A 144,179-nucleotide genomic window follows, 5' to 3' on the forward strand; every position below is an offset into this window, starting at 1 on the left:
GAAGACACAGAAAATTGGAAAAATCTTCTGTGTTCAAGGATTGGAAGAATTATTATCATAAAAATGTCTGTACTACTGAAAGCAATTTACAGATTCACTGCAATCCCTATGAAAACACCAGTGGCAGTCTTCTCAGATTTAGAAAAGAACTATGCTAAAATTCATATTGAAAGTCAAGAGACCCTAAGAACGAAACCAATTGAACAACAATAGCAACAAAACAAAGCTGGTGGCATCACAATACCAAATCTCAAGACATACTACAGGGCAATTACAATCAGAAAAGCCTATTATTGGCACAAAAATAGACATTAGATCAATGGAACAGAATAGAAACTCCAGAAATCAATCCACACATATACAATCAACTTATCTTTGGCAAAGAGCTAAAACAGTACCTGGAGAAAGTATTTATTTTATCTTATTTAACAAATGGTCCTGGGAAAATCAGATCTCCACATGCAGAAGGATTAAATAAGACCTCTACCTTACACCTTATACAAAATCAACTCAAAATGGAACAACAATTTAAATCTATATCCTAACACCATCAAATTAATAAAGGAAAACAGTGGGGAATCTCTAAAAGACAGAAGACTTCAAATAAGCAAAGACTCCTTGGAAAAGACTCCAGAGGAACAGGCAATCAAAGCAAATATCTACAAATGGAATTGCATCAAACTGAGAATTTTTTTGCACTGCAAAGGAAAAATTCAGCAAAGTGAAGAGGCCACCAACAAAATGGGAAAAGTATTTGCCAACTATGCAACTGGTAGAGGATTGATATCCAGAATCTATAAAGATCACAAGCCATTCAACAACAACAAAACAAACAATCCAGTTAAGAAATGGGCAAAGGACTTGAACAGGCATTTTTCAAGAGGAAATTTAAATAGCCAACAGACACATGAAAAAATGCACAGTGTCACTAGCCATCATGGAAATGCAAATGAAAATCACTTAACCCTAGTTAGAATGGCTATCATACTGAAATCAACAAAAAATAAATGATGGTGAGGATGTGAAGGAAAGGGTAAATTAATCCAATGGTAGTAGGAATGTAAACTAGTACAACCTTTGTGGAAGACTGTATGAAGCTACCTCTGAAATCTGAAAATAGATCTATTGTATGACTCAGCCATCCCACTCCTTTGAATTTACCCAAAGAAAATGAAATCAACATATAAAAGAATTATCTGTACCCCCATGTCTACTGTAGCTCAATTCACAATAGCTAAGATATGTAATCAATCCAGATATCCAACAACTGATGACTGGATAAATAAATTTTGTTAAGTATTTATGCAGATATATATAGAATGCTACTCATCCATAAAAAGAATGAAATCCTATCTTCTGTAACAAAATGAATGCAACTGGAAATCATTATACTTAGTGAAATAAGCCAGTCCCAAAAAGACAAATACCCCACATTTTCTCCATCTGTGGCAACTAATAGAGAATGAAAAAGTGTAATATATAAGTGTGAAATTGACTTTTTGAGATTCAATAATTGTTTACAGCCCTTGTCTCTACAGTTGAGGAACAGTGTTTTTCTTCTTGCTATTTGTTGAACTCTTTAATTACTTTAGGGTTAATCTTATGACTATAAAGTAAACTGAAAGTAGATGATTGTAAAGAGAAGTAATGGGAGAGGAAGGAAGAGGAAGGGTAAGAGCTTTGGCAGAAGGAGAATGATAGGGTAGGAAATAGCACCATGTTTCTAAATCTGTATATATGAAATATATGAAACTTGTTCACCTTAAAATTTAAACAAAATCAATAAATGATCAAAAGAGCATCGTTTGGTTTTGTTCACCATTTAGTATGCTAAATAGGAAGTTTCCATTGATGTACCAAAATACCATGATTTTAACATTCCAAAGTGAACTTGGGAACTAAGATGCAAAATTTCAAAAGCATAGTTTTACAATTTTTAACCCCCTCTCCCATATGGATTGTGTAAAATGTCAGCTTGTTGAAGAGCTGTAGATAAGACTTTGGGAGATTTTTGAAAAGTAAAGTAATACTGGTGGCCCTTGTCCTGTCAAGGAGGAAAGCAGGGAAAGATGCTTCTCTTTCTTCTCTAGCCAATGGAAAGAGGTTTCAAGGGGGATGACCAGAAGGATTAACTAAATCTCCTGTGGTTGGCTGATGTATGAGCTCATGAGACTACCTTCCACCTGAGAAATTGAACACAAGAAAAATGAACAATCCAGACCTGCGCAGACAAGCTAAAGTGCAGGTGGCTGCTTCAGGAACAATCCAGCCCACACTCCCAGAACTTGTGAGGACAAAAAGCAGTTCATTATTTCCTGTGGTCCACAGTGTGCCACATCAAAAGAGAGGCTTCTGTGAGAGCCTGTTCAGGGGAGAGCTGAAGGAAAAACTTCAAGAGAAGTAACGTGATCAGGAATAATGAACCTACTTTATAGGAGCTACAGTGAGAGATCCCCAGAAGAGATGACACAGCGACCTGGAGAACGCACGACATCCTCATTGGACAATGTACCCTCTGTCAGACTCAGAAATCAGGAAGGCATCTTTTTCTACTACCAATCAGCCAGCATGTTCTTTTTTCTGTCTTTTCTCCCCTAGATGCACCTTGGGAGGAATGAAAGCCAGTTAGTAGAGGAGAGATAAAGGCACAAGACAAAAAAGTGAAAAGAAACAACAGACTTCTTCTCCTTCCTCCAGCTCCTGTTTACAGCAGGGGAGAAAACAACTTGAAGTCACTTCTGCAATTTTGATAATGTGGAATTAGATATTTTTATACAGACTATGTTTGGAGATTGAGAGTAGACATAAGATTATTATGTAAGAGTGACCAAAAATAATGCAACTATTACATTTCTTCATAGGCATGAAAGAAAGCATTCTCACACTTCATATATGAAAATATTTTAAGCAGATAGTAGGAGAAAAAGCTGCTATGTAATTTTATCAAGTTCTTCATATTTACTGTCTGTTCTCAAATACATATTATTTTACTGACTTTTAAGTCAGGGGTTTCCTTTCAAAGATTGCCCCATGGGTTACAACTTTAAACCATATTGTCATCTCAACAAGGGCAAAAATCACCATAGGTGAAATTTTGAGTAACTTTCCCCAAAGCAACACAGTATTTACAAAGTAGCTTTTTGTGCTAACAGTGCTAAGGGGTGGTTGATGCTGATTTCTTATAGAAATGGGCTGATCTTTCCTCCGTCCAGTTAGTTTTTTTTTTCTCCAATCTTACTTTGAAAACCATGAGACAGAGATAGGTGTTTGACTTGCTAAACCACTAGTTGGGATGCTTGCATCCCATACCGCAGTACTTGGGTTCAAGTTCTGGCTCCGCTTCCAATTCCAGCTTCCTTCTAATGCGCACCCTGGGAGGCAGCAGGTGATGCTTCAAATACTTGAGTCCCTGCCACCACTCAGGAGACCTGGGTTGATTCCTAAACTCCTGGCTTTAGTCAGGCCCAGCCCTGGCTGCTATAGGTATAGGTATTTGAGGAGACAACCTGTTGAAAGCAGAGTGGTCTCTCTCTCTCTCTCTCTCTCTCTCTCAATAAATTTAAAAAACTAAACAAGCAACAACAGAAAAAAAATGGGACAAATTTCTTCAAGGTTTGGCAAGACATACTAGCTATTCTTCGATTGACGTTTGACACACTGGTGAACAATGCAAATTGAGCACTGATCTACGAAATGCAGAAATCCTTGGTTACCATGTGTACTTACCTCTGAGACACTTAAATAAGAACTTTCTTAAGGCAAAGACATAGGTATACATTAAATCAATGGAGGATTCTAACTGAATTACTTAATAAAGTGAAAATCAGCCCATGGGACCAGCATTTTGGCATGGTGTGTTAAGCTGCGATGCCAGCATCCCATAAAGGCTTCAGTTCATGTCCCACCAGCTCCACTTCCCATCCAGCTCCCTGCTGATGCACATAGGAAAGCAGCAGAAGATGGCCCAAATGCTTGAACCCCTGCCACACACATGGAAAACCTGAATGTAGCTCCTGACTCCTGGCTTCAGCCTGGCCTAGCCCCAGACATTACAGCAATTTGGGAAGTGAACCAGTGGAAGGAAAGCTCTCTCTTTCTCTGCCTCTCTGTAATTCTGCCTTTTAAATAAATAAATAGCTTTTAAAAATGAAAACACCTGCAGGGATAATTTTAATAGGAAACATAAGGAGTGTGTGTGTGTGTGTGTAGGGGAGTGTTCCAAAATCTGTCCAGAAGCCTGAACTATCAGTTTAATTGGATCTACACATTCACCTAAGTAGTGCTTCTGCTGCTACTGACTTTTATTCTAAAAAGAACATTTAGCTGAAAGATGATTTTGGAATAAGAAAGGATAAGAAAACCCAAATAGAAAGTAAAATATCAAAGAGTCAAAACACAATAAGCCTTTTCTTGATGTTGACAATGGTACTATAGCGAGGTTGTCACTACTGATGGAATAAAAGCAGAGAGGAGGGTATAAGGTTCTCCTATTCTCCTAAAGAGATTGACATATGTAAACCTATGGATTAGACACACAGGTGGTATGCCTTTGACCAGGTAGAGGCAGGGGCTCTGAAAGCTCTGGGAAGATTTTCAGCTCATGGATGACTCTCTCCTGCTTGGGAGTACCCACACTCTAGGGGTGTCCTCCAATTCAAGATTTTAGAGAAGAGTGACCAATGATGAAAACTTTCAAGTTTCAAAACTCAATGTTGAGTAAATGGTTTACACTTGAATTCCTGAGACACTGTTCCCAGGACACTCAAAAGCAGGCATGGAAACCATCGCTCACCCCCTTAAGTCTATACCTGTTGTGTGGGGTGGGGAGGCCGTTCCAGCAAACGTCACAGAAGAGAAAACAGAGACCTCAGCAACCTGCTTCTGCTTGTCTTCCCCTTTAATCCACATCAGGCACGATTAGACAGCTACACTTGCTTTTCCTAGATAGTTCCAGCAATGACGAGCTGTGTACATCATGTGTTAAGGGAAGAAAATCGAAGAAAAATAAGGCAAAATCCAAGCAGCTCAGAAGACATCATGTAAAAGACACATTACTAGACTCCTTAATGTGAGGCCTTTGTGCAATTGCAGAACCTGTCAAGATTGCTCTTGTCTTCCTAGGCCATATGGCTGTAAGAAGGAAGGCTCTGGCATCAGACCCTTGCGTTTCAGTCTGTTTACTGATGCTGTGCCTTTGGACAACTTTTAAGTTCCCTGTGTCTTACATCTACCATGAGTAAAATGCGGATAATAGCAGTGCCAACATCATGAGGTGGCTGTGAGATTAAATGAGATAAAACATAACCAGAGCACTGAGGGAACCTTGCACAAAGTAAGAACTCAATAATCAGTACTTCTTATTTCAGAAAGCAGAAGAGAAACCAGTGCTTGTTAAGCACACGCCGTGTGCCAGGAATTGTGCTAAGCACTCTCGCATTTCCTCATTTCCTCCTCGCAGCAACTCTATAAGGTAACTAATTAGAGTAATTACGGCCTTATCCGAGAAGAGCAGCTAGTCTGTGGCAGATTCTGTATTTAAAAGCAGGCCTTCTTTGTTTCATGATGGGATACTTCCTCCTCTATGATTTTAGTGATTGATATACAAAAAGAAAAGAAAAGATGGATGTTTATTCCAGAAGCCCATGTCTTTGAAAGCTAATGAACTGTCAGGGTGATCCTTCAATTACAGAAGCTCTAAGCATGAGTGGTTGGCACTCTGCCACCTGTTGTAGTAAAGAAGGGCTTGTTGCTGGGATAAACAGCCACCAGGGTTCAGGGCTTCACACAATACTGTATTGTGCGCACATCAAGTCCAATCAATGTTGGTGGATGGGGTAGGGGTGGCGCCTCCACATTTAGGGACCTTGTCTCTTCCTCTTTACGTTCTGAAGCCTCTACTGAATCCTCAGCCTGTAGTAGGAAAATGACAAGCTGGGCACATTTGGACTCTTCATGGGCAAAAGCTGGAGTAGACACATGAGTTCTGCCCATCTTCCTAATCACCAGAACTTGGCCAGTTGCAAAAGAGGCTGGAAAAGTAGTTCAGTTGTATGCACAAGAGGAAACTGGCCTTTGTTACTACATTGTAGTACACCACAATTTATCAATTCTGTGTCCCTGAACATTTATTTCAAAGTCCAGGTTCTATGGACCATGGGGAGTCCTCACCAGGTTTGGATACACCAAACAGACACACCTTCCATCGTACTTCAGAAATCCTCCTGATAAAGTATTTGAAGGGCCCTACCCTGGCGATGAGTGTACCTGGCAAGTCCCAGAGTCGAACTCTGGCAGAACTCCCTGCCCTTCACTCTTTGTGACCCTTGCTCCGTCCACTGGCAGTTTCTTCCTTTTCTGTTTTTCTCAATGGCTACGTCTGAAGTGGACACAGGGAATACATTCTGTTTGTGGGCTTTACAGTTTCACAGGCTGCTTCTTGCTCTTGAAAATTTTGGAGCTCATGAATTGTTTCAAAAGTTAAACAAACAGAACGCTTGTTAGAGCAAACTTGTGATTAGTTCAGCAATGCAGTTTTTAAAAATGATTCAATAGACTTCTGAGTATTCGCTTCCAATCAGTACCATGCACTGGAACTCACACTCAAGTTTTTTCCTAGACATCACTCTCAAACCTAATTTCTGCATACTTTTTCATCTCCTTGAAAACCTCTCTCAGCTTGCTGGCAGCTGTCTGAGTCTCAGAAATAGGAGGCTCACATGCTAAGGTAGCCCTTTATTCTGCTCCTTGATGCAAAAGCCAAGCCACTGTGTTTAAGCAAGAAGTCTTTGTAGCTGAAGCTCTGTTCCAGTCTTGTCTCTTAATGTTTAGAAGCCAGAAGAGGTTGGATCTTCTGACCTGGTAGGTAAGACTTGATTTCCAGAGTTTCCCCCTTCTCTTCAATATGCATGAAAAAGTTTTCCTTTCTTGTCTGATCTCTTGGACTAAAGGCTTTTGAGATTAACCAACACACTTCCACTCTACCGCTTTCTTACCAGTTGCTTTACAGCTCCACTCTCACAGGCATGCAGCCATTTTCTTTTAATTCCAGGTGACACACATAGAACTTGTTTGTCCAGAGTATAATAAGGCTCCCTAACTCTCTAGCTTGCTGTGTTTATTTCCTAATTGTCTTCTGACTACTAAAACTATAGCACACATCCTGGGCTTTCACTAAGTCATAATTCCTCATTCTGCCCTGATTTCTATATTAGACAGAAAAGATTAACTTCTGGAAACAACAACATCAACAGATCAGTTGCTAACACTTTGGGAGTTTGTTTCTTTTTCAGGTGAAATAAAATTGGTGGCAGAGGTAGGGCAGGGCTCCTGTTCACACAGTCACTCAAGAACCGAGTTTCCTTCCTTTTTGCGAAGACACCTCCTGGGCATCAAGTTCACTGATGGGCTTTCTGTGTCAAAGACTCCGATTTCCTGGGAGTGAATCATCCTTTCTATTGGCCAGAGTTCATCAATGGCCATATCTAATTTTAAGGCAATGTGGGAGGTGTAGTCCACCTAGGGGCCAGGAGCATGAGGAGCTGAGTTCAGTGGTGAGCTGGGCCATTTTCATCTCAGAATCCCTGCCCTGCAACAGTGTTCAAGAGCGCATGAGATGTAGTGAGCATGGTGCAAAGAGTGTCCCTCTGGATGGACACACATCAGTGCCCCAGAGAGACCAGATCAATGATTTTCCCGATTTTACAATGAGTAGCATTCATGAATTTGGGGAGGTCACCAAATGCATGATACACTGTCACATTTTCAGTGTTCAACAACAGTTCGTCTTCTTTTTGCATAAATACACACACACACACACACACACACACACACACTGGCTCTTTGTAGTTCCTGTTAACATTCCTTTTAGAAAACAGCCTCCAGGGACTGGCACTGTGGTTCAGCAGGTTAAAGCCACAGGCTGCAATGCCAGCATCCCCTGTGGGAGCCAGTTTGAGTGCTGGCTGCTCTACTTCTGACCCAGCTCCCTGCTAATGGGCCTGGAGAAGCAGTGGAGTATGGCCCATGTGCTTGGGCCCCTGCACCCATGTGGGAGGCCCAGTTCTTGGCTCCTGGCTTCAGCCTGTCCCAGCCTTGGCTGTTGTGGCCATTTGGGGAGTGTACCAATAGATGGAAGATCTCTCCCTGTCTCTCCTTCTCTCTCTAAATTTGCCTTTCAAATAAATAAATAAATCTTAAAAAAGAAAACAACCTCCAAACATACAAATCCATCCCAGTTTTCTTGATGCTGGAATGTTTTACATTGAAGTCATTATCATCTCCTTGTTTTTATAGATATTTTTATAGCAAGAGACATCACATTCTAAATAAAACAAAACCAGAAAAACCTATAGCCCATTATATCTAGAAGATTACTTCAAGCTAACTACATAAAAATAAAGTTATGTGCTTTGTGAAAATATACATACTGGGATTCAATAATAGTTGATTAAAAAAAAACAAAGGTACTGTGGGCATTTAGCCAAGGGTTAAGACACCAACATTTCACATTGGTGAATCTCACTTCAGTTTCCAACTTCTGACTCCAGTTTCCTGCTAATGCCAACCTGGGAGGCAGTGGTAAAGGCTCATGAAACTGGGTTGCTGCCATTCACAAAGGATATCTGCAGTTTATCTATGATCCTGGGCTTCAACCTTACCCTAGCCCAAACCACTGCAGGCATCTGGGGAATGAACCAGCAGATGGGAGCACCCTATCTCTGTCTATATGTCCCTCTCAAATAAATAAATAATAAAAATGTATAATTTTACAAAAATATATAAATATAAATATAAATTATATACTAAATATATAAATAAATAATATATAAATAAATAAAAATAACCAGGGACTGGCACCGTAGCAAAACAAATGAAGTCTTAGCCTGCAATGCTGGCATCACATATGAAAACTAGTTGGTTTTCTGGCTGCTCACTTCTGACCCAGCTCCCTGCTAATGACCTGGGAAAGCAATAGATGATGGGCCAAGTGGTTGGGCTCCTGCCACCCACGTGAGAGACTCAGATGAAGCTCCTGGTTCCTGGGCTTTATCTTGGCTCTGCCTTGGCTGTTGTGGCCACTTGGGGAGTGAAGCAGCAGATGGAAGACTCTCTCTCTCTCTCTCTCATGCTGACTTTAAAATAAACAAATAAATCTTAAAAATAAAAATAACCAATGTATTCTTGACAATTGGTCTGTTTAGGGATCACTTTGAAGGGGTTGTGCTGTACAAATTTTAAAGTCATTCCTTCTGATGAATTATATAATATGGGACTTGAGGGTACTCATGCCAGGGAGGCTGAGAGACATCATGATTTATTTTGTGTTTTTGTTGTTGTTGTTTTGTTTGTTTGACCAGGTGTTTCTTCTTGGAGTCAGGCAGGAGAACCCATTCCTTATTTTTATCTGGTTGAATTACTGAAGAGTTCCTGTTCTACTCTTATCTGTTACCTATGCCTGTGAGTTCTCTGAGAGCTAAGTAATTAAAGCTAACTCTGCTGTTTCCTAAAAAAGAATAAAAGGCTCTTTGTGGTGCTGGCCTGCTTTCAAAAATAAAACAGAGTTCTGAGGCTTGGAGTTCTCTTTATGTGAAAGTACAAAGTAAAGGGGTGAGAGCAGCTCCTAACACACAGGAGCCAAGCTACAGCTCTGGGCATTGTGCTGGTGGCCCCCACGGAGACAGAAAGAGGGAAATTATCTGCCACTGTAAGAAACCTGTTCCTTTCTCCTCCAGTGCTCCACAACTTTGAGTCCAGGGGACCTTGATATTTGGTCACCAGGGGTCCAGGGAAGGTAGGGTGGGGATGCACATGGCCACCCCCAGAGACAGGTCCAGGAGAGGAAGTGGCTGGTCTGTGGCCCTGCAGAGTGACAGTCTCAGAGCTGGCCTCTCATCCTTTGCTTCTCAGGCATGGAAATTATGGGAAAGCATCCGTGTCTGCACGTTTCTTACATGGTCAGAGAGTGCCCTTCCTCTTCCCTTCTCTTGCCTCACTTCTCCGCTTTATAACAATATGGGGGACGCTAGATGTTGGAACAAAGGACCCACATTCTTATTTATCCATGTTTGGCTCACTTCGTTGCCTTAGGCAGTTCACTCAGTGTCTCTGGGAATTTTCTCATCTACAGAAAGACAAAGGGGAAGCAGAAATTTCTGGGGTCCCTTGCAACTCAAATACTGTTGAGATGGCTGCTGGTGACTTCCCCTTCATTTAGAAAGTCCTGATCGAATCTGGAACAGTGGATTATCCTGTGCAGGACCACTACTTGGGTGAAAACATTTTAGTCCATGTTTAAAGATGGTGATTTGGAGGTAAAAGCCCTGGACCTGTCTGTGTAGTCATTTTGTGGAGGCAAAAGAGTGAATGTCCTGACTTAGTTCACCAAGAAGTGAAAGAATTATGTGAATCACTGAGCCACTTCTGAGAGGAATTGTGAATTGTGTTGATGACCTACAGAACAATGCACCTGTTCACTAGTGTTCCAGGGGAGGTGGGAAAGGCAGCCTGCAGCCAATTCCTGTGATGTGCTGTTGCAAAATTGCTTTCTGAGCAGAAGTTACCACCACTGGATCATTCGTCACCACCACCCCCACCTCAGGAAAGTGTTAAAACTCCAGGCTACTTTTCTCCCACTAAGCAAGTAATGCTTCCATGAGAACTGAGGAATGACTATTTGCCCTTACGTGTCTGAGGCAGACTTCATGGTGAAATCCCTCCAGAGCCCGGGGCAGAACTGAGAGTGGTAGAGGATGCATTCTGTAAACTCTTGAAATGGATCCCACTTGTGTGTTTGCTCACATGGAGCACAGGCAAAGCTGCCCAAATCTGTTCCAAAAGTCCAAGCTATTGTGGATCATTTTGATACAGAAAAATGATATATTTAATGTAGTTTTAAGCTGTTAAATAGCGATTAAGTTGATAAAATTATTCAACGACTCTTTGTGGATGGTTATGAAGGGTTTTGGCCTGATGTTTGGCCAAGTCTTTTTGTGAGGCAAGCAAGGGTACAGGGAGGTGATTTCATAACTGAATGAGACCAAAATGATTAATTAATGGATCAGTGTTAATCTAGTCTCCTTGCCACAGGGTTTTATCTTTGACCCTGTCCTGTTATAATTTTTATTAATGATTTGGGTGAGAATAGCAAATGTCAAATAGAAAATATGTGTCAAATTCAGTGAGATGAAATTTTACAGAGGTATATGCAATCCCTACACTTGTAATCAGGGTATTACCTGCCTAAGATCAGTGTGAAGGAGACATCATTTAACAGCAAGGTGTTAAACACTTTAATGTCTTGTTACAGTGAGTGTTAAGCTCTGTTTGAATCAATCGTGAGATCTAATTGCTAAACTAGCTCAGGAGGTTCAGGACAGCACTAACAGAACCTGTGCCCTGTGCCGCACAGAACACACTTGATCAAGAGAGGGCTGCTTAGGGCTCTAGATCGTTCAGAAGAGAGGTTGACAAGTGGGGAGTGCATGCTACAAGAATCAGGAGAATTCCTGTAATATTGGGAGATGATTCCAGGGTGAATAATCCTCTCATCAAATCTGCAGCATTACTGTGACACAGCATTTTCCATCTTATTTTGGGTGATTGCAGAGTGAAGGACTAAATCTAACAAGGAAAGTATACTGTATGGCAGTTTGTTGTCTAGCACAGGGGAGAACTGACCGAAAATCTACCTAAAAAATTCATTGTACTATCCTAGGAGGTAGTGAATTTGCCATCTCTTGATAGCAAACAGAAACAGATGGATGCTCCAAGACCAAATTATAGGAAGGAACTTAAACTTAGTATAGATGGATGACGCCTATCGTCTAAGCTTTCCATTCAGTGATCCACAGATAAGATGTAAGAGTTGCATAGGAGCTTATAGATAGGATAGTCTGAGAGTAGTTTCGGATGAAATCAGCCTTGACTTGGTTTCAGCCTGTTGGATAATCTTTGAATGCTATTTTGCTGGTTCATAAGCTAAAAATAATAAGCCTTTTAGAAGATAGATTAAGTATTTTAGGAAATTATTGCTGGGACATGAGAAAACTTCTGGACTGTGAAGCAGAATTGTGATTGCTGGTGTCAGAATACATTCCGGGAGTCATCAGGCAGGTCACTAGGACTCAGTGTCCTCAGCTATAGAACGGGGTTCAACTTTCATTTATTCTTTGAGTTGCGTGTTGTGCTTCGAACAGCCCCAGGGCTGCTACCGTAAATTATGAAAACACTTCGCGGGGATGTGGTGTGTATTACTGAGGAGGAGTTCCTTCTGAGTTTGAATCCCTTTGTTGAACACATCTCTGTGTGAATACAAATAATCATTAGGGAGACAGCTGGCTGCTGCTGCGCATCACTGATAAAACACTCTTTGCACATCCCTGTCTTTTTCTTCCTGGGAATCTTGCCAGAAGGGCTGAGAGCAAGCGTTTGAGTAAGCAGGTGGGGTCTGCTCTCTGCTTCCCTAAGGCCCCCCGGGGATGTATCGATTCCCCTACATCTGTAGCATCAGGGATGAACATGAGTCTAACAGACTGGGATAAATAGTCTTTTCAGGGCCAGCTCTCCAGAGCTGTCTTTGTTGATAGAGAGGACAATGAGATTAAAGAAGCAAGGCCATTTGACCTGTCACCAGTGGAAGTTTTTTGTGACTCGTGCCTATTGAGGCTTTTGGGAGGAGCAGGTATCACAGAAGGAAGGGCCTGGGAGGCTGCAGTCTTTGCTTTCCTGTTTGAAGGCTGTATCTAGCCAGGAATCTTAGCCACTCCCATGATTTCAGCTATCACCTCTAAGCGAATGACCTCCAATTCTGTGTCCCTTGACCTACATTTCAGACCTATGTGACCTAATTCTACTTGACATTTTCATCTGCATATCATATCACACAGGAACTTCAAACTCAAACTGTTCAAAGATGAACTTGTCACTCCTCCGAAATTGCTACAGCCTTTCATCTTCCTCACAAGTGAGTGGCAGCACAATTCATCGGGGCCTTTCAGAAAGAATATTTCCTTCCTTTTCTCAATGATCTGGAAAATATTTACTTTACTGCGTATCTCTACCAAGAGACATTTTGCTCATTGTCAATGTAGTAGTTAAAAAGCAAAATCCCTGTACTTAATAAAGTGCATTTTAGTGGGGAGAAGTTGACTGTAAACATAGTAATAATAGCAATAAAAATCAAACTAAGTAGGCCCATAAATAAGACAACTTCAAGTAATAGTAGAATATAAGTAGAACAATGAGTAAAATAGACAATAGGGTGTGCAAGGCTAGTCAGAAGCTATTCATTTTTTTTCTTTTCAAAAGCTATTTTAACCAGAAAAGACAAGGCAGGAAGTTGAGACTCTGACAACTGATTAAATGATGGAAATCGGCTGACTGGAAAGATCTGTAGGAACATTAAATGCAAAGAGTCCCCCTGTACATGTGTGAGTGTATGTAGACATACACATCACACCACACACACATATACATACACATACACATTACATATACATATGCCATGTGTGCTCACATACATATATGAATCTAGGTGTGAATATTCATATGTTCATAATTAAATATATACATCATATATAATCAATACATACATGCATGTGTATACATTTATGTATATGAATATCTTATAAACATGCATATATGAACATCTTATAAACATTATGCGTATATGTTATAGATTACATGCATAAAGTAATAAATGCATATATAGGAGCTTTAGGAAATAGAAGAGAAAATAACCCTCCAACTTTTCATACAAGGAGTGCTTCAGTTTTTCACATAATTTTACATTCTACCTCATTTACTTTTTTTTTTTAGGGTGAATTTTTTTTTTAACTTTTATTTAATGAATATAAATTTCCAAAGTACAGCTTATGGATTACAATGGCTTCCCCCCCATAACGTCCCTCCCACCCACAACCCTCCCCTTTCCCACTCCCTCTCCCCATCCATTCACATCAAGATTCATTTTCGATTCTCTTTATATACAGAAGATCAGTTTAGCATACATTAAGTAAAGATTTCAACAGTTTGCTCCCACACAGAAACATAAAGTGAAAAATACTGTTTGAGTACTAGTTATAGCATTAAATCTCAATGTACAGCACACTAAGGACAAAGATCCTACATGAGGAGTAAGTGCACAGTGACTCCTGTTGTTGACTTAACAAATTGACATTCTTGTTTATGGCCTCAGTAATCACCCTAGGCTCTTGTCATGAGCTGCCAAGGCTATGGAAGCCCCCTGAGTTCACCGACTCTGATCATATTTAGACAAGGCCATGGTAAAAGTGGAAGTTCTATCCTCCCTTCAGAAAAAGGTACCTCCTTCTTTGATGACCTGTTCTTTCCACTGGGATCTCACCCGCGGAGATCTTTCATTTAGTTTTTTTTTTTTTTTTTTTTTTGGCCAGAGTGTCTTGGCTTTCCATGCCTGAAATACTCTCATGTGCTTTTCAGCCAGATGCATATGCCTTAAGGGCTGATTATGAGGCCAGAGTGATGTTCAGGACATCTGCCATTCTATGGGTCTGCTGTGTATCTCACTTCCCATGTTGGATCGTTCTCTCCCTTATTTATTCTATCAGACACTAGCCTTGTTTGTGTGATCCCTTTGGTTCTTAGTCCTATCATTATGATCAATTGTGAACAGAAATTGATCACTGGGACTAGTGAGATGGCATTGGTACATGCCACCTCGATGGGGTTGAATTCGAATCCCCTGGTGTGTTTCTAACTCTACTGTGTGAGGTAAGTCAGCTTGAGCATGTCCCGAATTGCACATCTCTTCCCTCTCTTATTCCCACTCTTATATTTAACAGCGATCACTTTTCAGTTAAGTTTCAGCACTTAAGAAGAATCGTGTATTGATTACAGTATTCAACCAAAAGTATTAAGTAGAACAAACAAAAAAAATACTAAGAGGGATAACATATTAAGCTGCTCATCAACAGTCAGGGTGAGGGCTGATCAAGTCACCTTTTCTCATAATATTCATTTCACTTTAACAGGTTTCCTTTTTGGTGTTCAGTTAGTTGTCACCAATCAGGGAGAACAAGTGGAATTTGTCCCTTTGGTATTAGCTTATTTCACTCAGCATAATGTTTTCCAAATTCCTAACAGGGATCACTTTTCAGTTAAAATTTAAACACCTAAGAATAATTGTGTGTTAATTACAGAGCTCAACCAATGGTACTAAAACAAAAAAAATACTAAAATGGATAAAGTATTACATTGTACATCAACCATCAGGACAAGAGCTGATCAAGTCACTGTTTCTCATAGTGTCCATTTCACTTCAACAAGTTTCCCCTTTGGTGCTCAGTTAGTTGTCACTGATCAGGGAGAACATGTGATATTTGTCCCTTTGGGACTAGCTTAATTCACTCAGCATGATGTTTTCCAAATTACTCCATCTTGTTGCAAATGACTGGGTTTCGTTGTTTTTGACTGCTGTATAGTATTCTATAGAGTACATGTCCCATAATTTCTTTATCCAGTCTACTGTTGATGGGCATTTGGGTTGATTCCAGGTCTTAGCTATTGTGAATTGAGCTGCAATAAACATTAATGTGCAGACAGCTTGTTTGTTTGCCAATTTCATTTCCTTTGAGTAAATTCCAAGGAGTGGGATGGCTGGGTTGAATGGTAGGCTTATATCAGGTTTCTGAGGAATCTCCAGACTGACTTCCATAGTGGCTTAACCAGTTTGCATTCCCACCAACAGTGGGTTAGTGTCCCTTTTTCCCCACATCCTCTCCAGCATCTGTTGTTGGTAGATTTCTAAATGTGAGCCATTCTAACCGGGGTGAGGTGAAACCTCATTGTGGTTTTGATTTGCATTTCCCTGATGGCTAGTCATTGTGAACATTTTTTCATGTGTCTGTTGGCCATTTGGATTTCCTCTTTTGAAAAATGTCTATTGAGGCCCTTGGCCCATCTCTTAAGTGGGTTGTTTGTTTTGATGTTGTGAAGTTTCTTGATTTCTTTGTAGATTCTGTTTATCAACCCTTTATCAGTTGCATAGTTTGCAAATATATTTTCCCATTCTGTTGGGTGCCTCTTCACTTTCCTGAGTGTTTCTTTTGCAGTACAGAAACTTCTCAATTTGATGCAATCCCAAATGTTAATTTTGGCTTTGACTGCCTGTACTTCTGGGGTGTTTTCCAAGAAGTCATTGCCGGTACCTATATCTTGCAGGGTTTCTCCAATGCTCTCTAATAATTTGATGGTGTCAGGTCGTAGATTTAAGTCTTTAATCAATGTTGAGTGAATTTTTGTGTAAGGTGAAAGGTAGGGGTCTTGCTTCATAATTCTGCATGTGGAAATCCAATTTTCTCAGCACCATTTATTGAATAGACTGTCCTCACTCCAGGGATTGGTTTTGGATCCTTGATCAAATATGAGTTTGCTATAGATGTTTGGATTGATTTCTGGTGTTTCAATTCTGTTCCATTGGTCTATCCATCTGTTTCTGTACCAGTACCATCCTGTTTTGATTACAACTGCCCTGTGTATGTCCTGAAATCTGGTATTGTGATGCCTCCGGCTTTGTTTTTGTTGTACAAGATTGCTTTAGCTATTTGAGGTCTCCTGTGTCTCCATATGAATTTCAGCATCATTTTTTCCAGATCTGAGAAGAAGGTCTTCGGTATCTTGATTGGTATTGCATTGAATGTATAAATTGCTTTTGGGAGACTGGACATTTTGATGATATTGATTCTTCCAATCCATGAGCATGGAAGATTTTTCCATTTCTTGGTATCCTCTTCTATTTCTTTCTTTTTTTTTATTTTATTTTTTTTTTATTTTTTTTTGACAGGCAGAGTGGACAGTGAGAGAGAGAGACAGAGAGAAAGTCTTCCTTTTGCCGTTGGTTCACCCTCCAATGGCCACCGCGGCCGGCGCGCTGCGGCCGGCGCACCGCGCTGATCCGATGGCAGGAGCCAGGAGCCAGGTGCTTTTCCTGGTCTCCCATGGGGTGCAGGGCCCAAGCACCTGGGCCATCCTCCACTGCACTCCCTGGCCACAGCAGAGGGCTGGCCTGGAAGAGGGGCAACCGGGACAGAATCCGGCGCCCCGACCGGGACTAGAACCCGGTGTGCCGGCGCCGCTAGGCGGAGGATTAGCCTAGTGAGCCGCGGCGCCGGCCTATTTCTTTCTTTAAGGTTTTGTAATTTTCATTGTAGAGATCCTTAACATCCTTGGTTAAGTTTATTCCAAGGAATTTGATTGTTTTTGTAGCTATTGTGAATGGGATTGATCTTAGAAGTTCTTCCTCAGCCATGGCATTGCCTGTGTATACAAAGGCTGTTGATTTTTGTGCATTGATTTTATACCCTGCTACTCTGCCAAAATCTTCTATGAGTTCCAATAATCTCTTAGTAGAGTTTTTTGGGTCCCCTAGATAAAGAATCCTATCATCTGCAAAGAGGGATAGTTTGAGTTCTTCCTTCCCAATTTGTATCCCTTTAATTTCTTTTTCTTGCCTAATAGCTCTGGCTAGAACTTCCAGAACTATATTGAATAGCAGTGGTGAGAGTGGGCATCCCTGTCAGGTATCAGATCTCAGTGGAAATGCTTCCAACTTTTCCCCATTCAATAGGATGTTGGCTGTGGGTTTTTCATAGATTGCTTTGATTGTATTGAGGAATGATCCTTCCAAACTCAGTTTGCTTAGAGTTTTCATCATGAAATGGTATTGTATTTTATCAAATGCTTTCTCTGCATCTATTGAGATAATCATATGGTTTTTCTTCTGCAGTCTGTTAATGTGGGGTATCACATTGATTGTTTTGCGCACATTGAACCATCCCTGCATGCCACGGATAAATCCTACTTGGTCTGGGTGGCTGATCTTTCTGATGTGTTGTTGCATTCTATTGGCGAGAATTTTATTGAGGATTTTTGCATCTATGTTCATCAGGGATATTGGTCTGTAATTCTCTTTCAGTGCTGCATCTTTTTCCGGCTTAGGAATTAAGGTGATGCTGGCTTCATAGAAAGAATTTGGGAGGATACCCTCTTTTTCGTTTGCTCTGAATAGTTTAAGAAGAATTGGAGATACCTCTTCTTTAAATGTCTGGTAGAATTCAGCAGTGAATCCATCTGGTCCTGGGCTTTTCTTTGTTGGGTGGGCCTTTATTACTGTTTCAATTTCTGTCTCAGTTATGGGTCTGTTTAGGTTTTCGATGTCTTCCTGGTTCAATTTAGGTAGGTTGCATGTGTCCAGGAATCTATCCATTTCTGATAGGTGTCCCTGTTTGCTGGAATACAGGTCCTTGTAGTAATTTCTGATGATTCTTTTTATTTCTGTGGTGTCTATTGTTATGTTTCCTTTTTCATCTCTGATTTTATTGATTTGGGTCTTTTCTTTTTTTAGTTAGTTGGGCCAATGGGGTGTCAATTTTGTTTATTTTTTCAAAACACCAGCTCCTCATTTGGCTGATTTTTTGTAATGTATTTTGGATTCAATCCTGTTGATTTCTTCTCTGATTTTAATTATTTCTCTTCTCCAACTAGATTTGGGTCTGGTTTGCTGTAGATTTTCTAGATCCTTGAGATGAATTGAAAGCTCATCTATTTGGTGCCTTTCCAATTTCTTGATGTAGGCACCTATTGATATAAACTTTCCTCTTAACACTGCTTTTGCTGTATTACATAAGTTTTGGTATGTTGTGCTGTTATTCTCATTTACTTCCAGACAATTTTTGATTTCTCTTTTAATTTCTTCTATGACCCAGGGTTCATTCAGGAGCATGTTGTTCAATCTCCATGTGTTTGTGTATGCTCTAGGGATTCCTGAGTTGCTAATTTCCAACCTCATTCCTTTATGGTCTGAGAAGCTGCATGGTATGATTCTAATTCTTTTGAATTTGCTGAGACTTGCTTTATGGCCTAGTATGTGGTCAATCCTAGAGAAGGTTCCATGTACTGCTGAGATGAATGGAAAATCTTTAGCTGTAGGATTGAGAGTTCTGTAGATATCTGTTAGATCCATTAGGGCTATAGTGTCATTTAAATCTACTGTCTCCTTGTTGAGCTTCTGTCCTGTTGATCTGTCTATTTCTGAGAGTGGGGTATTGAAGTCCCCCAGTACTATTGTATTGGGGTCTAAGTCTCCCTTTAAGTCCGTTAACAAATCTTTTAAATAAACCCGTGCCCTGTAATTAGGTGCATATACATTGATAATTGTTATATCTTCCTGTCGAATTGATCCCTTAATCATTATATAGTGCCCCTCTTTGTCTCTCTTAACAGTTTTTGTGGTAAAGTTTATGTTGTCTGATATTAAGATGCCTACACCCGCTCTTTTTTCATTTCTGTTGGCATGGTATATCTTTTTCCAGCCTTTCACTTTCAGTCTGTATGGATCTTTGTTGGAAAGATGTGTTTCTTTTAAGCAGCAAATAGATTGGTTTGTTCCTTAAGCCATTCAGCAAATCCGTGTCTTTTAACTGGACAGTTCAGACCATTAATGTTCAATGTGACTAATGATAAGTAGTAACTTTGCCCTGCCATTTGCCGAAGATAAGTTCTAATATATGCTTTGAATTCCCTGTGATCTTTTGCTGTGAGGTTTCTTTCCTTTGCCTTATTTCATATTGATGACCGTGTTTCTGTGTTTCTGTGTGCAACACATCTTTAAGCATCTTTTGCAGGGCTGGTCGAGTGGCGACAAATTCTTTCAATTTCTGTTTGCTATGAAAACTCTTTATTTCACCTTCATTCATAAATGGGAGCTTAGCAGGATATAATATTCTGGGCTGGCAGTTTTTCTCTCTCAGTACCTGGGCTATATCTTGCCATTCCCTCCTAGCTTGTAGGGTTTCTGATGAGAAGTCAGCTGTGAGTCCTCTGAGAGTAATCTGACGTTTCTCTCTTGCACACTTTTGGATCTTTTCTTTATGGTTAACTGTGGAGAGTTTAATTACCATGTGTCGTGGTGAGGATCTCTTTTGGTCGTGTTTATTAGGGGTTCTATGAGCTTTCTGTACTAGGATTTCTCTGTCCTTCTCCAAACCTGGGAAATTTTCTGCTAGTATCTCACTAAAAAGGCCTTCTAATCCTTTCTCCCTCTCCATGCCTTTAGGAACTCCTAGAACCCGAATGTTGGTTTTTTTAATAGTATCCTGAAGATTCCCGACAATATGTTTTAGATTTCTAATTTCCTCTTCTTTTCTTTGGTCTGACTGTATCCTTTCCTGTTCTCTGTCTTCTAAATCCAATATTCTCTCTTCTGTTTCACCCATTCTGTTTTTAAGGCTCTCTAATGTGTTTGTCATTTGATCTATTGAATTCTTCACTTCATTATGATTTCTCGTCACTATCACAGTTTCCTGTTCTACTAGTTTTTCATTTCATTTTGATTCCTCCTTAATATTTCATTTTCGTGAGAGAGATTTTCTATCTTGTCCATTAATGATTTCTGTAGCTCAAGAATTTGTTTTTCAGAACTTCTTAATGTTCTTATCAATTTTTTGAGATCTGCTTCTTGCATTTCTTCTATCTCATCATCTTCATAATCTAGAATTGGGGTGTCTAGTTCATTTCGGGGCATCGTAGTGTCTTCCTTGTTTTTATTACCTCGGTTTTTGCGTTTGTTATTTGGCATATTGGAGATATTTGGTTTCTTCACTGTGGTGCTTTTTCTTGTTATACTATGACTCCAGATTAAGTGGACTGTTTTTGATGGAGCCTTAGAGGCTTGAGATGGGTGTGGCCTGAGATCTCTGTTTGGTGTGCCAAAGGTGACACTGCCAGGTTAGGCGTGGTAGATCTCTCTTTCTTTCTTTCTTTTTTTGATTCAAAAGGGAAGTAATTCCACACAGCTGAACGAAGTTGGAGGTAGTTAGCAGGCAAATGATATACCCACAGGAGCTAGAGATCATAAGCTCTTTCCCAAGGACCCCACAGGGAATCTGTTCTGCCCTCAGAGTGGGCTCAAATTGTCCTTCAGTCTCCTACTGGGTTGCCAAAGTTACGGAATTGTAGCGTCTCTGGAGAGTACTCATGTGAATTCCGTGAGTTCTCTCCCCCACCGTGTCTTTTTTCACAGTCTCAATTCAGTAGCACCACAAATTTACTAGGTCCTAATCTCCTGTTAATTCACCCCACCCAGAGTCAGGTTTTTCTGCTAGGCTCAGGGCCGGTGCAGACCTGAGGTCACTCTGCTTATGACGTATGTCGAAGATGGCGCCTGCTCTTTGTCTTGCTCACCTTTGAGAGGTGAGCGGAGAGAGAGAGAAACCCGTGTCCGTATTGGTCACTTTTTTTTTTCCTCTCTCTCTCTTCTAGTTAGCCTGGTGAACTTTCCCCCCGCCCCCGGGGGTCGTTCCCTCTAGTCTCCTCTTTCCACTTGCCTGCCGGTGTCTCGGGCTATTGAGGTTCGGCTCACCTCCCGTTCCAGTGCTGGTGTGTTGAGTCTGCTGCTGGTGTCCCGAACTGTGGGCTCCCACGCAATCCACGCAGGTCCACTGTGAATCACTAGTTCCGGAAGAGTTTCTTCTGCTGTTTCTTCCTCTACTCTTCCTTGAACCTGCAGTATCTCCACTTGTATTAAACTGTCTCTCCCCGGACTATCAGTGTGCTCCCTTCCTATTCCGCCATCTTGCCGCTTCCTCATTTACTTTTTAAAAATGTTTTTATTTCTTTTTGTTTTACAATTTTTAAATTTATATATAATGAACAAATTTTATAAATATATAGGCTTAGGATCATAGTGATAGTTCCCACCCTACCCTCTGTCCAACCCATGCTCCCACCCTCCATTCTCCTTTTTTATTCTTTCTTTCTTTCAATTTTCACAATGACATACCTTCTTTATTTTATAATCACAGTAAGTAAAGAGTTCAAAAAATAAGAAGAAAAAAATACTCTTCCTCAACAGTAGAGACAAGGGCTATAAACAATAATCGGTTCTAAAAATGTCAATTTTGCATATATACATTACATTTTTTGTACTCTATTTGTTAACACAAACCAGGGAAAACATGGTATTTGTCTTTTTGGGACTGGTTTATTTCACTGAGTATAATGGTTTCCAGTTGCGTTCATTTGATTGAAAATGGCAAGATTTCACTTTATGTGTGTGTGTGTGTGTGTGTGTGTGACTTAATAGCATTCCATAGTGCATATCTACATTTTCTTTATCCAGTCATTGGTTGATAGGCATCTGGGTTGATTCCATGTCTTAGCTATTGTGAAATGAGCTCAACGAACATGGAGGTACAGATGATTCTTTCATGTGTTGATTTCATTATTTTTGGGTAAATTCCCAGGACTGAGATTGCTGGGTCACAGAATATATCTATTTGCAGATTTCTGAGGAACTTCCATACTGTCTTCCACAATGGTAGTACTAGATTGCACTCCCATTTACAGTGGATTCAGGTACCTTTTTCCCCATAACCTAGCCAGAATTTATTGTTTTTTTTTTTTTTTTAATTTCTATATGATAACCATTCTAATGGAGGTGAGGTAAAACCTCGTAGTTTTGATTTTCATTTCCCTAATGGCTAGTGATCCTGAGCATTTTTTTTTTTCATGTGTGTTGGCCATTTGAATTTCCTCTTTTGGAAAATGCCAATTCAAATCCTTTGCCCATTTCTCAATTGGATGGTTTGTTTTGTTGTTATTGAGTTGCTTGAGCTCCTTATAGATTCTGGATATTAATCCTTTATCAGTTGCATATTTGGCAAAAATTTTCACACATTCTGTCAGTTGCCTCCTCACCTTGTTGAATGTTTCCTTTGCAGTGCAAAAGCTTCTGTTTGGTGTAATCTCATTTGTAGATTTTTGCTTGATTTCTTGTGCTTCTGTGGTCTTTTCCAAGACATCTTTACTTATGCCAATATCTTGCAGAGTTTCCTGATGTTTTCCTCTATTAATTTGATGGTATCATGTTGTAGATTCAGATCCCTGATCCATTTTGGTTGATTTTTGTGTAAGATGTAAGGTAGGCATCTTATTTCATCCTTCTGCTTATGGAGATCCAATTTTCCTAGAATCATTTGTTGAAGAGATTGTCCTTTCTTCAAAGATTGATTTTTTTAAACTTTGCTTTAGTAAATATAAATTTCCAAAGTACAGTTTGTGCATTACAATGGCTTCCCCCCCATAACTTCCCTCCCACTCGCACCCCTCCCATCTCCTGCTCCCTCTCCCATTCCATTTACATCAAGATTCATTTTCAATTATCTTTATATACAGAAGATCAATTTAGTATATATTAAGTAAAGAATTCATCAGTTTGCACCCACACAGAACATAAAGTGTAAAATACTGTTTCAGTACCAGTTATAGCGTTACTTCACATTGGACAACACATTAAGGACAGAGATCCCACATGAGGAGTAAGTACACAGTGACTCCTGTTGTTGACTTAACAATTTGACACTCTTGTCTATGGCGTCAGTAATCTCCCTAGGCTCTAGTCATGAGTTGCCAAGGCATGGATCCTTTTGAGTTCGTTGATTTTGATCTTATTCAGACAGGGTCATAGTCAAAGTGGAAGTTCTCTCCTCCCTTCAGAGAAAGGTGCCTCCTTCTTTGATGGTCCGTTCTTTCTACTGGAATCTCACTTGCAGAGATCTTTCATTTAGTTTTTTGTTTTGTTTTGTTTTGTTTTTGTTTGTTTGTTTTGTTTGTTTGCCAGGGTGTCTTGGCTTTCCATGCCTAAAATACTCTCATGGGCTCTTTAGATTCAAATGCCTTAAAGGTTGATTCTGAGGCCAGAGTGCTGTTTAGGACATCTGCCATTCTATGAGTTTGCTGTGTATCCTGCTTCCCATGTTGGATCGTTCTCTCCCTTTTTGATTCTATCAGTTAGTATTAGCAGACACTAGTCTTATTTATGTGATCCCTTTGACTCTTAGACCTATCAGTATGATCAATTGTGGACTGAAATTGATCACTTGGACTAGTGAGATGGCATTGGTACATGCCACCTTGATGGGGTTGTATTGGAATTCCCTGGCACATTTCTAACTCCACCATTTGGGGCAAGTCCAACTGAACATGTCCCAAATTGTACATCTCTTCCCTCTTATTCCCACTCTTATATTTAATAGAAATCACTTTCAAGTTAAATTTAAACACCTAAGAATAATTGTGTGTTAATTACAGAGTTCAACCAATAGTATTAAGTAGAACAAAAAAAAATACTAAAAAGGATAAAGTATTAAAAAAAACCCTGGAATCACCCAATTAATTAGCCTTAATTATAAGGCTAAACCATATCTGCTTCTCTTTCCTCCTTCTATCTTCCTTATTCTCATCCCCTTTTTGACTTCCCCTTAGTTGGCTATAACATGAGACTGAAGTTTATTTTTAAATGTTTGCTCCATTTATGTTATACGTATGAACTTTTGTTTGCTCTTTTATTTTAATTTTTAAATTTTAATCTTTTTTCCTCTCCTTTAAACTGTGTCTTCCTCACCCTCCACTAAACTTAATTAGATTGCTATTACCCATAAACTTCAATTAAGTTATTTTCCTGTGTGACATAGATCTCTGTAGAAAAATAGCTGACATACTTCTAAATGGAGTTTTGGAAGAGGCATTATTAAATGAATACAAAAATGTCTTTGATACCATTGGCCACCTTTTCTTTTCAAAACACTTGACATTGCATTGTTCTGGTCTCTGGTCACATCCTGACTTATCTTCCTTTTCTGTTAAATCTTCTCCAGCTCTAATAGCCCATTTCTATGTTCACTACACCCTGTTCCTGGGTGAGTTCACCTGCATCTCAGCTTAATTCTCATGTCTCTTTTTCACTTATGCTTTCATTCTTACTCTACCTCCAACTTTACAACTCTTAGTTAGATGATCTCCATTCTTACCTCCCTTAGTTTTTCTACAATAGGCATAGTGATAGGCCTGAGAAAGCAATTGTGGGAGGTTGTATTATTATAATTAACAATTATTCTCTCCTTCTTTCTATATCCTTACTCTTTGCTATATGAGTTGTAGCACCTTCTGTTAGAGAATAATACTGCCTTGCTTCATTGAATTTGGTTTTGTTTGGCCATGTGATATATTTTGACCAAAGGCATGTGAGATATGAAATAAATCCTAAGTGAGCAAAAGCTTTAGGAAGCATTGCAAGTTTGGCCAGTGCTCCACCCTCTTCCTTTTTTCCTAAGAATAATATGCCCAGAGAGGTCATGTCCTTCAAGCTGGGTTGTGAAATGAGAAGAATTAGGCAGCAGAGCTGCAGCTGATCACAGTAAGTGCATTACATGAGCAAAATAAGTGCTGAAAGCAATAGTGGTTTGTAGCTATTATAGCAACTATGCTGACTAATGCACAATGATGAATGAAATCCTGTACAGGGCTCAGAGTTCGGTAGAAGACCAAATTCAGTAAGATTTTTTTCCTCCAGAAATGTTCAGTTTTGCCTTTTCTACTGAATACCATATTCTATCAGATTTTAATTTATCTTCAAGTTCTATCATCTGCAATATCAACTTTTTTCTAACTACTTGTCATTATCCCAACTACAGTAGGTGCTATTTGCTTTTCTTCATTCAATTTTTCTTGATGAGGCATCACTACATTATGTAATGGTTGTGAATCCATATTATAAGTGATCCAGATTTCTATTCAAACTGATTCAAACAATGGAGAGATTCATCCAGCTCGTGTTACTGAATGTGTTGAAGTGTGAATATCTTCAGGCAAAGCAGTGGGTTTAAGCACTGCCAAGAACTTGGGTTTTCTCTTTCTTTTACCTTTTTTTTTAAATAAACAGCTTTATTGAGATATATATCATATATAGGAAAATTTACCTGTTTAAAGGATAAAATTCAATGATTTTTAGTGAAATTACAGAGTTAGACAACCATCACAGTGATGAATTTTAGAATACCGTCATCACTTCAGAAACTGTATACCTATTATCCCATAGTGTCTCCACACCAACCCTTCACAGCCCTAAGTAAACACTAACCTACTTCTTATATCTCTAACTTTGCTTATTCTGGACAACTAATGCAAATAGAACAATATAATAGGTAGTTTTCTGTGGCTGGCTTATTTCCCTTCATAAAGTATTTCTAAGGTTCATCCATGATATAGTATGTGTGAATACTTCATTGTTGTTTTGGCTGAATAATACTCTATTCTCTATTGTGTGAATATATATATTTTGTTTATCCACGTATTAGTTGATGGACATGTGGGTTGTTACATTTTTGGCTATTATGAATAATGCTGCTATGAACATTTGTGTAAAAGTTTTTGTGTGAACATATGGATCCAATTGTCTTGAAATGGAATTGCTCAGCCATATGGTTAAACTTTTTAAAGGAATGTCAGGTTGTTTTCCAAAGTGGCTGCTACATTTTATATTCCCACCAGCAGGGCATGAAGATTTCAATTTTCCCCCATCCTCACCAATAATTGCTATTATCTGTTGTTTTGATTATGGCCACCCTAGTAGTAGTGAAATGGAATGTCATTGTGGTCTTGATTTGCATTCGTCTAATGACTAATGGTGGAAACATTTTGTTTTCATGTGATTGTTTTCCACTTGTGTCTCTTCTTTGTAGCTATGTCTATTCAGACCATTTGCACGTTTCCAAATTGACTTGTCATTCTATTATTGAGCTATAAGAGTCCTTTGTGTATACTAAATATAAGTTCCTTATTAGATTTACAGTTTCTAAATACTTTTTTCAATTCTATTAGTTGTCTTTATTTTTATGATAGGGTCTCATGAAGCATAAATATTTTTTAAAATGTTTGAAAAAGTACAACTTAATTATTTTTTCCTTTGTCATTTGTAAATTTGGTGTAATATCTAAGAATCTGTTGCCAATTCTAAGATCATAAATATTCATCCCAATTTATCCATGTGTTTTCTTCTCAAAGTTTATGGTTTCAATCTTGCATTAAAGTCTTTAATCCATTTGTGTTGATTTTTGAGTATTGTATGTGCTAGGAGTCTAACTTCATTCTTTTGCATATGGCTATCCAATTGTTCTAACATCATTTGCTACATAGATTGTTCTTTACTGACTGGATAGTCTTGACATTGCATTGAAACAATCAATCAATCTGGGAGTCTAAATGTCTGGAATTTGATAGTGAAAATGATTGCAAAACTTTGTGAATGTACACCACTGAGTGGCACACTTAAAAAAGTGGATCTTATGACGTGAATGAAATCTGAATTCAAAACTCTATTCATTTTTTAGGACTTATTGGTCTTCATATCTATCCCAATATGATATATCAAGTTATCTTTTCAAATAATTATATTTTAGATAGATCTCTGTTAAAAGCAATTCTCATGGCCTTGTCTTGTTTATTTGTATGCCTCTCAAAGGTCCAAGGAGATATAAGTCAGAATGGCTATTACCTGTAAAAACTGGTTAGTTACCACAAATAGCTTGTAGAGGTATCATCATGGTAGTGAATTTTCTGTGGTCTGATCTTTGATTCGAGCTCTTAATCCCAAAATCCTATCTTAGTGTTTCAGTCAATCAAACCTAGATCATGACTGCTAAGCTCATGAAAGTTGAACATGAGTCAAGAATGCCAATATGTAATTTATAAAGAAAGCAACTTTCTAGTGGACTAGGTATATTAATGCATGGTACGTCTCTGGATATATTCCAAGTTTTAAAGCAAAAAGCCAGGAATTTGCTTGGTGAACATGAAATCAAAGCAATGATGTGATTCAAAAGCTTGGTACCAAAGTCACTCTGGTCTAAAGTGGCTTCAGGGCAGTATTACACCAGACAACAGAGCTCAGCAGTGTTCATTTGTGTGGCTCCCCTTTACCCAAGAGTCACTTGGTTATTGTTCCTCTTGCTTCCAATCCAGGAACTATCCTCTCTCCCAGATGATTTTTTCAAACTTATCTGACTTCTGGTTATTCCATATATACTGATTTTATAGTTTAGAGAGAGCAGCCTTGAAGTAGACCCAGTCAATGTGTAATTTTTCCATTCATAGACTCTACGTTGGTTAATACATTGATTGACTAATTGATTCTTGTATCTCTCATAGCAGCTAGCATAGACTTGCACAGTATAAATGTGATCAAAATAAACTGTATCTTGAGTTAATTTATTATCTTCAAAACCACATTCGTTCATACTGCTCTTTCATGGTGTTGTATATGAAAATGGCAGAAGTTTAAAAGCCTATCCAGGTGACTGCTATCAATTTCCTAAATTATGTAGATATCTATTTTCATATCGAGTAGATTATTATGGGGAATGTAAGAATTGTTGTATGTAAAGTCATTCAAATAATAACTCAAATATAGTTTATTGTAAGTGTGCTATTTTGTGCTTCCAGGGTTCACAAACTTAGAGGTGGATCAGAATCATTGCGAGGGCTTCTAAAACTGATTGCTAGGCCATAGCTCAGAACTTCTGATTCAGTAGCCCCAGGATGAGGATCCAGAACTTGCATTTCTAACAAGCTTGTGTCCTCATGTATGTTCCACTGGGTGAACTCACATAGAAAGCCAAAGGCTGAAAGCTTCGTTTGCTAGAGTCTTTAGAAGTCAGCTATAGGGGGCACAGATGAGTGTGCAGAGAAGGGTAGAGCGCACTCCCCTCAAAGAGTCACCCACTGTCAATGTAGTGGCCATGGATAGATAAGGGTGAAACTTATGTCTTCACACTTCTTTCCAAAATGAAAGTATATGGGAACAATGTCAAAGACAGTGACAATTTCAAAATGTCAAATTCACTCACATTGACATTTTGAGATTTGATTATTGTTTATAGTTCTTGTCTATACTCTTGAAAAACAGTGGTTCTTCTACCTATTATTTTTTAAATTCTTTATTTAGTGGAGGTTAAGCTTCTAATTATAAAATAAACTGAAAATATGTCATTGTAAGAATTAAAAGAAAAATAGGAAAAGAAGGAAGACAGGATGAGAATGAGGGTGGGAGTGAGGGTATGGTGGGAAGTATCACTGTATTCTTAAAACTGTATATATAAAATACATGAAATTTGTTTCCTTTATATAAATCAAAAAGTTTTAAAAAACTGACAAAGAATATCCAAATATTCCACTTCTGCCTGCAACCTGAGAACACTTTAATGGATGCCACCAAAGGAGAGTATAATGATAAACTAGATCGTGGGTGGTGGCTCAATTGGCCATTCTTGCTGAAAAGATTGTTTACAGAACTTCTATGGTAATGAGGAATAGCAAAGTAAATAGGTAGCCGACCATTCAGTGACTACAGGAATGGTGGGGCTGGGTGGAAGCTTCGTTGGGAGGAGCGTAATGATTGAGGGTTCAAGTCAGAATTCTTATGGGCACAAGAATGATTGGGACGATTTTTCTCTAGTAATTTAATATTCCTTCGTGCGGTTTCTCTTGAAGGTTGATGTTCCATGTGTTCCTCAGCCTAGATCAGAGCCTGTCAAATTTTAATGAGTGCATATGAATTGTCTGGGGATCTTGTTATAATAGAAATTTTCACTCAGTAGGTCTGGGGTGGGGCCCAAGATTTTGCATCTTTAACAAACTCCTGGGTGATGCTGATGCCGCCAGCTTTGGGAACAACTTTGAATAGCAAGGTCCCAAGGTAGAGAAAATCAAGAGCATTCCTGATCCTGCTGAAATTGGAATTTTTCTATTTTTGGTCTGTGGAAAATGGTAAATTAGGAAAGATCCATGAGAGGAGGGGAGGAAAATTCATAGAGGCAACAAACCACCTTAACTTTCTCATAGTCATAACCCATTCTGTTCTTTCCCTCCACCATGCCAAAGTTATAGAATTTGTTCTTTTAATTTTCAAAGTCCCTGCTGTACTCCTTTGACACATTTATCCTATCAGGAAACTTTCAGTCTTCACATGAGCTTGTTTCATCTTATTACAGATGCCAGGAATACAATTCAATTTGTTTTGTGCTCTATACTTCCTTGAAATTGGCTTTTTACATATATAGATCTAATAGGAGGTAAATAAACATATAAGATTTATTCTACTGCCTTTGATGATGAAGCATATTTGAGCAAAGGGCATAACAATCTATAAAATGCCATTGTCCAACATTCTCAAGGACATGGTATCTTTAGAAGTAACAAGTAAAAATTAGAGGCTGGTATTTGGCACAGTGGCTAAGTAACTGCTTGAGATGTCCCTACTCTGTATCAGGGGGCCTGGATTCTAGTCCCAGCTGCACTCCTGATTCCAGTTTCCTGCTCCTGATTCCAGCTTCCTGCTAATGCACACCCTTGGAGGCAGCAGGCAATGGTTCAAGTACTTGGGTCCCTGCCATCCTTGTGGAAGACCTGGATTGAGTTGTTGGATCCTGGTTTCAACCTGTCCCAGCCCTGACTGTTGCAGGCATTTATCAAGTGAACCATGAGATGGAAGATCTTTCTCTGTCTGTCTCTCTCCCTCTCTATCTCTGTCTCTCTACTTTCCAAATAAAATGAAATTTTAATTTTTTAAAAATTCATTTTAAAAAAGTGAAAACTGTGCATAAAAGGCAAGTTAGAAGCCTATACTGCCTTCTTGGAGAAGTTGCAAGTCCATTGTCAGTGAATTAATTAACAAACACTCACTGAACACTAAAAGCTTTACATTATAGTAGATATTGTGAGACTATGGAAAGACAAGGACCCCAGATGTATTTAGACCCTGAAAGGATCTAGAGGGTAATAAGAGGGAAGACAAAATCAACATGTGAGACAATAACAAACTGTAATAAATTAGGGTGGATTTAACCATTCCACCAAACACATAATACAAAAAGGATATCCCAACAATGATTTGTAATTTAAGATATAAAACATTCACCATTTAAATCTCATCCCAAGTACTCTTAGTTAATGATCTTAAAACTTGTTCTGTTCTCCTTTCACTATTTGAACTGACTGTGAATTATCTTACCAATCCCAGTGTTAGTCTTCAAAAAATATCTTTTGCATAAAATTTTTGGAAAACGTAAAATACTTATACACTTTTGTGGGATACAGTGCAAGATTTCAATACATGTATCACTGTAAATGGACCAAATCAGACAGTTGGCATGTCCATCTGTATCTTTTCTTTATGTTTGGAGCTTACCAGCTCCTCTTCCAGTTATGAATATGATATAGAATACACCGTTGTGAACTATAGCTGCCCCACTGTGCTGTGAAACACTAGAACTCTTTACTTCTATCTAACTGTGTTTTGGCACTGTTTATCCTTCCTCACCCAACCTTTCTCACTCTCTATTAATCACTGTTCTAAGTACAGGTTGACTTTTCAAAGCTTTCACCTGTGAGAGAGAGAGCATGCAGTATTTGTCTTTGTGTTTCTGGATTATTTCACTTAACATAATGGCCTCCACTTCCATCCATTTTGCTGAAAATAGAAGGATTTCATTCTGTTTATGACTGAATAATATTCCATTGTGTAAATATAGCACATTTTCTTTATCCATTCATTCATCAATGGACAGCTATGTTGATTCTTTTATTTATTTATTTAGTTATCGACAGGCAGAGTGGAGAGTGGCGGGGGGAGCGAGAGAGAGAGAGAGAGAGAGAAAGAGAGAGAGAAAGGTCTTCCTTTACTGTTGGTTCACCCCCGAAATGGCCGCTACGGCTGGCATACCGCGCTGATCCAAAGCCAGGAGCCAGGTGCTTCTACCTGGTCTCCCATGTGGGTGCAGGGCCCAAGCACTTGGGCTATCCTCCACTGCACTCCCGGGCCAGAGCAGAGAGCTGGATTGGAAGAGGGGCAACCGGGACAGAATCCAGTGCCCCTACCAGCACTAGAACCTGGTGTGCTGGGGCCGAAGGTGGAGGATTAGCCTAGTGAGCCGCAGCGGCCGCCTGTTGATTCCACATCTTGGCTATTGTAAATAGTTCTGTAAAGAATATGGGAGTGGGAGTATCTCTTTCATATGCTGATTTTATTTCCCTGACATATACCTAGAAGTGGATAGATGAATTATAAGGAAACTTTTTAGTTTTTTGAGAAACCTCCATAGTTTTTTTCCAGCATGGCTATAGTTTTTAAAGGGATTCCTTCACAGCACAGCATTTGTTAATTTTTTTTGTCTTTTTGATAATAGCTATTCTAACCGCAGTGAGATGATAGCTCATTTTAGTTTTGATTTTCATTTCCCTGATGGCATTGATACTGAGCCTTTTTTTCATATACTTGCTGGCTCTTTGTATTTCTCTTTTTTTGAGAAATGTTTGTTTAGATTCTTTTTACATTTCTTAGCTGGATTTTTTTGTTGTTGAGTGTTTTGAGTTTTTTATATATTCTGAATATTGATCCTTGGTCAGATGCATATTTTTCAAACATGTTTTAGCATTATGTCAATTGTCTCTTTACTCTGTTGATTATTTTTCTTGCTGTACATAATAGATTAGTTTTTCAGCATTTTTGATTCTCTACCCACTTATAGTGTCTCAAGCTACTTTGAATAATGCCTATCCCTGAAGACCAGCCCCTCGCAGGGTCAGGGTTTCTAGAGGGTAGGACCAAGAGTCACTGGTACATTAGATGGAAGTGATCATTGAATTGTGCCTTAGGAAAAGTTTAGAGTTTGTCATGTTGGAGAAAATGCTTTTGCTAGTGTGAGTGTAGTTTCCAAGCTGTGGGAAAAGTAAGCATGTATCAATATCAAGTATATGCTAAGGGACAGTTAGGAATAAGGCTGAAGAGCCACGTAAAAAGGGCTTTGATATACATCCTCCTTCAGTGGAATGACATCAATTGTTCTTCCATCTGTTTTAAGGCCTTGTGTACAGATGAGTTTGCAGGAAAACCCTGTGCAGGATGAGCCTTTGATCTTGCTGGCTCTAGATTGTACTTTGAGGCAGATGTGACCCTCACTTTATGTCCTGAGACTACTCAAGAATGAGAAACTTTGAGTAATTGCTAAGCCTAACACTTCCCCCCAGGAATTCTGCCAGACACACTGGTTTTAAGATGTTATTTATCATATTTGGAATGAAAAGACATCAAAAATTAGTTTAAATACAATTTGATAAAAATTTTACTAAAATGTTAGTTTTGGTCACAGAACCTCATGTTCTTTTTTGACCTGTGTTTGTTTTCTTAAATAAAACTAAGATCACCACCACTGTCAGGAAAAGTGATCCAGCAAGATTCAAACTTAGAAAGACATACCACCAAAATGTCATGTCATTAAATACACCAGAGCACAATAAACTAGAATATTTGGTTCATATGGAAACCCCCAAAACAAGAGAGAAATCCTTGCATTGACCCGTGGACAGTTGACTTATGTGCTGATGCTGTGTCCATCAAAATGATTGAGGAGAACTCCCAGGTTGATCCTATACATAGCTCTTCAGAAGTCACATCTGTTCTTTTTCACCAAGATGTAACAGCTTTGGCTTGATCAGCTGTCTCCAGATTTTAAGGCCCTTTTGTGGCTTCCCAATATAAATAGCAAAAATAGCAACCCAAGGCCTTTTGATTTCACTTTGGAACAGTATCAAAATCCAACAGGTGTCATCCTTTGCTGACCTCTGGAGGTCTTTCCCCTCTAAGGGAGAAGACTGTCTGCTCTTCCCCAAAGGAACAGACCCACAACCTGACACCACAGAATGACAGCTGGCCTCCTCTTACAACACATGCCAGCAAGGAGGAAAGCTCAGAAGTGACAGCCAAGAATGCATGGCACCAGGAGCTCCTTCTTGTAAATCACACATTAGGGGGGAAAAAGGAGAAGCAGAAGAAAGAAAGAAAAAAAACCAGAAACTCCAAGAATCCTATGTTTCTTATATTGTAATTACCACAATGTAAAAGATTCGGTAAATTACAGCTGCCATCAGGGAAACCCAAGTATTTAGATGTAATGGCAACATCCTGAACTTGGTAAATAAAAATACAAATCAAAGTTGTTCAGAAATAGTTTCCTTAGGGAAGGTTGAAAATGATATTATATGCCTGTCTTTTTTTGATTTTTGATTGTGAAGTATTGGTCCCAAATTCACAATGCCAGATCCAACAAATAAAAATGTAGGGGGTAGGCATTTGGCCTAGCAGTTGTGAGACCCACATCCCACATCAGACTACCTGGGTTTGATATCCAGCTCCAGATCCTGACACCAGCTCACTGCTAGTGCTGAACTGGAAAGGCAGCAGTCATAGCTCAACTTGGGTTCTTACCACCTGAGTGGGAGAACTGGAGTGAATTCCCATCCCCTGGCTTTTGCCCAGCCTTGTCCCGACCTTTGCAGGAATTTGGAGAATGAATTTACAGATGGGAATTCTCTTGCTCATGTTCTTATCTCTCTTTTTGTTTCTCAAGTAAATAGGTAGAAGTGGAAAAAACTTACTTTGAAGTGCATTTTAATTGAAGTGGAACAATAAATTATGTTTTGTATGCCGCATCCAATATTTGGAATGTACTTACACTAAAAAGCTATTTGTTATATGTGAAATGCAAATTCGACTGGATGCTTTTGTATTTTTCTTGACATGTACTTCCAAATTCAAAACCTCTTTCCCTTTTTGATCCCTGATTATTCTCCTCCTGAGACCAATAGTGGTACTTCCATGCCCAATGAAATTTTATTCCAAGTTTTTGAGATACATAGGGAATCTTGATCATAGAATCTCAGTGTTTCACTCTATAAAATGCTGCTCATTTCTTCCTGCCCACTCCAATTTAAATAAAAATTCAAAGAACTTGATTTATTTATTTTTTAAAAGATTTATTTATTTATTTGAAAGGCAGAGTGACAGAGAGAAAGAGAGAGACAAAGAGGGATCTTTCATGCACTGACTCATTTCCAAAACGGCCATAACAGCCAGGCCTGGATGAGGCCAATACAAAGAGTCAAGAACTCCCTTCTGGTCTGCTATCTGTATGTGTGTCAGGGACCCAAATACTGAGCCACCGTCTGTTGCCTTCAAAGACACAATAGCAGGAAGTTCAATGTGAAGCAGAGCAGCCAGAACTCAAACTGGGACTCTGATACAGGATGCAGGAATACAGGTGTTGGTTTAACTTGCTGTACCACAATGCCAGCTCCTAAGCATCTTGTTTCATACTATCTTATAATAAACTATTTTGTCAGAGGACTGTGGCAAGTATATTTAATGATATTTATAATAATTGACTAACAGCTGGTTCATGTTAAGCCAGGCATGAACTTGAACAAGAAGTACTGATGAGGTAGTTTGCCAGGAATGTTCTTATTCTGCTTCTGATAGATGATCATTACACAGAAAAGTACAACAAAGATCAGTGTAGCTTACCATTAGCACAGTTAAATACTTCCTTAACACGTATCACGTACTACTTGGACATGACATGCTGAAGTCATTGACCCCACATGCTGACTCTCTGATAAGAGTTGAATAATAGAGGAAAACAGTAGCTTGATTTGATAGCATAAAGGAAGGTTTCACAGAATAGGTAATAGAAACAGAAAATCTCCCTTTTAGAGAAAGCTATCCAGAACCAGAAGTTTGGGGAAAGTGTAAGAAGTTGCATCCTGGGGCCGGTGCTGTGGCGCAGCTGGTTAAAGTCCTGGCCTGAAGCTCTGGCATCCTATATGGGCGCTGGTTCTAGTCTTGACTGCTCCTCTTCTGATCTAGCTCTCTGCTATGGCCTGGGAAAGCAGTAGAAGATGGCTCAAGTCCTTGGGCCCCTTTACCCACATGGGAGAACCGAAAGAAGCTCCTGGCTCCTGGCTTCATATTGGTACATTTCCAGCCATTGCAGCCACCTGGGGAGTGAAGCAGCTGATGGAAGACCTCTCTCTCTATCTCCACTTCTCTCTGTAACTCTGTTTTTCAAATAAATAAAATCAATCTTTTAAAAAGTAAAAGAAGTTCCCTCCTATCATAGGATTCTCCCAGACTTTCTGGGCAACCCATGTGAATTTACTGAACTAATTGCTCATTCTGAAGGAAATACTGTTGTATTTTCTGTATGTTAGTAGTATTTACTGGTAAGCTCTAGAAAGATAACACAAAGTTGGTCACTATGGGAATTCATACATAATACTGGGAGTCTATGAAGATTTTGAAATTATATGTAAAAATATATGTGTATAGACAATGTGGGTGTTTCCAAAGGAGAAGTATTTATATTCTTTAAGTTTCATTTTTTTATTCATTTAAAAGGCAGTATGACAGATAGAAAGAGAGACAGAGAGAAGGACCTTCCATCTGGTTGTTCACTCCTCAAATGCCTGCAACAGTAAGAGCTGGGCCAGGCCGAAGCCAGGAGTCCAGAAACCAGTGCAGGTTTCTCATGTGGATGGCAGGGACCCAACTATTGAGGCACCAGAGGCTGCTACCCAGTGTGTACTCTTAGCTGGAACTAGATCAGAAGTGGAGCAGACACTCAAACCCAGGCAGTCTGATATGGAATGTGTGTGTTCCAAGTGGTGTCTTAACAGCTGTGTCACAGCGCATACTCACAGAATTTTTTTCTTTTAATTCTCAATTTTCTTCAATTTAAAAGAAACTAGAAGGTTAATGTGAACTAACATATCTCATCATAATCAATAAATATGCAGTCAGATCAACTTCCTGCAGAGCTGTTACTACAGGCTTTAGAAAACAAAACAAGGAGAGGTATGAGACTTGTGTAAAAAGAATCGCAGATTTTGGAAGAAAAAAGTGAGAAGATGTGTGATCAAAGCAATGCATTTATTGTAGACCCGTTTCACTGAAAGGACACTCAGATATTCTCTATTCCATTAAAACTAATCTTTCACTCACCAATAAGGATCTCCATGGCTTCCTAGATCTCCAGTTAGCAGATTTCATAACTATCTCAGTATTTTCTACGTTTTTATGATTTGTGCTTATAAACATTGACCATAAACAAAGGCTTAATAAAATTCAGAACTCCAGATATACTCAAATGAATCCTTTCCCTATTTTAAATTTTATTTATTTTTATTTTGAATGGCATATACAGATGTATCAGACTGTGCACCCATCCAGGGTTCACTCCCCAAACTCCCACAATGACTGAGTTGGGGCAGGCTGAAGCTGGAGCCAGGAAGTCAGTCTGACTCTCCCAAGTGATGGCAGGGTCTCCACTACTTGAGCTATCCCCTGCTGTCTCACAGAGTTTGCACTAGAAGAAAGTGGAATTGGAGCACAGTTGGAACTTGAACCCTTACACTCTGATATGAGATAGGGCAGCTCAACCAGCATGTTGACTGATAGGACAAATGCCTGCTCCACCTTACTTTTAATTCTGTTTATTTTCTTTGTAATTTGTATCCAAGAGGATATTTATTGACTGACCATTTTATCATTACAAAGACCCTGTGAAGCACACGGTTTTTTTTTTTTTTTTTAAAGATTTATTTATTTATTTGGAACAGTGTTACAAAGAGAGAGGGAGACACACACACACACACACACATACACACACAGAGTAGGAGGGGAGAGAGAGAGAGAGAGAGAGAGAGAGAGATGTTCCTTCAATTGCTGGTTCACTCGCCAGATGGTCACAATACCTAGGGAACCAGCAGTTTCTTCCAGGTCTCCCATGTGGGTAGCAGGGGCTCACCTTACACTACTTTTCCTACACTATTAGCAGGGAGCTGTACTGGAAGTGGAGCAGCCAGAACATGAACCAGCTCCCATATGGGATGCCAGCATCACGGGCAGCAGCTTTACCTGCTATGCCACAACACCCAACTCCAGAGGCAAAATATTTTAAATTCCCAGTTTATGAACCAATATAGTGAGACTGAGCAGAGTTTCTTAACTAAGACAGGAAATCTGGAAAATATTCAGAATGTTGGTTGTCTAGAAAGAAGAAAGAAGCAGCTGAGTATGCAACGAGGTGGAGGGGCCTAGGCTGAAGGGAAGACTTGGAGGGAACTGTGCTACTTTTCATGATTCCACTCAGCTGCCCTCTGGATTTGTAGGTCTTCTAACAAGGCTTCTGTGATAAATTAGGAATTTGCAGGATTTTCAGTATTACCTAATTTTATATATGTTACTGAATGTAGATGTTATAATTCAACAGCATATAATTTTATATACAAGGCAACAATGGGACATATTATTATGGTGTTTTCTACACTTCAGACATTTGACAAGATAATCACTTTGTGGAGACAAGTGAATTAAAGAGAGAATTGTTTTACTCTGATGGAATAATGTGGTTTACATTAGAACAAAATTAGCAAACAAAAATAAAGCAAAGCATTTGTGCAGCTGATACTTGCACTTGAGTTTGTTGGTGGTTCAAATCCAACAGTAGATCTCATGTGAGTCTCTACAGTTCCCAGCTTCCCTTGCAGTTAAATTGTATGCTATGCCTAGAGCTGGCAAATGCTGAGTACTGCAGCAAAATGGACACATTTAGGAGCCATGGTGCTACCTCTATCCTTTGCATTTCCTACTCTAATAACATTGGAGGCCAAAAATACCAAATGACATAGCTATGGGATGCAGAAGGAGCCTTGAATCCACATTGAGCTTTCCTTGAGTGTGAAGCAAATAACGTGTTTAATTATAGGGATTTGAAGGGATAGTCTTTTGCAGCTACCCCCAAAGTATAGTTGAGGACTAACAGTATCAGCCCCACTGAATACTCATTAGAAATTCAGAATCTCTTTCTCTACTCCAAACATACCAGCCAGAATCTACATTTTAACAAGATTTGTGGGTGATTGCTATGTATATTAATTTCAGAAGATCTGAACTATATAGTATTTGCAATTATAGTACTTAAAATACTAGCAATAATATTCAAAGCATTTCAAACCTGATTTAAGATGTAAGTCAATAACTCTATTGTATTAGAATCTCTGGAGATAAACTTAAGAATCTTTTTAAAGCTACCCAGAAATTCTGATAATCAGCTAAGTCCAAAACTTTTCTAGCTCTAATTGGGAAAACAGATAAACACATACTGTCACCTTAAATCTTGCTATTTTAGCTTAGTTAAAAATTATATAAATCTTCAAAGTTAATAAAAAGATATTCTATGAAAAGTCCCTATTACATATATAGAGTTAATGGAATTATTAATTTTTTTCACTTATCTGATCTTGGAATTCAAAATGACTGTCTACTTTCCTGAGCTGCCAACACGCTGAGAAACAGCAGCTGAGCAGGGGGGAGGGTGCAGAATGTGTTGCTTGGTTTGCGCAGCTTTGCCCAACTAACTGGATTGCTTCAGCCCTTTCCTGGCTAAATGCATCTCTGAGTTTAAAAAGCCCTGCAGCTGTCTTCATCGAGCAGCTCTCTTATCTTATGAGGCGGCTCTATTTCCCTTTGTGGACAGACATCAAAATACTGGCTCTCCCCTTCCCTATATTTGCCTTTCTTCCTTGTGGGTTAAAACCACACTAAAAAAGAAGCATTGTCCAGTAAACTCACTAGCAACGAATATGAGAGAGGCTCTCCACTTTATGAAACAGCCAGCATTCCACTTTTTAAGTTTCTCACTGGGATGGTTTTGGTTTTGCATATCATTTGCTAAAAAATCTCCTCCATCACTTTGAATTAGATCGTCAGCACTCAGCTCCTCTCACACCACTTCTTGTTTCTAGCCTTTGGTCTCTGAATGTTCTCCAAGCATGTAACAAAACAGGACAACTCTAACATGATCATTCACAGTTGTCACCTAATACTGATTTTAAATTGTAGAGAATTTCAATATTTTAACGACTTGGTAAGTCAAAACCAATATTCAAGATAGCTGACACAGCTCAGTGGTCAGCTGCCTGGTTCTCTGGAAACTCCTAGTCATGTTATGTTTAGAACAGAATATTTACAACACAGACCTGAGCTGCAGCAGCTAATGAAGAGCTGCCATTTATCTCCAAGACTTAGGAAAGCGGCTGAAGGCGAGAAGGCAGCAGAAATTATCAGCGACATAGGAGCCTGGGACTCAGGGGAGGGAAAGGGACCAGAAAGGGCAGGATATAGGAGATAACAAAGAACAGACCCTGGAGAGGAAAAAAAGAGTGTGTTATCTATTTCTGTTAGGCTGTCACAAAACACACAAAACACCAGAGTAAGGGTTTATTGGGGAAAAGCCAGCAGGCTGGAGGGATGGGGCGAAGAATGCAAAAGAGAGAGAAGGAGACTGTGAGAGAGAGAGAAGGAGACTGTGAGAGAGAGAGACAGAGAGGAGAGAAGAGAGACGAGAGGAGGAGAGGAGCCAAGAGAGCAGGAGAGAAGAGTCAAGAGAGCATGTGTTCAGGAACAGGTCCTTTTAAAACTTTGCCAGAGGGCGGGCAGGGAAGCAGGAGCATCGAATCCCATAAGGATGGGGGTGGAGCTTGACACCAATGGTTGGGCCAAGTGGCCACCTGGCTTTCAGCAATGGTGGGGGGGAGCCAGGGCATAGGATGTAAGTCAGGGTGTAGATCGCACCATAGATAAAACCACACCAGTTTCCTAACAGAATGAGATCTAGGTTGAAAGTAGGACGACTATTTCTCAAGGTTTAAGCAACAAATTCTTCTCAAGGAAAAATACCAACCCAAAACAGCAATAACAACAACACAAAACAAATAAAATAAAAACTACAATTAGCTTTTCAGTACCCATAAAAACAGAAATACAAAAAGCAATGTGTGTTGATCAGAAATAAAATGAATTTCAGTTGAAATGGTTAATAATTTGTTAGTATCCATGAAGGGTAGAGGTGCTGTTAATAGGTTTGTATGTAGCTACCACCTTAAATAATCCTTTATTCCTCCTACACAAGGAAATCATACTGGTTGGGAGTGTGAAATATTAATGAAGACAGAGTTGGGAAACAATGTTAGATTTATAAAATAATCTTTAAAGTGTAGTTCTCTACAAAGTCTCTCTCTCTCTCTCTCTCTCTCTCTCTCTCACTTCTGCATTTTATCACCATTTCACCTAGAATCTTCTTTAACCTGCCACAACCCTAACCTGAGCCTATTTTTGGCTTCCTTTTCTTCAAGCAGCTTTTCTCACTATTCCTTGCCCTCCAGTTTATACTTTGCCTTCGTGGAGGCAATATTTTTTGCCTTCTTTGAACATCTTTCAAAAGGCTAATGGAGAGCTACACCCTAGTGCTATTACTCAAGGCCTTACTCACAAGAGAAAAGGCACATCTGGACTCCCCCCCAGGAGCAGCACTGAACCCCTGGAAGCCCTGTTGTGATGGGAAAACAGCAGCAGAGAAATTATTATTATTATTATTACCTCGGTTCTTTGTCTCACATGGAAGAAGAATTTCCAGCAGACAAGCAGAAAGATTTGAAAAGTTATTAGAGCTAAAAGCTTCCAGCCAGAGCATCATGGAGAGGGGCTTCCAAGAGAGGAAAAAGCCCAAAGAACCTTGTGGCACAGGGATTTTTAAGTATAATTTCTAAAAAGAACGGAAGAACGAAGGAAGGAAGGAGGAAGGAAGCTTGACAATCAGAATGGATTCAGTTACCAAGCAGGACAAAACTCATCAAAAGACCTAATTTACAATTCTCCATCCTGTCTGGCCTGCTCACGGTAAAACAAAAGACCATCCAGAAGGGTGGCATAGGTAACTTGCTTTCATAATATGCTGTGAGCACAGGAAGAGCTCCCTTGCTATTCTCATGGTAAATTTGGAGATTCCTAAGTAAAGAGAGTGGCCTGTTTGTTCTTGCTAAAGATAACATTTTGGGGAAGGAAGAAAATATTTTACACTCCAAATTCCATTGGGGCCAACCTGACTACCTCTTAACCCATCTGACTCACACTATTGATATCGGAAATGACCCCCTAAAATATATATCAAAATGTGGCTCCTTAAAGTTCCCCAGAAGCATCATCTGGGATGCCACATATGTACCAGAATTTGGAGTGCCATACAATATCACCATATGCTAATTAATAAATCCCCAATATTAATAAGCCCGAGAGGGTTCTTGCCTAATATTTAGAGAAGAATTCTAAATACTGGCATCAATAAATGAGGCAGCATGGCACATTTTAGGCTTTTATTTATTGCCAAAGATGCATAGGAGAGTGAGAGCTTTATTTAAGAGAGAGAGGTAAATCTGGATTCACACCGAGCACCAGGAACCAGCCACGTGGAGGAACATCTAGGCCGGGAAGCCTCTGGCAGGTGGCCCAAAGGCCACACATCCCTGGAGGCGCAGGGCTACAGGCAGCCCCCTCCTGGCAAGAGGCCGGGGAAAAGAAGAGAGGGCGGACACACCGTGTACCAGGCTTTATCCCACTTACAAAGGGGAGTGGTTAATTTACCTGATTGGCTGGTGGGCACCCAGGTGTGGCCAGGTAGGGGCATGAGGCCACACAGGGGCATGGCAAAGGTATCAGGTAGGGTGAGAGATCACACAGGGGCGTGGCAAAGGCATGGTCTTCCAGCTCACAATCCTAATCAATTTTATCCTGTATGCCTGTCTACTTCACTATGAGTCATTAGGGCTGATGCAAATTATCTCTTCCTATTCAAGAGGGACACCTGGGTAAAAGGCGTCAACACAGTATTCAGCCTCTCAGCTTGTTGCTGTGGATTCGTCCTGAGAGGAGAAGCGAGGTGGGGGCAAGAGGCACAGTCACCACACAGACCCTGGGGATTGGGTGAAGCAGGCCAGAGGCGAGCACCCCACAGACTCGTTTATTTCAGTTGGTACAGCAGCTTATTGGCCGAGGCAGCCAATCCCATCAAGGGGTGGTTTTTGCCCTAACCAATCACAGCCCGTTGCCAGGCAGACTCTGTTGCCAGGGGGTTTCTGAAGCCATTCCTGAGTAACTGACGCTTGCTTGCCAGTGGTCATCTTGGCGTGGCCTTCTCATTCCAGCACAGCAGCTACTGTTATGAGAGAAAACACAAGGTTTAGCACCCAAAGAGCTTGAGTCTTAGAAGGAATCGTGGCCAGAGACTTTTATTAAAGAGATGACATGTTAACTAGGAGACATAAGATGGAAATGCATTCCTGACCGACCTTATGACATTAGCTAAAATGGCTCAAAGGAGCCTTGGTTTCTAGGTTTTTTTGTTTTGTTTTGTTTTGTTTTTTTCATTTATTTGACAGGTAGAGTTATAGACAGAGAGAGAGAGAGACAGAGAGAAAGGCCTTCCTGCTGTTGGTTTACTCCCCAAATGGTTGCCACGGCCGGTGCTGTGCTGATCCGAAACCAGGAGCCAGGTGCTTCCTCCTGGTCTCCCATGCGGGTGCAGGGCCCAAGCACTTGGGCCACAGCAGAGAGCTGGACTGGAAGAGGAGCAACCGGGACTAGAACCCCGCGCCCATATGGGATGCCGGCGCTACAGGCAGAGGATTAGCCAAGTGAGCCATGGCACCAGCCCCGGTTTCTAGTTCTTTAATGAGGAGACTGAAGGAAGAGAGGATTTCGAGGGAAATAAAATGAAAAGACATTACAAACCTCACCTGAACATAAAAGTATCAGCATAAAACCTTTCGCAATAAAGGAAGGGGAGAGAGAAGACCCAACACTGTGGCACAGACAGTTATGTCACTGCTTGATATGCTGGCATCACCTATGAGTGCTGGTTCAAATCCTGGCTGATCCACTTCTGATCCCGCTCCCTCATAATACACCTAGGAAAGCAGCAGAAGATAGCCCAAGGTCCTCTCCCTTCCCTTCCCCCCTTCCCTCTCTTCCTCTCCCTCTATTTTCCCTCTTCCCCTCCCCCCTTTCTCTCCCTTTCCCTCTTCCTCTTTCTCTTCCTCTTTGTCTCTGCCTTTCAAGTAAATGAAATAAACTTTAAACAAATATCATGGATTGGCGTTGTGGCATAGTGGTTAAGCAGCCTTCCTGGAGTCCGGACACTTAGATTTTGGGAAAATTCCTTTCATTTCCTGAGTAGAAAGTGTCACTGCACCTAAGCAGTTTGTGCAAATAGTGTAGTTCACGTTGAATGCCTGCTTGCCCTTTGGATCTCAGCTTTTGTTATACTTTCAGTAGAAGGAGCTGAAGTGGCCGGCCTCCCATAAAAACCCTGGATTCTGACTCTCTAATGACTTCCCTGGTAGGCAACATTTCACTTATATTGTCAGAATTTGTTGCTGGAGGAATTGTGTCCACTTCTCACTCCACTGGGGAAGGACCCTTGGAAGCTAGCCTCTAGTTTCCTCTGGAGTCCACCCCATATGCTTCCCCCTTAGCCAGTGTTTCCTTTCCTGTACCCTTCCCTATCCTTTCCCTCTAGTGAACTGCAGCCCTGAGTACAAGCATCTGAGTTCCAGCAGATCACAGAGCCTGGCTGCGGTTCTGGGGACCCCAGTGCAGCACCTTTCTTCAGCCCTTTAATAACTTCACTGTTTAAAATTACATATTAGCTTTGTAAACTTCCCAAGAGAAATCTTGACTCATCTTTTCTTTATCCACTAATTTTGAGTTTTCTTGAGAACTGAGATCAAAATGAATTTGAAATGTGTGGGAGGTGAGACCAGGAGGAATGCTAATGGTCTTTAGAGTGTATGTAACCAACTGAGCAATTTACAGCTACAATTTTGGATATGAAGAGCCAAGTAAGAAGCAGGTTGAAGCTGAGCCAGAAACTTGATTGTTAAGCCTGGTGACATTATTTAATTGCCCTGCAGGTAACTTTTCTGGGATTAATATATATTTTGAATTTTTAAAAAATTATTTATGGGGCTGGCAATGTGGCATAATGGGTAAACCGCCACTTGCAGTGCCAGCACCAGTTCAAGTTCCAGCTGCTCCACTTCCAATCTAGCTCTCGGCTATGGCCTGGGCAAGCAGTAGAAGATGGCCCAAGTCCTTGGGTCCTTGCACCCACGTGGGAGACCTGGAGGAGGCTCCTGGCTCCTGACTTCGGATCAGCTCAGCTCTGGATGTTGCAGTCATTTGGGGAGTGAACCAGCAGATGGAAGACCTCTTGCTCGCTCTCTCTCTCTCTCTCTCTCCCCCTCTGCCTCTCTGTAACTCTGCCTTTCAAATAAATAAATAAATCTTTAAAAAATTATTTATTTGAAAGGCAGAGTGATAAAGAGAGGGGGAGAAACAGAGAGAGAGAAAAGAGAGATATATCTTCTATCCAATGGCTCATTCACCAAATGCCTGCAAAGACCATGGCTGGATCAGGCCAAAGCCAGGAGCCTGGAGCTCCACCAAGGTCCCACATGGATGGCAGGGGCCCACATGCATTGACCATCTTCCGCTGCTTTTCTAGGGACATTAACGGGGATCTGGATAGGAAGCAGAGCAGCCAGGACTCAACCCAGTACACTAATATGGAAGGCTGATATTGCATGTGGCTGCTTAACCTGCTGTCTCACAATGCCAGCCCCTGAGTTACTATTATTTTTTTAAAAATCTCTAAAAAGTGAGTGGTAACATTCCCTTGGTGTAGTTTGCTAAATTAACTTCAGAGAGCAGAAATCCAGGCACATTCTATGGTTTTATATCATATTATAAGTAGATGTTGTTTCAGGAATATTTGAAAGATGCTCACAGCAGACTCCACTTGGGGACTCTGGTCACATCGAAGACCCCTTTAACTAACCCAGGGGTGAGCCTACACCTTAGTGCCCTGCCCTGAACCCTCCCTGTGCCCACTCATGATCTCTCCCTCCTGAGTTCAGTCTCTTGCATCTCCTACAGGGGCAAGAGGACTTTAGAGCTACCTTAAATCCCTTCCTCTGGACTTTAATAATGCCCTCAGGCAGCACACACACACTGAGGTGGAAAGACACAGGGTACTATCCCTGTTTCACAATCCATGGGACCTTGGAAAAGTCACCTCATTGATCCTCAAAATGCCTCCCTTGTAGAAGAAACTAACAAAAAAGATCTATTCTCTGTCACTTCACGGGACGCTTATCAAGAAAACCTCAGATAAAGTTGGTGAAAGTTCTTTGGCAATTGTGAAATACAGTACAGAAAATCTCTGAGCCACTGCCTGATCATTTTCTAGGGTGGCCATAAAGACCATTTTTCATGGCTGTTTGGGAGCAGGAGCCTGATACTTATTAATAATGAATCTTTCCTGATATCACATTTTCTTAAAAATTGAAATTGAAGGGTTGGTGCTGTAGTGTAGAAAGTTGAACCTCCACCTGTGATGCCAGCATCCCCTATGGGCATCAGTTCAAGACGTGGCTACTCCACTTCTGATCCAACTCCCTGCTAATGGCCTGGGAAAACATCAGAAAATGGCCCAAGTGCTTGGGCCCCTGCACCCATGTGGGAGACCTAGAAGAAGCTCCAGGCTCTTAGCTTCCGACTGGCCCAGCCCAGCCTGTTGGGGTCATTTGGGAAGTGAACCAGTGAATGGAAGATTTCTCTCTCTCTCCCTTGTTCTGTTTCTCCTCCTTTCTCTGCAACTCTGCCTTTGAACTAAATAAAAAAGTCTTTAAAAAATAAAAAAATACAAATTGAGGCTTGAGCATTGAAGCCTTATAAATATTAGAACTCTCTCAAATTTGAGCTGAAGGACCATGAAACCACTGCTTTGGTATTTAATTGCAATAACTTACATTCTTCCACTCCTTCATACAGTGATGCAGCACAATTATTTGGGATTGATTTATTGCTTTGTTGTGAAAACTTGTTTTCATCGATCTTTTCCCCTCACTGCTCTTCTTCCCTGATTGATTTGATTGTTAGAGCTTTGACTCCATCTCCTAAGATGGATTGGAATAATTATCACAACCTGCTGTTTAATCACTCTGCCACACAATTACTGCTGCTATTGTGCTCTGCATTCACACTTTATTAGCTGTAGTAATTGTGGTTGAGTTTAATAATTTAATAAGGCACTTGGAGATGATAACTTGGTCGTTATTCAGGGGCACTTTTGTGGAATTTGCTGGCTCCTAAGCCAGTGAGAGACTTAGTACTCCACCCTCCTATTCGGTAACCTTTTAAGAAGTGCTTGAGCATTCCATGTTTCAGTCAACTAAGTTCGTAAATACTCAATCTGCAGAGGTGGAATGAGATACCTCACAGGCCACAGGATGCCAATAGTTTAGAAGATCAAGCTTGCAAAGGGGTCATACCTTTCCAGGGTGCTACCATCCTTAAGGCCCGGGGTATAACGAGGCTGTACTATAGAAGAAAATAACACTGTTCTTTGTTAATTGTGTCTCTTTTTGCTTTTTGATAAGCCTGTAAAGCTCCTTCCCCAAGTGTTCTTTTTCTCTGAAATCAGCAGAAGCTGAGCAGGGTAACCTTCAGAAGTAAAATATAAAGCTTTCACAGTGTGAGGGAGGGCCACCGTGTTTTTCCTACTCTCACCCTTGTTGCACAGAGTTGGGAGAATTCTCTCTACCCCCACTGGAACATGCACCCATCTTGTCACTTCCACCTCCATAAGGGACTGGGACAGTGTCGGGTGCTGCTCTGGACTGATCTAAATTCATTCTGAAACTCAAGATGGGGCTCGGTCCTGATTCTGCTGCATGTGAATCACATACTAAATTATCCAATCAGTGTTTTGTTTCCCACATAATGCAGACAGCCCCACTTGTATGTAAAGATGGTTTAAGTTCCCATAAAAGAACACTGTTTTACTGTTAACTTGTATTAATAGTCTGCTATATCCATACTGCCTAGATTGGAAGGAAAAACACTTTAGAAGCTAATTCTGATTTCCTCCTTTGTTTTCCACTTTAATCACAATTATAGCATTTACTAAATCAGTTGGAAAGAAAACAGTTTTTAAAAAGCACTTGTTATTTAACAACGCATAATTCTTCCCTATCTCCCTTTCCCTTTCTTTTACTTTTCCTATTCCTTTTACTTCCTCATATGCTGTGACCTTCTCTCTCTCTGTGTTTCTCTCTCTCTCTCTCTCTCTCTCACACACACACACACCCCCCATTGATTCCATTACTTATTCTAATTATCTTACTTGTCAATATCCCCAGTTTGGGAGTTTACAATTTGGACAAATGATAATCTGTTCACCATGGGAAAACAAAATATCAGATTTGCTTTGAGATTTACAGCCATACAGTTCCCATCTGCCTTTTGTTTTTTATTTTTTTCTTTTTTATATATTATATTGTTTAATGACAAAAATATTTTAAATAATTATCAAAATAACCATTTGAATATTTGTAACAGATATGCTAAATTATGTCATGGTAACAAATAACTCCCAAATTTCTATGACTTAACCCAACAAATGATATAATACATTATGAGTTAAAGAGCTCCATCAGCTTTTCTCCAACCAGTAACTCAAACTCCAGGCACTTCTGTTATGGTCAATAGCTGTGATATTTTGATATGTTGATTTAGGGAGAAGAGGAAAAAAGGTTGAAGGATCACGCTGGACATTGTTAAGGGTAAGTCCAAAACAGAGACTTGCATCAATCTGGAAACATTCCATGAGCTGTGAGCCAGTCAGGCTGCCTCAACTCACTGAATGGGGGACTGTTGAACATAATCTTGTTCCATGCCAGAAAAACAAAACAGTGTAGGGAAATGTAGAGTCATCACTGTAACACGGAAAGACAGAGAGAGATCCTAAGCCAGGAGCCAGGTGCTTCCTCCTGGTCTCCCATGCAGGTACAGGGCCCAAGCACTTGGGCCATCCATCACTGCACTCCCCGGCCACGGCAGAGAGCTGGACTGGAAGAGGAGCAACAGCGACAGAACTGGCACCCCAACTGGGACTAGAACCCAGAGTACCAGGGCCGCAGGCGGAGGATTAGCCTAGTGAGCTGCAGTGCCAGCCTTTTGGTTGTTTTTTGACATTACACTATAAGAAAAAAATTAGAATATAAGAATTTTTATGTGAAATTCTCTTTAATAGCTTACATTTAAAATAAATACTCTGACAATGACATGATCAGCCCTTGTCTAGACTGTTGAGGAACAACTTACTATTTTATTCCTTTTAGTATTTTTGTTGTTGTTGTTGTTGTTGCTCTGTTTGTTCTACATAAGACCACTGGTTGAACTCTGTAATCAATGCACAATCATTCTTAGGCATTTAAAATTAACAGAAAAGTGATCTCTGTTAAACATAGGAGTGTGAATAAGAGAGGGAGGAGATAAATAGGTTGGCACATGCTCACTCGGACTTACCTCCAATGGTGGAACTAGAAATGTGCCAGAGAATTTCAACTCAATCTTACCAAGGAGGCAGGTACCAATGCCAGCGCACTTGGTAAAGTGATAAGTATAAATACACAACCGATCAAAAAGATAGGGTATGTGTCGATGAGATTTCACAAATAAGACCAATGTAAGCCACTAATGAAGGATAGAATTAAAAGGGAGAGAATGATCCTGCGGGGGAAACAGGACACACAGCAGACTCATAGAATGGCAGCACTCCTGCCTCAGAATCAACCCTTGGGACATTCGGATCTGGCTAAAAGGTCCATGAGAGTCTCACAGGCATGGAAAGCCATGACACGGTGGCAAAAAACAATCTAAATGAAAGATCCTGGTGAACAAGACCCCAGCAGAAGGAACAGGCCATCAAGGAGAGAGGCGCCTTTCTCTGAAGGGAGGAAGGAACCTCCACTGTGACACAGCCTTAACTAAACAAGTTCAGAGTCAGTGAACTCAAGGGGCTTCCATAGCCTAGACAGCTCATAGCAAGAGTCTCGGGTGATTGCTGACATCATAAATAAGAGTGCCAATTGTTAAATCAACAACGGGAGTCACTGGGTACATGCTCCCCACGTAGGATCTCTGTCCTTAATGTGTTCTACTATGAAACTTAAAAAACAACACTACTAGTCGAGCAATACCCTATACCTTGTGCAGTTGTGTGAGTGCAGCCTGTTGAAATCCCTGCTTAGTATATACTAAGTTGATCTTCATTATATTAAGGTAATTGAAAATGAAACTCGATGAAGGGCGGGATGGGAGAGGGAGTGGGAGAGGGGAGGGCCATGGGAGGGAGGGAGGTTGGGGGTTGGGGAAGCCACAAGAATACAAAAGTTGCACTTTGTAAATTCACATTTATTAAATAAAAAAAACCACTATATAACAAACAAAAAAAAGAAAAAGAAAAAAAAAGAACTTAATACTTCACCCTTTTAGTATTTTTTATGTTCTACTTAAAACTATTGGTTGAACTCTGTAATTAATACTCTTAGGTGTTTAATTAATGCTAGAACTAGTACTCAAATAGTATTTTACACTTTGTGTTTCTGTGTGGGTGCAAACTGTTGAAATCTTTACTTAATATATGCTAAATTGATCTTCTGTATTTAAAGATAATTGAAAATTAATCTTGATGTGAATGGAAGGGGAGAGGGAGTGGGAGAGGGGAGTGTTGTGGGTGGGAGGGAAGTTATGGGGGGGGAGCTATTGTAATCCATAAGCTGTACTTTGGAAATTTATGTTCATTAAATAAAATAAAATATAAATAAAAAAAGAAATACTCTGCAAAACTTTTTGGAATTACAATTTTTATTGTTTTTTTGTTATGCATAAGAATTCTTTCTCAATCCAACAGCACCTCTATTAAGGAAGATGTGTTGCCTGAAGAACAAATAGCAAATGTCAAACATAGAAGACCTGGTAAGACTCCCTAATACAAAAGTAAAGTTTTTTTATTTCTTTTAACAGTGCAGTTGACGAGTTTAAGAAGAGATACCTGCATCAGAAAGAAATCTAATATTTTTCAGTTTCCCTTCATTGATAACTGTAGACACAGAGAATGGTTGCGGTAATTTTGCATGCAAGTCTGTCTGACCATGACAGATAAAGGGTCAACAGCTGCTAACTTCTTTAGTGTGAGTCACCATCTCCTGATCTCCCCAAGCATTCACACTGATATCCGACTCAACTTGTTTCTAGAAAATCACAGTGGATTCTTTGCCTTTTGAGTTAAGAAGGAGGGAGCTAGGACTCTATAGTATCTTTTCTTCAAGAGTGTAACTTTAGTAGAAGCTTGAGATATAAGGATTTCATGATCTGTTGTGATATGTTATAAACACTATGCATTTTCCAGAGATACTATACTATTTGATTTTCTTGTGTATAAATACCAATTACATACACCACTCCATTCAATTCCAAAGAGTATGCATGCAAACTGCTAACTCATTGATTTCAGCCCAGTGGAACAAATTTTGGGTTTTTGGCTTCCAAACTATAAGAGAATAAATTTGCATTGTTATAGCCACCAAATCTGTGGTAATTTGTTCTGGTAGCCATAGGAAGCTACTATAAGTGATATCAACAATAGACAGCATGTATCAACAATTTGCTCTTTCATGTACTAATCAAGAACTATACTAAATATTCCACAAGGATGTTTCTAATGTTATATTCACAAAACAATGTAAGGTAGGTATTAAAATTATTCAGGAAACTAAGGCTCAGAGAATAACTGATACTAGACCTAATCTGACTCAAAAAATGCTTTTCTTTGAACCTGTGCAAGGAAGGTGTATTACAAAGCTTTCATTATGACCATGGCGCCAAGTGACGCATATTCACAGTTCCTCGTCCAGTGTCCGATGCCACAGGGACGTAGCCACTGTTGGCCCAGATTATCTTGAGAACAGACCAGTGACAGAAGCTCCATAGTGACTGGAGCCCTCCACCTGTAAGATGATGTCTCCACCAGCAAGAAAGCCATCACCAGGTGTGGCCTCTCAAACCTAGACCACAGTCACAAGCCAGGGTCTGCATTATCAGGAAGTGGAATCAGGAGCTGGAGTTGGAAATTGAACCTAAGCACTACAATAGGAAACTCTTCTGGATCCAGTGGCCGTGAATCGGAGGACCTACTGGGAGAACAAGGTCGCCCACCGCGCGGAAGCCGAGCCGCGGGACCGAGCTGTGGAAGCCGAGCCGGGGGACCGAGCTGCGCAAGCTGCAGGGTCTGCGTGCCAGTGCTTGAAGGGGAGTGCGTGCCACACAGACAACAGCGGGGAGACTTGGGACGTCCAGGGCAATGAGTCCACACATCGGTGCTGTAAGGGGAGCGGACCTGCGTGGAGAGCGTGGGAGCCCACAGTTCGGGACACCAGCGGCAGACTCAACACACCAGTGCTTGAACGTGAGGTGAGCCAAACCTCAATAGCCCAAGACACCGGCAGGCAAGTGGAGAGAGGAGACTAGAGGGAACGACCCCCGGGTGGGGGGGGGACTTCACCAGGCTAACTGGAAGAGAGAGAGAGGAAAAAAAAAAAAAGGTGACTGGTACGGACACGGGTTTCTCTCTCTCCGCTCACCTCTCAAGGGCGAGCAAGACAAAGAGCAGGCGCCATCTTGGACATACGTCATAAGCAGAGCGACCTCAGGTCTGCACCGGCCCTGAGCCTAGCAGAAAAACCTGACTCTGGGCGGGACGAATTAACAGGAGATTAGGACCTAGTAAATTTGTGGTGCTACTGAACTGAGACTGTGAAAAAAGAGACAGTGGGGGAGAGAACTCACGGAATTCACGTGAGCACTCCCCAGAGACGCTACAATTCCGTAACTTTGGCAACCCAGTGGGAGACTGAAGGAGAATTTGAGCCCACTCTGAGGGCCAAACAGATTCCCTGTGTGGTCCTTGGGAAAGAGCTTCCGATCTCTGGCTCCTGCGGGTATATCATTTGCCTGCTAACTACCTCCAACTTCATTCAGCTGTGCAGAATAACTTCCCTTTTGAATCAAAAAAAAAGAAAGAGAGAGAGAGAGAGAGGTTTACCATGCCTAACCTGGGAGTGTCACCTTTGGCACACCAAACAGAGCTCTCAGGCCACACCCATCTCAAGCTCCATCAAAAACAGATAGTCCACTTAATCTAGAGTCATAGTATAACAAGAAAAAGCACCACAGTGAAGAAACCAAATATCTCCAATATGCCAAATAACAAACGCAAAAACCAAGGTAATTAAAACAAGGAAGTCACCATGAAGCCCTCAAATGAAAAAGACACCCCAATTCAAGATTATGAGGATGATGACATAGAAGAAATGCAAGAAGCAGATCTCAAAAAATTGATAAGAACATTAAGAAGTTCTCAAAAACAAATTCTTGAACTACAGAAATCCTTAATGGACAAGATAGAACATCTCTCTCATGAAAATGAAATATTAAGGAGGAATCAAAATGAAACGAAACAACTAGTACAACAGGAAACTGGGATAGTGACTGAAGTGAAGAATTCAATAGATCAAATGACAAACACATTAGAGAGCCTTACAAACAGAATGGGTGAAGCGGAACAGAGAATATTGGACTTAGAAGACAGAGAACAGGAAAGGATACAGTCAAACCAAAGAAAAGAAGAGGAAATTAGAAATCTAAAACATATTGTCGGGAATCTTCAGGATACTATTAAAAAACCCAACATTCGGGTTCTAGGAGTTCCTGAAGGCATGGAGAGGGAGAAAGGATTAGAAGGCCTTTTTAGTGAGATATTAGCAGAAAATTTCCCAGGTTTGGAGAAGGACAGAGAAATCCTAGTACAGGAAGCTCACAGAACCCCTAATAAACACGACCAAAAGAGATCCTCACCACAACACGTTGTAATTAAACTCTCCACAGTGAAACATAAAGAAAAGATCCTAAAATGTGCAAGAGAGAAACGTCAGATTACTCTCAGAGGATCTCCAATCAGACTCACAGCTGACTTCTCATCAGAAACCCTACAAGCTAGGAGGGAATGGTGAGATATAGCCCAGGTACTAAGAGAAAAAAACTGCCAGCCCAGAATATTATATCCTGCAAAGCTATCATTTGTGAATGAAGGTGAAATAAAGACTTTTCATAGCAAACAGAAATTGAAAGAATTTGTTGCCACTCGACCAGCCCTGCAAAAGATGCTTAAAGATGTGTTACACACAGAAACAAACAAACACGGTCATCAATATGAAAGAAGGTAAAGGAAGGAAACCAAGGAAGGAAAGCTCACAGCAAAAGATCACAGGGAATTCAAAGCATATATTAGAACTTATCTTTGGCAAATGGCAGGGCAAAGTTACCACTTATCATTAGTCACATTGAACATTAATGACCTGTACTGTCCAGTTAAAAGACACCAATTGGCTGATTGGGTTAAGGAACAAAACCCATGTATTTGCTGCTTACAAGAAACACATCTTTCCAACAAAGATCCATACAGACTGAAAGTGAAAGGCTGGAAAAAGATATACCATGCCAACAGAAATGAAAAAAGAGAGGGCGTAGCCATCTTAATATCAGACACCATAAACTTTACCACAAAAACCGTTTAGAGAGACAAAGAGGGACACTATATAATGATTAAGGGATCAATTCAACAGGAAGATATAACAATGATCAATGTATATGCACCTAATTACAGGGCACCGGTTTATCTAAAAGATTTGTTAACGGACTTAAAGGGAGACTTAGACCCCAATACAATAGTACTGGGGGACTTCAATACTCCACTCTCAGAAATAGACAGATCAACAGGACAGAAGATCAACAAGGAGACAGTAGATTTAAATGACACTATAGCCCAAATGGATCTAACAGATATATACAGAACTTTCAATCCTACAGCTAAAGATTTTACATTCTTCTCAGCAGTACATGGAACCTTCTCTAGGATTGACCACATACTAGGCCATAAAGCAAGTCTCAGCAAATTCAAAAGAATTAGAATCATACCATGCAGCTTCTCAGACCATAAAGGAATGAGGTTGGAAATTAGCAACTCAGGAATCCCTAGAGCAAATGCAAACGCATGGAGATTGAACAACATGCTCCTGAATGAACAATGGGTCATAGAAGAAATCAAAAGAGAAATCAAAAACTTTCTGGAAGTAAATGAGGATAATAGCACAACATACCAAAATTTATGGGACGCAGCAAAAGCAGTGTTAAGAGGGAAGTTTATATCAATAGGTGCCTACATCAAGAAATTGGAAAGGCACCAAATAGATGAGCTTTCAATTCACCTCAAGGATCTAGAAAACCTACAGCAAACCAGACTCAAATCTAGTAGGAGAAGAGAAATAATTAAAATCAGAGAAGAAATCAACAGGATTGAATCAAGAAAAACATTCCAAAAAAATCAGCCAAACGAGGAGCTGGTTTTTTGAAAAAATAAAAAAAATTGACACCCCATTGGCCCAACTAACTAAAAAAAGAAGAGAAAAGACCCAAATCAATAAAATCAGAGATGGAAAAGGAAACATAAAAACAGACACCACAGAAATAAAAAGAATCATCAGAAATTACTACAAGGACTTGTATGCCAGCAAACAGGGATACCTATCAGAAATGGATAGATTCCTGGACACATGCAACCTACCTAAATTGAACCAGGAAGACATCGAAAACCTAAACAGACCCATAACTGAGACAGAAATTGAAACAGTAATAAAGGCCCTCCCAACAAAGAAAAGCCCAGGACCAGATGGATTCACTGCTGAATTCTACCAGACATTTAAAGAAGAACTAACTCTAATTCTTCTCAAACTATTCACAACAATCGAAGAAGAGGGAATCCTCCCAAATTCTTTCTATGAAGCCAGCATCACCCTAATTCCTAAGCTGGAAAAAGATGCAGCACTGAAAGAGAATTACAGACCAATATCCCTGATGAACATAGATGCAAAAATCCTCAATAAAATTCTGGCCAATGGAATGCAACAACACATCAGAAAGATCATCCACCCAGACCAAGTGGGATTTATCCCTGGTATGCAGGGATGGTTTAATGTGCGCAAAACAATCAATGTGATACCCCACATTAACAGACTGCAGAAGAAAAACCATATGATTATCTCAATAGATGCCGAGAAAGCATTTGATAAAATACAACACCCGTTCATGATGAAAACTCTAAGCAAACTGGGTTTGGAAGGAACATTCCTCAATACAATCAAAGCAATCTATGAAAAACCCACAGCCAACATCCTATTGAATGGGGAAAAGTTGGAAGCATTTCCATTGAGATCTGGTACCAGACAGGGATGTCCACTCTCACCACTGCTATTCAATATAGTTCTGGAGCTTCTAGCCAGAGCTATTAGGCAAGAAAAAGAAATTAAAGGGATACAAATTGGGAAGGAAGAACTCAAACTATCCCTCTTTGCAGATGACATGATTCTTTATTTAGGGGACCCAAAGAACTCTACTAAGAGATTATTGGAACTCATAGAAGAGTTTGGCAAAGTAGCAGGGTATAAAATCAATCCACGAAAATCAACAGCCTTTGTATACACAGACAATGCCATGGCTGAGGAAGAACTTCTAAGATCAATCCCATTCACAATAGCTACAAAAACAATCAAATACCTTGGAATAAACTTAACCAAGGACGTTAAAGATCTCTACGATGAAAATTACAAAACCTTAAAGAAAGAAATAGAAGAGGATACCAAGAAATGGAAAAATCTTCCATGCTCATGGATTGGAAGAATCAATATCATCAAAATGTCCATTCTCACAAAAGCAATTTATAGATTCAATGCAATACCAATCAAGATACCGAAGACCTTCTTCTCAGATCTGGAAAAAATGGTGCTGAAATTCATATAGAGGCACAAGAGACCTCGAATAGCTAAAGCAATCTTGTACAACAAAACCAAAGCTGGAGGCATCACAATACCAGATTTCAGGACATACTACAGGGCAGTTGTAATCAAAACAGCATGGTACTGGTACAGAAACAGAAGGATAGACCAATGGAACAGAATTGAAACACCAGAAATCAATCCAAACATCTACAGCCAACTCATATTTGATCAAGGATCCAAAACCAATCCCTGGAGTAAGGACAGTCTATTCAATAAATGGTGCTGGGAAAATTGGATTTCCACATGCAGAATCATGAAGCAAGACCCCTACCTTCACCTTACACAAAAATCCACTCAACATGGATTAAAGACTTAAATCTACGACCTGACACCTCAAATTATTAGAGAGCATTGGAAGATATAGGTACCAGCAATGACTTCTTGGAAAAGACCCCAGAAGCACAGGCAGTCAAAGCCAAAATTAACATTTGGGATTGCATCAAATTGAGAAGTTTCTGTACTGCAAAGAAACAGTCAGGAAAGTGAAGAGGCAACCAACAGAATGGGAAAATATATTTGCAAACTATGCAACTGATAAAGGGTTGATAGCCAGAATCTACAAAGAAATCAAGAAACTCCAGAACATCAAAACAAACAACCCACTGAAGAGATGGGCCAAGGACCTCAATAGACATTTTTCAAAAGAGGAAATCCAAATGGCCAACAAACACATGAAAAAATGTTCAAGATCACCAGCAATCAGGGAGATGCAAATCAAAAATACAATGAAGTTTCACCTCACCCCGGTTAGAATGGCTCACATTTAGAAATCTACCAACAATAGATGCTGGAGAGGATGTGGGAAAAAGGGACACTAACCCACTGTTGGTGGGAATGCAAACTGGTCAAGCCACTATGGAAGTCAGTCTGGAGATTCCTCAGAAACCTGAAGATAACCCTACCGTTTGACCCAGCCATCCCACTCCTTGGAATTTACCCAAAGGAATTTAAATTGGCAAACAAAAAAGTGGTCTGCAGCCTAATGTTTATTGCAGCTCAATTCACAATAGCTAAGACCTGGAACCAACCTAAATGCCCAACAACGGTAGACTGGATAAAGAAATTATGGGATATGTACTCTTTAGAATACTATAACGCAGTAAGAAACAACGAAATCCAGTCATTTGCAACAAAATGGAGGAATCTGGAACACATCATGCTGAGTGAAATAAGCCAGTCCCAAAGGGACAAATACCATATGTTCTCCCTGATCGGTGACAACTGACTGAACACCAAAAAGGAAACCTGCTGAAGTGAAATGGACACTATGGGAAACGGTGACTTGATCAGCATAGCCCTGACTGTTAATGAACAACTTAATACATTTTCCCTCTTAGTAGTTTTTTTGTCTGTTCTACTTAATATGACTGGTTTAATTCTGTAATTAATACACAGTTATTCTTAAGTGTTAAAAATTAACTGAAATGTGATCCCTGTTAAACATAAGAGTGGGAATAAGAGAGGGAAGAGATGTATAATTTGGGACATGCTCAAGCTGACTTGCCCCAAATGGTAGAGTTAAAAACATACCAGGGGATTCCAATTCAACCCCATCAGGGTGGCATGTACCAATGCCATCTCACTATTCCAAGTGATCAATTTCAGTTCACAATTGATCATAATGAAAGGACTAAGAGTCAAAGGGAGCACATAAACAAGTCTAGTACCTGCTAACACTAACCGATGGAATAAATAAAGGGGAGAGTGATCTAACATGGGAAGTGAGATACTCAGCAGATTCATAGAATGGTGGATGTCCTAAACAGCACTCTGGCCTCAGAATCAGCCCTAAAGGCATTCAGATCTGCCTGAAAAGCGATGAGAGTATTTCAGGCATGGAAAGCCAAGACACTCTGGCAAAAGATCTCTGCGAGTGAGATCCCAGTGGAAAGAACAGGTCTTCAAAGAAGGAGGTACCTTTCTCTGAAGGGAGGAGAGAACCTCCACTTTGACTATGACCTTGTCTAAACAAGAATCGGAGAACTCAGAGGGCTTCCATAGCCTTGGAAACTCATGACTGGAGCATAGGGAGACTACTGATGCCATAAACAGGAGTGTCAATTGGTAAAGTCAACAACAGGAGTCACTGTGCACCTACTCCTCATGTAGGATCTCTGTCCTTAATGTGCTGTGTATTGAGATTTAATGCTATAACGAGTACTCAAACAATATATTTCACTTTGTGATTCTATGGAGGTGCAAACGGTTGAAATCTTTACTTAATGCATACTAAACTGATCCTCTGTAAAAAAAAAAAAAAAAAAAAAAAAAAAGAAATTGTCAACTCCCAACTTGACTCTCACTGGGATTAAACATGACAATAGGTCTGATCTGATTTCATCATCATTTAAAAAAAATCATCTATTATTTTTCACTTTATGTTTCTGTGTGGGAGCAAACTGTTGAAATCCTTACTTAATGTATACTAAGCTGATCTTCTGTATATTAAGATAATCGAAAATGAATCTTGATGTGAATGGAAGGGGAGAGGGAGTGGGAAAGGGGAGGGTAGTGGGTGGGAGGGACGGTATGTGGGGGAAGCCATTGTAATCCATAAATCGTACTTTGGAAATTTATATTCATTAAATAAAAGTTAAAAAAAAAACAAAAAAAACACAAAGCTTTCATTATTCCAGGACGGAACTACTGATGTCTCCAGAGGTACCTATACCTTAGAACTTAATCAAAACTTCTGATGTGTGAGGCAGTGGATGGAAGTGATTATTTATTCATTCTTAGGGGACATGGGCAATCCTAATTGGCATCTTCACTGATAAGCTAAACACTCTCTACAGAAATAAATTTCTGTTATTTATAATAAATTCTGTTATTTATCGCCCAGCTAATGAGCTCTTTACCGTGTTCTGGTGAGTTGTACAAACTAGCTCAGTGCATGTGGGTACATTTGAAAGAAGCTACTCTTGCTGTACAGTCTTAAGAAGTAAAATTCTAAATTAACTTAATCAAAAACTTTTAAAGCTTCTACTCATCCAGAAATCCCACCATACACTCTTTAAAGCAGGCAGTTTTGAATAACATTTATCAGCACAATAATTTTCTTTTGTCCTCTTATCTATCTCTTTAGAAAATCATTGCTTAAAGTATCTTAGTTTATCTATTTCCCTGGTTTTCTGTATTGAATTGTGTATCCATCCCCAAAAAGATACACTGAAGCCCTAACTTCTAGTGCCTGTGTGCCTGATATTATTTGGAAATAGGGTATTTGCATATGTAATTAGGTTAAGATGAGATTATTAGGGTAGACCGTAATCGATCATGACTAGTGTCCTTATGAGAGGAGGAAAATCTCCTAGGTAGACAGAAACACACATGGATACTGCCATGAGATGTCAGAGATAGAAATTTTAGTAATGCAGTTGCAAATGAAGAAATACCAGGGACTGATGGCCACAACCAGAAGCTAGGAGGGGGCAAAGCAAAGACATTCTTAGAGAGGCAGCATGGCTTCCGTGATATCTTGATTTTGCACTTGTGGCTTGCAGAACTGAAAGAGAATACATACCTGATTATGTATGCTACCCAGATTGTATAAATTCATTGTGGCAGTGCTAGAAAACTAATACGGTTTGTGATGGAAAGGTTGCTATTTAACAAATAGCCAAGAGATCAAGATGTTGACTTTTATAAGGATCTGCTAAAACATTCTACCTCTCAATGCATTCTAATTCCTGGGGCAAAGGGAATACTATACTCCTTAAGGCATTGTAAAATCTAGTATTACTCACCATCTAAGCAATACCTTGAAAGGTGGAGGTGATGGCACTATTTATCTGACCTGGACTGACAAATCAGGACACCCAGTGTGACAGACTAGAGTACACCACTTCTAGGCAGGGATCGGATCCTTTATTTGAGAGATCTTGGAGCCTATGATTCACAGGTAAATAAGTTTATAATTTACATAACATATTACCTTTGTTGGATTTGTTTAAATTCTAAAGATAAGACCTTCTTGTTTTTATTATTTTTAATTCAATGTCAGGTGTAAAATTGTTTCCTTTCATTGTATCAAAGTTACTAATCCCAATCCATCTCAGCTCATTGGATTCAGGGGTGATAATCCTGATCTTTAAGTTTTTACTCAAAATATTAAATACTCAATGGAATACTAGCACTAATGTTGTTGGTTTATGTTGAGCATACATTTGTAATTTGTAAATCAGTATAAGATTTTTCTAGTCTTCTTTTAAGTGTCAAAGGACATCTTCAAGAACCTGTAATAAGTAGAACTCCAGGGCTTAACTATCACTAGTGTAGTAGTAGCTACAAATGGAATAATTACAAATGTAATGCATTTTATTGAAGAACAAAAGGGAGCTGACACTTCTGACATTCCAATGAATAATTTCCAATCTCAATTCTTCACACAATTTAGAGTCTGTAAATAAGATTATACCATGTAATGGAATGCACAGTTATACTCTCTAGTAACAATTCTTCCTGTATGGACTCAAAAGTTATACGGCATAAGTCATCAACATGAGTTTCATGTTCCTAAGCCTGGAAAAGCAAAATTTTAAATTCACGTGGTAATGTCTACTCAACATTCTTCAGGATTATGAACAGTGCAGTTCAGAAGGCTTGCCTCCTAGTGTCTCATTCCTGTGCACTGTGTGCCTCTACTTTGGAAATTTCATTTAACCTCAGGTGGTGACAGAGCACTTCGGTGTAACCACCCAAAAGTCATTTTGATTTAAACAGAAAGCTAAAATAATCTATCTTTATATCTTATTTCTTTACAACTATTTTGCTAAAAAGACTCAAATGACCATATTCTATTTCAAGGAGTCCTCTGATTACCTTAAATACATTGTTCTCAAGTTGAAATATGAAAAATAAGTTTTTATGACACCTTTTTATCACCCAGGTTAATAGTGAACTAAATAGACTACTAGGGAAAGATTTATTTTACATTATACTTTTTATACAAGAATTCATAGCTATATAATAAAATTATGTTGATAAAAGGTACCATCTAGGTTGGTGTAGGGAAGGCATACATCATTCTCATTAGCATTTACTTCTGTGTATTCATGGCCCTCTCTAGTGACTATAATAGGGTAGTTTGATCTCTCTTATAGTTGTATGCATTCTCATGTGACCTAGCTTCTTTCTACAGATACTTTTGGAGTGCACATTTTTGTAATTTTATAAATCAGAGCTCCATACACACTAGTCTCTCTATACACTGCACGATGGCAAGGCAAGATCAATATCTGTCTCAAAAGACCCTGGGACAAATCCTCTTTATAGGTGGGGTAGCCCCCCTCAATATAATACACTTATTTTTTAAAATTTTAGTGGGATGGAATAATAATGTATGACTTAAGTAAATCCCACCAAGATCACTGTGTATCTTTCTTAAAAAACCCATTTCAAAGTATTGTAACAAATAAAATATAAAACAGTTGTCAAGTTCATATAATTATAAAAAATATGAAAAACCTGTGTTTTGGTGTTGCTATAAGACTACAGAGAGAGACTGACCATTCCTTATATGTGTAATGAAATAAAGGAATTAGTGTTGTCACAACCCATCCTGCCTGCCCCCGGAGAATTTATACCAAGGGTCAATGTACTTTTTCTTCTTTTGGAGCTTATTTATAGTTCTTTGAACACTCTGTAACTACTTCTCATAAGGGTTGGAAGTATACATCTGCTCTAATATGAGCAGAAGCTTGGAACTAAGCATTAAGATCTGAATGCACAGTAACACTGCTTCAAGTCAAGACTAAAGAGAATTGAATGACATTGGACTTTTCTCTAGCACTCTTTGCAACATAAAATGGCTGCCTTGGCACCTATTACATGATATCCCATAAGTGCATGCAATTTTTGTGTGTCAATTAAAAATTAAACTGTACATATATTTTAAAGCAAAGTAAAACAAAAACTAACTCTAACTCAGAGAGGGGAGGCATCCCTAAATTTGCAAATTGACACACATACACATAAATATTCTCCTGTTTGTCCTTCCTCTTTCTTGCAGAGCCAACAGTATCCACAGGCTGATACACATGGCTGATTCCCTTAAGACTTCAAACATCTCTCTAACCCTGAGGAATTCAAGAAGTCAAATATTTTCTGTCAGAGTTTTCAATGCATCTTGAATGCATGCATCTTTCTGATAACCTCAATTGCATTGTTTTCGTTATAGTGTGCCTGGAAGATGGTGCCAAGGAATTGTGGGCTAAATGAATGAGTCAACCTTATCTTGTACCCTTTGAAGATCTGTGATTAGATTAGATGGTGGTGGTGGTGGTGGGGTGGTGGTGGTGTGCGTGTGTGTGTGTGTGTGTGTGTGTGTGTGTGTGTGTTGTGTGGTGGGGGAATCCAGCTCAAGAATCTCTTAACATTAGCACTTGCTAAACCAAGTCACAGACTGTATCAGAACTTAAAATTTAAACAGATACTCTCACTTTAACAAAAGTGCAACTCAATGGGACTAAATCTACAGAGACTCTAGGTTCAGAGTAGGAAAGAAACCCTTCTTCCACAAGCATAAAGAACATTATTTGTGAGATGACTATGATTATTTTCTCCATTCATTTACATAACATGGTGCCTTAGCCGCATGCTTTCCAATGGACCTTGACGCTGGCTTATCTATGTCTCCTCTCTGTGTAATGTGATCTCCCCCCTAGGTCAAATTGTCTGTTGCAGGGAGGCTCTCAGCTCTTTATGGAAATATTTGCATATTCTTTTCATTTCCATAGAAACATTGCCACTGACTCAGAACTGCCTCTGTGTTCTTAAGACAGAGATATTTATCTTTCAAACAGTGGGTTATGCATGACATCAGATAGACTGGAGCATTTTCTGTGCAGTGCTCAACTAATGTGACTCTCCTTTTTAAAGGAATTTATGATGGTCCACCCTTAGGTTATTTATTTATATTTTTGCTCCATGACTGCTTTTCTAGTAATGAGTTTAAATATAAGCAACATAAACCCATCTGGAAATAAAATTATGCACTAGCTTCACGACAAAAGATAATTACATTATAATCAAGCTGTCATTTTTGGAGATAGTAGGAGATGAAGCGTGCTATAAACTGACACAGAAAGTGTATAGATTGCTATTTCAAATATCCTCCATAATGCCAGGGAGTACAAAGATTTCTAGTGCATAATATCAGATTTAGTAACTGGAAAATTCCTGGGAGTTACCGAGTATCTACTTTGTGAGAGTAATGGCTAATAGTGTACTCAGAGGAAGAAAGGCCAGAAGCAGAGTTTCAGTAGTCTAGCTTGGAAGTGAGACTGGCTACAATAAAACTACTTAAGTTGTATACAGTTTCAGAGCATGAGCCTTAATTTTTTCATTTTTAGCCCGTTTTTATTCTTACAGTGTCATCTTTACTTCACAGGTTGGCAGGAGCTAGGTACTGGGGTCTTCTGACTCGTTTTGCAGAATGTGGATAGCTGTCTGACATGGCAGAGGAAGCATATTTTTAGGGGAAAAAAGACTGTCATTGAGGCTATTTTTTTTAACACTGTGAGCTCAATTTTCTCCTGCAACAATGAGTTGGGTTATTGGTTTTTCATGACTGTAAGAATTTTTGTCTTTTTTCTGGAGATGAAGATAACTACTATGATAAAAGAACATGGTCTGCTTCAAACCCTGTACTTGGCTGGACCATCAAGAAAATGGCAATCACATAATAGAGACAGGAACAGAACAGAGACTGACTTGTCAGAAAAGATGCTACTAACACTCTTCCTGTGCCGTGGCTTCTTTCATAATGGGAAAACTGTCACCTGTGAGAAAATGTGCTGGTTAAAGAGAACTAGGAGAGTGGACTTCCATTTATTCCTTTCATGGACACCATTATAACCCTAAGGGGTCAGAATGTCTCTGTACTAAGGGCTCTATGACCCCACAGTCCGAGCCTCACCTGCTGAGACCTTGTAAACCCCTGGCTACGGATGACTGCACAGTCAGTGTAATCAGTTCTCTGCATTCCCAGCCTCTCTGCATTCGAGGCACTGAATTTTTCAGTCTGCACTCAGTTCCCCCCATCCACACCCTCATCCTTATTCCTTAGTGAATCTGGAACAAGACATGGGGTACCTTGCTACTAAAAGTGTGGTGATTATTTCAGCAATATCATCATGGTCTAAAAGCTTGTTAGAAATTCAGAACATGAACCCAGTCCCACATCTCTCCACAATACGAACATGAATTTCAATGAGATCTCCAGGAAATTCATATGCACGTGGAAGTTTGAGACACTGTAATTAGTAGATTCAAGCTACCAGCTGGTATGATTTAGCTTCAGTTTTGCTGTACTTATACTAAGAATCAGGTATATATGGGATTTGCTATGTTTTATGACCTAACTTACATACCTGGGCTTAAACTCTGGATTTCTGCTGCATCCAGAACACTGCCCAGAAGCCCAGGCTCTGTGTCGGGGTCTGATCTTCCTGATTCCAACATCCAATAGGACGTTTGATGATGGAGGGATGGACTTGTCTCTGGTACCTGGCTTTGGTTCATATTTCAACAGCCAGGTTACAGAAACTATGAATGCCACTAACCTATCTTCCTCTAACTACTGCCGACTGTTCTGGTCCATGACAACTTCCATATTGAGCTGCTTTGTATGTTGTCATAGTTTCAACTAAGACGGACTTCATCATGTCCATGGTAAAAACAGCAGTACCAAGAAAGGTACTCCTGGTCTCCCCATGTTAATGACCATGTTAGTGTCCTCTAGATATAATCGCACTATCCTTATTTGCTTCATCTTTCCCTAGCAAGCCTCCCAACTACATTCAGCTGAGTTTTGGCAACTGATCATTGAAAGGCTTCTTAGATATGTTTATTCCCTTATTTTGGAAGCATGGGCTCCCTGTCACCTTTTGTGCAAAATATTTGACTCAATGGACAATACAATCTATGTGTAATCAAGCTATAGATCTAGTCTTAGTCCATTTGGTATTTCTCATCAAAATACCCAAGGCTAGTAAATCATAAAGTAAAGAGGTTTATTTGGCTCATGATTCTTTGGGATAAAGAGTTCAAATGGAATTACACTAGTGTCCTGGTGAGGGTCCCCTGGCTTTGTCACAATGTGGCAAAGAAACAGAAAGGGATTGGCTGCAAGCAAAAAGGGACCAGCACGTGGTCCTTGCCAAACACCAAGGGCCAAGCACAAGAACCTTTGGGGGACATACTCGAACATACTCGAAATGAATTGTGTGGGTTTCTTGTCTTCGTGCAAGAAAGAATTCAGGCATGAGACAGACAGCAAAGTAGCAAGGTATATTGGGGATAGGACATCCATCAAACAGAAGGGACAGAGAATGCCCGGTCACTCAGACTGAGGAGGACAAGGTTACATGGTTAAATGGGGAGAATATACCTAGCAGGTGAGGCGGGTGGCCCAAGAGAGAGCTGAGGGCTGCATATGCGGTCTTTGTTCAGATGGGTTTTTCAAGGGTCTAGGCCCAGTTATTCCTGCCATTTCTCTTTGCCCCCTCCCCCTTCTCCAGGACAAAGGGTTTGCTGAGTGTAAAGTAGGACAGTTCCTCCCCAGGTTTACTACTCAGTGTTGTCAGGCTGAGGCGGCTTCCTGGCAGAAGAGCTTCTAGGGTGCCTGCCTTGGAGAAGGCTGCGAAGGTTTTATTGCTCCCTGTTATCAAGCCAGGTAACCCATTTGGTGCTGAGGCGAGAGGACTGTCCTGGGGAGCTTCCCTGGTGGAGAAGCGCTGAGACCACATGGAAAGTTACCAGGGTCTGGGCAGGACTTTGCAGTGTAAACTCTGGGCTGCTTCCAAGGTGAGCTTCTGCAGGTGCTGTTGCATCCCTCTCAGGCCCATCTCAGACACACATAGGCTAATTTCTAACTTCCTGACTAACAAAACCACATCCAAATGCTAACAGATACTGTAAGGATTAATGATGGGATGATACACATACAAAACACTAACTGAAAACAGAATGAACATGAATAAAAATGATGATGGAGAAGAATAATTACCAGGGCCGGCGCTGTGGCATAGAGGATAAAGCCACCACCTGCAATGCTGGCATCCCATATGGGCACCAGTTCGAGTCCTGCGTGTTCCTCTTCTGATCCAGCTCTCAGCTATGGCCTGGGAAAGCAGTAGAAGATGGCCCAGGTGCTTGGGGCCCTGCACCTGCATGGGAGACCCTGAAGAAGTTCCTGGCTCCTGGCTTTGGAATGGCGCAGCTCTGGCCTTTACAGCCAATTGGGGAGTGAACCAGCAGATGAAGACGGACCTCTTTCTTTCTCTCTCACTGCCTCTCCTTCTCTCTTTGTGTAACTCTGACTTTCATAAATAAATAAATCTTTTTTAAAAAATGAAGAATAATTGCCTTGTGGCTTTTACATCATGAGATACAGAATAGGGCCCAATAGACAATCATGAATGATTCCAAAATGGAATTGCTTTTCCAAAAGGAAACTCTTCTGAAAGATAGCAAAAGCGAGCACTTGATTCTTGTTTGCTACATAGTAGAGATTGGTCTGACTTGTACTCTGCTAAAGGGAGTGACTTAACATATCAATGTGTTATGAGAGTCTATCCTTAGGATGGCTCCAAACACTGACCCTGAGCATGATGTTACCAAGGGTTAGATAAGGCAGAGAAGACAGAGCCACAATCGCCACAGAGAATGTTAAGAATTGCTATTTTTCCCCGTTAGCACAGGATAGCAAACAACATTGCTGAGAAAATGGGTTATTACAATAATTATTTTTTGTTTTTTCTCAATATCTCGCTCTAATTTAATGAACTACATTGATGTTTATTGATTTATAATGGAAAATATACTGGAAAAAGTGAGAGAGAAAGGAGGAAGTTATATTGGGTAAAGCAAGGTAAGATTTGAAAGCATAGTCATTTAGACAGCAAGAAATACAAAGGAAGACTCAACGATCACTCACACACACACACACCCCCAGCTGGTTGTATATTAAGCCAATGCTCATAACACAGAATGCATCATTTAATTATGAGCAAGTGTCCTTGTAGGAGTATCAGTGTTCCTGTCTAGATTTTTACTCTCTTTGACAAAGCTCCATCTCAATGATATTGTGGAGTAATATTAGGTATTAATAGATATTATCATGTAATATTTTATTAGTATTAGATTATTGTTATTAGATTTAATTAACTAATATTTATTATACATTTACATAATTTCAGCCTTATGCTGAACACTGGGTTGTATTAAATCATTTATGCACGACTACAAGTGAGGTTTCAGAATTTGTGGTATTAGCTATTGATTTGTAGTTAGCCTAAGTAGGCTACATAAACCCTACCATGAGGTTTGGCTAGGGTCATGGTTATAGGGCAACAGCAAAAGGCACTGTAGAGTAAAGGTATAGTCTGAATATTTGTGTCACCTGAAAATTCCAGTGGTGAAAACCTAAGCACCAAACACTGCATCTGATGGTGCCTTGACCTTGAACATCTAGGCCTTTACAAAAATGAAAATTAATTTTCTGTTGTTCATAGCAACCTGAGTTACAGTTGGTTATAACAGCCCCTCAAAATGAAGACAGCATATTAAGAAGTTAGAATCTTAGCAAGGCATAGTTTGTTCCCTGGTTAAGTTTAGCTAATGTTTAATGAAAAATGACCAGGGGGATTTTTAAAATATTTCTATCTCGGTTTCCTCTGAATTAAGTCACATCGACATTGATAGTCCAGCAGCAGTTAAACAGAAACTAAAAAGGTAGAAGAATGGTTAAGAGAAATGAGTCAGACGTGGGTTCAGATCTAGCTCCATCTTGACTACCAATGGTATTACTCTTCCTCAGTTTCCACCTTTGTCCAGTGAACTGTTCATGTAACAAAATCTTTATAAAGAGTTTTATTATGATTTATATTCAATTCTTAAGACATGGTAAGAACTTAATACATGTCAACAATTACATTAAATATTATTAGAGCAGATATACAGTTCAGGAGATACACCAAATTTACGTCTGAATTTTAATTTAGACTCTTTTCAGATACACAAATAAATCCTAGCTATACTATGTGCATATTTTGTGAACAAGGCACTTAGAACTCCCTGGACTTTAACTTCCTCATCTTTAAAGTAGTTATATTAATAACTACTCCATAAGATGTAGTAAGAATAAAATGAGATAATATAAATGACATGGCACGTAGTGGGCACTTAAGTATTTTATTAAAAAACCAAAGCATACAGCGATAGCTAATATTCTTTATGTGTCAGCTCTATATACTAAGCTAATTAGATAAGACACTTATCAGGATAATTGAATAAAATTTATTTTTGGACCTTATTAAACTAAAAATCCTTTCTTTCTTATAAATTGAGCTTGTAGAAGATGATCCATCTGAATTGCAATTAAATAGCAATCTTCTAAATAATTAAACAATAGGGTATCTATGTATAGCAACTATTAGACAGTTTTTCTCTATCTATTTTAAACACTTGGGGTACGTGTTATGCAAATGGATTTTCAGGGAATTTTTATTATCATAAATAGACCATGAAATTTAGGTAACTTAAGCAGCAGAGATATTGTGAGTCATAGTATTTTCTTTCTTTCTTTTTTTTTCTCAAAGGACTTGAGTTCTATGACAGCTCCATTTCAGGAAGACAGTTACAATGAGGTGTTATGAAAGATCCAGGAAGGGGCCGGAGCTGTGGCGCAGCAGGTTAATGCCCTGCCCTAAAGCACTGACCGACATCCCATATGGGCGCTGGTTCTAGTCTCAGCTGCTCCTCTTCCAATCCTGCTCTCTTCTGTGGCCTAGGAAATAAGTAGAAGATGGCCCAAATCCTTGGGCCCCTGCACCCGAGTGAGAGTGAGAGACCCAGAAGAAGCTCCTGGCTCCTGGCTTCGGATTGGCACAGCTCCGGCCGTTGCTATCAATTGGGGAGTGAACCATCGGATGGAAGACCTCTCTCTTTCTTTCCCTCTCTCTCTCTGCCTCTCCTCTCTCTGTGTAACTCTAACTTTGAAATAAATAAATAAATGCAACTAGAAAAAAAAAGAAAGATCCAGGAGACTTGAAAACATGTAATGCACATAGTTTTCTTGTTATCTCAGACACACACACACATACACACACACACAAAATGTTCTCTCCACTCACAGAATTTAATGCAGTTGAAGACAGTTTTCCTCATTCTGCAGAAGGTAGAGAGCACCAAACTTGTCAGACGAGCTGGTAACTGCTCTGTCCTTGATATCAAGCAAGAGGTTTTCAGGCTTAATTGATTGATATTTCATAGTGTGTCTCATTACAGAGTTGAAATCATGACTGTGGTTAGGATCAGAGGTCAGATTCCAAAGCAAATAACTCTTACATTAAATCAAAATAGTAAATGGACTGAAAATATACCTTCTTTATATTTTTTACTTCATGTGTCTTTTAACACAAACTTCAACAAAACATGTGATATATATGTTACGAATTACTTTAAATGAAAAGTTCTTTAAAAATCTATTATTACTGCACTTAAAGCTTTTTGTCTTCCCTAAAATCAGAAGAGGTGAAGGAACATAACATTTTAGTGTGGACTGTTTTGCCTACATTGAGGCAGCTATGAATAAATCTTCCTCCCTCTCCCCCAACCCTATTCCCTCTCCCACTCCTGTACTTCGACCTAGTCTCCACATGGGTGGCATACTGTGCCACATGAATAGGGCTCCAGGTTTTTATCAACTGCTATCCACTTGCTTATTGCACTCTGCTATAGCAAATGCATAGGCAGCCATACCTTGAAATTAGTTTCTTAGTTAAGTGCATCAACTTCAGTACCTTGGACTTCAAGATTCTTTTAACCAAATCTCTCATTATCCTTTCTTTCTTTGATTATTCTTTCTCTTGATAGGCAGCAAAGTAAAAAACATGGATATACCATTAAAACTAAGTTTAATTACTCCCCACTTCTGTGATTGTGTGTAAGTTGCCTAGCCTGTCCACATCTCTGTTCAATCTACTTGTAAAATAATGATAATGTTATGTATCTCAGAAGCAGCAGCAATGTATTAGCTTTCCCTTTCTTTCTTGTTCTTTCTTTCCTTCTCTTCCCTTCTGTCTTCCCCCAAAAGCTCTGAGTTTCCTTTTGTTGCTTAGTCACAAAGCAATGTCTGTTTTAATCTGTGTTGAAATCTGTGGTTCACATTTCAGCTCTGCATTCACTAGCTTCTCAGATTTGGTCCCTTGACTTTGACACAGCACAACAATCTGTCACTCTGGATATCCCAAATATCTATTTATTCTGAGTAGATGAGTGTTGATGGCTCAAATTACACAATAATCCTTCATCCTGATTTTTAGAGATGATTTCAGAGGATATTCTATCATAGCATCCCCTTTTATTGCAAGTGATCCTTCACATATTTTGGATGAACTTACATTCCTTTATTGGTACATTTGTTAGTATAACAAAATTGACACCCAACTGATGGGAAAATAATGTAGGAGGCACTGGAAAAAAATTAGCATTTTTAAGAATTTCATAGCAGAGTGTTAACAAAACATCTATTAACTATGATGATGGTCCTCAAACAATTGACTGCAGTAGAACCCCCCAAATTGCCCAATAATCCTTTTTTTCTTTCTTTGCTGATGTTCTTTAATTCTTCAACCTAGCAACTCTTTGATTTTCTTTCTGTTCTTCATTAGCAGCCAACTCCAGACAGCAATCCTTAATTTTAGTCACTCTAACAGATTTGTAAAGGTACCTGCATTAATTTGCGAAGGTTTCCATTTAAAAAAATACCACAGATTTGGTAGATTAAACAATAGAGATTTTTTTAAAGAATATTTCCTGATGCTAGAAGTCCAAGATCAAAGTGTGGGTAGGTTTGCTCTCTCCTGAGGCCTCTCTCCTTGGTTTGCAGATGGCCACCTTCTCTCTGCCTCTTATGTATCCCTCTGCCGTCCCTCTTGTCTCTGTTATAGTCTCCTTTTATACAGAGAGATCCAAGGAGATTGGACTAGGTCCACCCTGATGGCCTCACCTTGATTTAATCACCCATCTGAAGGCCAGGTCCCCAAATGAAGTCTCATTCTGAGTTATGTGAGGTGTGTGTTGAAGGCTTCAAAATACAGAATTTGGGGCAAGGGAACCCAGTTTATCCCACAATAGTACCTTGTTTATGTCTTGTTTTGTTGAGAAAATTCTCCATCAATCTCTTATTTCTGAAAGACTTTAAGTGAAGTTGCTGACTTCCCTTTTATTGTAAACTATCTGTTTAAGGATATTTGTATAGCTAGCAGACTTAGGGAATAAAGATCATCTCTTCTGGTCATTCTTGCTTATAGTTCAATAAAAAAGATCTAGGGGCTGGCACTGTGGTGTAGTGGGTAAAGCCGCCGCCTGCAGTGCCATTATCCCATATGGACGGCGGTTCGAGATCTTGCTGCTCCACTTCCTACCCAGCTCTCTGCTATGGCCTAGGAAAGCAGTGGAAGATGACTCAAGTCCTTGGGCCCCGGCACCTGTGTTGGAGACCAGGAAGAAGCACCTGGCTCCTAGCTTTGGATTGGCGCAGCTCTGGCCATTGTGGCCACTGGGGAGTGAACCAGCAAATGGAAGACCTTTCTCTCTATCTCTCGCTCTCACTGTCTGTAACTCTACCTCTCAAATAAATAAATTAAATCTTAAAAAAAAGATCCAAGTTGCCTAGGCTCAGGGTTCCTCAGTCTTGAGTCTATCGTATTCCCTCCTCAACACTATGGTACTTGTGGGTCAAGGGGAACTGAGAAAATGTAATATTGTTGCCATTTACTGAATAAATTCTGTATGTCTGGTTCAATCTTATGCCTTCTATAATTTATGAATCAGATTTGGCTGTTAACATGCATAGGGGATACAATCTCAAACCCTTCACATTCCATGATCAATTTAATATTCATTTCCCTAAACTTAATGATATTGAGCATCTGTTCATGTCCTTGCTTGTCATCCACATGTCATTTTGATGCAGTGTTTATTTGAATAATTTCTCCATTTCATTATTTTGTGATTACTGAAATTTAAATGTTCTGTATATATTCTGAATTCAAACCCTTCAAAAAACGTGTGACTTGCAAACATTTTCTCCTACTATTTAGGCTTTTTCACTTTGTGGTGTTTTCCAAAGAACAAAATTTATAATTTTGTTAAGTTTGATTCAGTGATTTTGTCTTATTGATTAGGTTGTGCTTTTGGTGTCACAGCTAAGAAATGTTTTACCTAATCTAAGATCACAAAAATTTTCTATAATTTTTTTCCTAAAAGATGGGTGGTTTTGGACCTTACATTTAAGTCTATGATCCATTCTGAATTATTTACTGGTATGGGGTATGGATTAAAGTTATTTTTATGCATCCAGCTATTTTAGAACTATTTGTTGAAGAAGCAATCTGTTCTTTCCTGAATTGCCTTTGAAATTTTGCTGAAAACCAATTGACAATAGATGTGTAGGTCAACTTCTGAGTTATATTTGCTTCAATAATATGTTTATGAATATGGATGCCAGTACCATCATGATATTACCCTAGGCTTAAAATTTGATTTGTCTTAAAATGAAGTAACACAATTCCTTAAGTTTTGTTTTCCTTCTCAAATTTATTTTACCCATTTTAAGGTACACATCTTTCCATATAGATTTTAGAATCAGTTTCTTAATTTCACATTGTTTTTTTTTTTTTTTTGGAATTACCATCTTAATAATATTGAGTCTTCATATCCATTAACATTGTATATCTCTTAATATTTTGCTATCTTCTTTAATTTATAGTAACAGTGTTCTCCCTTTTTCAGTGTATGGTAAAATTTCAATTGCTCTTAGGGCAGCACTGTGACACAGTGGGTAAAGCCACTGCCTGCAGTGCCAGCATCCCATATGGGTGCTGCTCCACTTCTGATCCAGCTCTCTCTTATGACCTGGGAAAGCAATAGAAGATGGCCCAAGTTTTTGGGCCCCTGCAACCACTTGGGAGACCTGGAAGAAGTTCCTGGCTCCTGGCTTCGGATTGGCACATTTCCGGACGTTGGTGGCCAACTGGGGAGTGAACCAGTGGTTGGAAAACCTCTCTCTCTCTGCCTCTGCTTCTCTCTGTGTGTAACTCTGTCTTTCAAATGAATAAATAAATTTTAAAAAAATTTTTAATTGCCCAGTGTTCATCAATTATATTTAATAATATAATTTTCTTTTTGCACATTTGGTTTTTATGTTCTGTTACCTTGCTGAATTATTTATTTGTTTGCATAGATTGCATAGATTTTTGGATCTACCATAGGTTCTTGTATACAATCTTCCATCCACTGGTTCACTCCCCAGTTGGCTGCAATGTTCAGAGCTGTGCTAATCCAAAGCCAGGAGCCTGGAGTTTTTTCCGGGTCTCCCACATGAATGCAGGGGCCCAACGACTTGGGCCATCTTCTACTGCTTTCCCAGGCCATAGCAGAGAGCTTGATCAGAAATGGAGCAGCTGGGACTTGAACTGGAGCCCATATGGGATGCTAGCACTCCAGGCAATGGCTTTATCTGCTATGCCACAGCACTGGCCCTAAAAATATGACATCTTTAGAATCAATTTATTGCTAGCCACAAAATAACTTGCTTATATTTTTATTGAGATTATATTAAATCTGTATTAGGGTTTTTAACTATGTATGTAAATTCTTTAGTAGATATTTAGATCATCTACTTATTCTTGAATAGCATTGGCATTTTGCATCTGTCAAGACACGTATCCATTTCAAATAAGTGATCAAGTTTACTGGCACAACTTTCTTCATTATATTGTACTATTTTTATTATCTATAGCGTCTGTAATGATGGGCATTTCTCATAATTTGGCTTCTCTGCTTTATTCCTAATAATTCTGACTAAATGTTGATTGCCTTCACTGTTTTTCACCTTTTGTTTTTTTAAAGATTTATTTTATTTATTTCAAAGCCAGATTTACAGAGAGAGTTGGGGAGACAAAGATCTTCCATGCACTGGTTCACTCCCAAATGGCTGCAATGGCCAAGGCTGAGCCAGACCAAAGCCAGGAGCCAGGAGCTTTATCCAGGCCTCCTACATAGGTGCAGGGATCCAAGGATGTGGGCTATCTTCCACTGCTTTCTCTCATGCATTAGCAGGGGCCTGGATTGGAAGTGGGGCAACTAGGACACAAACCAACATCTATACTGTATGCTGGTATTGCAAGCCACAGCATAACCTATTACATCATGATGCTTATCCACAAAGGTTTTCTTTAAAGATCAGCTAGAGAATACTACAGCCATGAGAAAGAATGAAATTCTGTCCTTTGCAACAAATTGGATGCAAATGAAAACCACTATACTTAGTGAAATAAGCCAGTCCTCAAAAGACAAATACTGTATTTTTTCCCTATCTGTGGTAAATAACAGAGTACCAAAAATATAATGTGTAGGAGTGAATTGATATTTTGAGATATTACGATTGTTCACAACCCTTGTCTCTACTGTTGTTCATCCTATTTGTTGAATTTTTTCTTAGTGCAGGGTTAATCTTATGAGTGCAAGTAAACTGAAAATAGATCATTATAAAATATGAGAGAAGGAATAAGAGAGGAAGGAGGAGGAAGGTAGGGTAGGAAGCATCACTATGTTCCTATATCTCTATATATGAAATACATGAAATTTGTTTATGTTAAAAAAAATAAAATTAATTAATTAATTTAGAAAGATTAGATTTTAGTTTTATTGAGTTCTTATAATGTTTTTCTCTTTTCTATATTGCTTACTAATTCTCTGATTTTTACTACTTTCTTTCTTTTGATTATTGTTTCATGTACCATTACTTTTCCTAAAGTGGAGGTTTAAATTTTTTCTTTATTTCTAAAATACATAAGCATAACAATAATTTCTCTCTCAGTGTTGCCTCAGCTTCATCTCATCAGTATTTATGTTGTGCTTTCATTTTCCTTCATCAAAAGTACTTTCTAATTTTTTGATTCTTGTCTCGTGAAGATTTTGAAGTATCTCCAGATACCTGATAGTTGTTGATTTCTAATTTAATTCCATCAGAGGATGTACAGTATAAGCATTAAATCTTTTTAAATTTTGGAATCTTTTATGCCTTAAAATATGATTTAGCTTTGTAAATGTTCCATGTTCACTTAAAGGTGTATGCTTGCTGTTTGGGGGTGGCATGTTTTGTAAATGTCAATTATGCATGTTGATAGCACTAACTACACTTTCTATATCCTTACAGATGCTCTATAACTTATTGAGAGAAAGTTATTTCATTTTTTAAAATACTTATTTATTTATTTGAAAGGCAGAGTTAGAGAGAAAGAGAGAGAGAAAAATCTGTCATCCACTGGTTCACATTCCCAAATGGCCACAACAGCCAGGGCTGGGCCAGGCTGAAACCAGGAGTTCTTCCAGGTCTCCAGCATGGGTGCAGGAGCTCTAGTTAGCTCTAGTTAGCTCTAGCAGCCATCTCCTGCTGCTCTCCCAGGCACTAGCAAGGAGATAGATCTGGAGTGGAATAACTGGGACATGAACTGGTGCCCATATGGGATGCTGGCACCACAAGTGGTGACTTTATCAGCTATGCCAGAGTGCTGGCCCTAGTTATTGCATTGTTTTATTAAAATTATCATGTATTCTGAATTTCCATTATTAAGTGTATAAAAATGTGCATTAAATGACTATACATCATTATGAAATAACCTTCTTCCTAGTAATAGTCTTTGCTCTGATATGTACTTTGTTAATACTAATATAGCCATCCATTTAATTTTTTTTTTGATTTTTATGAGCATGATTTTGCTTTTTACATCTTTGCACTTTTAACCTAGCTCTTTTCTTAAACTGAGTTTCTCAAGGTGGCAAATTGTTGGTTCTTGTTTTTCTACCCTATGAAACTTTAGGTTGAAATATGACCACTGATATGTTTGGTTTTAAATCTGCTATCTTGTTTTTATTTCTTGTTTTCTGTTTGTCTCATTTGTTTTGCCCCATTTACTCTTTTCTGCATTCTATTCTTGATTAAATGAGCATTGTTTATAGTTCTGTCTTATCTCCTTGGATGGCTTATTATTTCTTTATATTATTTTTATTCTTCTTGGAGGACTTATACATTTTCAATTTATCATATTCTATATTTGAGAGACATTACACCATTCTACATCAAGTTCAGAACCAAAATCATATACTTTGTTCCTCCCATACCATCCTTTGTAATAATTATCTACTATATACTCATATAATGTAAACTCAGTAAGATATTTTATTGCTTTTATTTTAGTAATTTTTAAAGTTGTGAGATAGTTAGAAAAATATATCTTAAATTTAAACATCTAGTTCTTTTTTCCCATTTATATTGATATTTCCATCTGGTATCATTTTCCATACATTTCCAGAATGTCCTGGAATATCTTTTTTACTGTAGATCAGCTGATAATGGATTCTTTCAGTTTCCATATTTCTGAAAAGCTCTTCATTTCATTTTTGGTTTTGAATTATACTTTTGGTGAGTAGAGAGTACATGAATGACAGCTTTTTTCCCATTTTGCCTTAAGCACTTTGAGAATATTTCTTCTCTGTCTACTGGCTTACATAATTTTCAAGCAGTTCTCTTCAGTAACCCTCATTTCTCTTCCTCTGCCTATATTGTTTAATCTAATCACTTTCATGTTTTTCTCTTTAGAAGTAGTTTTAAGCAAATTTCAAAAAATTTCAAGTCACTTTTTCAAGCATTTATTTCTGTCCCATACTTCATCTGATGCCAAAGAATGTCTATGAATCTATTTGAAATTATTCCACGGCTCACATTGTGTTTTCTGACTTCTCAGTCTTGTCTTCTACTCTTTCCATTTGGGATAGTTTCCACTGTTGTCTTCAAGTTCACTAATCTTTTCTTCTACTTTGTCTAATCTACTATTAATTACATGTAGTAATTTTTTTTTTTTTGACAGGCAGAGTGGACAGTGAGAGAGAGAGACAGAGAGAAAGGTCTTCCTTTTGCCGTTGGTTTACTCTCCAATGGTCGCCACGGCCGGCACGCTGCGGCCGGCACACTGCGCTGATCTGATGGCAGGAGCCAGGTACTTGTAGTAAATTTTATACCCCAATATTGTGTTTATCATCTCTATAATTTTTCACTGTCTTATTTTTATTTATTTTTTTTCAGATACTTTGTTTTTTCATGTTGGTATATTGTTACAAAAAGAACAGATTCAATGCAATTCATCAATACAATCCTAAGAATATGTTTCCTTCTTCCTTTTAAAAAATTAATTAGTTTTTAACAGGTTCAATATACTTGATAGAAACAATTCTAAGAATATAATGGTATTCCCTCCCTCTCTGCCTCTCCATCTCTCCCTTTCATTCTTCCTCCCTCTCCCTTTCTTTCTTTCTTTTTTTAGTTTTGGAGATAACATATTGTAAAAGATTATAGTAAAAAGGCTTAAGGCTTATGTTTCACCAAATAAAAAGCTTAGCAATTAAAATCAAAACACCCTAGTTTAGTTGGAACACAGATATGCCTATAAGCAATAATTGAATGAAAAAAATCACCATTTCACTCATATATAGTATATTTTAAGGTAATCAATGATCATTAAACCATAGTAGTATAACATTCTTAATTTTTGACAAAGTTATAAAACAAAGTTTTAGAAAAGCATATTTGCACAATACTGATACAAATAGGCATTTCTTTTCTTTTTTAATAAATTAATTTTTTAAATTTTGGCTCCCATGTATAAGGGGACACATGTAGCATTTTTCTTTCTGTATCTGGCTTATTTCACTCAACATGATGTCCCCCAGTAGCATCAACTTTTCTTCCAGTGGTAGAATTTCTTTCATTTTTATAGCTGAATAATATTCCATTAGGTATATATATCACATTTTCTTTATCTACTCATCTGATGATGGACACCTTGCTTGACTCCAAATATTGGCTATGGTGACTAGTGCTGCTGTAAACATGGTGGTGCAGGTATCTCTTTGATATAACATTTTATGTCTTTTGGGTTTACACATAGTAGTAAGATTGTTGAATTGTATAGCAAGTCTATTTCTCAGGTTCTTTTTTTTTTTTTTTTTGGTAGTTTAGTTATAAATTTAAAGTCTACTGTATTTTTTTAATTTTTACTTAAGGTATACAATTTTATGTATTTTATGTGCACAGTTTTAGAAACATAGTGATACTTCCAACTCTACCCTCCCCCAGACCCTTGCTCCCACACTTCTTCCTCCTCCCTCTCATAACTACTCTCTTAATTTCTACAATATCATCTTTCAGATCACTTTATACTCTCAAGATTAACCCTACATTAAGTAATGATTTCAACAAATAGTAAGAGGGGAAAAACTGCCACTCAGGGCTGTAAAAAATCATCAGAGCTCAAAATGTCAACTCCTAAACATCACATTTTTGGTACTCTATTAGTTATGACATATCAGGGAAACATATGGTATATTTGTCTAAAGAGGACTGACTTATTTCACTAAGTATAATGGTTTCCAGGTTGCAACCATTTTGTTGCAAAGGACAGGATTTCATTCTTTTTATGAGTGAGTAGTATTCTATAGTGCATATATACCATAATTTCTTTACCTGATCATGTGTTGATAGACATCTGGCTTGATTTCACATCTTAGATTTTGTGAATTGAGCTTCAATAAACTTGGGAGTACAGATCTCTCTTTCATATGCTGATTTAATTTCTCATGGGCAAATACTTCAAGAAAGCTGAAAATAAATATACCATATGACCCAGTAATCCCCACTTCAGGAATTTACCTAAGATAAATGAAATCAGCTTATGAAAGTGTTATCTGTACCCTTATGTTCATTGTAGCTCAATTAACAATAGCTAATAATATGGAAACAACCCAGATGTCCATCAACTGATAACTGAATAAAGAAATTATGGTATATATACACTATGGGATACTACACAGCAGTAAAAAAAAAAAAATGGAAACTTGTTTGCAACAAAATGGATGCAACCAGGAACTATTAGTGAACTAAGTCAATCCCTAAAAGACAGACACCATATGTTTCCCTGATCTGTAGTAACTAATAGATCACATAAACTGTAATGTATTGGAGTGAAATTAACATTTTGAAATTCGATGATCACTTACAGCCTTTGTCTCTACTGTTGAGGAACACTGTTGTTTTCTTTACATTATTTGTTGAATGCTTTACTTAGTGTAGGGTTAATATTATGAGTATAAAGTAAACTGAAAACAGATCTTTGTAAAAATTAAGATTGGGAATAAGTGTGGGGAGCAATCCGGACTAGACTGTTACTCGAATTAAGACTTATTCTATGCATCTGCTCTCCCACAATATGGCGCTGGGAGAGAAGTAAACAGCTTCCGCACAGCTGCCTCCAGTTCAACCAATTAACTGTAGGACTTGCTCCTGATTGGAGAGCAGCGTACTCAGCCGAGTTGGGATTGGCGGAGGAGGACTATAAAGGAGGAGAGAGACGGCATGCACCAGGAACATCTATGGGGAACATCTAAGGGAACCCGTGCAGCCCCCGAGAAGAGCCGGCCGGCAGTGTGCCGCTCCCCTGCGGAAGTGGGGAATGCGGCCAGGGGGAACTGCCCTTCCACGGAGGTGGAAGGGATAGTAGCCAACCCGGGAAGAACCAGCAGCAAACCCGGGGAGGGCCGGGCAGACGAAAAGAACAGCGCAGGGTCCTGTGTCGTTCCTCCACGAAGAGGGGGAGCGACATAATGGTGCCGTGACTCGGATAGGAAACCTAGCTTGGATAGGAAACCTAGGACGGATAGCAAACTTAGGAGGGAAGAAACGGGAAGAACTGGGAAAATATCGGAGAGAGAAACTAGCAAACAGCCTAGGGAAAAGCCGGACGAAAAGGGTGCCGGAAGAAGCTATTGAAAGCCTAGGCATAGACTCGGATACGGACTACGGGGGGAAGCTGGGAGGAATCTCTAAGGTTGAAAGCGAAAGTGAAAGCTAGAACAAACAGACTCGGATACGGACTGTGGGGAGAAGCCAGGAGAAATGAGGGAGGAATATTGTTGGAAGAAAACTTAGGGAAACATACCGGGTAGAGAAAAATGTTAGGGAAATTGAAGCCGCGGGGGGCAGGCCAAGGCGGAAACGAAAGCCACTTTGGGGTTCTCAAGTTAGCCCGGGAATAGGGGGCGAGAAGTTGAAACCAGAAGCTGAGACGTAAGCCAGATTGGGATCCGTCTGATTAGCCCGGGGAGCAAAGGACGGGAAGCCAAATCGTGGGGCGGAGACGTACGCTGGGTTGAATTCGCCAGGCTAGCCCAGGGAACTTGGATTGAATGCTAGTGGTGGAGACGCAAGCTACGCTGTGTTACTCGCGGAAGCCGCCGCGTGCAGAGAGAGCACGGGGCGTGAATAGATAGGGAACGGGGCTGGCGTAGGCCGTGGTTCAGACGCGAAAGGGTTAAGCGTGGAGACCGCGGAGCGCGCAAAGCCGAGCCGCGCAAAGCCGGGAAGCTGCGCAGATGAGAGAGGCGCGCGGGCTGAAGCGGCGCAGAGCCGGGAACCCGCCGGCGGGGCGAGGTGCCGGAAAGCTGCAGGGATAAGAGAAACAGAAGTTTAGAAGTAAAAGAGAAATAGGAATGTTGGCAGACAGAAGTAAAATGGGAGAAATAGAAATGCCCGGAGATAGAGAAATAGAGAAAAATAAGGCCTCCCCTCAACATGCCAATTAGAAGGCTTGGATTCGGTCTGCCCGATTAGTGAGGCGATGAGCACCTGGGCGGCTAGCCGCAGGTCACCGAAGACAGGCACGAATTAACATCAGTAAAGCTTCCCCACAATGCAACAATTAGGAGGCTTGGATTCGGTCTGCCTGATTTAAGGCGGTAAGCGCCAGCAAAGCTCGACCAGAGTATGAGCTGCAGGTCACCGAAGATAGGCACGAACCAACACTAATAAGTCTCCCCCACAATAAGGCAATGAGAAGGCTTGGATTCGGTTTGCCTGATAGGTTTTGTAAGTCCCCTGCAGGCAGAGCAGAGCATGCGCTGCAGGGCACCGAACACAGGCACGCATCAGCGCCTAAAAACCTCCTCACAACATGGCGAAGAGAGGACCCGGATTCGGTTTGCCTGATAGGACTTGTAAGAGCCTGTGGCAACTCTAGCAAGCAGAGCAGAGTGTGTGCCGTGGGACACCGAAGACAGGCGCGTATCAACGCTAAAAAATAAAAAGAAAGGGGGATCTGTGGGGAGCAATCCGGACTAGACTGTTACTCGAATTAAGACTTATTCTATGCATCTGCTCTCCCACAATATGGCGCTGGGAGAGAAGTAAACAGCTTCCGCACAGCTGCCTCCAGTTCAACCAATTAACTGTAGGACTTGCTCCTGATTGGAGAGCAGCGTACTCAGCCGAGTTGGGATTGGCGGAGGAGGACTATAAAGGAGGAGAGAGACGGCATGCACCAGGAACATCTATGGGGAACATCTAAGGGAACCCGTGCAGCCCCCGAGAAGAGCCGGCCGGCAGTGTGCCGCTCCCCTGCGGAAGTGGGGAATGCGGCCAGGGGGAACTGCCCTTCCACGGAGGTGGAAGGGATAGTAGCCAACCCGGGAAGAACCAGCAGCAAACCCGGGGAGGGCCGGGCAGACGAAAAGAACAGCGCAGGGTCCTGTGTCGTTCCTCCACGAAGAGGGGGAGCGACAATAAGAGAGGGAGTAGTAATAAGGGTGGGACCATGGGTAGTAGGGTAGATAGGGTGGGAAGTAACACTATGTTCCCAAATCTGTATATGTGAAATAATTGAAATTTGTATACCTTAAATAAAAAACTTTTTAAAAAGTCAAAATTAAATAATATAAAACATAATATCCTTTTTAATCTCTTTTTATAGTTTTTAAATTTAAATCTGCTTTATCATATATCAGGATAGCTACTCATGTTCATTTTTGGCTTCTGTTTGCCTAGTATAACTTTTTCCAACCATTCACTTTCAGTCTGTGTGTGTCTTTGTGAAGTGAATTAATTAGTTTCTTGTAGACAGCATACAGTGGGGTCCTTTTTTTTTTAAGATTTATTTATTTGAAAGTCAGAGTTATATGGAGAGAGAAGGAGAAGAAGAGAGAGAGAGAGAGGTCTTCCATTCACTGGTTCACTCCCCAAATGGCCGCAATGGCTGGAGTTGCTTCAATCCAAAGCCAGGAGCCAGGAGCTGCTTCCAGATCTCCCACATGGGTGCAGGCACCCAAGGACTTGGGCCGTCTTCTACTGCTTTCCTAGGGCATAGCAGAGAGCTGGATTGGAAGTGGAGCAGCTGGGACTCGTACCGGTGCCCATATGGGATGCTGGCACTGCAGGTGGCAGCTTTACCCACTACGCCACATTGCCAGCCCCAAGGGGTACTGGCTTTCAATACATTCAACCAACCTAAGTCTTTTTGTTAGTTAATTTAATCCATTTAAATTTGAGGTCAGCATTGGCAGATAAGAATGAAAACTTGTCATTTTGCTGATTGTGTAATGATTCTACCTTCTCAGTGAATTTGGTGGTGTCACATAGGTTCATCCTTCCTTATAATGCAGGACACACTACAGAATTTTATGAGGCTGGTGTGGTAGTGGTGAATTCTCTGTTTTTGCTTATCTGGAAAATGCCTTCTTTCTCCATTTTATAAAGGATTGCTTCACTGGATCATTCTTGGTTGGAAATTTTTTCTTTTATGATTTTGAATTTCTCACTCCACTCTTTCTGACTTGTTGGGTTTTCTCTGAGAAGTCTGATGTTAATCTAATTAATTTTCCTTTATAATTAACTTAACACTTTTACTGTCTTTAAGATTCTTTCCTTGTCATTTACTTTTGATAATTTTACTACCACCTGCCTTGCAGAAGATTTTGTTGTTGTTGTTGTGTCTGCTTGTGATTCTCTGAGTTTTTTATATTTGAATGTTCATGTCTCTTTCAAGAACTAGGAAATTGATTAATTACTATTTCAGTTATCAGATTCTCAATGCCTTTTTTCTTTTTTTCTTTTTCAAGGATACCTATAGTATGAATATTGGTCATTTAATGGTATCCTATATTTTGTGTAGACTCTTCATTTTTAAAGTTCTTTTCTCTATTTTTGTTTGTTTGAGTTATTTCAAAAATTGTCCTCAAGATCAGAAATTCTTTCCTCCACTTGGTCTTTCTTGTTGTTAAAGCTAAATCATTTTTTTATTTCACTGATTGAAGATTTAATCTCCAAAACTTCTATTTGGATCTTCCTAATGAGTTCTACCTCCTTAGTAATATGTTCATTCATGTCACTCTTATTTCCTTATTTCTTTATGCTGTCTATCTGTGTTCTTTCCCATCTCATTAAATCTCCTTACAATGATTATTTTGAATTCCATATCTCTCATTTCATAGATTTCCTTCAGTTCAGGATCTCATTCTGGAGGATTATTGTGTTCTTTTTGATACATAATACTGCCTTGCTTCTTTATGCCTTCTGTGTCTTTATATATCATGCTATACCCAATTCAACCATCTTGGATCCCTCTACTCCTCCTGGCCTTTCTTTTCCCTGTAAACCTCCCTGTCTTTCTCTTTTTCTCTTTCTCTTTCTCTCTCTTCCTCTTCCTCTCTCTCTCTCACATCTTTCTGCTTCCTTCCTTCTTTCTTTCTTTTTTAGCTTTTTAGACAACAATCTTTTAATTAAATGTTTCTCTTTTTGTATCTTCCATGTTCCTGCTTAACATCATATGGTTTACCCTAGCTTCATGAACATAGAAATACAACTGTTACAGAAACTCTCTATGCATGTCTATGAATTGTATCCTTTCTATGTTAGTTTTAATTGACTGATGTTTCTATCTCCAGCCATGAGTAGTTTCTCAAACACATATACTGATCAGGGTACATGGGAATATGTTATACATATCTCTGAAGGTCTGTCCCTATGCAACTCTTCTCTCTCTGGCACTTTGTTTTAGTAATTCTTGCTTCTTTGGTCTTCCTATACTTTCAGTTCTAACTCTGCAACCCATAAGAACTTCAGGGATCCACTTGGGCTCCTCTGCATGCAGTATGATTTAGACACTATTTGAGGCAATTAATTTAGTAACCATAAGGCTCAATCCATTCATTTATGTCTGTTAGTAATAACTCTCCTTCATTGCCTGGTATATGATGTCATGGAAAGCATTAAAATTTATTTTTATTTAACTTTTTTAGTTATTGTTGGCAAGTGAGCAATTCTAGTCCCTGTCATTTCATATTAGTAATAACAGCAGTTAATTATAACACCCTCCTAACTGGAAACTCTTCTAATTCATTTTAACAAATAATAATACCAATGAGAACAAAAATATTCATTGAGACTTTATATTGTGTCAAATAGAGTGCACAACATTGGTGATAAAAAATAATAATTCATGTACCTATCTCTTAAAGTCCTCATAATTTATTCTTTTCAATTTACCTGTGAATGGATAGATTCCCACAAAATAGTCTAAGGGGAACCATCTTTATAAAATCCATAAAGTATAATATTTCCTTATAAATACTTACAGTGCTCTCACAAAGTATTATGCTTAATTCTCTTTCTCATGGCGTATGTCTTCTACAACCTGGGTATAAGGAATCTTATAATCAGATGCTACTTCAGCATCCATTTTTGAATTTATGTTTAACTTTCTCATACCAGAATCAGGAATGAGGCATCCTTGACAAAGTTTTTTTTTCACACATGGAGAAAGTTTTTTATTGGATTAAACAGATAGTTGTTTTATGTGATATATAATTTTTGCTGGTGTGCTTTCAGTGCATCATATGATATTAAAACACAGTTTTCAACACAAATTGACCAGTGTAGCAGATACATTGAAATTAGAAATGAAGAAAGGTCTATCTTAAATGTAAATGTACTCTTCCCATAATAAAAGTAAAAGAATCACTTTGTTTTCAAAGATCATGCATTCACATTTTGTCTCTCTTTTGGATGTTTTCTGTAACGGTGTGATATATCATCATGTATCACTTTTTTACTATTAGCACCAGGCTCTAACCAACTGAGCTAACAACCACATTGTATCACTTTTTTTTTTTTTTTTTGACAGGCAGAGTGGACAGTGAGAGAGACAGAGAGAAAGGTCTTCCTTTTGCCATTGGTTCACCCTCCAATGGCCTCCACGGCTGGCGCACTGCGGCCGGCACACCACGCTGATCCGATGGCAGGAGCCAGGTACTTCTCCTGGTCTCCCATGAGGTGCAGGGCCCAAGCACCTGGGCCATCCTCCACTGCACTCCCTGGCCACAGCAGAGGGCTGGCCTGGAAGAGGGGCAACCGGGACAGAATCCGGCGCCCCGACTGGGACTAGAACCCGGTGTGCCGGCGCCGCTAGGCGGAGGATTAGCCTGGTGAGCCGCGGCACCGGCCTGTATCACTTTTTTTAAACAATGTTATTTCATGAAATCTTTTTAAAAATTTTTTAACTTTTATTTAATAAATATAAATTTCCAAAGTACAACTTTCAGATTATAGCAGCTTTTTCACCCATAACCACCTTCCCACCTGCAATCATCCCATCTCCCACCCCATTCTTCATCAAGATTCATTTTCAATATCTTTATATACAGAAGATCAATTTAGTATATACTAAGTAAAGATTTCAACAGTTTGCACTCACACAGAAACACAAAGTATAAAGTACTGTTTGAGTACTAATTATACCGTTAATTCACGTAGTACAACACATTAAGGACAGAGATCCTACATGGGGAGTAAGTGCACAGTGACTCCTGTTGTTGATTTAACAATTGACACTCTTATTTCTGATTTCAGTAATCACCCTAGGCTCTTGTCATGAGTTCCCAAGGCTATGGAAGCCTCTTGAGTTCCGAAATTACGATCTTATTTAGGCAAGGCCATAGTCAAAGTGGAAGTTCTCTCCTCCCTTCAGAGAAAAGTACCTTCTTCTTTGATGGCCTGTGCTTTCCACTGGGATCTCACTCACAGAGATCTTTCATTTAGGTTTTTGGTTTGTTTGTTTGTTTGTTTTTGCCACAGTGTCTTGGCTTTCCATGCCTGAAATACTCTCATGGGCTTTTTAGTCAGATCTGAATGCCTTAAGGGCTGATTCTGAGGCCAGAGTGCTGTTTAGGACATCTGCCATTCTATGAGTCTGCTGTGTATTCCACTTCCCATGTTGGATCATTCTGTCCTTTTTAATTCTATCAGTTAGTATTTGCAGACACTAGTCTTGTTTATGTGATCCTTTTGACACTTAATCCTATCATTATGATCAATTATGAACTGAAACTGATCACTTTGAATAGTGAGATGGCATTGGTAGAAACCATCCTTTACAAAGTTTCTAGTTCTATACGACACCCAAATGGTTCAAGCCAGTGGTCAGAGATAGTCACTTATCCTACATAGCAGACTGGGCTTCTCCCTTTCCAGCTGTTTCTTTTTAAATCGAACATTCAGGAATCTGCCCATGAATTTAATGTGAATAACACTCTACTCCAATATATACTGCTAGTTCCTGACTTCTGAGTGTCTGGTCCAGGCAACCCCCTTCATGCATCAGTTTCCATTAGAACTAAAAACCCTTAAACTTTCACATTGTGGTTGTGGCAAGATGAATTAGATTGAATAGAAGAGTGTCAGAGAGTACATATTTGGAGTAGAGGAGGAGGACCAGGATGAAGTGAGATAGCATGGCCAGGGGCTTAACAGAAACAACAATAAAAAATTGAAACAAAAAAACACAAAAGCACACACACAGGAGAAGAAAACTATAAAAAAGACTGTGGAACACAAAAAGTTAGAGGAAAGAGTCATATAACATGAATGATAGAGTAAGGGAAAAAATTCACATTATAACCATCTTTCTAATATTAATTTGTAATGGTTATTAGAGCCAGCACCACGGCTCACTAGGCTAATCCTCCGCCTTGCGGCGCCGGCACACCGGGGTCTAGTCCCAGTCAGGGCACCAGATTCTGTCCCGGTTGCCCCTCTTCCAGGCCAGCTCTCTGCTGTGGCCAGGGAGTGCAGTGGAGGATGGCCCAAGTGCTTGGGCCCTGCACCTCATGGGAGACCAGGAGAAGTACCTGGCTCCTGCCATCGGATCAGCGCGGTGTGCCGGCCGCAGTGCACCAGCCGTGGCGGCCATTGGAGGGTGAACCAATGGCAAAAAGGAAGACCTTTGTCTCTGTCTCTCTCTCTCACTGCCCACTCTGCCTGTCAAAAAAAATTTAAAAAATAAAATAAAATAAAATAAAGTAATGGTTATTAGATATGACTGAATTAGCTTATCAGAATTTCTGCTACTTTATGCTGTGGTATTACAGTATAAAGCAAAAGTAACGATAACCATGCTTTTATTCTCAAGAATCTAGTCAGTATTTTCTTAGCCTATGTGACAAGCCAGGAAATGATTCATATTTTACAACTCAATTTCTAGTTGTTTCTTTGAAATCCGAACATGTTTTTATTTTTCTGTGAAAAATATACTTTAGTTGAATAAGATTTAGTTTTGACCTTTCACTCCAACACTTCAGAATAAAAGCTGCATTGATATGATTATAGTAAGGCCATGACTCAGTGACTGTGCTCACAGAAACACTAAGATTTGAAATCATAAGAGGCACAATTGCTAACATATCTCAATGAGAAGCAATTAAAAATTGCTTGAATAGCTAACAATATGTGATTCTGAGAATGAGATGCCTCAAGAAGCATTCCAGCTATTATTAATTTTAGGTTTGAATTAGGACAAACACTATAGATAGGCATAGGTCATTTTCACAGAAAAAAATCTGAAACTAAATGGGGATGTTTGGGGAATTGCCCTAGGACAGAAAAGGCTGATTTTCAATTTGATTCTGAACAAATATGACTTTCTCTATGTGGGAAGATGAGTTCATGGCAACAGATATAATAATGTCCTTTGTGAATCATCATTTCCAGTTATGATCTCAGCGAACAACACCCTCCTTCAAATAATCAGGCATATTGCCTGAGAAGGTGAGATAAGCCCTGGTCCTGAGCCTACAAATGGAGCCAGAATACCCAATCTCCTTCAGAGTCAGAACTGTCCTTATTCATTCACATTCACAGCATTCTCTTTAAAGAACAACTTGGTAGTTTAGTAGAGCTCAGGAAGACTTTGATGACCTGGATCTGATTGAAGCCTACCTACAAATCAACCCCCTCTTCCCTCGCCCAGTGTATCCTACTTTATGGCCATACTGAGCTAAACTACCACAGTTTCTGAAGAGACTATACACACTCTTTCAGACTTTCCATACAGTCTGCATTCTCTGCTTAGAATTCCCTTCTCTTCTCCTTTCTCTTCATTAGATAAGCTAATTCAGATTTGTCATTTCAGATATTCCTAATGCCACCTCCATTGTGAGGAATTTCCTCACCTAGGGAGGAAACCAAGCTTCACCCAACATCTTTTTCTTAGATATTCCCATCCCCATCAGTTGGGACTCTCACAGCCCAGTCAATAAAAACCATCATGCAGTCTCCTCCCCGTATAGTGCCAAATAAAATGCTGCTAAATTCTTAAACACAATAAAATGCAAGAATGTTCTATGTTTTTCCTGATAACTTCTTTTTTTAAAAAATATATAATAGCTCCCTGTTAGGATGTAAAGATCATATCTTACATGCCCTGATGTCCTTTTTGCCCAACAGACTAGTGCGTAAAAGGTTCTCCACAAGGGTCTTTTGAGTAAAATAATGAATACATTTTGACAGGTACATTAATAGGCTTTCATTTTCTTTTGAAAAAAAATGTTTTCTACCCTAGTCATTTTTACCCCCTGATGTAGTGCTGTTTAATGAAGGCAAAGTTGTTGTTAATCATGTAAATGTATAATGAAAGACCCAAATAATCTAAAACAAAGAGTTGAGTAGAAATCTATTTTTTAAGGATTTATTTGAAAGACAGAGTTACAGAGAGAGATAGAGACAGAGAGAGGTCTTCCATCCTCTGGTTCACTCCCCAGATGGCCACAATGGTCGGAGCTGTGCTGACCGAAGCCAGGAGCCAGGAGCTTCTTCCAGGTCTCCCACGAGGGTGCAAGGGCCCAAGGACTTGGGCCATCTTCTACTGCTTTCCCAGGGCATAGCAGAGAGCTGGATAGGAAATGGAGCAACCGGGACTAGAACCGGCACCCATATGGGATGGTGGCACTTCAGACTAGAGTTTTAACCCGTTGTGCCTCAGCGCTTCAGGCTAGAGCTTTAACCCGCTGTGCCACAGCACCGGCCCCAGAAATCTAATTTCTAATTTCTACTATTCAAAGTCTTTGTATTCTATTGTCTTGAAAATAATGCTTGAATGAAATTCTTGGAGGTGGAGTACCTAATCTCAGAATACTGTCACTCATCAACTTACCATGCTTGAACACTATCATTATCATTCTGATCACATCGCAACTTGCTTAGGGGAAAGTTTCAGAACAAGAATTATCTTTGGGGGAAATCATCCCCTGATGGAATACTGAAAAGGAAACTGAGCGCCTTGGGTCTAAGTTGAGGATATAGGAGGCTTAGAATGAAAAGAAGGAAGAGGGGACTAATAAAAATTTTTATTTATTTGAGAAGCAAAGAAAGAGACAGAGTTTTGAGCACCTGGTGTATTCCTCAAATGTTGGAAACTACTGCTGGGGCTGACGACGGGAGCCTGGAACTCAATCCAGATCTCCCATGTAGGTGGCAGGAACCGAATTACTTCAGCCATCATTGCTATTCTCAGGATAACTGATATATTTGCTGTTTAACCAAATGTCTGCCCTAGAATGTGAGTCTTTTTTTATTTAAGATTTATGTATTTTATTTGAAAGGCAGAGTTATAGAGAAAGAAGGGGAGAGAGAGAGAGAGAGAGAGAGAGAGAGAGATTTTGTACCTACTGATTTACTCCCCAAATGGCCAGAACAGCCAGGGCTGGGCTAGGCCAAAGCCAGGAAATTGGAACTCCACCCACATCTCCCACATGGGTGGCAGGAGCCCAAACACTTACGCCATCTTTTTTTTTTTTTTTTTTTTTTTTTTGCTTTCCCAAGTGCATTAGCAGGAACTGGATCAGAAATAGAGCAGCCAGGAGTAAAAGCAGTGCTCATATGTGATGCTGACATTGAAGGTGGTAAATTAATTAAGTGTACCACAATGACAGCCCCAGGAAGTGAGTCTTAAACACAGAATTTCTCTCACTCAACTATATAGTGAATTGTAATGCCACAGGTTATTAAAAAGAAATCTGGAGAACTCTGACCCCTCTACTACTTCCAGGATCTATGCTCAAGGTCCTATTACTTCTCCCTGAATAGGAAACCTTGTAATAATAGTCATATCTATCAAAGTCCTACTGTGTGAAAAGCAGCATACTTGTTTATTTTCTTTTCAATCATAAATTCAGTGGAATTGGAACTATTACAGGTCTCATTATACAAATGAGAACACAGGTATAATGGATGAAAATCTTGGCTTTAGAGTTTTCACTTAATTTTACCCTATATAATTTCTCTCTGCCTTTTGAATTGAAGGTAGAAAGCTCTTTAGACCACATGACCAACTGCCTCTTTGAACAAGCAAGGAGTGAGATCTGAAAAAGGTAAATGATTTGTGTGAGATCTTTCAGTCAGTGAGAGGTAGAGTTGGAGTTGAGCCCACGCCGTCTGTGCAATAGCACTTGCCCACACTTCTGCAGGCCCTCAGAATGCATGGTAACCAGCAGTGCTGTGTGGACACAGGAAAATGGCCTGGGATTAAAAAGCTTCAGTTGTAAAATACCAACCACAAAAATGGTCAGGGTAGAACAAAGACCTCATCACTACCAAACAGATTTTTCTTCCACCACACAACTCTGCCTCTTCTGCTTGACCAGTTCAGAATCCATCTCAAAGTCAACATATTTTACTCACTCTAGGATATGTGTGAACACTCTATTGATAAAGGAAGTCATGGATATGTCCCTAAGGACACTATCTAGACAAGCAGTTATAGTAGTGCGGGAACTGAGACTTGACCTCAGTGTATCTCACCCTAGGTCCACAGTCCTTAGAGAAGACAATCAGAGCACAAACAGGTCAACAAAATTGTTACACACATTTAAAAATCACATTGTTGAATAATAATATTTATTCTTTTATTTTTGTTTATTTGAAAGACACAGGTGCAGAGATAGAAGAGACAGAGAGAGCAAGAGAGGGGGGAAGAGAGAGGGAGGGAGGGAGGGAGGGAGGGGGAGAGAGAGAGAGAGAGAGAGAGAGAGAGAGAGAATCATCCATCTGCTTGTTCACTCTGCAAATATCTGCTATGGCTAGGGCTGGGCCAGAATGAAGCCAGGAATCAAGGGCTTCTTCTCGGTCTCCCACATAAGTTTGGGGCCCAAGCACTTGGGCCACTTTTCATTGCATTCCCAGGTGCATTAGCAGGGATGTGGATCAGAATTAGAGCAGCTGGAACTCAAACCAATACCCATATGGGATGCTAGCATTGCAGGTGCTTTACCCACTAGATCTCAACACTAGTCCCCTTAATAAACATTTAAAACATATTAGGTGGAACTATTTGACTACTCTTAATGCTACAGTTATCCCTTGATTTATAATCAAGGAAGAGCAATCTCATTCCTCAAAATCCAAAAGCATAACTTCTCGGTGAATTGTTATTGAACTATTATTGTTCAGTGAATTATTATCCAAGAATGGAAATGTGATCATGATGACTTAGCTATCAGAAGGAGGTGAGCGTTGTATCACTAAGAAAACAGCACGTAAGCTGTCTGAGCAAGAACTGTACATAGGTACATATGTGAGTGTGAGCACGGCTTGCAGAAAGAGGCTCAGAAATACCAGTTACCACAACAGCTCAGTGCATGAGAACGGGAGGGGAGAAAACCACAAGTCACCACTTCATATTTATCAGTGTTCAACAGGAAGTAAACAGCTAGTGCTGTTCTTTGGCTACTGCTGTCCAAGTGACAGGTGTCACTTAAGAAATTCAGAAATATTTTCTAGAATTCACGTATAGCCAAAATATCCAGGAGTTTTTTTTCCTGTGTTTTCTGTAGGACTGTAAGATAGACCTAAATATGTGAACTCTCGTCAAATACAAAAATATAATAATTAAATACTAACCTCTGTATTGCAGAAAAATAAATGCATTCAAGTGCTTTTCTAGTTAAAGATGTAATGAATTATCTAAAATCAAAGTCTGAATATTCCAAGTATGTAAAGTAGGAAAGGTTCATGAGCATGAAACATGAGCAGAAAGTGCACTTCAACACAAATGACCAATATGATTCCCTTTACTGATATAGCACTATTTCCTGAGCTTGTTTCTGTAATAGGTTTAAATGAGTATCACTGTGTATTCCTTGTTCTCGAAGAGTTAATGGTCTATCAGAGAAGTTGAGACAGCCATACACATGCACACACACACACACACACACACACACACATATATATATTATAAAGTTCAAGTGATGATATGATTTTTGTCTCCATAGTACAGTCTTACCAAGTACTAAGAGAATTTTGGAGAGGGAGAAATAAGCCAAAATGAACAAAAATGAATGCTTGCACTAGGTCTAGAAAGAGGAGTGGAATTTTGGATGATAATAAAGGGCATGAATATTTAAGGAATACAAATACATTTTAGGACTTTATATGTAGATGACGATGCTTTCCATAGATGACCACTGTTTCTCTCTTCTTTTCCAATATGGATGTCTTTTATTTCTTATTCTTGAATGTTCCACTGAGGAGATCCTTCAACTTAATGTTGAATGAAACTGATGAGGGTGGACATCTTTCTTTCTGAATTTAGAGAGAAAGCATTCAGTCTTTCAACTGTTAAGTATGATGTTAGCTGTCAGTTTTTCTTAGATGCTCTTTATCAAGTTGATGAAATTCCCTTCTATTTCAGTTGTTGAAAAGTTTTTATAAGGAACAAAATGTATGACTTTGTCAAATGCTTTTTCTGTGTCTATTGAGAGGGTCATGAGGCTTTCCTCTCTACATCTGTCAACATAAAGTAAATTGATTGTTTTTAATTCCTTTAATTCTAATTTATGACATATTTATACGTTGGCGAATTCAGTTAGTTAAAATTACATTAAAAATGTGTCATCCATGTGGATGAGGAATGAGGAATACACTTTCATTCTTCCATAATGCCTTCTTCTGGTTTTGATATCAGGACAATACTGGTCTTAAGAATTATATTTGGAGATCATTTTCTCATCTTTGTCTTCTGGAAGAGTATATGTATGTGTGTGTGTGTGTGTGCGTGTGTGTGCATATATATATATATATATATATTCTACCAAATTCTTAAGGGAAAAATAAAACATACACACACACATGTTTTATTTTTCCCTTAACTATTTGGTAGAATTTATCAATAATGCACATAAGCTTGGAAATGAATTTTCTTTTTAATAGAAATTCTAATGGCAAACTCAATTGCTTTAATAGATACTGAGCTATCTGAGTTATTCTTAAATGAGCTGCTTTGGCAGTTTGTGTTATAGCATATTCATTCTTTTACTATCTTTATAATAATTGTAGAATGTCAGTGATGTCATTTCTTTCATTCCTGATATTAATAAATTTGTGTCCTCTTTCTGCTTTAAACATTTGAAAGAAGTTTATGAATTTTCTGGAGGTGCTCAAAAAACCAAGTTTTCATTTTACTGATCTGTCTTTGTTGTTTCTCAGTTTTTTATTTCACTGATTTCTGCTCTAGTTTTTTATTTACTTTCTCTGTCTTACTATATGTTTAATTTTCTCTTCTTTCTTTATACTTAGGGTAGATAGTGACTTCACTGATTTGGTAAATTTTGTCTGATAAAAATTTCTACAGCTATAATTTTCATTTAATTACTCCCTCCCTCGTTCTCTGCAAATTTTTATATGTGTCTTCATCTTCATTTTTATAAAAAATATTTTCTAGTTACATTTGATTTCTTTGTAAGTCTAATAGCTATTTAGAAATATACTACTTGCACTCCAAATATGAACAGTTTTCAAAACTGATCATCAAAAGGTGTATTATGAAAAAACTGCACAAATTCCAATTTTATGCCAAAATAAATTTTCCTCTAAAAACATTTTTCCACAAACTTTTTGAAGTACTTGCATATCTGCAGTTTTCCAAATATATTTTTGGTATTGATGTACAATTTTATTTCATTATGATAAGGAATACACTTTGTCTAATTTGAATGAGCTTACATTGTGTGTTTCTTATAGTTCAGAATAGGATCTACCTTGTGAAATGTTTCATGTGCACATGAAAGAATTTGCATGCTGCTGTTACTGGATGAAGTGTACTATAATCATCAATTAGGACCAACTTGTTGACAGTGTTCTTCAAGTCTTATATGACCTTACTAATTTTCCATTACTTGTTTTTTGATTATTGAGAAAAGGGTGTTGACTATAATTGTAAATTCGTAAATTTCTCCTTGCAAATCTATCAGTTTTAGATTTTGAAGCTCTACCATTTAGTCCATAAATATTTGGAATATTATTTTGTTGTGTGAATTGACTCTTTTATGATTATGAAATGGCCAAGGCAATATTCTTGGCTCTGAATTTTATTTTGACTGTTAACATAGTTAATCCAGCATTCTTTTGATTAGTTTTCACATGGCATAGATTTTTCTATTATTTTACACCTAACCTAGCTATGTAGTTATCTATAAGACGAATATTTCTTTGGGTGGGTCACAATTACGTTCCAATTTTTGACCCAGTCTAATTTTCTCTGCCTTTTACTTGAGGTACCTACTTGACTTACATCGAAAAGGTTATTTGATATGGCTAGGATTTTATCTGCTTTCTTGCTGCTTATCTTCTAATTGTACCATCAGTTATTTGTTTTCTTTGTTATCTTTTTTTCACAATTATTATGTTTTGCCATTCATTTTATGGATCCACTATATCCCCTTTTTTGGATTATTACCTGTAACTTTTGGCTCTGCTTTGTAGTGTTTTCTTGAGAGTGCTTATCTAATAAAGTACTTTTCAAATTTATCATGGCTTGCCTTAAAGTTATATAATTCTATTTTATGTGTATAATACAAGAATTTTAGCACACTGACTTTCAGTTTCCATTTCAGCCTTTGTGTTTCGTTGCTATACATTTTAAATCTGAACATGTTATAAAACTCACAAAGCATGGCCATAATTTTTAAGTAGTAATTATCTTTGAAATAAACCTAAAAGTTAAAACTCAATTATTTAAGTTTTGTTTATATTAAGACATTCGTATTAAGATACTTCCTTGATACTTCTCATATTCTTCATTTCTTTGTGTGTATTTAGATTTTCATTGGGCAATATTTACCTGTAGCTTGAATGACTTCTTTGTAACATTTCTTATCTTATATGTTTGCTGAAGCATTTCAAATATAATATGTCTGAAAAGATACTTATTTTATATTTTTAAAAAGAATATTTTGACTGCATAAGCATAAGAATTTTAGGTTAGTAGGTTTTTTTATTGTTTCTTTTTCATTTAGTGCTTTAAAGTTTGTGCATATTGTTTATTCTAGATTAAATCATTTCTGATGAGGAATCTCCTGCCATTCTCATTCTCATTCATTGATTCATCTATATTTAAGATGTCTTCAAGTTTGCTATCTTTTTTCTCTTTATTGTCAAGGCCTTATCTACTCTTAATAACATACAGAATATAATGTCAATCACTTTTAATGCCATTGTTTTCTAGTTCTACTATCTATGTTCTTTCTTGGTCTGTATTGATTGATTTTCCCTTTATTATGAGTTCCATTTTCCTGCTTAATTACAAACCTAGCAATTTTTATGGGATACCAAAGATTGTGAATTGGGGGTACTTGCTGTTTTTGTGTTTCTATAAGTAGTATCAATATTTCACTGGCACTTTATTAAGTTCCTTGGAGGCACATTGAAGTTTTGAGACTTCCACTTAGGTTTCTTAGGTGGTACCTGGATAAAATTTAGTCTAAGGTGAATTTTAACCAACAAAGGCAATATCCTCAGAGTACTGTCCTCAATACCCTATGTCTTTTACAGGTTTTTCCACTGTGGGGTTGTTCCCTTTTTGTGTAGTTCTTTCCTCATCCTTAAATGGTTTCTTATGGGTTTGCTGCTGAAAATTCAGAACTCCTAGCATATGAAACTTTCAGAACCCTTTCACTATGAAGAGTTTTCTAAGGTACTTTGATCTCTTGAATGTAGCCACCATGGGTCTTCAAGACTCCCACTTGCTGGAGGAGGTAGAATATTAAATAGCAAGACACTGGGCCCTTTCCTCGATTCACCTTTTTTTTTTTTTTTTAAGGGAAAACGTTTATTGGGGAAAACCCAGCAGACCAGAGGGAAGGGGCAAAGAAGGAAAAGGAGACTGAGAGGAGAGGAGAAAGGGGAGTGAGAGAGCAGAAGAGGAGGCTAGAGAGAATGGGCAAGAAAGAACAAGGAGAGACGAGAGAGCAGAGAGAAGAGATGAGAGGAGGCGAGGAGAGCAGATGAGAGGAGCCAAGAGAGCCACGTGTTCAGGAAAAGGTCCTTTTAAAACTTTGCCGAGGGCAGGCAGGGAAGCAGGAACAGCAAATCCCTTTAGGATGGGGGTGGGGCTTGACACCAGTGACTGGGCCATGTGGCCACCTGGCTTCCAGCAATGGAAGCCAGGGCATAGGATGTAAATCAGGGTATAGATCACACCATAGATAAAACTGCACCATTTTCCTAACATTCCTCCCTTTTGTTTTTTTATAAGGCAGGAGTTGTATGGGATTACATTAGTCCCAAAAGTCCAGGATAGGTAGAGGGATGATGATCTGTCTTTAGAGCTACTTCCTGCTGACATGGGGCGATGTTTCAAGCCACTGTCTCCTGGGTGGGGAGCCGAGTATATCCCTGTAGCAGCATTTGGTTGACGGCCTGGTTGCTGGAAGGCCTTCGTTTGTTCCATTATAACCTGCTGTTAACACTTAGAAACTGTGTTATAAAATACAGGTTGAGAATAATAACCAATGATCCTAAGAGTAGCATTAACCAGGTAATGAGAATATTTCATAGAGGAGGGGAAATTGTAGGGAGGTCTCTGGACCCTTGTGAGGACAGTTTGATGAATGTGGCTTAAAGCTGATCCCAGCCAAGACTGGGAGAAAAGGCCACTTAACCTTTGCATGTAGCGGGGTTTGTTTGTAGAGAAATTCTGAATAATCATACAACATTAAGTGTGGGAGAGGACCATCAGTACACACATGTTGGGAGTAGAGCCATTGATGTTAGAGTAGAGATTATGATTGTAAAGGAATGAGGTCCAGGAGTGGGCTAAACAGGGTCTAGAACAAAGGACAGAGTCATTATTAGAGAACCTAAGAAAGGTGCTATCAACTTATTTTTCTGATTGAGAGGCAAATAGAACCTTATGGAAAGGGATTGATAATACTCTGGTGGCCTTTAAAGCCTTGTAAATTATGAGGCTCAGACTTATTCATCTCTTCATAGGGTACATCCTAAGGGAGGCGTGAACCTCCTTGGGGGAAGTCACCCTGTTGACTTCCATTACCTACCTGGCCTGGGAGGAGAGCTGGCAAGGTAAAGGCAGGTGGCATCTCTAACAGGAAATTTACAGTTCTGCCTGCAATGTTACTGACCCTATTTGGCCGTCTCTTCTCAGCAGCAGTAATCACCTTGGAAGCTGGGCTGAGTAAAGGGCTTTTCAGCTTAGAGCCAGTGAGATCTGTGGCTCTGACCTAGTCATCCTTCAACTCCAGGGCAGCTCCATTTCCAGTGATCCAACTCTTGGCAGAGCTGCCAGGGATCTTCATGAGCTGACTTCTGCTGAAGCCCAGGCTTACCACATTGAAAGCCACTGCAGTGGACTGGCCTGTTGGGTCTCCTTGATGGCAGATCACTATACAGAGCTACATTTAATAGGCCTGCCACCCATCTTTACATTGCTTCTCATGCCTAGCTTTCTTTTCCTCCTGGTTTTTGTTGAAGCAGACTAGAGGATGCAAGTCAAGTCCCATCTCTAATCTTCAGTGGCCTAAACTAGAAGTCTATAGTTACAAGCATGTTATATAGTGGTTTATGTTGAGACAGACAATGCCCATGAGGAAGGCTGTGTCCTTACTTTAAAACTTTCTCTCCCTTTGGTCTGAAAGGGAGGTTTTGCCTGTTTACTGTGCCCATGGAGAAGTAAGTCTAGCTGTGAAATTATAATTTAAGCTTTTATTGTAGCTATGCTATTACAGAAAATGTTAGCCATCCCTTTTAAAAGATCTAAAAATCAAATTGTGCACCTTGGAGAGTCCTTCAGAATATAATTAGTTTCCAACTTTGAAGAGAGTAGAGAAATCAAAGAACAAGTCGGGCTTAGAATAGGGAAATAAGGGAGCCAGTCCCAGATCGCTTACTGACAATAGCAATATCAAATGAAAACTTAGCAAGCGATTTTAACCATTAGATAACAACTTAAGAAAACATTTACCAAAAGGTCCAATGCCTTCTATAAATTTTAAGAATACATGTATTTGGAAACATCTCTTAAATATCTAACATGGTGTAGCTTGTTTAACCAGCAAATTCAAGCACAAGCATATAAAATGTTCCTAGTTTCTACCAAAAAGTTCAAAACATGATATGAGATTCAGGCCACATGAATCAAAATATAACTTTGATTAATTTTAGCTGTTCAAATCCATGGGCAATCTTTTATCTATAAGCCAATTAAAATAAAACAATAAATTTTCCTATGTAGACATACAATATGTATACACATATAACATAACATAATTGAACAATATAGCAGTTTCAGTAATAGCTTTTTAAACTCTTTTACTGGTTTCTAATTTACCAATTGATTCAAATTACTTTCTGTTCTTAGTAACCTCAGTTAACCATACTTTCTCTCAGTTGGTACCTATAATTCATTATTGGCTTAATCTGTTTACAGAGCCATCCCAAAGTACTGAATGCAATAGAAGTGTCTAGAAAAAGTCCATCGGAACCTATAGGAGGACACAGAACCAACAATGTTTTAGTTTTATGAGCAGCAAATCTGACTTATAAAACTGTGGATGACAAGACTTCAAATAGCCATGTTTAAAATTATGAACTTATTATAAACCTAACAAGAGGCACTTGCTTTCTTCACACAGCACTTTTGAAAGCACCTGTAGGATTTTAGAGAACATTTAATGCTTTTAGGCATCTGGGGCTTTCTCATTAAGATAACCATCATGTCTAGTAACACAAGATTGTTAGACTTTTTAATTTTCAGACATTTTTAATAGTAGCATTTTATATTATAAAAAATTAAAATTTAGCACCACTTCACATCTTGACAGTGCTTTTAATATAATCCAAATAGCCTGATTAGTTGGTGTCTCTACAAGATGAGAGACATATATATCCTTTGATTTTTTCAGTTGGGACCAAACTGGAAAAACCAAAGTCCAAAATTTACTGGAAATTTCAGAGTCCAAATTCTTTGGAACTTTGATTTTTGATTTTTTGAATTCCTGTCAAGAATGCTAAGAAGGCTCAAAATCCAAATCATCTGGTTGAAATAAAATTCCTTAACATGACATAAGATAGACCAATTTTGATCATTGTTACAAGGTGATTATTGAAATGTTTGAAAATAAGCACATATTTAAATAATCCATAGCTCTTAATAAAAACTCAGCTGTTTTCAATTATAATTAACAGAGCTATCAAGGGAACATAATAGATTACTTTTCTAATTCTATTATAGGGAAATAGATTACATTTCTATACTTATGATATTTTCCATCTGTCAATGTCCTTGATTTGCATTTTGAAATAATCTGTTAAGAATCTCAAAGTAAGATTAAGGTAACACATCAAATTTCAGCCTGAGTTACTTTAAACAATGTTTAACTATTTTTCATAGACAGTTGATAAACTAACCCAAATAGTTTTTTATAGAATATAACATGCCGAGTATACAAAAGTTTACATTTCTTTTTTTTTCTTTTTTTAACTTTTATTTAATGAATATTAATTTCCAAAGTACAGCTTATGGATTACAAAGGCTTCCCCCACCCCATAACTTCCCTCCCACCCGCAACCCTCCCCTTTCCCGCTACCTCTTCCTTTTCATTCATATCAAGATTCATTTTGAATTCAAAAGTTTACATTTAGACACATTTATTTCATTTGCCTTTACCCAATTTAAATTAGCAATTACACCTAAATGACTTGATGTTGGTATTATATATCTGTATCTGAATTTAATTAAAATTAAAATTGCATTCATCTAAAACAGTACTAATTACCCATTGCTGTTTCATTGAGTACTGATTCAGCAAGTTACAAAGCAATATTTTTTTGACAGACAGAGTGGACAGTGAGAGAGAGAGACAGAGAAAAAGGTCTTCCTCTTTTGTTGGTTCATCCCCCAATGACCGCTGTGGCCAGCGTGTTGTGGCCGGTGCACCACACTGATCCGAAGCCCAGAGCCAGGTGCTTCCCCTGGTCTCCCATGTGGGTGCAGGGCCCAAGGACTTGGGCCATCCTCCACTGCACTCCTGGCCACAGCAGAGAGCTGGACTGGAAGAGGAGCAACTGGGACAGAATCCAGTGCCCCAATCAGGACTAGAACCCAGGGTACTGGTGCCACAGGCAGAGGATTAGCCTATTGAGCTGTGGCGCCGACCACAAAGTAATATTTTTAAAGATAGTGATCTTCCTAGATTCAAAGAGAAATTCCTTCAAATTCAGTGTCTAGTTACAGCTGCCTTTTACCTAAGAACACCTTAGGCCCATGACATCATAGTCAGCCACATGGGGCTGCTTCTGAAAAAAGAGTTCAGGCAGCTGCCATAAAGTTCCCAAAGGTGATGATAGGCCAGAGTTCAAGGCATCAAACCTGATTTTCCTGTCTGGCTTGCTCAGGATAAAACAAAAGAGCCATCAGAAGGGTGGGATACCTAATTTGTTTCTCAATAAGCAGGGAGCCCAGAAGGATAAGATTACCATTCCCTTGCTATTCTTATGGTAAAATTGGAACAAGAGAGGGACAAAAGACCAATTGGAGGACAAGGGCTGGAGAGTGAAACCATGGAGATAATCATACCTCAACTGATAAGAAAGTCCAAATTCCTGGGTGGGAGGGGGAGGTACAGTGAGATAGTGAAGAGTTGGGGCAGCAAACGTGGAAGGCAGAGGTTTTGCCTTAGGCCCTTTACCTCTATGGGAAACTTTGGAGGCCAATAGGACCTGGAATAGAGAGCAGTGCACATAGAAGTTTTAGATCAAAGATAGAAAATCTTGAGCATATGGGATCTCCTTCCATTTTCCTGAACACTCACAGAAGTGATAAAGATCTTGGATGATATCAGGGTCAAACCACTCTGACTTTAGGCTGATCCCTCAGGGCCAAACATGCCACCATGGAGGGAAAACTTTAAAGATGAGGCATTGGTATTTGAGGGCTAGAGCAAATTTGAGAGGGACCATATTACTTAAAGAATCGGACAGAATGCGATTAGAGAAAAGTTCCCATTGTGACCTGTAGAGTCAGAACCGTGTATTGTAAATGTCCTTGAATCCCGGCAGTCTGACTAACGAGAGAATATGGGAGCAGAAGGCTGTGTAATCACCCAAGTGCCCACTGGAGCCCATGGCTTAGCCTGTAAAAGGGGAACAGAGGTTGAGTTGTCCCTCACATCCACTGTTGCCCAGACACAGTGTCTGTAGAGACTAAAAGCCTTAAGTAGGAGTTGTGATTAATGCCTAGTAATATGACTTTTATGAGAGTGAGGCGAGTAGATGACAGTAGACCACAATTCAAAGAGTCACTTTGAGAATTTCCTGTTCTGCGTCTTACCTCAGAATTTGGAAGGCTGATGTATGGATGGAGATCATGGAGCATTCAGTGGTGTGGAAAGAGTTCCAGGAGTGTGTTTTGTGACTGGCAGAAATCCAGGATCCCAGAGCACTGGGGGACACTGGATCATCAATGTAAGGTTTTCCTGGCCAATGCACCAATGTTATATATTTCTGTTAGGCCATCACAAAACACACCAAGCACCAGAGTAAGTGAAGGGGTTTATTGGGGGAAAACCCAGCAGACCAGAGGGAAGGGGCAAAGAAGGAAAAGGAGACTAAGAGAGAAAGAGGAGAGAGGTGAGGAGAGAGGGGAGTGAGAGAGCAGAAGATGAGGCTAGAGATAGTGGGCAAGAAAGAGCAAGGAGAGAAGAGAGAGCAGAGAGAAGAGATGAGAGGAGGAGAGGAGAGCATACAAGAGGAGCCAAGAGAGCCCTAGTCTTGATTTTGAAGTATGAAAAGATTCAGTGACTGAGTTGATACAAACACAAAATTCCTACATTTCAGGTCAATTCTGCCTGCAGAATTTCATCACTATGAAAGAAGGTAAAGGAAGAAAATCTCCAAGTAAAAGTACAAAGGAAATCCAAAGTGAAAAATAGGAATATATATGGAAAAATGGCAGGGCAGAGTCATTACTAATCAATAGTCACTTTGAATGTAAATCTTTCAATTCTACAGTTAAAAGACTCAGACTGGCTGAATGGATTAAAAAACACAAATCTATTTGCTGCCTACGAGAAACACATCTTACCACAAAGATGCATGCAGGCTGAAAGTGAAAGGATGGAAAATGATATTCCATGCTAACAGAAACCAAAAATGAGCTGGTGTAGCCATCCTAATATCAGACAAAATAGACTTTAACAGAAAAACTGCTAAAAGAGACAATGAAGAGCACTATGTAATTATTGAGGGAGCAATTCAACAGGAAGATGTAACTATTATAAAAGTACATACACCAAATTACAGGGTACGTGGGTACTTAAAAGAAATGATAAAAGATATTTAAGGAGAAATATACTCCAATACAATAGTAATGGGGGACTTTATACCCTGTTTTCAACAATGGATAGATCAACCAGACAGAAAATCAACAAAGAAACAACAACAGAGTAAATCAACACAATAGACTAAATGGATAAACAGATATCTAACAGATATCAACAGAACTTTTCATCTCACAGTTGTGAATATACATTCTTTTCAACAGTGCATGGAACTTTTCTAGGATTGACCACATGCTAGGCCAAAAAGCAAGTCTCAGCAAATTCAAAGAAATCAAGATAATATCATCTTCTCAGACCACAATGGAGTGAAGCTGGAAATCAGCAACTCAGGAATCTCTAGAACATAAGCAAACACACGGAGACTGAAAACCATGTTCCTGAATGAACAGATGGCCATTGAATAAAACAAAAGAGAAATAAAAAAAATTTAAGAAACAAATGAAATTACAAACAACATATCAAAATTTATGGGGTATAGCAAAAGCAGTGTTAAGAGGAAAGTTTTTAACAATTGGTGGCTACATCAAGAAATTAGAAAGGCATCAAATAAATGAGCTATCAATGCATCTCAAGGAACTAGAAAAACAACAGCAAACAAGACCCAAAACTAGTAGGAGAAAAGAAATAATTAACATTAGATAAGAAATCAATGAAATTGGACCAAAAAATATAAAAGATCAGCAAAACAAAGAGATTTAAAAAAAAAAAAACAAAATTCACACATCATTGGCCCAACTAACCAAAAAAAAGGAGAGAGAAGAACCAAATCAATAAAATTAGAGATGAAAAAGTAAATATAATAACAGACACTACAGAAATAAAAGGAATCATCAGAAATTACCACAAAGGTGGGGGGACAATACTGTGACATAGGGGGTAAGGCTATCACCTGCAGTACCTGCATCCAATATGGGTGCTGGTTCAAGTCCCAGATGCTCCATTCCTGATGCAGCTCTCTGCTATGATCTGGGAAAGCAGTAGGAGATGGCCCAAGTCCTTGAGGCCCAGTACATGCATGGGAGACCAGAAAGAAGCTCTTGGCTCCTGGCTTCAGATTTGCACAGCTGCAGTCATTGCAGCTATCTAGAGAGTGAATCAGTGGATGGACGACTTCTCTCTCTCTCTCTGCCTCTGCAACTCTGCCTTTCAAATAAATAAATAAATCTTTGGAAATTACTAAAAAGAGTTGTATGCCAACAAACAATGAAACCTGAAAAAAATCGATATATTTCTGGACATATACAGCCTACCTAATTTGAGTCATGAATACATAGAAAAACTAAATGGACTCATAATGAAGACTGAAATTGAATCACTAATAAAGACCCTTCCAACCAAGAAAAGCACAGTACTGGCATGCTTCACTGCTGAATTCTACCAGATAGTTAAAGAAGAACTAACTCCAACTCTTCTCAAGCTTTTCAAAAAAATTGAATTGGAAGGAATCCTCTTAAATTCTTTCTATGAAGCCAGTATCACCTATTTCCTAAACCTGAAAGAGATATTACTAAGAAAGAAAACTTCAAACCAATTTCCCTGATGAACATAGACATAAAAATCCTCAACAAAATTCTAACCAATCAAATCCAACAACACATCAGAAAGCTCATTCAACTGACCAAGTAGGATTTATCCCTAGAATGCAGAAGTGGTTCAACATTCACAAATCAATGTGATACATCACACTAACAAACTGAAGAGTAAAAACCATATGATTAACTCAATAGATGCAGAGAGAGCACTTGATAAATACAACACCCTTTCATGATGAAAACCTTAAACAAATTGGATATAGAAGGAATATTCCTCAACACAATCAAGATAATCTATGACAAACCCATGGTCACCATCCATTGAATGGGGAAATGTGGGAAGAGTTCCCATTGAGATCCAGAACCAGGCAAGGATGCCCACTCTCACCATTGCTATTCAATATAGTCCTGGCATTTCTAGCTATAGCCATTATGAAAGAAAAAGAAATTAAAAGGATACAAATTGACAAAGAGGAAATCAATATATCCATTTTTGCATATGACATGATTAAGGGTCTGGTAGTAATAATAGATAGAATTAAAAATGAGTGAATGTTCCAACATGGGAGGCAGTCCACATAGCAGACTCATAGAACGACAATCACTTTAAATAGCACTCTGACCTCAGAATCAGCACTTAACAGCATTTTAGTCAGGCTGAAAAGCCCATGAGAGCATTTCAGGTATGGAAAGCCAGGACACGTGGCAAAAATTGTCCTGCATGATGGGCCTCAGTGGTTGAGACCACTGTGGAAAGAAGTGATCATCAAAGAAGGAGGTATTTTTATCTGAAGGGAGGAGAGAACTTTCACTTTGCTAATAGCATTGTCTAAACATTGACAGAGACTGTGGATTCAAAAGGCTTTCATAACCTAGGCAGCTCATAAGAAGACCCTCATATGACCACTGATGTCATACATAAGAGTGTTAATCGTTAAATTAACAGCAGGAGTCATTGTATACTATCTTCCAATGCAGGATCTCTGTCTTTAAAGAGTGGTATATCTAAGTGCTCACAAAAGATGTATCATTCTTGGGTGCTTTGTTAAAGTTAATTAAGTTTCTAAAAATGTGAAATCAATTTCAAGATGCAATGATTGAACAACCATTGTCTCGACTGTTGATAAACAATTTTTATTGTTGTTTTGTTTTGGTTTTGTTTTTGTTTCCATGAAAATTGTTGAATTCTTTATTTAATATAGAGTTAGTCTTCTGTGTAAAAATTAATAAAAGATGGATCTTAATGAAGAATGGGACTGGGACTGGGAGAGGGTGGAGGACAAGAGGTGGTAAAGTGGTTGGCAGGCCAAGTATGGTTGGAAGAATCACTATATTCCTGAAGTTGTACTTATGAAATGCATAAAGTTTTTATTCCTTAAAAATGTTTTTAGGGGAAAAATAAATTTAAAGAAATTAAAAATGCATAAATAAAAGTAAATCATAATATAAATGCATAGAATAATAGTTATCTTCACATTGCTTGCCTACTTCCATTGTTTTACCTTTAAATATCATGTAAGTTAGCACATAGTCAGGTATTGCCTTACATTAGTGACTATGATTTCACCAATGCCAGTATCATGTACTAGATATGAAATGTTAGATAAAAATTAAAAATGCATAAATAAAAGTAAATCATAATATAAATGCATAGAATAATAGTTACCTTCACATTACTTGCCTACTTCCATTGTTTTTCCTTTAAATATCATGTAAGTTAGCACATAGTCAGGTATTGGCTTAAATTAGTGACTATGATTTCACCAATGCCAGTATCATGTACTAGACATGAAATGTTAGATATTTTGGAGAGCAGCAATATGGTGGAATAGGAAGGCAGCACACTGATAGTCCGGGGAGAGATAGTTTAATAAAAGTGGAGATACTGCAGGTTCAAGGAAGAGTAGGGGAAGAAACAGCAGAAGAAACTCTTCTGGAACTAGTGATTCACAGTGGACCTGTGTGGAGAGCATGGGAGCCCACAGTTCGGGACACCAGCGGCACACTCAACACACCAGCGCTGGAACACGAGCTGTGTGGAATTACTTCCCTTTTGAATCAAAAAAAGAAAGAAAGAAAGAGAGAGAGATCTACCACGCCTAACCTGGCAGTGTCACCTTTGGCACACCAAACAGAGATCTCAGGCCACACCCATCTCAAGCCTCTAAGGCTCCATCAAAAACAGACAGTCCACTTAATCTAGAGTCATGGTAAAACAAGAAAAAGCACCACAGTGAAGAAACCAGATATCTCCAATATGCCAAATAACAAATGCAAAAACCGAGGTAATAAAAACAAGGAAGTCACTATGACGCCCCCAAATGAAAAAGACACCCCAATTCAAGATTATGAAGATGATGACATAGAAGAAATGCAAGAAGCATTCTCAAAAAATTGATAAGAACATTAAGAAGTTCTCAAAAACAAATTCTTGAACTACAGATATACTTAGTGGACAAGACAGAAAATCTCTCTTGTGAAAATGAAATATTAAGGAGGAATCAAAATGAAATGAAACAACTAGTAGAACAGGAAACTGTGATAGTGATGAGAAATCATAATGAAGTGAAGAATTCAATAGATCAAATGAAAAACACAATAGAGAGCCTTAAAAACAGAATGGGTGAAGCAGAAGAGAGAATATTGGAGAACAGGAAAGGATACAATCAGACCAAAGAAAAGAAGAGGAAATTAGAAATCTAAAACATATTGTCGGGAATCTTCAGGATACTATTAAAAAACCCAACATTCAGGTTCTAGGAGTTCCTGAAGGCTTGGAGAGGGAGAAAAGATTAGAAGGCCTTTTTAGTGAGATTTTGCAGAAAATTTCCCAGGTTTGGAGAAGGACAGAGAAATCCTAGCACAGGAAGCTCATAGAACCCCTAAAACACGACCAAAAGAGATCCTCACCACAACACGTTGTAATTAAACTCACCACAGTGAAACATAAAGAAAAGATCCTCAAATGTGCAAGAGAGAAACATCAGATTACTCTCAGAGGATCTCCAATCAGACTCACAGCTGACTTCTCATCAGAAACCCTACAAGCTAGGAGGGAATGGCGAGATATAGCCCAGGTACTAAGAGAGAACAACTGCCAGCCCAGAATATTATATCCTGCAAAGCTCTCATTTGTGAATGAAGGTGAAATAAAGACTTTTCATAGCAAACAGAAATTGAAAGAATTTGTTGCCACTCGTCCAGCCCTGCAAAAGATGCTTAAAGATGTGTTGCACACAGAAACACAGAAAAACGGTCATCAATATGAAAGAAAGTAAGGGAAGGAAACCTCACAGCAAAAGATCACAGGGAATTCAAAGCATATATTAGAACTTATCTTTGGTGTCGCTCCCCCTTTTCGCGGAGGAACGACACAGGACCCTGTGCTGTTCTTTCGTCTGCTTGGCCCTCCCCGGGTTTGCTGCTGGTTCTTCCCGGGTTGGCTACTGTCCCTTCCACCTCCATGGAAGGGCAGTTCCCCCTGCCACATTCCCCACTTCCGCAGGGGAGCGGCACTCCACCGGCCGGCTCTCTCGGGGGCTGCACAGGTGTTCCCCCTAGATGTTCCTCTTAGATGTTCCTGGTGCATGCTGTCTCTCTCCTCCTTTATAGTCCTCCTCCGCCAATCCGTGCTCAGCTGCCCACACGCCAAATACACTGCTCTCCTCCAATCAGGAGCAGGTCCTACAGTTTATTGGCTGAACTGGAGGCAGCTGTGTAGAAGCTGTTTTCTCCTCTCCCAGCGCCATATTGTGGGAGAGCAGATGCATAGAATAAGTCTTAATTCCAGTAACTTAGTCTAGTCTGAGTTGCTCCCCACAGATCCCCCTTTCTTTTTATTTTTTGGCGTTGATACGCGCCTGTCTTCGGTGTCCCGCGGCACACATTCTGCTCTACTTGCTAGAGTTGCCACAGGTTCTTACAAGTCCTAGGTTCTTACAAGTCCTATCAGGCAAACCGAATCCGGGTCCTCTCTTCACCATGTTGTGGGGTGACTTATTGGTATTGATAACGTGCCTGTCTTCGGTGACCTGCGGCGCATAAGCTGCTAGCCGCCCGCAGGTGCTCATCGCCTCACTAATCAGGCAGACCGAATCCAAGCTCTCTCACTGCTGTGTTGTTGGGAGGCCTTATTTTTCTGTTTCTCTATCTCCGGGCATTCCTATTTCTCCTATTTTACTTCTATCTACCAGCATTCCTATTTCTCTCATTTTACTTCTAAACTTCTGTTTCTCTTATCCCCGCGGCTTCCCGGCGCCCGCCCCGAGGCTGCTTCTTGGCGGCTTCCCGGCTCTGAGCCGCTTCAGCCCGTGCCTCTCTCATCTGCGCGGCTTCGCGCGGCTTGGCTTCGTGCGCGCACTCCGCGGTCACGCACTAGTCCAGCGTTCCCTATCTACTTGTGCCCCGCACGCTCTCTCTGCGCACGGCAGCCTCCGCGAGTCACACAGCGTAGCTTACGTCTCCGCCACTAGCATTCAATCTAAGTTCCCCGGGCTAACCTGGTGAATTCAACCCAGCTCACGTTTCCGCCCCACGATCTGGCTTCCCGTCCTTTGCTCCCCGGGCTAATCAGACAGATCCCAACCTGGCTTACATTTCCGCTTCTGGTTTCAACACTTCGCCCCCCATTCCCGGGCTAACTTGAGAATCCCAAAGTGGCTTTCGTCTCCACCTTGGCCTGCCCCCCGCGGCTTCAATTTCCCTAACATTTTTCTCTACCCGGTATGTTTCCCCAAGCTTTCCTCCAACAATATTCCTCCCTCATTTCTCCTGGCCTCTCCCCACAGTCCGTATCCAAGTCTGTTTGTTCTAGCTTTCACTTTCGCTTTTGACCTTAGAGATTTCTCCCAGCTTCCCCCTGTAGTCCGTATCTGAGTCTATGCCTAGGCTTTCAATAGCTTCTTCTGGCACCTTTTTCGTCCGGCTTTTCCCTAGGCTGTTTGCTAGTCTCTCTCTCCGATATTTTCCACTTCTTCCCGTTTCTTCCCTCCTAAGTTTCCTATCCGAGTCACGGCACCATTATGTCACTCCCCCTCTTCGCGGAGGAACGACACAGGACCCTGTGCTGTTCTTTCGTCTGCTTGGCCCTCCCCGGGTTTGCTGCTGGTTCTTCCCGGGTTGGCTACTGTCCCTTCCACCTCCATGGAAGGGCAGTTCCCCCTGCCACATTCCCCACTTCCACAGGGGAGCGGCACTCCGCCGGCCGGCTCTCTCGGGGGCTGCACAGGTGTTCCCCCTAGATGTTCCCTTAGATGTTCCTGGTGCATGCTGTCTCTCTCCTCCTTTATAGTCCTCCTCCGCCAATCCGTGCTCGGCTGCCCACATGCCGAGTACGCTGCTCTCCTCCAATCAGGAGCAGGTCCTACAGTTTATTGGCTGAACTGGAGGCAGCTGTGTAGAAGCTGTTTTCTCCTCTCCCAGCGCCATATTGTGGGAGAGCAGATGCATAGAATAAGTCTTAATTCCAGTAACTTAGTCTAGTCCGAGTTGCTCCCCACACTTTGGCAAATGGCAGGGCAAAGTTACCACTTTTCATTAGTCACATTGAACGTGAATGGCCTGAACTGTCCAGTTAAAAGACACAGATTGGCTGATTGGGTTAAGGAACAAAACCCATCTATTTGCTGCTTACAAGAAACACATCTTTACAACAAAGATCCATACAGACTGAAAGTGAAAGGCTGGAAAAAGATATACCATGCCAACAGAAATGAAAAAAGAGAGGGCGTACCCATCTTAATATCAGACAACATAAACTTTACAAAAACTGTTAAGAGAGACAAAAGGGGCACTATATAATGATTAAGGGATCAATTCAACAGGAAAATATAACAATAATCAATGTATATGCACCTAATTATAGGGCACCGGTTTATTTAAAAGATTTGTTAAGGAATTTAAAGTAGACTTAGGCCCCAATACAATAGTACTGGGAGACTTCAATACTCCACTCTCAGAAATACACAGATCAACAGGACAGAAGATCAACAAGGAGACAGTAGATTTAAACGACACTATAGCCCAAATGGATCTAACAGATATATACAGAACTTTCAATCCTACAGCTAAAGATTTTACAATCTATCAGCAGTACATGGAACCTTCTCTAGGATTGACCACATACTAGGCCATAAGCAAGTCTCAGAAAATTCAAAAGAATTAGAATCATACCATGCAGCTTCTCAGACCATAAAGGAATGAGGTTGGAAATTAGCAACTCAGGAATCCGTAGAGCATATGCAAACGCATGGAGATTGAACAACATGCTCCTGAATGAGCAGAGAAAGCATTTGATAAAATACAACACCATTTCATGATGAAAACTCTAAGCAAATTGGGTATGGAAAGAACATTCCTCAATACAATCAAAGCAATCTATGAAAAACCCATGGCCAACATCCTATTGAATGGGGAAAAGTTGAAAGCATTTCCACTGAGATCTGGTACCAGACAGGGATGCCCACTCTCAACACTGCTATTCAATATAGTTCTGGAAGTTCTAGCCAGAGCTGTTAGGCAAGAAAAAGAAATTAAAGGGATACAAATTGGGAAGGAAGAACTCAAACTATCCCTCTTTGCAGATGATAGGATTCTTTATTTAGGGGACCCAGAGAACTCTACTAAGAGACTATTGGAACTCAAAGAAGATTTTGGCAAAGTAGCAGGGTATAAAATCAATGCACAAAAATCAACAGCCTTTGTATACACAGGCAATGCCACAGCAGAGGAAGAACTTCTAAGATCAATCCCATTCACAATAGCTACAAAAACAATCAAATACCTTGGAATAAATTAACCAAGGACGTTCAAGATCTCTACAATGAAAATTACAAAACCTTAAAGAACGAAATAGAAGAGGATACCAAGAAATGGAAAAATCTTCCATGCTCATGGATTGGAAGAATCAATATCATCAAAATGTTCATTCTCCCAAAAGCAATTTATAGATTCAATGCAATACCAATCAAGATACCAAAGACCTTCTTCTCAGACCTGGAAAAAATGATGCTGAAATTCATATTGAGACACAGGAGACCTCAAATAGCTAAAGCAATCTTGTACAACAAAAACAAAGCCGGAGGCATCACAATACCAGATTTCAGGACCTACTACAGGGAAGTTGTAATCAAAACAGCATGGTACTGGTACAGAAACAGATGGATAGACCAATGGAACAGAATTGAAACACCAGAAATCAATCCAAACGTCTACAGCCAACTCATATTTGATCAAGGATCCAAAACCAACCCCTGGAGTAAGGACAGTCTATTCAATAAATGGTGCTGGGAAAATTGGATTTCCATGTGTAGAATCATGAAGCAATACCCCTAACTTTCACCTTACACAAAAATCCACTCAACATGGATTAAAGACTTAAATCTATGACCTGATACCATCAAATGATTAGAGAGCATTGGAAAAACCCTGCAAGATAAAGGTACTGGCAATGACTTCTTGGAAAACACCCCAGAAGCACAGGCAGTCAAAGCCAAAATTAACATTTGGGATTGCATCAAATTGAGAAGTTTCTGTACTGCAAAAGAAACAGGAGAGTGAAGAGACAACCGACAGAATGGGAAAATATATTTGCAAACTATGCAACTGATAAAGGGTTGATAACCAGAATCTACAAAGAAATCAAGAAACTCCACAGCATCCAAACAAACAACCCACTTAAGAGATGGGCCAAGGACCTCAATAGACATTTTTCAAAAGAGGAAATCCAAATGGCCAACAGACACATGAAAAAATGTTCAAGATCACCAGCAATCAGGGAAATGCAAATCAAAACTACAATGAAGTTTCACCTCACCCCAGTTAGAATGGCTCACATTTAGAAATCTACCAACAGTAGATGCTGGAGAGGATGTGGGAAAAAGGGACACTAACCCACTGTTGGTGGTAATGCAAACTGGTCAAGCCACTATGGAAGTCAGTCTGGAGATTCCTCAGAAACCTGAAGATAACCCTACCGTTCAACCCAGCCATCCCACTCCTTGGAATTTACCCAAAGGAAATGAAAGTGGCAAACAAACAAGCTGTCTGCACATTAATGTTTATTGCAGCTCATTTCACAATAGCTAAGACCTGGAACCAACCCAAATGCCCATCAACAGTAGACTGGATAAAGAAATTATGGGACATGTACTCTATAGAATACTATACAGCAGTTAAAAACAACGAAACCTGGTCATTTGCAACAAGATGGAGGAATTTGGAAAACATCATGCTGAGTGAATTAAGCTAGTCCCAAAGGGACAAATATCATATGTTCTCCCTGATCGACGACAACTAACTCAGCACCAAAGGGGAAACTAGTTGAAGTGAAATGGACACTATGAGAAACAGTGACTTGATCAGCTCTTGTCCTGGCGGTTGATGTACAATATAATACTTTATCCATTTTAGTAATTTTGTTCTAGTACTATTGGTTGAACTCTGTAATTAACACACAATTATTCTTAGGTGTTTAAATTTTAACTGCAAAGTCATCCCTGTTAGGAATTTGGAAAACATTATGCTGAGTGAAATAAGCCAATCCCAAAGGGACAAATTCCACTTGTTCTCCCTGATTGGTGACAACTAACTGAGCACCAAAAAGGAAACCTGTTAAAGTGAAATGAACACTATGAGAAATGGTGGCTTGATCAGCCCTTGCCCTGACTGTTGATGAGCAGCTTAATATGTTATCCCTCTTAGTATTTTTTTTTTGTTTGTTCTACTTAATACTTTTGGTTGAATATTGTAATCAATACACAGTCATTCTCAAGTTTTGAAACTTAACTGAAAAGTGATTGCTGTTAAATGTAAGAGTGGGAATAAGAGAGGGAAAAGATGTGCAATTTGGGACATGCTCAAGCTGACTTACCTCAAACAGTAGAGTTAGAAACACACCAGGGGATTCCAATTCAATCCCATCTAGGTGGCATGTACCAATGCCATCTCACTAGTCCCAGTGATCAATTTCTGCTCACAATTGATCATAATGATAGGACTAAGAGTCAAAGGGATCACATAAACAAGAATAGTGTCTGCAAATACTAACTGATAGAATAAAAAAGGGAGAGAACGATCCAACATGGGAAGTGAGATACACAGCAGACCCATAGAATGGCAGATGTCCTAAACAGCACTCTGGCCTCAGAATCAGCCCTTAAGGCATGCAGATCCGGCTGAAAAGCCCATGAGACTATTTCAGGCATGGAAAGCCAAGACACTCTGGGGAAAAAGAAAAAAAAAAAAAAACCTAAATAAAAGATCTCCGTAAGTGAGATCCCAGTGGAAAGAATGGGTCATCAAAGAAGGACGTACCTTTCTCTGAAGGGAGGAGAGAACTTCCACTTTGACCATGGCCTTGTCTAAATATGATCAGAGTCAGTGAACTCAGGGGGCTTCCATAGCCTTGGCAGCTCATGACAAGAGCCTAGGGTGATTACTGATGCCATAAACAAGAGTGTCAATTTGTTAAGTCAACAACAGGAGTCACTGTGCACTTACTCCTCATGTAGGATCTCTGTCCTTAGTGTGCTGTACATTGAGATTTAATGCTATAACTAGTACTCAAATAGTATTTTTCACTTTATGTTTCTGTGTGGGAGCAAACTGTTGAAATCTTTACTTAATGTGTGCTAAACTGATCTTCTGTATATAAAGAGAATTGAAAATGAATCTTGATGTGAATGGAAGGGGAGAGGGAGTGGGAAAGGGAAGGGTTGCGGGTTGGAGGGACGTTATGGGGGGGGAAGACATTGTAATCCATAAGCTGTACTTTGGAAATTTATATTCATTAAATAAAATTTTTTTAAAAAATGTTAGATATTTCACTTAATTATAGGTCTTTTGAACATAAAGTAAGTATTATAACTCATATGAATGAACATTATTACACAGAGAGTTAAGCTCAGCCTGAGACACTTGTGTCACTTATCTGAGTGCCTGGTTCTAATCCAAGCTACTCCACTCTTCCGATGCAGCTTCCTGATAATGTACCTGGAAGGCAGCAAGGGATATTTTAAGTAACTGGGAAACTTTCACCAATATGGGAGACTCAGATTGTATTCATGTCCCCTGGTTTGGGTCAGGTCCAGATCTGGCTATTGACAGACATCTGGGGAATGAACCAGCAGATGGAAGATGGCTCTCTCTCTTTCTGTCTGTCTCTCTCTCTTTTTCTGTATCTGCCTCTCTGTGTGTGAGACTCCACCTTTTAAATAAGTAAAAAATTTTTATAAAAGAAATAATTCTAACCTTATAAAATTTTTGAGTAGTATGTTATGAGTAGATATTGTTCTTCTAATCCATGTTAATTTGTTATAAATTAAAACATTTGGGTGACTCTAAGATGGCTGAATAGGGAAAAGGAACACTGCTTTCGTACTGGGGGAAATAGCAGAAGAAATGTGGGAGAAGTGCATTGCCAATCCAACATGGGAAGTGAGATACACAGCAGACTCATAGAATGGCAGATGTCCTAAACAGCACTCTGGCCTCAGAATCAGCCCTTAAGGCATGCAAACCCCATGTCTGGGGTTTGCAGAAGTTTGCAGTGGAAATTTTAGAGAAGGAGGAAGTATGCTGTGGTGCAGTGTGAAAGGTGCAGACATGCAGCAATGAGCATGGACACCACACTTGACCCTTGTAGCTAGGAGCTTGAGAAGATGCCAATTTTGAGGTGGATTTGTTCTGGGAGGAGAAACACGGTGGGGGCAAGAGGTGCAGAGTCACGACACAGACACCAAAAGTCGGGTGAAAGTGGGCTAGAGGCAAGTAGCTTGCAGACTCATTTATTTCAGTTGGTGCAGCAGCTTACAAAGCCAAGGCAGCCAATCCAGTCAAGGGGTGATTTATGCGGTAACCAATCACTGCCTATTGCCAGGCAGGCTCCTTCGCCAGGTGGATTTCAAAGCCATTCCTGAGTAACTGATGCTTGCTTGCCAGTGGCCATCTTGGCATGGCCTTCTCATTCCACTACATGCCAGCTTTGGAGAGTGAGCTGAGAACAGATTGGCAGCCTGTGCCACAAATTATATTGCCTGAGGGAGAACATTGCAGACCCCACTGTCTTTGAGTGCAGCCTGGAGTCCTAGTAGGTAGCAGGGAATCTGCCTAAACCAGAGAAAGAAACACACATTTTTTTCTCCCCATTCCCCAACAAGGACCTAGCAACTGGTCAGGAAAGGCATCATTTTCACACCAGTAGAGATTGCAGTGGATCTTGTGCTCACCTTTGACCAGGAAATTTTACCAAAAGGAAAAAGCCACATTTCCTATTGACTGAGTTTGGCTGTGAAGGTTGACAGGATACTGGGCATGTAGTAGTGCTGCGAGGTGCTCCTATCCTTTAAATATATCACAGGATATGGGACTCAAACTGCCAAGTCTGATCACCTATAGGCAACTAGCTCTGGGAACATCCCTGCTGTCTCTGTGGACAGGGCAGGCTTGTGGGGTAGAGAAGATCCTCTGTATCCTATGACTGTGCAAAATCAGTGACTGTACAATAGAGCTTGTAGAAAGGTCTCTGAGCAATCACTGTCTGGTGACAGAAGCTCACAGCTTCCTGATGGCCTGGGGTGGGTAATTGCAAAGGATTCCTTGCTCACAATGAGGACCAAACAGATTGTGTGATCCATTTACCAGCATGGATGGGAGTTTTTCCCTTTGTGGGCTAACCTTGGTCATTGATCACCTTGGATGAGAAGAGGTGATTGTGATTATAACAACAAGCATGATCATACCCTCTTCCCTTAAGAGGAGATCTACCATGCCCAACTTGGATGTCCCCCTGGATTCTCACTCCACCCTGGAGCATTGACCAGAAGGAGCTCCCTGGCTCTATCCAGCATACCCCTCAGGGTATTCATTGAAAGATCAGACACTTAACCACAGAGACATAGTTCAAAGATAAAATCCATCAGAGGGTAAAATCAACAAGTATTTCCACAAATGCCTAAAAATAACTGCAGAAATTCAAGAAACAAGAACAAGGAAGACAACATGTCTCTCCCAAGAGGAACACAACACCACTTCAACATTAGAATTGAAGATGAAGAAATTGATTAAATGCCTGAAAAGGAATTCAAAAGAATGATCATAGGATTCCTCAAAAGCAATGAGAAGCAAATTCACAAACTAAAGAAACCAATACATTACATGAAAGAAAATTTTTGCCATGAGATTGAGATTTTGAAGAGAAATCAAACTGAGATATCAGAAATGAAGAATTCAACATGTCAAGTAAAAATACAATAGAAAGCCTAATGACAGACTTAAGGCAGAACAAAGAATATCTGAGATAGAAGACAAATCTTTGGAAATTTCTCAGTCTGACCAAAAAAAGAAATTAGAAAAAATAGAAAGTGTTTTAGATTTATGGGATACTGTCAAATGACTCAACATACTGGTATGAAGAGTCCCTTGAGGCTGCTGTTGTAGTGCATTAGGTTAATCTTCTGCCGGTAGTACCAGCATCCCAGTTCTAGTCCCAGCTGCTCCACTTATGATCCAGCCCTATACCGTGGCTTGTGAAAGCAGAAGATGGCCCAAGAGGTTGGGCCCTTGCACATGCATGGGAGACCCAGAAGAAGAAGCTGCTGGCTCCTGGATTCCAATCAGCCCAGTTCCAATCATTGCAGACATTTGGGGAGTGAACCATCAGATGTAAGAACTTTTCTCTCTGTCTCTCCCTCTCACTGTCTGTAACTCTACCTCACAAATAAATAAATGAAATCTTTAAAAAAAAAAAGAGTTCCTTAATATGTGTAAAGTAATAATGGATTCAAAGGCTTATTTATTTAAATAATTACAGAAGACTTCTGTAACTAGGAGAAAGAAAAGGACAACCAACTACAGGAGACACCAAGAACTCATTGTAGACATGACAAAGAGATCCTCACCAAGTCACATTGTAGTCAAACTTTCCAGAGTAAAACATAACAAACATCCTTAAATTGTGCATGAGTAATGCCCAATTACTTTCAGGGGACTAGACTCACAGCTGACTTTTCATCAGAGATCCTAAAGGCTACGTTATTGGAGAGACATAGTTCAAGTCTTAAAAGAAAAACGGTCAACCCAGAATACTGTACCCTTCAAAGCTTTCATTTATGAATGAAGTTGAAATAAAGATATTCCATAACAAGCAGAAATTAAAAGAATTTGTCACTACTCATCCAGCCTTACAAATTATGCTTAAGGATGTGCTACACAGACACACAGAAGGATAATAATCATTTTGAAAGAATATGAAGGCAGAAAATGAAAAAATATTAATGTTTACAGAAAGCAAAAATAGGAAATCAGTGGCCTGGGAAAGCAGTGGAGGATGGCTCAAATCCTTGGGCCCCTGCATCTGTATGGGAGACCAGGAGGAAGCTCCTGGCTCCTGGATTAGGATCGACACAGCTCTGGCTGTTGCAGCCAATTGGGGAGTGAACCATCGGATGGAAGACCTCTCTCTCTCTCTCTCTGCCTCTCCTCTCTCTGTGTAACTCTGATTTTCAAATAAAATAAATAAATCTTTAAAAATATCAGACTCTAGAAAATATGCTAACACATGGAAATTGATCAAAATCTTCCTGAATGAAGACTGGGTCAAAGAAGAAATCAAAAGTGAAATAAAAATTCCTGGAAATGAATGAAGATGACATTAGAACATACAAAAGCTTTTGGAAACAGCAAAAAAACTATTAACAGGCAAGTTTAAAGCAATTCGTACATACATCAATAATTGAAAGGTCTTGCACTGTGGTATAGTGGGCTATTTCACTGCATACATACCAGCATCACATATGGGAGCCAGTTTGAGCCTTAGCTGCTCTACTTCCAATCCAGCTTCCTGCAAATGTATCTGGAAAAGTTGCAAATAATGGCCTAGGTGCTTGGGAAAATGCACCCATGCATGTGACAGACCCAGAAGAAACTTTGTACCTGTTCTCGGCCTGGCCCAGGCCTGGCTGCTGCAGCCATTTGATGAGTAAACCAGAACATGGAAGATCTCTTTCTGTCTCTCCTCTCCCTCTGAAATTCTTTCAAATGAATACATATATCTTAAAGGCATCAAATAAATGCACTATCAATGCATCTCAAGAACCTAGAAAAAATATTCACCCAGACCAAGTGGAATTTATCCCTGGCATTAGGTATTATTCCATATTCACATATCAATAAATGGGATACATCATATTAGCAAACTGGAAAACAAAACCATATGATTATCTCAACAGATAAGTCATTGCATAAAATACAACATCCTTTCATGATGAAAACCATCAGCAAATTGTGTGTAGAAGGAACACTTCCACACAATCAAGGAAATTTATGACAACCCCACAGCAAGCATCATGTTGAGTGGGGAAAGGTTGGAAGAATTTCCACTAACATCCGGAACCAGACAAAGATGCACACTTTCACTACTGCTGTTCAATATAATCCTGAAATTTTAGCAAGAGCCATTAAGCAAGAAAAATAAATCAAATGATAAAAATTGGAAAGGAGGAAGCATAATTATCCTGGTTTACAGAAGACATGATTATATACACAAAACTCCACTAAAAGACTATTGTAACTTGTAAGAGAGTTTGGTAAGATGGCAGGATAAAATCAACAAAAAATAGGGCCATTACTGTGGCACAGTGGGTAAAGCTGCCACCTGAAGTGCTGGCATTCCATATGGGCTCTGGTTCAAGTCCCAGCTGCTCCATTTCTGATTCGGCTCTCTGCTATGGCCTGGGAAAACAGTAGAAGATGGCCCAAGTCCTTGGGCTCCTGAACCCATGTGGGAGACCTAGAAGAAGCTGCTGGCTCCTGGCTTTGGATCAGCACAGCTCTGGCTGTTGTAGCCAATTGGGAAGTGAACCAGCAGATAGAAGCCCTCTCTCTCTCTCTCTTTATGTCTTTCTCTCTCTCTCTCTGTATCTCTCTCAGCCTCTTCTCTCTCTGTGTAACTCTGACTTCCAAATCAATAAATCAATAAATCTTTAAAAAATAATCAATAGTCTTTGTATACATAAAAAAATGGCATAACTGAGGAGGGACTTGAAAAATCAATTCCATTCACAATAGCTACAAAAAAATTTAACCAAGGAGGTGAAGAATATCTATTATGAAAATTACAAAACATTAAAGAAAGAAATAGAAGATGGCCCAAAAAATGAAAAAATCTTTCATGTTTTGGATTGGAAGAACAAATCTGATCAAAATCAAAATACTACCTAAAGCAATTTACAGATTTAATGTGATCCAAATCAAAATGCCAATGACATTCTTTGTACATCTAGAAAAAATAATGCTAAAATTAATATGGAAACACAAGAGACCCAGAATAACTAAAGCAATTTTAAACAACAAAAACAAAGCTGGAGGCATCACAATACCAGATTTCATGATACACTACAGGGAAGTTATAATCAAAATAGCCTGGTACTGTCACATAAATAGACACATAGACCAATAAAACAGAATAGAAACTACAGAAATCAATCCACAACCAATTGATTTTTGACAGAGTAGCTTAAAATCAGTCCCTAGAGAAAAAGATAATCTTTAACAAATGGTGCTGGGTAAATTGGATGTCTTCATGCAGAGGTATGAACAACACCCCTACCTTATATCTTTTACAAAAATCTACCCAAAATGGATGAAGGATCTAAATCTATGACTTGATAACATCAAATTTCTAATGGAAAACATTGGTGAAACTTTGTAAGACATTGGCAAAGGCAAAGACTTCTTGGAAAAGTCCCCAGAAGAACAGTCAATCAAAGCAAAAATAGGTGAATTGAATTACATCAAGCTAAGAAGTTCTTTCACTGCAAAAGAAACACTCAGCAAAGTGAAGAGGAAAATGACAGATAGGAAGAAATATTTAAAAACTATGACAACTGGCAAAGGATTAATATCCAGAATCTATAAAGAACTCAAGAAATTCAACATCAACAAAACAAACAGTCCAATTAAGAAACAGGCAAGGGACTTGAACAGACATTTTTTTTAACAGAGGAAATTCAAACAGCAAACAGAAAAATGCTCAGGATGAAATAATGAAAAAATGCTCAGTATCACCAGCCATAAGGGAAATGCAAATTAATACCATAATAAGGTTTCACCTCAACCCAGTTGGAATGGCTCTCACGCATAAATCAATAAAAAAAATGCTGGCAAGGAGGGGCAAGATGGCAGAATAAGAAGGGAGCACACTTATAGTCTGGGGAGAGACAGTTTAATAAAAGTGGAGATACTGCAGGTTCAAGGAAGAGTAGGGGAAGAAACAGCAGAAGAAACTCTTCCGGAACGAGTGATTCACAGTGGACCTGCGTGGAGAGCGTGGGAGCCCACAGTTCGGGACACCAGCAGCAGACTCAACACACCAGCGCTGGAATGCGAGGTGAGCCAAACCTCAATAGCCCGAGACACCGGCAGGCAAGTGGAGAGAGGAGACTAGAGGGAACGACCCCTGGGGGGGGAGTTCACCAGGCTAACTAGAAGAGAGAGAGAGAGAAAAAAAAAAGGTGACTGGTACAGACACGGTTTCTCTCTCTCCGCTCACCTCTCAAAGGCGAGCAAGACAAAGAGCAGGTGCCATCTTGGACATACGTCATAAGCAGAGCGACCTCAGGTCTGCACCGGCCCCTGAGCCTAGCAGAAAAACCTGATGCTGGGTGGGGTGAATTAACAGGACATTAGGGCCTAGTAAATTTGTGGTGCTACTGAACTGAGACTGTGAAAAAAGAGACGGTCAGGGAGAGAACTCACGGAATTCACATGAGTACTCTCCAGAGACGCTACAATTCCGTAACTTTGGCAACCCAGTGGGAGACTGAAGGAGAACTTGAGCCCACTCTGAGGGCAGAACAGGTTCCCTGTGTGGTCCTTGGGAAAGAGCTTCCGATCTCTGGCTCCAGTGGGTATATCATTTACCTGCTAAATACCTCCAACTTCGTTCAGCTGTGTGGAATTACTTCCCTTTTGAATCAAAAAAAGAAAGAAAGAGAGAGAGAGAGAGAGAGATCTACCATGCCTAACCTGGCAGTGTCACCTTTGGCACACCAAACAGAGCTCTCAGGCCACACCCATCTCAAGCCTCTAAGGCTCCATCAAAAACAGTTAGTCCACTTAATCTAAAGTCATAGTATAACAAGAAAAAGCACCACAGTGAAGAAACCAGATATCTCCAATATGCCAAATAACAAACGCAAAAACCGAGGTAATAAAAACAAGGAAGTCACTATGACGCCCCCAAATGAAAAAGACACCCCAATTCAAGATTATGAAGATGATGAGATAGAAGAAATGCAAGAAGCAGATCTCAAAAAATTGATAAGAACATTAAGAAGTTCTCAAAAACAAATTCTTGAACTACAGAAATCCTTAATGGACAAGGTAGAAAATCCCTCTTGCGAAAATGAAATATTAAGGAGGAATCAAAATGAAACGAAAAACTAGTACAAAAGGAAACTGTGATAGTGATGAAAAATCATAATGAAGTGAAGAATTCAATAGATCAAATGACAAACACATTAGAGAGCCTTAAAAACAGAATGGGTGAAGCAGAAGAGAGAATATTGGACTTAGAAGACAGAGAACAGGAAAGGATACAGTCAGACCAAAGAAAAGAAGAGGAAATTAGAAAACTAAAACATATTGTGGGGAATCTACAGGATACTATTAAAAAAACCAACATTCGGGTTCTAGGAGTTCTTGAAGGCATGGAGAGGGAGAAAGGATTAGAAGGCCTTTTTAGTGAGATATTAGCAGAAAATTTCCCAGGTTTGGAGAAGGACAGAGACATCCTAGTACAGGAAGCTCATAGAACCCCTAATAAACACGACCAAAAGAGATCCTCACCACGACACGTTGTAATTAAACTCTCCACAGTGAAACATAAAGAAAAGATCCTAAAATGTGCAAGAGAGAAACGTCAGATTACTCTCAGAGGATCTCCAATCAGGCTCACAGCTGACTTCTCATCAGAAACCCTACAAGATAGAAAGGAATGGAGAGATATAGCCAAGGTACTAAGAGAGAAAAACTGCCAACCCAGAATATTATATCCTACAAAGCTCTCATTTGTGAATGAAGGTGAAATAAAGACTTTTCATAGCAAAAAGAAATTGAAAGAATTTGTCGCCACTCGTCCGGCCCGGCAAAAGATGCTTAAAGATGTGTTGCACACAGAAACACAGAAACACAGTCATCAACATGAAAGAAGGTAAAGGAAGGAAACCTCACAGCAAAAGATCACAGGGAATTCAAAGCATATATTAGAACTTATCTTTGGGAAATGGCAGGGCAAAGTTACCACTTATCATTAGTCACATTGAACATTAATGGCCTCAAAAGTCCAGTTAAAAGACACCTATTGGCTGATTGGGTTAAGGAACAAAACCCATCTATTTGCTGCTTACAAGAAACACATCTTTACAACAAAGATCCATACAGACTGAAAGTGAAAGGCTGGAAAAAGATACACCATGGCAACAGAAATGAAAAAAGAGCGGGTGTAGCCATCTTCATATCGGACAACATAAACGTTACCACAAAAACTGTTAAGAGAGACAAAAAGGGACACTATATAATGATTAAGGGATCAATTCAACAGGAAGATATAACAATTATCAATGTATATGCACCTAACTACAGGGCACCGGTTTATCTAAAAGATTTGTTAACAAACTTAAAGGGAGACTTAGACCCCAATACTATAGTACTGGGGAACTTCAATACTCCACTCTCAGAAATAGACGGATCATCCGGACAGAAGATCAACAGGGAAACAGTAGAATTAATCGACACTATAGCCTAAATGGATCTAACAGATATATACAGAACTCTCAGTCCTACAGCTAAAGATTTTACATTCTTCTCAGCAGTACATGGAAGCTTCTCTAGGATTGACCACATACTAGGCCATAAAGCAAGTCTCAGCAAATTCAAAAGAATTAGAATCATACCATGCAGCTTCTCAGACCATAAAGGAATGAACTTGGAAATTAGCAACTCAGGAATCCCTAGAGCATACGCAAACACATGGAGATTGAACAACATGCTCCTGAATGAACAATGGGTCATAGAAGAAATTAAAAGAGAAATCAAAAATTGTCTGGGAGTAAATGACGATAATAGCACAACATACCAAAACTTATGGGACGCAGCAAAAGCAGTGTTATGAGGAAAGTTTATATCAATAGGTGCCTACATCAAGAAATTGGAAAGGCACCAAGTAGATGAGCTTTCAATTCACCTCAAGGATATAGAAAACAGACAGCAAACCAGACCCAAATCTAGTAGGAGAAGAGAAATAATTAAAATCAGAGAAGAAATCAACAGGATTGAATCAAAAAAAAATTACAAAAAAGCAGCCAAACGAGGAGCTGGTTTTTTGAAAAAATAAACAAAATTGACACCCCATTGGCCCAACTAACTAAAAAAAGAAGAGAAAAGACCCAAATCAATAAAATCAGAGATGAAAAAGGAAACATAACACAGACACCACAGAAATAAAAAGAATCATCAGAAACTACTACAAGGACTTGTATGCCAGCAAACAGGGACACCTAACAGAAATGGATAGATTCCTGGACACATGCAACCTACCTAAATTGAACCAGGAAGACATCGAAAACCTAAACAGACCCATAACTGAGACAGAAATTGAAACAGTAATAAAGGCCCTCCCAAGAAAGAAAAGCCCAGGACAAGATGGATTCACTGCTGAATTCTACCAGACATTTAAAGAAGAACTGACTCCAATTCTTCTCAAACTATTCAGAACAATCAAAAAAGAGGGAGTCCTCCCAAATTCTTTCTATGGTTCCAGCATCACCTTAATTCCCAAGCCGGAAAAAGATGCAGCACTGAAAGAGAATTACAGACCAATATCCCTGATGAACATAGATGCAAAAATCCTCAATAAAATTCTCGCCAATAGAATGCAACAACACATCAGAAAGATCATCCACCCGGACTAAGTGGGATTTATCCCTGGTATGCAGGGATGGTTTAATGTGTGCAAAACAATCAATGTGATACACCACATTAATAGACTGCAGAAGAAAAACCATATGAAAAACTATTCAATATAGTTCTGGAAGTTCTAGCCAGAGCTATTAGGCAAGAAAAAGAAATTAAAGGGATACAAATTGGGAAGGAAGAACTCAAACTATCCCTCTTTGCAGATGATAGGATTCTTTATTTAGGGGACCCAGAGAACTCTACTAAGAGACTATTGCAACTCAAAGAAGATTTTGGCAAAGTAGCAGGGTATAAAATCAATGCACAAAAATCAACAGCCTTTGTATACACAGGCAATGCCACAGCAGAGGAAGAATTTCTAAGATCAATGCCATTCACAATAGCTACAAAAACAATCAAATACCTTGGAATAAACTTAACCAAGGACGGTCAAGATCTCTACAATGAAAATTACAAAACCTTAAAGAAAGAAATAGAAGAGGATACCAAGAAATGGAAAAACCTTCCATGCTCATGGATTGGAAGAATCAATATCATCAAAATGTCCATTCTCCCAAAAGCAATTTATAGATTCAATGTGATACCAATGAAGATACTGAAGACCTTCTTCTCAGATCTGGAAAAAATGGTGCTGAAATTTACATGGAGGCACAAGAGACCTCGAGTAGCTAAAGCAATCTTGTACAACAAAAACAAAGCCGGAGGCATCACAATACCAGATTTCAGGACATACTACAGGGCAGTTGTAATCAAAACAGCATGGTACTGGTACAGAAACAGATGGATAGAGCAATGGAACAGAATTGAAACACCAGAAATCAATCCAAACATCTACAGCCAACTCATATTTGATCAGGGATCCAAAACCAATCCCTGGAATAAGGACAGTCTATTCAATAAATGGTGCTAGGAAAATAGGATTTCCACATGCAGAATCATGAAGCAAGACCCCCACCTTTCACCTTACACAAAAATTCACTCAAAATGGATTAAAGACTTAAATCTACGACCCAACGCCATCAAATTATTAGAGAGCATTGGAAAAACCCTGCAAGATATAGGTACCGGCAATGACTTCTTGGAAAACACCCCAGAAGCACAGGCAGTCAGAGCCAAAATCAACTATGGGGATTGCATCAAATTGAGAAGTTTCTGTACTGCAAAAGAAACAGGAAATTGAAGAGACAACCGACAGAATGGGAAAATATATTTGCAAACTATGCAACTGCTAAAGGGTTGATAACAAGAATCTACAAAGAGATCAAGAAACTCCACAAAAACAAAACCAACAACCCACTTAGGAGATGGGCCAAGGACCTCAATAGACATTTTTCAAAAGAGGAAATCCAAATGGCCAACAGACACATGAAAAAATGTTCAAGGTCACTAGCAATCAGGGAAATGCAAATCAAAACCACAATGAGGTTTTACCTCACCCCGGTTAGAATGGCTCACATTCAGAAATCTACCAACAACAGATGCTGGAGAGGATGTGGGGAAAAAGGGACACTAACCCACTGTTGGTGGGAATGCAAACTGGTCAAGCCACTATGGAAGTCAGTCTGGAGATTCCTCAGAAACCTGAAGGTAACTCTACCATTCAACCCAGCCATCCCACTCCTTGGAATTTACCCAAAGGAAATTAAATTGGCAAACAAACAAGCTGTCTGCACATTAATGTTTATTGCAGCTCAATTCACAATAGCTAAGACCTGGAACCAACCCAAATGCCCATCAACAGTAGACTGGATAAAGAAATTATGGGACATGTACTCTATAGAATACTATACAGCAGTCAAAAACAACAAAACCTGGACATTTTCAACAAGATGGAGGAATTTGGAAAACATCATGCTGAGTGAATTGAGCCAGTCCCAAAGGGGCAAATATCATATGTTCTCCCTGATCGGCGACTACTAACTGTGCACCAAGGGGGAAACTTGTTGAAATGAAATGGACACTATGAGAAACAGTGACTTGATCAGCTCTTGTCCTGATGGTTGACGTACAATGTAATACTTTATCCATTTTAGTATTTTTTTTGTTCTAGTACCATTGGTTGAACTCTGTAATTAACACACAATTATTCTTAAGTGTTTAAATTTTAACTGAAAAGTGATATCTGTTAGGAATTTGGAAAACATTATGCTGAGTGTAATAAGCCAATCCCAAAGGGACAAATACCACTTGTTCTCCTTGATAGGTGACAACTAACTGAGCACCAAAAAGGAAACCTGTTAAAGTGAAATGAACACTATGAGAAATGGTGACTTGATCATCCCTCACCCTGACTGTTGATGAGCAACTTGATATGTTATCCCTCTTAGTATCTTTTTTGTTTGTTCTACTTAATACCTTTGGTTGAATACTGTAATCAATACACAGTTCTTCTTAAGTGCTGAAACTTAACTGAAAAGTGATTGCTGTTAAATGTAAGAGTGGGAATAAGAGAGGGAAGAGATGTGCAATTCGGGACATGCTCAAGCTGACTTACCTCAAACGGTGGAGTTAGAAACATACCAGGTGATTCCAATTCAATCCCATCAAGGTGGCATGTACCAATGCCATCTCACTAGTCCCAGTGATCAATTTCTGTTCACAATTGATCATAATGATAGGACTAAGGACCAAAGGGATCACATAAACAAAAATAGTGCCTGCAAATACTAGCTGATAGAATAAAAAGGGAGAGAATGATCCACATGGGAAGTGAGATACACAGCAGACCCATAGAATGGCAGATGTCCTAAACAGCACTCTGGCCTCAGAATCAGCCCTTAAGGCATGCGGATCCAGCTGAAAAGCCCATGAGACTATTTCAGGCATGGAAAGCCAAGTCACTCTGGGGAAAAAAAAAACCTAAATGAAAGATCTCCACCTGTGAGATCCCAGTGGAAAGAATTTGTCATCAAAGAAGGAGGTACCTTTCTCTGAATGGAGGAGAGAACTTCCACTTTGACCATGGCCTTGTCTAAATATGATCAGAGTCAGTGAACTCAGGGGGCTTCCATAGCCTTGGCAGCTCATGACAAGAGCCTAGGGTGATTACTGAGGCCATAACAAGAGTGTCAATTGGTTAAGTCAACAACAGGAGTCACTGTGCACTTACTCCTCATGTAGGATCTTTGTCCTTAGTGTGCTGTACATTGAGATTTAATGCTATAACTAGTACTCAAACAGTATTTTTCACTTTATGTTTCTGTGTGGGTGCAAAGTGTTGAAATCTTTACTTAATGTATGCTAAACTGATCTTCTGTATATAAAGAGAATTGAAAATGAATCTTGATGTGAATGGAAGGGGAGAGGGAGTGGGAAAGGGGAGTGTTGCGGGTGGGAGGGACGTTATTGGGGGGAAGCCATTGTAATCTGTAAGCTGTACTTAGGAATCTTATATTCATTAAATAAAAGTTTGAAAGCAAAAAAAAAAAAATGCTGGCTAGGTTGTGGGGGGAAAGTACCGTAATCCACGGTTGGTGGGAATATGAACTAGTAAAGCCATTGCAGAGATACTCTGGTTTGTCTTCAGATCATATAAATCTTTCATCTTTTACTAAAGTAAAGCCATTGCAGAAGACAGTTTGGGAATACCTCAAAGAACTAAAAAAAATATCTATCATATGACACAACAATCTCACTCCTGGGAATTTAACAAAATAAAATATCAGCATAGAAAATAATTATCTGTACCCCATGTTCATTGCAGCTCAATTCACAAAGCTAAGATATGGAATCAACCCAGATGTCCACCAACTGATGATTGGATAAGAAATTGTTGTATATGAATGTATATGGCATAGAATACTATTCAACCATAAAAAAGATTGAAATCCTGTCCTTTTTTGTTAACTTATTTATTTTTTAAGGAATACAAAGTTCATAAGTACACCATTAGAAATATAGTGATTCTTCAACACCATACCTGCCCTCCCACCTGCACTCCTGCCCCTCCTCCTCTTCCCTCTCCCCTCACTCCTTTCCATTTCCCATTAAGATTCATTTTTAATTAATTTTGTACACAGAAGACCAACTCTAAGTTAAGTAAATATTTAAATAATTGCACACACACACACAAAAAGCTGTTTGAGAACTAGTTTTACAGTTAACTCGTGTAATACAACTCATTGAGGACAGAGGTCCTGTATGGGGAGTTAGGGCACAGTGATTTCTGTTTTCAATTTAATAATTAACACTGTTATATATGATGTCAGTGATCGCCTGAGGCTCTTGAAATGAGATGCAAAGGCTATAGAAGCCTTTGAGTCCACAAATTCTATGAGTATTTAGACAACACCATAAGCAAAGCGGAAGTTTTCTTCTCCCTTTAGAGAAAAGTGCATCCTTCTTTGATTGCCAGTTTTTTCCCACTAGGATCTCACTCACAGAGATCCTTTATGTAGAACATTTTTGCCAAGTTTTATAGCTTTCCATTCCTGAAATGCTCTTATGGACTTTTCCACCAGACCAGGAAGACTTAAAGGCTGAATCTGAGGCCTGAGTGTTACTTAAAGTTACTGTCATCCTATGAGTCTGCTGTGTGGAGTGCTTCCAAGTTGGAACATTCTCTTTTTTAATTCTATCTGTTATTACCAGACACTTTATCATATTTATATGATCCCTTTAACATTTAATCCTATTTTTAAGTTCACTTTAACACTTAAGATGGCAATTTTACAACCCAGCTTAATGGGATTTGGGGTCCCATGACAAGTTTTTTAACTGTATCTTTAGAAGTAAGTCCATAGGAATGTATGCAGAACTATACAGCTTTACAGTCACAAATTTCCTCCTCCCTCTCTTATTGCCACTCTTACTTGCTAATGAGATCCATATTTAATTGACTTTATACACATATGATTAACTCTATGTTAAGTAAAGAGCTTAGTAAATAGTATGAAGAAAATAAATTAAAAAAAAAAAATTGAAACAGTTCCTTGACATTCAAGACATGGGAAGCTCAAGTCATCCCTTCTCGAAGTCTTAATTTCACTTCTAGAGATTTCCTTTTAGGTGCTCTATCAGTTCTCACAGATCAGGGAGAACATATGGTATTTGTCCCTTTCGGACTGGCTTATTTTGCTAAGTCTGATGTTTTCCATACTCATACATTTTGTTGCAAATGACTGGATTTCATATTTTTTACCACTGTGTAGTATTCCATAGTGCACATATCCCATAATGTCTTTATTCAGTCTTTGATTGATGGGCATTTAGGTCGATTCCATGTTTTAGCTATTGTGAATTGAGCTGCAATAAGCATGGGAGTGCACATATCTCTTTTGTTTACTGATTTCTTTCCCATTGGGTAAATTCCCAGTAGTGGGATGGGTGGGTATATGATAAATCTATATTTAGATTGCTGAGGTATCTCCATACTGTCTTCCATAGTGGTAGTGGCTTTACCACATTCCTATCAACAGTGCATCTCCTATATAATTATGTCATCTGCAAATAGGGATAGTTTGACTTCCTCCTGCCCAATTTGTATTCCTTTGACTTCTTTTTCTTGCCTAATGGCTCTGACTAAAACTTCCAGGACTACATTGAATAGCAGTTGTGAGAGTGGATATCCTTGTCTGATACCAGATCTCATTGGGAATGCTTCCAACTTTTCCCCATTCAATAGGATGCTGGCCGTGGGTTTGTCATAAATCACCATGATTGTGTTGAGGAATATTCCTTCTATACCCAATTTACTTAGAGCTTTCATCATGAAAGGGTGTTGTATTTTATTAAATGCTTTCTCTGCAACTATTCAGGTAATCTTATGGTTTTTGTTCAGTAGTTTGTTAATGTTATAAATCACATTGATTTATTTGTGAATGTTGAACCATCCCTGCATACTAGGGATAAATCCCACTTGGTATGGGAAGATGATCTTTCTTTTTTTTAAAAAAAGATATTTATTTGAAAGTCAGAGTTACACAGAATGAGATGGAGAGGAAAAGAGAGAGAGGTCTTTCATCCACTGTTTCACTCCCCAGTTGGCTGCAATGGCTGGAGCTGGGCAAATCCAAAGCCAGAGCCTGGAGACTCCTCCAGGTCTTCCAAGTGGTTGCAGGGGTCCATGGACCTGGGCCATCTTCACTACTTTCCCAGTCCTTTGCAGAGAGCTGGATCAGAAGTAGAGCAGCCAGGACTAGAACTTGATGTAGGCACCAATTGCTATAAACTTTCCTCTTAACACTGATTCTGCTATATCCCATAGGTTTTGATATGTCTATTGTCATCTTTATTTGTTTCCAGAAATTTTTTTATTTCTCTTGATTTCTTCTATGACTCACCATTCATTCAAGAGCATATTGTTCAGTCTCCATGTGTTTGCATATGTTCTAGAGTTTCCTGAGTTGCTGATTTCCAGCTTCATTCCAATGTGGTCTGAGAAGATGCATGGGATGATTTCATTTTCTTTTTACTTTGCTGAGATTTGTTTTAAGGCCTAACATGTGGGCAATCCTAAGAAAATTCCATGCACTGTGGAAAAGAATGTTTATTCTGCAACTGTAGGATAAAAAGTTCTGTAGATATCTGTTAGGTCCATTTGGTCTATAGTGTCAATTTACTCTGTTATTTCTTTGCTGATTTTCTGTCTTGTTTATCTATCTATTGCTGAAAGTGGGGTATGAAGTCCCCCATTACCATTGTATTGGAATTTACATCTGCTTTTAGATCCCTTATCATTTCTTTTAAATAGCCATGTACCCTAAAATTAGGTGTATATATTTTTATAATAGTTAACACCTTCCTATTGAATTGTTCCATTAATCAATACATAGTGCCCTTCATTGTCTGTTTTAACCGTTAAAGTCCATTTTGTTTGCTATTAGGATGGCTACACCAGCTCTTTTTTGATTTCTGTTAGCATGGAATATCTTTTTTCATCCCTTCACTTTCAGTCTGCATGCATCTTTGTGGTAAAATGTGTTTCTCGTAGGCAGCAAACAGATTTGTGTTTTTTAATCCATTAGCCAGTCTGAGTTTTTTAACTGGAGAGTTGAAAGATTTACATTCAAAGTGACTATTGATTAGTAATGATTCTGCCCTGCCATTTTTCCATGTATATTCCTATTTTTTACTTTGGATTTCCTTTGTACTTTTACTTGGAGATTTTCTTCCTTTACCTTCTTTCATAGTGATGAACATGTTTCTGTGTCTGTGTGCAGGGCTGGACAGGTGGTGACAAATTATTTCAATTTCAATTTGCCATGGAAGGTCTTTATTTAACCTTCATTCATAAATGAGAGCTTTGCAGAGTATTGTAGTCTGGGTTGACAGATTTTTTTTCTCTTAAGACTTGGAATATATCTCACCATTCTCTTCTAGCCTGTAGGGTTTCTGATGAGAAGTTCACTGTGAGTCTAATTGGAGATCCTCTGAACATAATCTGGCCTTTCTCTCATGCACATTTTAGAATCTTTTCTTTATTTTTTACTGTGGAGTGACTGATTACAATGTGTTATGGTGAAGGTCTTTTCTGGTCATGTCTATTAGGAGTTCTGAGTGCTTCCTGTACTAGGATGTCCCTTTCTTTCTCCAAATTAGGGAAGTTTTCTGTTTCTATTTCATTAAAAAGGCTTATAATCAATCCTTTTTTTCTTTCTACACCTCAGGAAATCTTAGAACCCATATGTTGGGTCATTTGATCATATCCTGTAGATTACCAACAGTGTTTTTTCATTTTCTAATTTCCCCTTCTTGTGTTTGGTCTGACTGCATAATTTCCTGTGCTTTTTCTTCTAAGTCAGATATTCTTTCTTCTGATTAGTGATTCTGTTGTTAAGGCTATCCACTGCAATTTTTATTTGAGCTACTGAGTTCTTCCTCTCATTTTGATTTCTTTTTATGTCTTAGGAGAAAATTTCTTTCATGTCATGTACTAATTTCAATAGTTCATGCATTTGCTTTGATTAATTTCATGTAATAATATGATCAATTTTTTTGAATTCCACTTCTGGCATTTCTTCAGTTTCATCATCTTCACAATCTAGTATTGAAGTGTTGTGTTGTTTTGGTGGCATCATGTTATTTTCCTTATTCTTGTTTCTTCAACTGGTATATTTTTTATTCAGCATTTGTGGAAATATTCATTGGTTTCTTCATTGTTTTTTTCACTGTGTCAGCTTTTATCTTTTTACTATGCCTCCTAGAAGATTCACTACTTTCTCTAGATTCACTGCTTTCAGTAAATATCTAGAGGCATGTGGTGTGTGTGGCCAGGGAGCTCAGTTCCATCCTCCAGGGTGAAGTGTGTGTCTAAGGTGACATATCCAGGTTTGGCATGGTAAATTGCCTTTTTTTTTTTTTTGTCAGATGAGTTTACTGTGTTCACCTGAGCTCCTCTCCTCAAATGAGACCAGTGTCATTGCACTAGCCCCAGTGGTATAGTATTTGTTTTCCCTGCCCCAAGGATCTGTGCAGTCCTCAGTGTAATGTCAGATTCCCCAGCAATGTCCCTCACCAGGTAACCAGGAAACCCTGAGCATGTGGAATCTCCCAGAGTGACTGCCCAATGGCTAGCCACACCATGAGTCCTCCTACATGGCCAGTTTTTTTCACAGTCCAGGTACAGCAGCCTTCCACAGCCATGAGCACCCAGCCGCCTGTTAGCTATCCACACCATAGTCAGGAGTCTCCACTCAGCTGGTTTCTGGGCACAGACACAAGCTGGCACAGCTGTTATGTATGTCCAAAGTGCATCCCTCTCTGTCGATTTGTTACAGGATGCCATTGTAAAGATATCAGGAAGGGAGAAATATCTCCCTTCTTTGTTTTACTCCTCTAGTTTGGCAGGTGCACTATCCCCCTCCCCCCCCAGGGCTCCAAGCTAGATTCTTTCTAGACCCTTCCTGCAGCTTATCACCAGAGGCTTGGCTACTGCAGTCTGGTCTCACCTCACTCTCCAATGTTGGTGCATAGGCTCTTAGATGCTGGGCTCTGATTTATGGGTGTTCATACCCTCCACATAAGTCCACTGTGTTTCTCTAATTTACATAGTTTTCTCTGCCATTTTCTCCCTAACTCTTCCCTGAGACTGCATTCTCTCCACTTTTTAAAAACTGTCTTCTCTCAGACTAGAGCAGTAAGCTCCATCTCTACTCTGCCATCTTGGAAGAGACCAAAATCCTGTCTTTTGCAACGAAAAGGATGGAACTGAAAAGCATTATATTTAATGAAATAAACCAGCCCCAAAAAACAAATGTTATATATTTTCCCTGATTTGTGGTAACTAATAGAGTACAAAAAATGTAACATATGAGTAAAATTGACATTTTGGGATTCAATGATTATTTATAGTCCTTGTCTCTGTTATTGAGAAATGGTGTTTTTTTTTCTTATTATTATTTGTTGAATTCTTTACTTAGTATAGTTTTAATCTTATGAGTATAAAATAGAATGAGGGTAGATCACTGAAAAAATTAAATAAAGTAATGGGGTAAGAAGGAAGAAGAAATGTGGAAGCATGGTGGGAGCAGGATAGTATTGCAAGATTTACTGTGTGCCTAAATCTGTATATAGAAACACAGGAAATTTGTTCACCTTAAAAAATTTTAAAATAAAAAAGGAAAAAATTATATGACATAACAAGAAAAAAAATGTGTGTCAAAGTAAAATAAAAAGTCTCCCACTTTCATCATCTCCAACCAGGGAGTTTTCTGGAATCTAGTTGACTTGTATGTCACTGTACTAACATCTAGAAAATCTCTTCAGGAAGTAAACTTGGGATGTTATACGATTCACCTGTATTATGCTCCACAAAATCACTGTTCTTTGGCATCTGTTTAATACTTGATTGTGACCATGGACTAATGAAGAGAGAACAGACACACAACCAGTGGTGCCTGGCTGGGAAACACCATCTTCCCAGGCAAGTAGAATGGATGCTGCTGCAGTCTATACACCTGGCAGCTTCTTGAAGGAAAATTTCACAGTCCTCACTGGTTTAGAGTCTGGCCTGAGGAACTGGGAATTAACAGTGAAAGAAATTTTAGAAACTATACAAACATATGGAAATTGAACAACATGTTCCTGAATGAAAAGTAGATCATAGAAGAATTATAAAGGGAAATAAAAAATTCTTAAATTTGAATGAAAATGAAAACACAACATATCAAAACTTATGGGATATAGTAAAACTAGTGTTAAGAGGAAAGTTTGTAGCAATAAGTGTCTACCTCAAGAATTAGAAAGTTATCAAATAAATGATCTAATATTGCTTCTTTCAGTTCTAGGAAAACAAGAACAAGCCAAAGCAAAAAGTAGAAAGAGGAAATAAATAATAATAAATTAGAGGAAAAATAAATAAAATATAAATTAATAAAATTTCACAAAAGACCAGAGAAATAAAGTTTTGTTTTTTTAAGAAAATAAGCAAATTGATAAACCATTGGCCCAACAAACCAATAAAAAGTGGAAAAGTCCCAAATTACACAATCAGAGATGAAAAAAGAAATGTTGTAAATGACAGCACAGAAATGCACAGAAAAATTAAGAGTTATTACAAACAGCTATATGCCAAAAATTTAGAAATCTAGAAGAAACGGATAGATTTGTGAGTACATATAATTTACTAAAATCGAGGGATGAAGACATAGAAAACCAGAATAGACCAATAACCAAGACTGAAGTTGAATCAGTAATAATGAGCCTCTGAACAAGAAAAAGCTCAGAACCAGATGGCTTCACTGCTGAAATCTACCAAACTTTCAAGGAAGAACTAATCCCACTTCTCCTTAAAATATTCAAAGCAACTGAAAGGGATGGAACCCTTCCAAATTCGTTCTATGTAGCCAGCATTACCTTAATAGCAGAACCAGAGAAAGATACATTAAAGAAAGAGAATCATAGACTAATATTCCTATTTGACATAGATGCATAAATCCCAAGCAAAATACTAGCACATCAAATTTAACAGCATGTCAAAAGATCATCCACCTGGATCAAGTGAGGTTTATTCCAAAGTTGCAGGGATGGTTCCACATATACACAGCAATAAACATGATATCACATCAAGAATATGAATGATAAAAACTACAGAATTATTTCAAGAGATGCAGAGAAAGCTTTTGATGGAGACAACATCCTTTCATGACACAAAAAGCCTTTTAAAAATCGGGTGTAGAAGAAGTATATCTCAACACAATGAGTGCACTATATGGAAAACCTACAGTCAGCATCATATTGAGTGAGGAAAAGCTGGAAGCATTTCCACTAACATGCAGAACCAGACATGGATGCCCATACTTACCACTATTGTTGGATATAAATCTGAAATTTTTAACCAGAGAAGTTAAGTAAGTAAAATAAATCAAAGGAATACAAATTGCAAGGGAGAAATCAAATTATCCCTATTTGCAAATAACATGATCCTAAATACAGGGGAGCTAAAAGAGTATTGCAACTCATAATACAGTACCAACAATGCTTTGGCTAAGAAAGAACTTGTAATATAAGTCCCATTCACTACAGCAACAAAACATTTTAAATATCTTGGGTAAATTTAACCAAGGATGTGAAAAATCTCTACTATGATAATTATAAAATGTTAAAGAAAGATATAAAAGGTGAAACACAAAAAATTGAAAAATACTATGTATCATGTATTGGAAGAATTAACATCATCAAATTTTCCATATTACCAAAAACCCCTCAATTAACTCAGAGCCAATAAAAGGACATTATACAGGGATCTAGAAAAACCAACTCTAAAATTATATGGAAACACAAAAGGCCTTGAATAGACAAAGCAATTTTAAACAATAAAAACAAAGCTGGAGGCATCACAATACTGGATTTCAAGACATATTACAAGGCTGTTATAATCAAAATAGGCTGTTACTGGTACATAAATAGACATGCAAACCAATGGAACAGAAAAGAAACTCCAGAAATCAATTCACATATCTACAACCAGCTAATCTTTGACAAACAAACTAAAATTAATCCCCAGAAAAAGGTGAATCTCCTCAAAAGGAGTGTCGGTAAAATTAAATTTCCACATTCAGTAGCTTGAAACAAGACCCTTACCTTATATCCTATGCAAAAATCAACTCACAATGGGTCAAAGATCATTTGTTGTGACCCTGAGAATTTAATGTATTAATAGACTGCTTTTTAAAAATCTGACAGCTAGTATTTGCATACTTTTTCTATTTTTTAGTTGTTTTTAGATGGCAGGAAAAACTCACCTGCTATTTCTCCATTTTGTCTAGAAATGAACATCCCAGCATTCTTTCTACTCCTACATTTCACTTCTCATCCACTTTAACTTATTCTACCATGCACCAATAATATATGCTTGAGATTAAAATCTGTTCTACAACTTAACCTATATTACTTAATACTACTAGTCCAAACGACCATGTTTCCTTATAATAGATGGAGTTGAATCATATTGGAAGGCTTAACTTTATTTTCACCAATAACTCTGAGTAAGTTTCAGAAAACTCTCTCTGAGGTGGTTCTCAATAGTTAAAATGGGGCTTGGTGTTCACTATCTTTAAGAAATGTGATTTATCATCATGTTTACTTAAGAAAGCAGGTCTTTAGTGAGATGCACACACTTTTTTAACTAATACTTTTGCTGTGGATGATTCCATTCTAGAAACTTCTATTGAGCAAATTGAAAAAAAAAATGTAAAGTCATGTTTAGTTGTGTGAGGGACAAAAATACTAGTGAGACTGGTTTCACATCCCTAAATAACATAGTATAGTGATGATTTCTGAAGTTCTATTATGAAAAAAATCTAAAAAGTATTATAGAGGTTGAGATATTGTATAGTTGATGTTAGAACAATAGAACAATTGTATTAATAAAGTTACTCTCTAGAATACAAATTTTGAAAAACAGAAATTCAGGGCTACATAATGTGGTATTTTGCATTGCCAACTAAAATATGGAAAAGTTTTTTTAAGTCTCTGGTAACTGGAAGACTATCTAAAAATAGAAAATAATTAAAGGTTTTTTAATTTTTATATTTTATGTTTTCTCTTTAAAAAATTTTTATTAATATAGAGAACAGATTCCATGCATTACATAGGTAGTTCTAAGAAGACAACCATACTTTCTTCACTCCTCCTTTCCCTCAACCCCCTCCCTTTCTTCCTGCTCTTCATCAGTTTCTGCAAAGACATAATTTTAATCCACTCTATATTCACAGGCTTAATTCACCACTAACCCATAATATTATAAGTTTATTTTCAAGAATGACCATTCTAAATATCAAAATGTGTCCACATATAGCAAAAAGATCCTCACACCCATTTTGTGAAAGTTCACTGTTGATGGTACTTATTCATAATTCATTGACTTAAAGAAGTTAATTTGTCTGTATTATGTTTTAGAGACAGTTAAACACTGACAACTTTTTTTGCAGTGAACTCTAATAGCTCAGTAATTTTCCCACTTGGTAGACTTTATTTCTTACCTACAGAGTCCAATACAATTAATGCATTTATGGATTAACTGTCTCCGACTGTGAAACAGTTGGTCCAGAAATCCTACTAATCACTAATTACTGTAGATTATTTTTGGAAAATCATTTTCAATGAGCAGACCCAGGAGTTGCTAATCTAGTTAAAAGATTTCCAAGTGGAATGTGTAGCACCTTTGCCAATCTGCACAAACTGATGACTATGTAGCTAAGTGGCACAGAAATTTAATCAAAATCCTATGTGCATTACCGGAGACATGCAGGATTACACACATTCTCTGTATGTGAATGGAAAGAATTGCTCAAGTGTGAGCTGGCACCACACCATCTCTACCATCTAATCTGAGCTCTTCTTGTTATGGTTTTCTTTTCTCTTACTTTCCTATGCAAGTATACAGTTTGTTAGATATCCTGATTCACATATTATGTTTTTTCAGTTGTACCTTATAAATGACTTGTCACCTGATGTAAGAGAAACACAGTTTTTCAGGAGAAATAAGGTTGTGATCATGGGTAAAATTAAGCTGTGATAACGTGCTGTCCTGTGACCAGAAGATAATTTTCAGTCTCCAGTGTGATATTTACATTACTCAAAGAAATTGATAAATGCAATTCCCAATCCCTATCTCAGGGATTCATGCTCAATAAGTCTGTGGTAAAGACCAAGAACTTGAATTTTTAATAAACTTTCCAAGTGATTCTGATGAATTTGCACTATGGACTGCTTTTTAAGTAATAGCCAAATAACATTTTTTTTTTAGAAATTTTCATCATTACTCTGCATTCAGCTTGCTTAAAATTCAGTTGTTTCTTCTGTTTAAAAAAGAGATGTCAATGGGGCACCAGATTCTGTCCCAGTTGCTCCTCTTCCAGTCCAGCTCTCTGCTGTGGCCTGGGAAGGCGGTGGAGGATGGCTCAAGTGCTTGGGCCCTGCACCCGCATGGGAGACCAGGAGGAAGCACCTGGTTCCTGGCTTTGGATCGGCACAGCATGCTGGCTGTAGCAGCCATTTGGGGGGTGAACCAACGGAAGGAAGACCTTTCTCTCTCTCTCTCTCTCTCCCTCTCTCTCTCTCTCTCTTTCTTCTTTCACTGTCTAACTCTGCCTGTCAAAAAAATAAAAAAAAAAAAAAACAAATAAAATAAAATAAAAAGATGTCGGTACAAGAATTTCGATAGTTTAATTAATAAAAAGCCTTATTTAACTTTTTCCTCCTTTGCTTCAATTACACTCTTGCCCTACCAGCCTATTGAATTTAACATTTCAGACTTTATTTTATTACACAGAATGTATGAAATGGGCTGGTACACATTCCAGAACAAAATAAGATTTTTAATACTTAATGCTATGGAAAAAATGCATGCCTCCTACCATTCTGGGTTCCATATAGTAACACACCCCTCCCTCATAAAAAATACTTCTGGGGGCCAATGTAGTAGTATATAGGGTTAAGCCACCACTTGCAATGCCAGCATCTTATATGTGAGCCTATTCATGATCTGGCTGCTTCACTTCAAATCTAATTCACTGCTAATTCACCTTGGAAAGCAACAGAAGATGGCCAAAGTGCTTGGTCCCCTGCACCCACATGTGGGAGACCCGACTGAAGCTTCAGGTTCTTGACTTCAGCTTGGCACAGCCCTGGCCTTTGCAGACAGGGAGTGAGGAGTGAACCAGCAGTTAGATCTCTCTCTCTCTCTCAACTCTGCCTTTCAAATAAAAAAGAAATCACTGAAAAATAAATACTTCTGAAATTTTATCCAACTTAAGTCATTCCTTTTCAAGGAGGTAGAGTGAGGTACCCAATTAGCAAGTGATATGGGGTCATGTGTCTCAGCTGAGAGAAGATAATATATTAAAATAAAATCCATGTGTAACAGGAATTCAGTCTCTCTTCCTTCTCTATTCCCAGGATGAAGCATAAATGTTGTGTAAAGTGCAATTGACGTATAGACTCATGTTTTCATGGGGTACCAGGATTGGACTAGGAGTAGGAAAATAAAAAGTGCTTGTTAATCCAGTTGTCCTCACATCAAGCCACATTATCCCAATCATATTACAAGCAATAAAGGCAATATTTCTGAAAATCCATATGCCTGACTTCTCTTGCATCTCTTAATGTTTCTGGACTTGGGTGGAGAAAGAGGAGTGGGTTAATTAATCCCTATCCCTTAGGCTCCAAAGCTTGGCAGATTGAGGTTCTGTAATACATTTTATGTGTTTGTCTTTACCTGGATCTTTCTATCAATTTATAACCATTTACATGGTTTTGTAAATATGTTTTTCTACCACATTTTCCACTAATAAAGAAAAACATAAAATATTTGTAATATTAATGAAAAAGAGAGAGCTCTTAGTCATTCTAGCACATGCCAGGAAAAGACTTGAAACTATTGGATAAATGTACATGACTCTTTACTTGCATTAAACAATTAAAACCAAAGCTCCAAAACCACTGTTGTGAATTTCTGCCAGCCTAAGAGAACTAGATGCTTATATAGAAAGTATTCTCATGTTATTCTTGATTTATCTCTGTAAATCCAAGTCCAACATGACAAGACCAAAACAGTGTTGCTTTTAAAGAAGCACGACAAGGGCAGGAGTTGTGGCATAGCAGATAAAGCCTCCACCTGCAATACCGGCATCCCTTATGGGTGTTGGTTCATGTCCTGGCTGCTTCACTTCCAATCCAGCTCCCTGCTAATGGCCTGGGAAAAAGTGAAAGATGGCCCAAGTGTTTGTTCAACCCCCTGCCACCCATATGGAAGACCCAGATGAAGCTCCTGGCTCCCAGCTTCAGCCTGGCCCAGTGCTGGCCATTGCTACCATGTAGGGAGTGAATCAGCAGATGGAAGATTTCTCCCTGTCTCTCCTCGCCCCACCTCTCTTTCCCCCTTTGGTAACTATGAATTTAAAAATAAGTAAATAAATCTTTGAAGAAGAAGAGGAAGAAGCATCAGCCACAGCAGCACAATAGTCTAGAGATATTCAAGTGTTGGAAAACACTCAAAGGGGTTTGGCTTATATGGTGTGTGATGATTCTATTTTTTTAGCTTTTATTTAATGACTATAAATTTCCAAAGTACACTTTATGGATTACAATGGCTTCCCCCCCTCATAACTTCCCTCCCACTTGCACCCCTCCCATCTCCCGCTCCCTCTCCCATTCCATTCACATCAAGATTCATTTTCAATTCTCTTTATATACAGAAGATCAGTTTAGTATATATTAAGTAAAGTTTTCAACACTTTGCACCCACACAGAAACACAAAGTGTAAAATACTGTTTGAGTACTAGCTATAGCATTAAATCTCAATGTACAGCACATTTAGGACAGAGATCCTACATGAGGAGTAAGTGCACAGTGACTCCTGTTGTTGACTTAACAAATTGACAATCTTGTTTGTGGCATCAGTAATCACCCTAGGCTCTTGTCATGAGTTGCCAAGGCTATGGAGGCCTTTTGAGTTCGCCAAGTCTTATCATATTTAGACAAAGTCATAGTCAAAGTGGAAGTTCTCTCCTCCCTTCAGAGAAAGGTACCTCCTTTTTTGATGACCTGTTCTTTCCACTGGGATCTCACTCGCAGAGATCTTCCATGTAGGTTTTTTTTTTTCTTTGCCAAAGTGTATTGGCTTTCCATGCCTGAAATACTCTCATGGGCTTTTCAGCCAGATCCGAATGCCTTTAGCGCTGATTCTGAGGCCAGAGTGCTATTTAGGACATCTTCCATTCTATGAGTCTACTGTGTATCCTGCTTCCCATGTTGGATTGTTCTCTCCCTTTTTGATTCTATCAGCTAGTATTTGCAGACACTAGTCTTGTTTATGTGATCCCTTTGGCTCTTAGTCCTATAATTATGATCAATTATGAACAGAAATTGACCACTTTGACTAGTGAGATGGCATTGGTACATGCCACTTTGATGGGATTGAATTGGAATCCCCTGGTATATTTCTAACTCTACCACTTGGGGCAAGTCAGCTTGAGCATGTCCCAAATTGTACATCTCTTCCCTCTCTTATTACCACTCTTATATTTAACCAGGATCACTTTTCAGTTAAGTTTCAACACTTATGAATAATTGTGTATTAATTATAGAGTTCAACCAATAGTATTAAGTAGAAAAAAAATACTAAGAAGGATAACGTATTAAGTTGTTCATCAACAGTCAGGACAAGGGCTGATCAAGTCACTGTTTTTCATAGTATCCTTTTCACTTCAACAGGTTTCCTTTCAGGTGCTTGGTTAGTTGTCACCAATCAGGCAGAATATATATTTGTCCCTTTGGGACTGGCTTAATTCACTCAGCATGATGTTTTCCAGATTCTCCATTTTGTTGCAAATGACCAGATTTAAATTGTGGGATATGTACTCTATAGAATACTATACAGCAGTAAAAAACAATGTGATGATTCTTTTTAGCTTCTGTTGTCTTCTCCCTTTCTCCAGCATTCTTCTCATAGCTCAGAACTTGCTCTCTCATCCCAGCCCGGCCCAGCCATGTAATCCCATGAGATCTCTCATATCACTGTGTACCTCCAGAAGAAGCCCCCACACACCATATTGTGTTGCACCACAGTGCCCCTGGAATGTAGTTGATCTTTTCCCTGGATTGCTGGTAGATTTTGCTCTTTCTCTACTTGGAGTGGAAGAAGGGAGACAGAAGCTAAGCAGATAGGATCAAGTGATTTCCTTTGGGAATGTGTGTTGCAAAATGGTGAGAGTGAAATGAGGCTAGCAAGACTTTGAGGGAAAATTGTTAGCCTCTACACTTCAGTAACTATGAAAACAATCTCTAGAAAAACTGTCTTACATGCACCCTATTAACATAGATATCCATCATCACAGAAAAGTATGTATGAACTGGCATTTTAATGCATTGTGTTCACTTTAATGAAACATGGTATCTTTCCAGGTTCTCACATGAGTATCTATTCTTGTAGTTTCAGACATTTGGGGAAGTAGGGACAGGGAGGGGTGTTTTCCAGAGGACATGGTGGGTAAACCTCTAATGCTACTTCGAGCTGGTGCACAAAATAAACGTGGATCATTTTCAGGTTATCTACAGAGCCTCCCACCACACATACATATTCTGTAAATGGAATCTGCAGATTGCATGTTTATTTATGTTCCCTCCTTACATGTTCTCACTCCCCTGCATTTTCAAAAGAAAGTCAAGAAAAATGCAAGGCTTTTTTTATTCTCCATTCTGCATACCTCCTCTCCCCACTCCCAACAGTAACTAAAGTACTAGAAATGGTTTAAGAACATCAATCAGTTTCACAGTTGGAGGTAAAGCATTTCTCCTGGGGAACATTTCTTAACATACAGCTGACTGCTTGGTTAGCCACTCGCTGTATTAAAAGAAGGGGAAAACTTCATTTTTCTACTCCTGTTCAGTTGTATTTTTCCTCACTTCTAGCTATTTCCCTTTTCCTGCTCTAGGCTGTTGAACTGTGGCACTCCATGACTGCCACGGTGGTAAGGGCTTGTCACTTCCATCCTTGGCAAAAGACACTGGAGCTTAAGGAAATTAAGAAAATTGGAGCTTAAGTGCCGGGTTTTCCTTCACCAAAGATACACTGTGCCAAATCTCTCTTGAAACCCTAAAGTCAAAATAATGCTATAAATGAAGGTTGCTTTTTTTAATTTCTGGAAAATCCATCTAAAGCTATACAGTGGCTTACTCAACTTTTTATCTCAACTACAAATCCATTCACACTCCTAGGCACTTCAATGCAGAATTCAGTGCAGAAGCCCCTTGTTGCAAGCCAAAATTAGTAGTAAAGTTTAATCCAGATAATCACACAATGTTTATTTTTCTCGTTTTAAGGTAAAAGTATGAGAAAAGGGAAATCATGGAGAGACATATGTGTGAAAAACCATCACAGGTTATCTGCAGAACTTCTGGAATAATGAGATGATTTTTTTAAAATCAGAGGAAGGCTGTGATGATTATCATTCAGCTATGATATTTGTGCAACCTTTTGTTTTGAAACAGGTTAA

General features: G+C 39.1%; 1 long non-coding RNA gene across 1 annotated transcript; it reads left to right on the top strand.

The window, feature by feature from the left end:
- Positions 1-6,717: 6,717 nt before the first annotated feature.
- On the top strand, positions 6,718-69,399 carry LOC149127004 (uncharacterized). The gene is made up of 4 exons (XR_016232429.1): positions 6,718-6,858; positions 48,173-48,219; positions 50,352-50,416; positions 68,991-69,399. It is a non-coding gene; the product is annotated as an uncharacterized LOC149127004 (long non-coding RNA).
- The last annotated feature ends 74,780 nt before the right edge of the window (positions 69,400-144,179 follow it).

This window comes from Oryctolagus cuniculus, chromosome 4, assembly GCF_051225735.1.
Source record: "Oryctolagus cuniculus isolate XC-2025 breed Fujian yellow rabbit chromosome 4, ASM5122573v1, whole genome shotgun sequence".
NCBI lineage: Eukaryota > Metazoa > Chordata > Mammalia > Lagomorpha > Leporidae > Oryctolagus > Oryctolagus cuniculus.